Below are 108,447 nucleotides of genomic sequence, written 5' to 3'. Positions count from 1 at the left end.
TTCTTGCTGAAACTAAGTATTCCTGTTATAGCCTCGATTCTTGCAGTATACTGAAAATATACAATAAATAATACAAATTTATCAATGCATGATGTTGTTTTTTTTGCTATTTTACATATATTTTCTAATTACCGTTAGATTAAGTATTAGCCTTATCTAATTACCATGACCATAAAATTTTTGGATCTCATTTACGCGAAAACCGCTTTGAATAATTTGACGCCTTTACGATTGTTAGATTCGTACTTTTCATGTGTTTTATATTTAAATGCGTTTAAGTCAATTAAGCCAAATTTCAAAAATAATATGGTAATTAGGCTGAGAACGCCTAATCGTGAGAATGGCCGNTCGTTTTCGACCCTTTTTTGGACGTCCAACTGATGACAAAATCTGATCCGTATTAGAATCTTCAACGAAATTTTCTTCAGTATTAGGCTCAACAGCTTCATTTTGTAAACTATCAGTTATGTGTGTAAAATCCGTATGCAATGGAATCAAACTGTCTGATGTTGGACTCTGTCCTGGGTTGGAATAATTCTGGAAATTTTCTACATTGTTACCATTATCAGATTGTATGGAATATATAGTTTCTAATGATTCTATAGTTTCACTGTTCCCTCTTACAGTTGTTCCTTCATGTACATGTGACACATTTGTATCTTGTAAACGTGTAATCAAATGACCTTTACGTGGAGTATCATTACTGTGAACTATAGCCACAATATTGATTTTTCTAGATGTCACTGTAGTATCATCATCAGATGAGTCTGAGTTACTATCTGGGACATAATCTGTGTCGGTATCAGCACTGAAATCACTAATATTATCTGTGTTATTCTTTGGAGTGGAAAAATGTCTGTTTAAAACATTTTCTTCTTCTAAATCTACCTCGTTTAAGTCTTTAGGATATTCTTGAATCGGAGTATGAATGCCGCTCAAAGTTTGGTACAAATCTAATGTACTTGGAGACATATAAGGTACAGGTGACATCTGAGGCTCGTTATCTGTAAGTATTTATTTATTTATTTTACAAGTTATTCTCTAGGCAAATTAAAATACCCTGATCTTAAGATATTTCTAATATAAACGTGATGCCCTTTCGTTTGTTACCCCACAGGGGTATATTTGTCATTTTTCGATTATTCATCTGAAATTCCCGAAATCTAGTAAACGGCTTAACCAATTTTGATAAAACATGTCTACGACCTTTCAAGAAATTAGCTTTAGTACAAAAAATACCGCATTAATAAAAACACTGTTATAGTAATGGTGTAGAAAAGGAATTGACTTCATACATACCCTTATCCAAAATATCAGTCTCATTTTTTGTCGTTCTCAGTGGTGTCAACGGAGAATATATGGGAGCTTCCGGAGAAATCAAGTCATCTAAAAGATATAAATACACCTTTAAGCCCCAAGCCGGTCAGCTGATCAATGATTATACAGTTTAAGTTTGCCTTTGCCACAAAAGAAATGGTTTTATTATAAATCTTATTAAAAGAAAACTCATTCCATTACATCATAACTAAAATGCATGCGCACGCGCTGTGCAGAAACAAGCAAATCAAATCAAAAACAAAAGAACCCAAACGCGAAATAATCTTTTCATGTAATAAAAATACCAAAATTTTTAGGTTATTTAAAAATATAGTTAAATCAACAAGCAACTTACCTGGTTCGAGATCTTGTTCACTGTTTGAACAATCTTTTATCACATTACACATAATTCTATCTATCCTCTTCATTTTTGGAGCCACTAATCAAATTCACGAATAAGCGCGCACATCTAGTCTTGTAATTTGAAGAATTAACTGACTGAACTAAGTACTGACAGATTAATCAGTTGGCAGCACTGATTTGTATTTTTTTTAACCGGCCAGGCTACGAAAATTTTATATAGGTGTATAATCTAATCATACCTAATTTATAATTTATACATAAATAAGTATGATTAGATTGGGCTTGGGTTGTTTTTGTGAAACAATATTTTTATACTGTTTTTTTTTAAATATAATCAGTAAGTAAGCACCAAGAACTATTATGGATCGTTTTCGTTAACAGATTTATTAGAAGAAAACGTAAAAATGCATTTCTTGAAAAAAATCCAAGCTTTCTGGATCGTTTTATTAATTTGATTATAAAATAAGCAATTCAGCAAATAAATCCAAGCAGAGTGGATCGTTTTTGCGTTTTTATTGACGTGTGGTTGAAGTTGGTATTCAAATTTCGCAAAAAGGATCCAATCTATTTGGATCGATTTACTGATTTAGTTTCTAACACAGGGTAAGAACCACGACAGTTGGATTGTTTTAAGTGAAAAAATATATATAAGCGGCTATAGATGTGGGTTGGTTCCGATGTTTAAATTCAAAGGAAAACAGCTGTTTTGACGTGGGTCTTTTTTACTGACCGATAATATCGATATTTAGCATTACTTTGGTATACTTAAGTCATTTTTGACAATGTTGTGGATTGGATCCTTTTCGTGTAACTACGTCCAATTAATGTACATGTTATTCTAAGATGAGAGATTAAACTTTTTACATGCGGGCATCCATGTGATTGTTAATTAAATGAGATAGGTACGCAAAAAGTGTATGGCAGACATTTTTTGTATAATGAGATACGCAAAAAGTGTAGACATTTTTTGTATAGTAATTATACCAAGATAGATCTGGTGAGCTCATGTTTTCTTGGTTAATGTGCATAATTTTTGTTATTTGCAAATGTAATAAACTATTTCAATCTTTTAGTAAAGGTAGCAGGGAAGCGCTGGACGCAGGCCGCTACCAATCGATCAACATGGAAAGCATTGGGGGAGGCCTATGTTCAGCAGTGGACGTCCTATGGCTGAAATGATGATGATGATGATGATGATGATAATGAATCTTTTATTTGCAAAATGAAAAGAAGGGTTTAGGCGAAAAATGATTGAATTGTTTATTCATTAAGAACATTCAGTCAAATGGTAAAATGACTTAGGCTAAGTTGCACCACCTTACTTTAACTTTAATAAATGTCAAAATTCTGTCTAACTCCGTACAAAAAACACCGGTTATGGTTATAGTTACGGTTAAAGTAAATTGGTGCAACTCAGCCTTACACGAGTTACAGACTTAACTGCAACATTTTTTGGAAACCTTTAAATGCAGATCTATATATTTTGTTTTCAAAAATAAAGGTAACGTTTTATAAAACTACAAAAATAAATTGCTTCAACCATCATCTCTATTCCCAACAAATCATATAAGGCCTTGTACCATGCTTACTACAACAGACAATAGTATTTAAATATGTAATAACATACTGCACAAAAATAAATGTCCATGACACCGTTGTACTAAATAATAGTAATCATTATATTCAAATTTGCTCCCAGTGGGAATTGAACCCGCGAACGCCACGCGACTATTCTCACCTCTTGTTCCCACCGCTGCAACTCCTGTGTAGCCAGGATATACAGCTCGACCACCAATAAAAACCCAACCAGTGAAGGTCAAGTTTTTCCTGGGGGAGTAGTACGTAGAGTACAAATATAAATATCGAGGATACCGATAAGTATAAAACAATAGTGCTCATCATACTAAAATTTGGTCCCAATGGGAATTACCGCTACCACAGACCCAGGCAGCCGTGATTAACCGCTTGAGTCCCAGACGGCATTAATTAATGTCATAACAATTGATTACACCGGTCAACAAAAAAAAAATTTTTTTTTGCGCATGGATTTTACTTATTACATTCTGATTATATAAGCAAATATATATAAAAAAGTGCGATTACAAATCGAAAATATTTGCTTTTTAAGAAGTTATAGCGATTTGAATTTTCCATCTTCATAGTAGAATGTCTCTCAAGATGCACGTCACATTTTCATTGGGATATATTTATAAATAACTAGCGGCCGCCCGCGACTTCGTACGCGTGGATCCCGTTTTACCCCCTTCATCTATCTTACGCGGTTTAGATTTTTTCATACAAATGTTTTTTTCCGCTAACTCCCGTTCCCGTGGGAATTTTGCAATATCCTGTTGTAACTAAGCTTTAAGTTTACTAAGGTACCTGCACGCCAAATTTCAAGCGTCTGACTTAAGCGGTTTAGATTTTTCATACAAATGTTTTTTCCCGTTAACTCCCGTTCCCGTGGGAATTTTGCAATATCCTGTTGTAAATAAGCTTTAAGTTTACTAAGGTACCTGCATGCCAAATTTCAAGCGTCTAACTTAAGCGGTTTAGATTTTTCATACAAAACGATTTTCCCGCTAATTCCCATTCCTGTGGGAATTCCTAAGTATCCTATAACCTGCTCAGGAGTATGAAGAATAATTGTACCAAGTTTCGTTAAAATCCATCGAGTAGTTTTTGTTTCTATAAGGTACATACAGACAGACAGACAGACAGACAGACAGACAGACAGACAAAAATTTTACTGATTGCATTTTTGGCATCAGTATCGATCACTAATCACCCCCTGATAGTTATTTTGAAAATATATTTAATGTACAGAATTGACCTCTCTACAGATTTATTATAAGTATAGATTAAGGGGGCTTATTCGCAAGAACAAGGGGCACGCTTTCATCAAAATATAGTGGGGTTTGAGAAACGACGTTACCAAGGCCAGTATACTGAAAGCATGAGAGGGTTAGATTTTTATGAAAAAAATCTTCTATGGAACATGACAGGAAATTAGAACTTTTCATTTTTAATAAATATTTGGACTCTATTTTAATTTTTTTCTTGTGAGAATGAATCTTAAATGGATGTTTGTTATGTTTTAATAATTAGAAAGAATGAAAGAAAGACAGAAAAAAAAATTTGGCAACAAATTAAATCATCTATATGTTCATGTTTCATACATTCATTGATATGAATTTTTCTATTTTTTACACATAAAAGCAAATTCAGAACAATTGTTTGTTGTTATTCTTGTTTCTAGGTTATAAAGCAATAAAAATAAGCTATGCATAACCCGTGCGCAAAAATACTGTAGACAGTTGTTATCTATTGTGTCTAGATTCGCGGGCCTTGAAGGATTAATGAGTAGGTACTTAAAGTTCTAAAATAAATATCTACGACATCTTTATGTAATGTTAGTGCTTAACATACTAAAATGTGTTCCCAGTGGGTTTTTTTTTTTAATATCCTTTGACATTAAATTTGAACCCGCGAACGCCGACCAGCCGAGCTAGAATGCGTATCGGGATAAAATCTTATCTCATATCATATCAGTAGGGAAAAATGTTGCAAAAACGGGAAATATTACATTTTTCTCTACTGTCCCTGGCTGTAAGGTAATTATAGCCTAAAGCCTTCCTCGATAAATGGGCTATCCAACAAAAAAATTTCAGATCGAACCAATAGTTCTTGAAATTAGTAAGCTTTAATATAGATTTTAGACGACAAAATGTATGGCGTAAAATCTCTATAAAATGGCGCCTTAAAGGCTTATAGGCGTCCATCCTAGACCAACGGGGCAGACGGTTACGCGCGCTGTGATAATAGGTACGAGACTACGGCTGGGTTGCACCATCTTTTTTTAAATTTGACAAACGTCTGAAATCTGTCAAATTACATACAAAACACACCGGTTATCTTTATAGTTACGGTCAAAGTTAGGTGGTGCAACTTAGCCTATGAGTATAGTAAATTAATCTTCGCAAACTTTGCTCTTGTGACATAGACATCAGCGCATAATTATCACTCTAAGATTTATCGAGTTAGCAGCTACCATATAACTAACAAACACATAGCTCAAACACTACAGTAAGTACAAATTGTAGTCAAGTCTTTGGAGTTGTCAGGCGCCTATGGCAGCTCATTCATTTTGACACCGCTGAAGTAAGCAAATAAAAATTAATTCCTAGTGTACTCGTACATAATTGCTATTGTATTTTGGTTTAATCAATCAAAATATTTGGGACTCAAATGACTTTTTATAAAATAATGCCTCATAGTTTTATTATGTAAAGAGTATTTTACTTTATATTTATTTTTTGTTGTCTAGATAACGCATTGTTGGGGATTTTAATTTTTCCGGAATTTCAGTCCGTAAATTTTATTATTATCATACCATTTTTAGCAACTTTTTTGACCATGGTGTGGCTATATTCATTTGGCTATGACTTAGCCTTACTCAAGAGATTAATAGGTCTATCATTTATGATGCCTGGGGTTCCGTAATATACGGGTCTAGTCTATTGATAGTCTTAAAATTTTACTGATGAACTATACATAAACAAAATCTATATAAATAAAAATGAATTGATGTTCGTTAGTCTGATTAAAACTCGAGAACGGCTGGGCCGATTGAACTGATTTTGGTTTTAAAATGTTTGTCGGTCATAGTCCAGGGTAGGTCTAAACGGTGACCAAATACGCGCGCGATATTGTTTTTCTGTGACAGACAAAATTCCACGCGGGCGAAGCCGCGGGCGGAAAGCTAGTTATAAATAAATATCGTTTAGACATGCGAAATCTAGTCCCAAACTACGGCTTATACTATAATAGGGCATACAAAATACTTTTATTTAAATAGATCGTTATAAATCACCCCGATATAGTATAATAGGTAGTCTGCATTTTAATAATGTATAAGTATTCTTATTGTTGTACGGGGGTCGAACCCGCGACCTCTGCCATAGTAGTGCGGTCAAAATAACTTTTTTTTTAATGCTAGACAAGGCAGGTATTTGACCGCAATCGCACCTGGTGTTAAGTGAGATGCAGTCTAGGATGGTACATATCTGCCCTGTAAGTGCCCTGTAACTATTATAATAATCGTGTGTCTCATATTTTTGCTATACGTATTCGTGATGAAAATCACGTATTTCAAATAATTTTAATAAACAGATCAACATTATTTTTTATTCATGAGATACGGAGAAAACGAGAAAACAATATGGCTACTAATCGTAACAAATGACAAAATAACTCAGTCTAAGGCTAGGTTGCACCATCTTATTTTAACTTTGACAAACGTCAAAAATCTGTCAAACTCCATACAAAAAGCACCGGTTATTGTCATAGTAACCGTTAAAGTTTGGTGGTGCAACTCAACCTAAGTTAATGATATGTGTAGGTGTAATTTATGCCATTGTGACAGAGAAATAAATCCTCTCAGGATTTAAATAGGGCTACATAATTTTTGATCTAGAATCTAGATTTATCCAACGCCAGACAGACTGAATCAAAATTCCAAAGACCTTATTTACCGATACGCCGTAATTTGGTATTATAATCGTAATTAACATTTTTATTAGGTGTTTCAAAAACGCAATAGAGGGCAGCTTAGTAGCCCCAATCTGTTTTTAACATAAAAAAGTTTGTAGCAAGTTATTAACATAGTTTATTCTTTTTTCATAAAATAAAATAGGCTGTTACTTCGATAGTGTGTGTAGTGGAAGTTTATAAATGAAATAACGAGTGGACTGTATGAAATTAGTGATCTATTCGATATAAATTTACAATGATAAGGAGACCGTTTAGTGCAAAGTCGTTGAAGAGAGTGCGTCAGAATTATCTTCGTGGATGTTCGCTCGCGAATCGAATATTGCTCGTTCGTTCGCCGAACGCTCGCCGCCCACTCGCTGCTTCCTCCGGTAACGCCGCCCGCGGGCATTGTCCGTGCGTAGACACAACTATGCTTCAACCACACCAACGCGTGTAGATCGCCATCGCCATCGCCATCGCCATCGCCGGCGCGATCATAGGCCAATGACAGGTCGCGCGACCAAAGACAGTCCGTGCGTTGGTGTGGTTGAAGCTTAAGCGCTCCTGCACACGACGCCGTCGCCGCGCCTTTGCACTGTTTATACGCGCCGCGGCGCCGCGTGAAGCCCGCTGCCGTGCCGCTGGCGAAATAATTATGCTTTGATTGCGGCGGACTTTACTCGGTGCGTATGAACAGTGTAGGAGCGCGGCGACGGCGCGGCGGCGGCGCGGTAGCGGCGTCGGGTGTAGGAGCGCTAAAGTATTTACAGAAAAAATTTTGAACCGTCATTTAAGCCAGCAGCCTTGAGCCCACAACATCCTTCACTCTCCGGTAGGGTGTATAGGAATGGTGTTTAGGACCACATAGCTGATATAACATCGAACAGTCAGAGTGCCCCTATCTCACCAAATTACACTTACTTAATGAAGGTTTTCCTGTAACTCATTTGATGTGACATTGAAATCGATGGTAGTATGATGTTCGATCTCATGTTTTTTTAAAAAACAACCATTAACCCCTCGTGCCAAGCTAAATATGTTTGAATTACCACAATAATACAGCAGCAGCTATTTGAAAGCGTTCCTCGGATCTTGAGTCGGTCAGTCCGACACCTTTACTGCTGGACTATTATCACTTTTATATGATTATAGAAAACTAGCGGCCGCCCGCGACTTCGTACGCATGGTTCCCGTTTTTACCCCCTGAGGGGTTGAATTTTGCAAATTTCCGCCTTAGTGAGCACCTACGTTCTAAAATAAAAATTGGAGGCTAAGCACTTGTTGGTAGTTTCTGAGATTTCATGAGACTGATGAGTGAGTCAGTCAGTCAGTGACCTTGCGCTTTTATAATGATATAGATAATAAAAATGTTACCGTATTCTTTTCCATTATGGGATTAGGTAAGCCTGCCCTTGGCGACATCAAAGTGGAAAATAAAAATTAACAACATTCTTTTTGACGATTTTTGTTTGTGATCTCCTATCTCATTACGCTGCCTAGTTAGTTGTTTATGTAATTAGGAAGTTTGAGCGAAGTTGTTGATTGCGACCTTTGTTCTGTATGTAAGTAAGCGGATTTTCCTTTACATTGTCAATTTTAAATACCTACTGTTTAAATTGGCAGTTTTATGTCACAGTCAAATGAAAATGCGGCGTTTTGAACTTGGATTGCTGCGATATAAAATTTATGATACAGGCTTCTCTTTTTTAAAGTTTTAGGTGTGCTAAATGCTAAGGGATCGTAAAAATAAATAAGAACCAAATCAACAGAATGCTTTCTGATAGGATGTTTTTTTATCATCATAAGTAGAATCAATAGTGGTGAACCAACTTGTAACACAAGTAGTAAGCATATTTTACCACGAGGGGTTAACGGAATTATCAGTATCATATTCAAAAATTACTCGCAATACATAAGTTGAAATGCAACCGTTTAATACCCTTTAAGTCCTTTAAAAAGTGCATTTGTTCGTTTCAGCCAAATGACGTCCACTGCTGGACAAAGGCCTCCTCCAAGGTTTTCCACAATGAACGGTCCTGCGCTGCCCTCATTCAGGCTCTTCCCGCGACCTTTATCAAATCGTCGGTCCACCTAGTAGGAGGCCTGCCCACGCTACGTCTTCCAGCCCGTGGTCGCCACTCGAGAACTCATTATATTAAAAAAAGTTCATTACATTACAAATAAATTATCCGGGACAAAAAAAATAAATACGTCATAATAGTTTAATCTGATCACAAAATGTTCCAGTAACACGAACAACCAATTCCAACTTTGCACTCTAGAGGCCAAACCTGGTATCACCCGGCTTAAAATTTCGACAGCGAGTGTGAACTACTTCTGACAGTGGGCTTTATACATAAAAATTGCAAGTCTGTTCGTTGAGTGATAAAAAAAAATAAAAAATAAAAATACTGCCTTCCTAATTATACAGGTTAATAAAACAATTAAATTAGTTATTAGAGCTAAAATGGCAACCAACATGAAAAAGTTTTATGATCTAAGATAGGACCCAGAGCATAAAAATATAAGAGCTCTGTCAAACTAGAGATGGCACACAAAGGATGAGTTGCATCCCTCTGGACACGTGGTCCGACTGCTTTGTCCGACTAATCGGACCACGTGAACTTTTTTTTCCTGTTGGTTCGATTGAGGAGTCGGACTATCAAGACTTTCTGTTCTTAAGGTTACATGGTCCGACATTTAACCGCCCAACCTATTTGAAAGAAAGAAAGAAAGATACATTTATTATTTCATTAACTCAACACTATTTAATTGCATTTTCTTGATTGAAAAACTATAACAGACCTATTCCTTTTAGTTCAAATCAAAGTTTAACTGAGTTGAACTTTCAGGAAAAAAATTCCATAGCTTCAATATTTTTTCTAAAAATTTGAAATAAACGGAATATATTTTCCTAAAAATTCAACTACTTATAATAAATCTATTGAATATTTTTGATAGATTTTTAGGCTAGTTTCCTAAAAAAAATATTTTCGTCCGTCAATTTTAATATAAAAAAATATTGGACTTGAATTATTTAATTGCCAATCAAACAAATAATTACAAAGTTATAGTGCGTTGAAGTTCCGCGTGACGTCACAAAGTGCAGCACTTTTACGCACTCACTGACGTCACGGGCCTTTTTTTTAGAACTTTGGCACGCTTTATCTCTTTACATTTTCATTAGTTTTAAAAAGTGAAAAATAGGTGTCGAGTATTTTTTGATAAGCTAACTGACGGACTAATTAAAACTCTTGCTTTTTACCCAGGAAACATCCCTATTGAAAATTTGGAAAACAAATTAATACCTAACCTAACCTAACCGACCTACATACTCAATACTCAATAGTTTATTGCTTCCATAATGTTTACAAAATGTGTTATTGGTACCTACTTATCTATAATAATATATTATAAACATTTCGGAAATGTTTATAAAAAAATCCGTGTATTTCAACTTCCTCGAAAGATTACTTAAGAAAGTTGACTTTACGGTTTTTTTTCCTGAAAGTTCAATTCAGTTGAACTTTGAATTGAACTAAAAGGAGGTCGTTTTACATTGAATGAAACAATATTTAATTAAAAATATTTATACCTTTACATATTTGTATTATTTATTCGTGAACGGCTTGGCATGGAAAGGTCCATGCCAAGCCGTTCAAGAGGAAGCTCTTGTTATTATTATGACCAAAGAGCATCGCATTGGTAGTTAATATGAAATTGTCACGAGAAATAGTTTCCATGGATCGATTTTGTTGCATACCACCCTTAATTTATTTCAAGTCCGATTAGTCGGACGAAGTGGAATTGCGATTCCTTGTAGTCCGATTAATCGAACCAACAGGAAAAAAAAGTTCACGTGGTCCGATTAATCGGACAAAGCAGTCGGACCACGTGTCCAGAGGGAGTTGCATCACCTTAACTATAACCGTAACTATAATTTTAACCGGTGTTTTTGTATGCATTATGACAAACTTTTGACGTTTGTCATAGTTAGTGCAGTGCTGCAATTAATGGACAACTAATGTCTGGGTCGAAAGTTCTGTTTAAAAACCTTTATAAAGAAACTATTTTTAAATAAAAAAGCTTAAATACCGGGGCAATCTGAATAAGGAATTGTATTGAAGTTATACCCATTATTATACGAGTAGGTATAATACAATAAGCCAAAGACATCGAAACTAATACAACTTCTTCGGTTAACTCCCAGGGAAAATGATCCATAACTTTGGTTATTAAAGTGTTATTTGAATTCTGACCGAGCTAGACAAACAAACACATCAAAAAGAGATTCCGAGTGAATCGTGAACGTTAATGTTAAATTAATGTAAAAATGGATAGCAAACTAAACAAACAGAATTATTATTTAGAGAAAATTTTGTCGTAAAACTTTTGAAATAATTGAATTGTTCAATAAGTAATGAATGCCTACACCAGTTAAACTGACCAGTTTAACTGACCGTGATCATGGCACGTCCAGCTCCAAATCGTTAATAACCACTTCCATTGGCGGTTTTTTTTTTCGAACTGTCGATTCTGGTATTGCCGAGGGTCGGTAGTTTGAACCCTGCTGCCGTTGGACTACTGTGGTGAACCCACTTGTAACACAAGGATATTTATTTATTTTAGCTTAGCTCGAAATGTTACCGGGACTATTAGTAATAATAAAGCTATAATTATCTATAGAAAGAAAGAAAGAAAAAATATTTATTTGGTCGTCGTCGTCGTCGTCGTTTCAGCCAAATGACGTCCACTGCTGGACAAAGGCCTCCCCCAATGTTTTCCACAATGAACGGTCCTGCGCTGCCCGCATCCAGGCTCTTCCCGCGACCTTTACCAGTATTTATTTGGTAGTTACTAAAAATAGAACGATACAAATGATATAAACTGGCTTCTGTCCGCGACATCTTACGTGTTACTTGTCTTAGCGTGATGATATTTAATATTTATTAATAAATAAGCTATCTAACACTGAAAGATTTTTTAAATCGGACCAGTAGTTCCTGAGATACTATAGGCTTTTCAAACTATGTTACTCAAAGGGTTACATCGCCATACTCATCTGGACAAAGTCATCGCGGTTTCAAAATATCACAAACTGTTTGATGTACACATAAAACGGCCCGTTAACCCATCTAACTTTACTTTTTACTGTCTTTTTTGAGTGGTTCTTTGATGAATTTAAATAAAAATAGTTTAAATTTAGCAGACGCAGTTTTATTGCAGAGAGATTACCACAGACAACAAGATGGCGACATAGAGCGATTTGTCTATTAACTAGAGACGTAACTACATACTAGTGTAGATCTGCTGAATCGGTAAATAGGGTTCAATATTAATAAATACAACATTCTTTAATAAAATTGTTTTTACATCTCTTCATCTGTGATTGCTTTTTCAAGGATATCTCTTGAAGGTGCAATTAAAAATATATTATGGTACTGGTGTAATGAAACTGGCTGGTTTTATTTTTATGTTGACAGACGTTTTTAGAATAAGAACAGCAAGTTAATTAAACTAGTCAGATTTTCTTACAAGGCCTGTTTTGAAAACGTATCTTACATAAAATTGGGGTACCTTTCATTTTGATTAATATTTTTCTAATAATATGGTATGATGTACCCAATAAAATGCTAAGATGTACCCTGATTCTTGTATCGGATAATCTTATTTAGATGAGAGATCTTTTTTAATTGAAGAATAATGAAAGCAGCAGCAGCAATGTATTAAGCGACAAATAGCCGAACGCTGCAGGCGTCGGACTCGCCAAATCGTGATCCGAGGAACGCGAGTTCGGTCCCCACCGCTGCTGCTATGGTGAATCCACTCGTAACAAAATCTTATCACGAGGGGTTAACGGGATTATTAGTGAAGTAAATTAACCTAAGCAGCGTCCGCTAACGAAGTAGCAAGCTCAAAACTAGATATTCTCCACTGCAGGAGCACATTTATCTTCAGTTTACTGGAGTCAAATTGAGGATATGGCCTACACCCCTTAGTTCTTCAACCTGATCAGATGGGCCTGATATTCTCATTTTTGTCCTTCAAAAGCCATCATCATCATCATCATCAACAGCCCTCTGCTGGACTATGAGCCTCTTCCACTACTTATAGTGCAGGGTTTTGCCATAATCCCCATGCTTGGCAGGCGGGTTGAAGATCGCAGTTTAAAAGATTTATGTTTTTCAGAGAGCGTTGCTGCCTGTTCTCTGTTTGATGTGTAGTCCCTAAGTCGCCTCTTACACACAAAATAGGTACCTACTTGAAATAAGTCAATTTCAAAGTCAATACGAGTATCGTCACAATGAAATCGACTCAGATTGCTTATGATAATGAATGCAAATTATCGTAATAATTAACTTTAATGAATAATTAAACAGAGGGAAGATTCTAATTAATGTAAATGGCGATCGAGAAGCTAATAAGATTTTATAATTAACTCGATCGTTATATTTACTGTCTAATATTTTATTGGCTATTGTAGGAGATACTGTATCTCTATATTATTACAAGTTACAAAGCATTTTAGTATAGATTATAAAACAAACGCCACCGCATCTGTTTGTTTGACTGCAATAAACTCGAAAACTACAGAATGGATTTTCATGCGGTTCTCACCAACAGATAGAGTTATTCATGAAGAAGATTTAGGTATATAATTTGTGATGGACAAAGTTTTTGACGCACACAGTAGAGTCTTTCAGTATTCACACGGCACGAGTCAAAACAAGTACTAGTGTTTATTTTGCAGTAACTACTGCTTTTGCCTTTACAATCGTTATTTTATCGATAAAATTTATTTTATCAATACTTATGTAATTTCATATCGGTTCAATCATGTTCAAGGCATGGCATCGATATGCGATTGCAATGCATTGCATAAAGGCATCGATATGGAAACATTGCAATGCTCTCGATATTCCGAGATGCAGGTATTACGATTTTAATATGAATAGGGGTTCTGTGTAAGAAAAGAGGGGATAAGTCAGGGGTATTATGATTTGAAACATTTTACATATTAGCTTTTGCAGATTTTTTCAGCTTGTTCTTTGTCCTAATTATAAGAATAAGACAGATTTGCTAGTTCCTGATTGCTGACCTAATCAGGAAGCGAACTTAGGACTATATTCAATGCGACTCACACAGTTCATACGTAATCATAGCGCGTGCAATTTTATTGAGCCCATGTTGGAAAACTCATTAACGAAAAGGCACATCTACCTCTTTGTAACATGTATTAGAGTATAATACTGTAAACTTATGCGTCCCTTCTCAACCCTACTTACGATTACCATAAGCCTTCATCAGCCCGAAATATACATATTTTTCATCAGCCTGTACTTACATCAGGCTATGTTTTTTGTTGGAAAATAGCGTTTATTACAACCACGTAAGATGCCTGAAGTTTGGCTATTTGTCGTACATTTAGAGCCAAAGCACACGATGTGTTGCGGCGCCGCACTGCAAAGATTTCGCGCGACACGGCGCCGAACCGATATTTCTATGTAATATGACGCAGCGACACCGCTCCGGCGTCGCACTGCCGCCGCAACGCATCGTGTGCTTTGGTTCTTAGGAGGCGATCCACGTTGTTTATAAAATAAAGTGCCCGGTCGGTAATGAGTTGCATCGTTAGCCTAATATCAAGATTATGCGGTCGCCCTACAAGGGACATGAATGGGGTCACATATTGATAGGGCTGGCACGATTTGTAAAAGCGTGACAAAATTTACGGAAGAGAAGGAGCTGCTTGACCTTGTTCTGCTTTTCTGGACTGGATTTCAAAATAAGTATTCTTAACAGACTTTAATTTTGGAATGTATCTACCTAATTATATTATGTTTTTAAAACTCGAGTGCTAAGAGGTCAAGATGTCAAGATTTTCAGTCTTAATTATATTATGTGGGTCGCATAAAAACACTTTCTCAATTTAAGCCGTATTAATACCTACTTTAAACAAAGTATTTTCACTTCAAAATCCGGCAAAAATTTAAGTCATCGTGGAAGTAATAAGTAAAAAGCAAACCAAAACTTCAAAAAATTATGGACTCGTAAAACCTGAATTGACGTGAAATACGTGTAATCAAAACGGACCAGGTTGTCTCAACAGGTCTCTCGCAAGGGTCACATTTGGGACCAGTTTTATTTTTGGAAATGTTAACACATTTTGAGCATTGGCAACACGATCTCGTTCTAAAATTAAACTTAATTGGTTTTTCGATGCAAAATTATGATGTCATTGGCTTTTTTGCATATACTGCTGCATTTGTTATTCTTGCAGGTGTAGAATTATTTTGCATTAGAATTGCACTTTTGGATATTATTAGGTAGTAGTTCTATTTTTGCAAGACATAATAAATTCTACCAATTTGGAAATAATGATGGTCACAAAAAGTCTCAAAATCTTCAGAAACAAAAACAATTTTAAAAAAGAATGATGATTAATTTTGTTGCTTTTTACTACTTTTACTAATAGTTCCCACAGCTTAATAATATGCATTAGATACGACAGTTATTGTGCCCACCGTAGTAGTCCCAGTAACACCACTAATTGGTAATAGTATGACCTTACTCTTTATCTAGCAGTAATGAACTGTACTATATTACTGCGAGTAATAATAAATAGATACTTTATCTTAGTATATTCCATTCGGTCTGATAAATCTGTGCTATCTGTTGTCTAGTTACTAGGTCGTATATTATTGGTTAATATACTCAACTGGGAAAATATTGTCCATAATAAAATACTATTTCTAGGGAAATGTTCTATTGGCCCTACCACCATTTACTACTGTCAAACCACACATGTAATGCAAATAAATGATTTGATTTGATTTGCTCCACTCACAAGGATTTTTAGGATGTTATTCGGAAAAAAGATTTAATGCTTAGCCAATAAAAAAAGGAATAAAACCTTTTGAGGTCATAGATTGATTGGCGAATAGGAAGGCAACGCGCGAGCTTCAAAAACTGGTAGCTTAATTATACTAGATTCACATCCATGGTAAAGTTTTAATATTTAGACCAATAAACAGGCAGAAGGAAAACTGAAAGTGTGTGAGACAAAAGTTCGCCTTTTTACGACATTTCTACAGCTTCAGGCTTCAATAGAGTTGAGACTTAGCATAAACTGTGAACACTATTCTTGATACTTTATTTGAAATTTTGTTCTTGAGCTTAGATTCACATTGGAGTTTTATTTTAGAAAATTGGATAACACTAGAGATTAAAATTGGACATTGAATAACTACATAATAGTCTTGTAATGACTAGGTATGATTTTTTTTGCATTGTTGTTAATGTATTTTTAGCTAAATGTTCTGAGTGTTGGCAAGATTTTCTCAGTAAACATTACTCAAAGCCTATTATTATGAATATGTTCTGCATTTTTCCGGGGTGACATCCTTACCGTTCAACCCAAGTTTTATCTCGCGGTCCTGCGTGTGACAGTTATGACAGGCATACAAGAATATCTTTGACCTTGATTTTTTGCTTAGTTACTGGGTCTGGATAGGGCAAATGAAATTATATTATACGGGGCTACATTTTACTTTACGATAACTTTATTTCTCTACGTGACATTATGATAAATTTTTGTTTTATGTAGGTACGTATAGATCGTTTCATCCACGAAGACGCGCCGCGCCATGCTTTCGCTAATATTTGTGTGTTATCGGTACACGCTAAATTATCCATGAGTGCGCACGCACACTACAATAATTACGCTCGGATTTCTCGGATCAAACTCCCCGCACCCCGCGCTTCCTTCGACCAAAAATTGGTGGGGCGCGTCTTCGTGGATGAAACAATCTATTATTGTTCTTACCAAGTAGAGCTTACACTATGGCAATAAATTGTCAGTTTTAGCGGTTCTTATCCGAGACCCTGTGAATCCAAATGTAGCTTATCTGATAGATAAGCTATGAGGGACCTTATCAGGAACCGATAAGACTGGCCTTAAACTTAGAGGAGCTCCATGCCAGTAATTTATGGCAATGAATCAAACTAGTTTTGTCCCTACTGGGATTTGAAGGCACAACTACAAACGAGGGTTGTAGACTGAAGCGTGAACCTTCAAGATTAGCTACTGTCTAGCAAATAGCCGTAGACCACAAACGAAAACACTATGGATGTAAAAGGAACAATGCGTGCCAAACGCACATTTCTTAACGCCCGTATTCACAAACGATGCTTGCTTAAGTGAAGCAGCAAATCGAACGCACAGCGTTGAATAGAGCTCTGTGATTGGTTCGTGTGTCACCCTGTGCGTCCACGCGCACGGTGAGGCCTCATAGTAATGGTTTTGAAATACGAGCGTATGACAAAATGATGATATATGACAGTTCCTCCGTGGTTGAGGATTCCAGGTGAAGCCCGCTTCCACCTTCGGCCTGATCATCACTTACCATTAGGTGAGATACAGGCCAAGAGCTTCCTCGTTGTAGATAAAAAAATATTAAATGTGGTCGTGATTTTTGCGAATTCAAGTTCAAAAACCCTGGTATGTACGAGTAAAGCTAACCTGTCCGTAAATAGCTCAATAAAACTATAATTTGATTCTCCACGTGCCGACTATAAATTCTTTTAGTATTTTTAGACACGATTAACTTGGATTTTGATCGTCTTTGATCCGTGAAGAGATCTCGCAATTAATTATTTTATTGTGTTTGATTTGATTAGTTGAAACGATATTTGAGCCTATTCCGACATAGAGGATTCCAGCGACTGGGTCCACAATTAACTAGGACCGCGGTCCCAATCGCCGGATACGTAAAAATTAAATAATTTTCTTCCGGCGATTGAGACCACTCATGAATTTTAGTACTGTACCGATTTTGGCTTGAATAATATATTTTTTTACGGTATCTATGAGTGGTCCTAGTCGCTGGAAGAAAAACATTAAATTTTTATGGATCCAGCGACTGGGACCGCGGTCCCAGTACCCGGAAACCTCCCGACATAGACGTGTGGTCATCGTTTACAGCAGAGTATAAAAAGACCATTCCTATTTTTCCCGTGGAAATTGTTAAGAGAAACAGATTATGGGACAAATATGCCATCATCAGGTTTCCCCAATCCGTCTGGCCAGCGTGGGGACTTGGGGAGTGTAAGTCAATTCCTCCATTTGCTTCTGGTAAGGAGGACGATGGCTTAAGTGAAGCAGCAAATCGAACGCACAGCGTTGAATAGAGCTCTATGATTGGTTCGTATTTGGCCCTGTGCGTTTACGCGCACTGTGAGACCTCATAGTAATGTTTGTGAATACGGGCTTAATGATGAAACTATATTAATTAATTCCGTTACTTATTTAATTAGAATAACATTGTAAACAAGGCACTGCAGGTGGTCAAAATAACTGTTCATACATTTTATGATCGAGTTACTTCATAAGGCGGTAAAATTTAACACAGGCTTCTTAAAGCAGTTGCAATAGGAGGCATTTTGCAACAAAATTGTATAAATTAAAGTGCTGTTTACTTTACTGTACATTGAACTTGAACAATATGCAATCTTATATTGTGAGTATGCTTGTTTCGGAAGAGATCATACAAGTCCATCGCCTTGGTTCCTTCGTTCGTTCGTTTCAGTCGAAAGACGTACACTGCTGGGCAAAGACCTCCCCCAAGGATTTCCACAAAGACCGGTCCTGCGCAGCTCGTATCCAGGCACCTCCAGATCGTCGGTCCACCTAGTGGGATGCCTGCCCACGTTACGTCTTCCGGCTCGTGGTCGCCACTCAAGAACTACTCATACCCCAGCGGTTTTATGGTAGTTCTGCAATTTAGTACCTTTTATATCAAAAGCAGTTAAACTATGCAATTTTAGATGAAATTATGTCACAGAAACTGTGCACACTCATACTAATACATTGTTCAAATCTAACAAAATGAAAAGTGAACCGAATCAATTAAACCAAGGATCAAAAAGGAGTTAGCCGTTTACTCTAATAATTAAAATATTAATCAAGTAAGTAACTAGTCAAGAGTATTTAGTATACATTTCTATAAACGAGTAAGTAGTTAAATAACTTTAACCTTGCTCCGTAAAGCGACTAGGAAAAAACTGACACAATTGTTATCGTTGTACCGTTAAAATAGATATTGTTGCAATAAATCCCGTGACGTGATAATTTTATAGTAAAAATGCAACATAATAGTTTAAAATAATATTATATGTCACAATTGTGACTATTTCTAGCTTGAGAATGATTCCTATATAAATATTACTAGCCAAAGCTTGTCTATTCAATAATTCGCAGTCTTCAAGCGACTTGACCCACTTTTATCTTGGTCCATGGGCCAAGTCGCCGTATTGAATTTTAAAATATTTTTTCTTTCGGCAACTGGTGACTCGGACCAAGCTTAAAGACTCAATTACCAGAATTTTCTTTCGCACCTACCTTGGTCAGTTCCCTCAAATCTTAATTCGATTAAACTCACGTCCGGACGGCCGGACGTCCGAATACGTGTCCGAATCGGGCAAGCAACATCACAAGATCCAATCTCTATGATGTGCGCAATCGGCGGAGGTAAACCGATAATCCAATCACACGGTCTAAGGGTTCCGCAACTAATTTTAGAACTTTGGCCCATCTGACCGGGATATACCGACGGAATTCTTCAAGCACCTTAATGCAAAGTTAATAGGCGCTATATTGCTACAAACATGTAGTCTAATATGCTGTCGACTGTCAAAACGATCTAGATTTCTGATTCAGTTGTCTCTTTTACTCAAGGTAAATGAGAGGGGCGAATTGTTTGAAGAAGGCTTACAATGGTACCCAAAACCTGTCTATTGATAAGTGTCTATACTATCTATAATAATCTATACTAATATTATAAATGCGAAAGTAACTCTGTCTGTCTGTCTTTCTTTCACCCCTAAACCACTGAACCGATTTTGATGAAATTTGGCATATAGTTTGAGTCCCGGGAAAGGACATAGGATAGTTTTTATCCCGGTTTTTGAAACAGAGACGCGCGCGATAAAGTTTTTCTGTGACAGACAAAATTCCACGCAGGAAGCTAGTCTTTAATAATTCGCACAATTTTCTTTGCTATTTTGCAATAAATATGTTAAGTCTGTGCTGTCAACTGTACTAACTAAAACGATTTAGATTTGTGCTCTAGATGTCTCTTTTATCCATAGTAGTAAATGAGAGAGATAGGAGAAAGGAAAATCGTTTGTAAAAGGCTTATTGTTATGTTTATTGTTATGTTTCACACAATTTTATTTATTATGTTGTCCCGAAGTGGTAGTAGGATAATGCCCGTTGTCACCATCAATCCCTAATTTTTAAGTGACCCCTTAGAAAACAAAATTCCTGTTATGTGTTACCATAAGGGTCACTTAAAAATTAGGAATTGATGTTTAATACGGGCATAAGTTGTATTAATTTGGGCGTATACCTACATAAGCGTCTGGAAAGGGCCTAGGTACTAAATAAAAGATTTGATATCACTGGACCATGGTAGCATTGTATCTTAATTTATTTAGTGTTTTACCTTCGTATTTGTTGGTTATGTGGTCTTTGTTGCTTTTAATATTATATTTGCTAGATGGGTATAATGTAGGGAAAACTCTCATTCCATTAAGATATTATAAGGCAAAACATGAAACCTATTATCGTACATTACAAACTAGATCACAGAGGTCGGGGCACGTCCCTTTAAAAGGTCAGCATTGAATTACTTTTCCTTAAGAAGATATATCATTTCAAATGAGATCTACATATAATAAGTTACTAGGTTCAAGAATTAGAAAAACTTTGATAATTATAAAATATGTTTTATCAATTATTTTGCTTTTAATTGACATTTTACCTTTTTATAAGCTTTTCTCTGTGATTTCACTAGACTTCGGTTAGTTGTCTTTATCTATATCTATAAAAGCGAAAGGTCACTGATTGACCGACGCACTCATAACGAAATCTCTAAAACTACAAGAGGCGGGATTTTGCAAAATTCAATCCCTAAGGGGCTATAACGGGATCCACGCGTACCTACTAAGACGCGGGCGGCCGCTATTACTAGCGGATATTTTGATGTAAGTATGTTTGTTGCTCTATCTATCGGATCAGAATGGCTGAATGAGTTTGGATGAAATTTGTCACAGAGATAAAGTAAACTCAGGAACAGCACTTATGTTACTTTTTATCCCGGAAAAGTACACTTGTTCCTACTTGTAGGGTGAATTTGTGACAAACACAACTCATGTCTTTTTTATTACCCGACTGCGCCAGAAGGAGGGTTATGTTTTTGAAACTACGAGTACGTATCAGAAAAGTTGTTTTAAAGCATTTTTGTTAAATTCCTAAGATATAATCTACTCTTATGAAAGTGTAGCTTTCTTTGTACAAATGTCTAGTAAAATATTTACATGCTAAGTTTAAACTAGAATTAGTAACACGGTTCATCCTTTATCTCACACAATGTTTGCATCTAAAAATAGCACAATATTGGACATTGTTACGTACGAAACAACTAACCTTGCTAACTTTAGATGTTGGAATATTAAAAATATCTCTGTTATCATCATTACCTCATCGCTATTGATTACGTAATAAAAACACATTTCTATTCGGTCAACAAAGAACGCATTCTTGCTAATTCTTTGCAAGTTTTTGTTGATTAGGTGTCATTTCAGTAAACTGCACTTAGGCTGAGTTGCACCACCTAACTTTGACCGTAGCTATAACGATAACCAGTGCTTTTTGTATGGAGTTTGACAGACTTTTGACGTTTGTCAAAGTTAAAGTAAGATGGTGCAACCCAGCCTTAGTTTGGTAAGTTTGTCTTAATTATCGCTTACTTTGATAACTATGGCTACTATGAGGTAGTACTTTTTTGATGACGCAAATAATTTAAATAATAAAATATGATTAATTACCCATCTATTTTATCCAAATTCGATCAGTAGTTTTGACGTGAAAGAGTATCAAATAGTTGTAAGGATGGGTATTTTTACAACTTTCACTTATTTCGTAATGTTTGTAGAAATGATATTATTTTTCTTTGTTTCTCATGATCAAATTACTATTTTTTTTTTTTTTTTATTTTGATCTACCATTTTTATTTACCTTTGTATGTTACAATTCGTTTGACAAAAGAAAAGGACAAGAACTCAACCCCAAGGTTTATAACTTCATATACCGTGTAATGGCTATGCTCACGTGACATTGGCAAACGTGGAAACACAATAGCCATAGAGGAGAAGAAGAAGAAGAAGGACAAGAAAAATACAATTACACGCCTACGTCAGAAAGAGAGGGAAGATAAGATTGAGTTTTCTTTTTATGGGCGGAATAAAACCTTTTATGCACGATTTCACATCCACGTAGGTAAACATGTTTTGTTGAAGTTCCCTTGATTTTAGAAGTTGTATGGTAATTTGTGATAATGTTAGTTAGAGTTCATTAAAATAGCTATTAAAAATAAAGGAAATTAACTTCAAGGACGAACCACGCAAAAAATCGAACGACACGAAAGCTAGCAAACGAGAAAAACATAGACGCACTTAATTATACAAAACTAATACATTACAATACAATTACGCAAAACAATACATAAGTATACGACTATGAGAGAGTGTAGACATTTACTTTTTTGCAAATCCAGACCAGACCCCTACAGAGAGAACAATTAAATATGTAATCGTATACGAGCCATAAATCATAGAAGTCAACTAAAAAATAAAGTGATGCTACTTTACTGATGCCCGTTTTCACTATCAATCCCTAATTTTTAAGTGATCCCTATGGTAAAACATAACAGGCATTTTGTATTCATAGGGGTCACTTAAAAATCAGGGATTGATGGTGAAAACGGGCATGAGTGTAACAAGAAGGGCTCAGGGTTGAGCCCTTTTTGTTATTTGTTATAATAATATTCACTCTACATGCTAATATACTTCGATTGTGAACTTGTTTGAATTTTAATCATTATTAATCATCGACCGAGCCTTTTGTATAACTGTATTTATAACTTATAGGCTATAAATGCTACTCATAAACCATACAAACCTGTTCAGTTAACAGTAAATCAATAAAGTATAAATCTATGACTTAGGATAAGAACAATAGAGTTTAGTTTGTTTTGATTGGCATAAAACCATAAAAATGATTTAATGAATTAATGGAAACTGACGTTAATAAATAAGTAACTGGTATGATATTTTTATGTTTTTAAATTGTAGGGCGTTTCTTTGAAATTGTTTTGATTTCAAATCAAAAAGTGCAATCGACAGTATACGGGACTATTCCCACCTCTTGTTCCCATCGCTGCAACTCCTATGTAGAGCCAGGATCTACAGCTTGACCGCCAATAAAAACCCAACCAGTGAAAGTCAGGTTTGTCCCGGGGAAAGTTAAGCTGTCATTGGATCCGCAAGCAACGAAATTAATCAGAATAATATAGTAAGAATTTAAAGTTTAGGTTCGAGCCCTCCTAGAGCAAAGCTGATGACAGGTGACATAACAATGGTTAAAGTAACCTGTAAGAAAATATAACACGTCATAGTCAAGAATGATAACATTGGTTTTTCCGGCTGGACATACCTGTTTTTAAGTCAATACCTACAGGTCCGTTGTGTCAGAAAAATAGACCCGAATTGTAAACAATTTGAAACATAAAAGAGTTTCTTTTAGACGGATCAAAAAGCCCCCATACGGATGCTACTGCCAAATACTACCAATAAACCTGAAGTAAAAGGCGAAGTAAAAGGAATATTGGGCGGGATATTTTCGCAACTCATCAGTCCCTTGGAAATGTGAACATCCGAGGTATAAGAAAATACATAGAAACAGATGAACAAAACTGATTTATGTCCTGTTGAACTTTAATATTAAACTGGAATGTGTTTTTGGCATTCTACTGCAGATATTGTTGACCAAGTATCTATTAGTAATAGACAATAGCACATCAAGGTAAATACGATGTCATCATAATTATGCAATCGATCAACTATCATAATGTCTGAAAGAACCATAAATCTTTTTCCATTAAGTATTAATATTCCTGATTAAAACCAACCTAATTCATTAATTAAGAAACAGTCCATATTTTTATAATTTAAGCATTTAAGAAAAAAAAAATATAATTCTATTTTTTTAGAATAATACCACTTACCTACTTGGCAACTTTTTTAATTCAATTCCATCTGTAATGAAATTCATTCAACGCCACTCTTGTGGCGGGGTTTTGGATTGACAGTTTGTAGGTTTGTTGTCGACACGAAAAGAAGAAGATGAAATTTATAATTATGCAAACCAAAAGCAATACTGACGATGATACATCCGATTAGTGGTTGCATTTCCAAACACTCATTAACAGTGCTAACATACTACATGTTATTGCCTTCAACTCCACATAATGTGTGTAAACCGATGCGTTTGGTATGTAAATTTGTCACCAGCCGTAAAAGCACTCGGTCCGGCAATATCCTGGTGTATTACTAGTTTATAGTGGCAGTGAATGCTGATGATGTTTGCACAGGCTTTATTGGGTAGGCTTCGTACTCGCTTTGATCTGTCTTATGTAAATAAATAATAGAGGTATTTTTAATGCGTAGTTTAAAAAAAAAACACCTAAAAAACTACCATATTTTGTGTCTTCATTAGACTTTAAAAGTTCATAAACTTTCTGCAACTTGTGACATTTCTACTATTTTTTTTGTATTAGTAAAACAATTTTTGGTAGTAGTTAACCGACTTCCAAAAGGAGGAGGTTTTCAATTCTTTTAAGACATTATTTATCAGTTACTGAGGCACATACTAGTAAACGAATGTGCTATAGCAATGGTTACCTACAAATGAAGGCTACGGTAGTTTATTGAAGCCATTTGTTTCAAAATTTATATGTATAAGGTTAAAAAAAACTTAATTGATTAGTAACAGAATCTTCTATGCTTTTCTCTTTGCCATTTAACCGTATCTGCCCATGAAGTAGTCTGTATGAAAAATGAATGAGCTACCGTGCCCACCTCAAACGTAACAAGATTACATTTGCAAAAATAAAATTGTAATTTAAGATTACATGGATGGAACAACTAGTTTTATCTCGAAAATATCAGAAAGCCGTCATTGTGTCTTGTTTATTTTATCTATACGTATTTAATGATGTGGTTTCGGTAGAGTTTAGAATAGGACCAAACTCACTCATCCCGTGTACCTTATTACAAAGAAAGAAAAAATGTTTAAAAAATATTTAACGAGTAAGGTTATTACAATGATACTGAAAAGGTATCCACTCAGCATGGTGTCGTAGCATCTCAGTAGAAAATTCCACGGACGCTGGTAACCGCACTTATTCACAAACGATGCTTGCTTGCGAAGCAGCAAATCGAGCTGAATAGAGCTCTGTGATTGGTCGTGTGTCACCCTATGCGTCCACGCGCACTGTGAGACCTCATAGTAATGTTTGTGAATATGGGCGTAAGGCTCAGTTTTTTGATTCGTACGGTTAAAAAATTTGGACCTATGGGAAAAGTATGAGAAAATAAGGGCTCCGCTAAAATAAATAAGGGCTATAGTGGGGAGTATAAACTAAACCCTCCATTTGCTTCCGGTGAAATAGAGACAGTCGTCCTCCTGCATTGGAGACTAAATGTCCTGATGATGATAAAACATAGAAAAATATTGAGATTTGTTTATTATCAATTCCGTAGTTTGAACCACTTTAAATGAACTTTGAATCGAAGAGAAGGAAACAGGTTTCGAAAAGTAGACCGACCATTTCAGTGCAAATAACTGTCCGAAAGTATACCAGTTCGTATTTATAGCGTATTATTAGCGAATAATAAATTATATTTATGCACTAGCTGTGCCCACGACTTCGTACGCGTGAAAACCGTTCATTTTTGCTCTGCACTTATTACTCGTAGCGTGATGGTTTATAGCCTATAGCCTTCCTCAATAAAAGGGCTATCTAACACTGAAATATTTTTTCAAATCAGACCGGTAGTTCCTGAGATTAGCGCGTTCAAGTAAACAAACAAACTCTTCAGCTTTATAATATTAAGTTTAGATTTATACGTCAGAAGGCGGCGCATCAATTGAGGCGAATTCGCACGTATCTACGCGGTAGCGTGTCAAGTCAAGTTCAAGTAACAAAACTGACGAGCAGCACCGTGTGTAATATTATACGATTGCGACTACATTAGATATCGCAATATTTGGCGTAACATGTCGTCGCTACATATAATTGGAGCTATAGTAGAGCTACTAAACATAACCTTATTGTACAGATCATGTGGTTCCTTTTGCATTGAGCAAATGACTCTACATAATTATTAAAATCGACCATTATAATAAAGTTTTGTAGACTAATAGTCATTTCGACTCGACAGGAGCGAAACGTTTGTGAATCACGTTATTAACATTTTATGATGAATCAAAATATTTTTAGTAGCTTCAAATATACGACGGCCGCCTGGTTTAGTGAATAAAATACCAGCTACTAGTTTTAAGTTTCATTCCTAATTTAAGATTGAATCAAGTTTTGAGTATCTTTTTGCAATACGGGCCTTAAACTCAGCTCAAAAAACGACCTTTTAAGGAAAATCATTTTTCTGAAGGAGGAGTAATTGCTCTACCTGCAATGCAATATTAAGATTTCAATTAAGTAAAGGTCAATGTATTTTTAGATAACCTGTTCGTAATCGACTTCTTATCACCAACAAAAAACTAGTCATTGATCCCTCCGACTGCATTTGTGAATACTAAGTTGTCTTGTTTCTATCTTTCCAGTTCATTTTTACGCAGTTGGGTTTTATGTTCTTTAAAAGAAGTGCCTTTAGACACTAAAACAATGAAAAGCAATCTTCTGTGAGTATTATTTCACTTTGTTTATTAAAAACCCTTGCTAGACTAGTCGATTCATGAATTAAAAGTAAAATATCGTTAATACTTGAGCTTTAATGTAAATTGCGAAAACTTAAAAAGTTTATTTTCAAAAAGCTTGCCGCAAAGCGATCTGACTACACAATAATTCTGCTTTATTGCCTTTGGAATGAACGTTTATTGAATTTTCATTTGTGAAATGGAATATTTAATTGTCTATAACGTTTATTGATCTATTTGGGAGTCTTATAAGAGAATAAGAGGGATTATTTCGTAATTGGATATTATGTTTAGACAAACAACTGTATTAAATCGATATTTTATCAGAATATACATTTTACGTAATGTGAAATGTATTGTGTTTTATTTATAGATAAAAGTAACGCTCATGTGTAATGTAGTAGTTGAAATTAATTTGTACCATCATCATTTCGTACTTAAATTTTTGAAAATTTATTATTTAAGTTGTGTTCAATAATTTGAAACACAATAAATGAAGTGAAAATCACAATAACTATAGTTAAATTTGATTTATCTTGTCAATATATCGTCGTATACAAAACAAGCAAATAATGCGCTCAGAATTCACCCTTAAAGTTATAAAAACTGTTTATGAAATTGATCACTAATTATTTATTTTCTTATCAATCCACTCTGTGTTAAGTCAACATAACATTGATTACATTCAACATTACAAAGGTAAACAAAGAAAATTCAATTGATTGTGTAACACCACTTAGGCCGCAAAAATCATTCTTCTCCCAATAATTTCCAGCGGCACAAATTGTTTCGAAAATAACTTTCTGCCAGCGAAGTGTTGTTTCGAACATAAAGTATCTTAAAACAGTATGTCCTCTGCAAACAACACATCTTTCAAGTTTTCTTAGTCTTAAAAATCCCCAGTTCGATTACAATGGGGGCAAGTCCTTTGTCTTCAGTCAAGTCAGTCTAAGTCTGTCGCTATAACAATAATAGGAATAGAAGTGGCGAAAGAAACTCATAAAATATTTTTCCCAAACCTTGCCTATTACAGGAAATTTATAAAACGTATTACTACTGTTACTAGTTAAGTCACAAGTAGGTACGGCTTGGGCAGTATTGGAACTTACAGCTGGCAAAAGTATTTTTTTAAATCAGCCATTGTCTACCTACCTACTTAACTGTACTAGTTGTAGAGTCAAATATAAAAAGTCAACTGAGCTTAAATTACTAATTTTTCGGTCACTATTTCTCAGCTTAGCCCATATCCTTTGCGGCTACAACCGACTAGAAATAGTTGAAAAATGTAAGCTTACTAAGCTTTTCTCCGTTATGCTCTACATTTGTTTGTTCCAACTCGCAGTTACAGCTTCAAGTACATAATGAAGTGTTGAGTATAAACAAATTGCGGAAACCCAAATTAGTTTTTGTGAAAATGAAATCTTAGTAATTGTGTTACAGAAAATTTCATTAATTAACTACTAGCTGGCTGAAAATGTGAAGCTTTTGTTGATCTTAGATAAAGTTAAGACTTCAGACACCACAGATGTTTTCACAATTTGATATACATTAAGTTTCACTTTACGTGGACAATTTGACTTGTTGAATACTTTGGACGAATATACAGGGTGGAATTTTGTAATGCCACCTGGACGAATGCCGTTCTATTTCTTTTCAAAAATAAAGAAATGTTTTCTTCGAGAAAAATTTTCTATCTACAATATTAAGAGTACTTTCCCTCCAGGTGGCATTACAAAATTCCACCCTGTATAATATTCTTGCTTATAAAATGTTGCTGACAGTTTTATTTGATTTTAGCTAAAATAAAAAAAAAACAAAAGTTTGGGACTAGAAGCGTAGTGTAAAATGTCCAAGGATATTTATTATTATTATTTAATTATTTAATCAACAACAGATATTTCGATAAAATACCATCACAACGTTATTTTTTAATTTACGAGTAATAATGTTTCAATTTATATAAAAAAAATCCAAGTAAAACACTGAATGCAATCTCAATTGGTTTTTAAGTTACTTTATATTATCTATTAATTACGTTCTGTTGCTCTGAATAGCATAATATCTATCGATCTATCTATAAATCGATACTAAAACTTTCATAGCAACTTCAAATGCAGTCGTGTTTATAACATTAAACTACATTTATCTCCTTGCAAACCAGGTCAAATCTTTGCCTTAGACAATCCACTGTTTAAGACAGATGAGATCTGATTGAACTTAAATTCAATTAACATTGTAGAAACTTGATTAGTTTCCTTCGATGTTGGCCTTTTTCCTTTGTATTTGATTACTTCTTAACATTTGAACAATTAAATCTGAAGTAGGTAAGTTGAAATCTTGTTGAAGTTAACAAAATTAAATGTCGATAATACGTATCTTATTTTAAGGCTGAGTTGCACCATCAAACTTTGACCGTACCTAATAACGATAACCGGTGATTTTATGTTGTATGGAGTTTGACAGTTTTTTGACGTTTGTTACAGTCAAAGATGGTGCAACCCAGCCTAACGCCCGTATTCACAAACATTGCTATGTCTCACAGTGCGCGTGGACAAACAGGGTGACAAACGAACTAATCACAGAGCTTTTTCAACGCTGTGCGTTCGATTTGGTGTTTCACTTAAGCAAGCATCCATCGTTTGTGAATCGGGCGTAAGTCTCTTGGAAATACTTCATAATAAAATATCAAGTACAGTCATCACCATTTCTGAGGCAGACTATACCTATTACTTTTGCATAATCGCATCTGTTACAACTCCATAAGATTCTCTAGAAACTTCATGTGTCTACGCAATTAATAAGATCTCAACTTTTTGCAGTGAGCTAATTTTAAATCGAACGAACGAAATCTGTATTTGCGTTGTTGTGTATAAACTTTATTTTCTTATTTATACGTAAGTTTGGATTACGAGATTCTATTTTTATTATAGACTAGCGGCCGCCCGCGACTTCGTACGCGTGGATCCCGTTTTACCCCCTTCATCTATCTTACGCGTTTTAGATTTTTTTATACAAATGTTTTTTTCCGTTAACTCCCGTAACCGTGGGAATTTTGCAATATCCTGTTGTAACAAAGCTTCAAGTTTACTAAGGTACCTGCATGCCAAAATTTCAAGCGTCTAACTTAAGCGGTTTAGATTTTTCATACAAATGTTTTTTCCCGCTAACTCCCGTTTCCGTGGGAATTTTGCAATATCCTGTTGTAACTAAGTTTTAAGTTTACTAAGGTACCTGCATGCCGAATTTCAAGCGTCTAACTTAAGCGGTTCAGATTTTTCATACAAAACGATTTTCCCGCTAATTCCCNATATAGATAGATATCACATAAACTTGATGTTGGCTAAAAATAACTTTCAAGGCAATGAAATAAATAATGTAGAAAAAGCCTGTTTTCGAGCCCTACATGACTAAGTAAAACCTTTTTTGGATTACTTAAGAGGAAAAACATTGTAAAATAAAACCAATTTAGCAAACTGTTTCGTCAAGTGTTTTCGACAAAAATCAGGTTTTGTTACTTTACCTTAACACCATGCAACTCTGTCCCAATCTCAAACTCGTAAGCCAAAGCACACGATGCGTTGCGGCGCCGCACCGCTTGATTTCGCCGTATAAAGCCCGATCTACGCGACTGTGCGACGGGCGCCCGCAGTGAGTGTGCGAGCGCGACAGCAACTTAATTACGCGCGAGTGTTATGGATTGGTAGCTTGGGGTCATTGGACAAAAATCTACGTGCTCACAGACCTGACTATAGCGCGACGCGGCGCCGCACCGCTTGTGTGCCCGCCACAGATATTTCTATGGCACGGTTTCTACCCAGGCGGAGAGGTGCGGAGCGGAGCAGAGAAGTTTTTTTAAATAACCAATCAGATTCCATTATTTGCACATCTCCACACTGCTCCGCTTCGGTGGAAATCGAGTGGAGAAGAGCGGAAAAGTGTCGGGCGCACTTCATTTTCTATAGAATTTGACAGCGGCGGCGCGGCACGGCGATGTGCGGAGAAGAGCGGAGCAGAGCGGAGATGTGCGGAGCGGTGCGATGTTTCGTAGATAGCAAATAGCAATAGACTGACAGCTGACAGCTACGCACAGCTCTCACATCTCCTCTCGTCTCTGCACCGCTCCGCTCTTCTCTGCTCCGCTTTGGTGGAAATAGCCTGCCAGCTTCACTGCATATCTCTCGTCTCCGCACCGCTCCGCTTTGGTAGAAACCTAAGATGCTGCAGCAACAACGCTCCGGCGTCGCACCGCATCCGCAACGCATCGTGTGCTCAGTGCGTTAAAAATATTTAGTTTACGATAATACCGTGCAAGGTCATCAGCCTGATAACATAGGTTGGTTTATTTTTGGCATAACATATTTTAGTGCCGGACTGGGTTTTAAAAATACACCGTTGACTCCATAACGGACGGTATTTTAAAATGTATCTTGATAAGGATCGATTTCGGAGGAAATAATTTATGGAAGGTATTTTAACATGGACACGACTTGTTAGGATTAGTCAATTTAGGTTTTGAATTAATTATTGAACGAGTTTTATCCATGATTGAGCATGTATGTTTTAAAAAAATCATATAAGGCAAAAATATAGAGCAGAAATTCTATCAGAAATAATTTAGGATTCTAATGGTGAAGGAATTTCTCAAATGGGCTTAGTAGATTCGAAGCTTATTTAATACAAACAAACAATACAATATTTTCTCTTGATAATATTATAATAGACAAATTATGCGGCACTCCTTATGTCTGATAATAGTGACTGAGTTTCTTGCGCTGCTTCTTCTCAGCACTGGCCCATTTATTGTCCTGAAGCAGTGGTAGGGTTAATACTGGGACGTGTAAAAGTTTTTTTTAAAAGCCTGCCTAAATAAATGAGTTTTATGAGTCTGTATGTGAATATTCCTGCAACATTTTGACTCGTTACGTTAAAAGGCACTGAACTGAGTGCATTCATATTATTTTGTTTACGAAATATTTTAGAGTTCCGTTCAAAAACATGCAGGTCACCTCCCTGATACGGTCGTTGTACTGATGATTGCAGATTAAGCTTACAATGTAGTATCTTGTGCAGTTATAATTAGTGCGGTTTTACAACAAAAGTGTATATTAAGGTGCAGCGGTAGAAAATGAAGTGATCAATGTTAAGATTCCTTTAGCTGTTAATTGTCAACATCACTTCATCATGTGAGCGGTCGTCAGCTGTAATGTAGCTAATGTAACAAAAAATAAAAATTTACCCCTACGGATTTTGAACTATAATTACAGTATATTGAGGACAATAAGGTTAAATTCAATCATTTTTGTGGTACATTAATATTGTACTGGTACCTATTAATAAATTGTACTAGGCTGTGCCATTTTGTATGCCTGCAATAATTTCAATTACAAATGTGACATTGTTAAAAGTATTTAAACAAACTGTTTTAAATTATACTAAATCTTTTGGCCATTTTAAGAGTTTCATACCTTTCTTTTTGAAATCAGTTCATTTAATACACGTACTTTCATATTTACTTTCCCCGACCTTTCCATTACACACAAATAAACATGCAACAAAATGGTATTCGTATCAAATAAACGAATTCCGAGAAACCTGGCAGTCTCATGTCAGACATAATATAACATCATAAGAATACGTACGTCCTTTTGTAATAAAACTAGAGCTCAGAGGTGGAGGTATTCTTATAAAAGCCCTTTCACATTATGCCTCCGCATCGTATGCAAAAGATTGTACACTGTACTGTGACGTGACTTTTGTGTATGGCACAAGAGTAAGAGGTAGCTTTGTTTTGGACCTTAAAATGAAGTAATTAAAATTCAAAATGATGTTAGAGCTAGGTAAATTCTAATTGCTATATTATTGTCTTGGACCTTATGACGAAGCAATTAAGTTGAAAAACATGTGAGAACCATATTGCAATAGCTCCTTTGAAATTAGAAAACAAAATATTATTATCAAATACAATTGAAAGATAAAACAAAACAAAATCAAACGACTTTATTAGAGCCTGTCTGACATTATTGTGCGAAAGATTTCTTGATTAATAAAAAGGGAAAGTTGAGTTAAAATTAAGGCCCGTATTCTGAAACAGTTCTTAAAACTCGATTCAATCAAGTTCAATAAAAGTTAAAGCCTGTATTTTTAATATCTCACATAAATAATATGAGAGTCGCGTTTTTTTCAGTGGTAGAGTCCTAAAATCCTACTTTATTTTTAATTATGGCATTTTATTTGCTTGTAACAAGTGTTGTTTTGTATCAAAAATGTATAGTTAGAATAAATCAATCATATTATGTGACCTTGCCGACTAATGGGAAAACGCGTAGGTATTATTAAAATTTGTATCACTTGCAGTAATAAACCGTTACTGATTACATTTTTATGAATATACTAACTCATTACATTTAGGAATATAATGTAAGTAGCTATGGAATTGTGTAATATACTAATACACGTGATTGTTTCTATCCAAAAAGTAATTGTTCGTAAACCAAGTTTTTAATAATTTACATTTTCTGGCGACATAAAAAGCACAACGACTTAAAACTACGACTTTAAAACTACAGGTTGTGTATTGCTAATGGACTCTTAAATTCAAATACATAATAATATCCTTTCAGTACGAGAAATAAATCACAGCGGGACGTGTTTTCATACAAAAAAGTATTTCAACACATAATATGCGCCATAACTTTGCATAATAATTTTAGTGTGCCTAATTTCGTAATGCTTGTTATTCAGTAAAGTTTTGCTATTACCGATGTTTTATAGAAGGTGAGGTGATTCGAACTTTTTGATGTTAATTAATATTTTATTTATGAGGCTGTTTGGAGTATTTTATGCATATTTTATGCGTAATACGTATATTAAAAGGCAGGTATTCCTAAGAGCCAGAGTACACATGCTAATTTTAGCAGCAGCGATTTTGCGACTACACTGACTGACTTCTGACTTCGTGACTTTATTTATTTAGATGGTTATTTAGGTAACAAAGGAAAAAGTAAAAAAAAATATGTTCTAAGCATTTACACCGTATTTAATCATTAATTGACTGGACTAAATTATATATAAAAAGTTTGCGTTTCATTTTCGAAAGAAAATTTTGTACTTTTGCTGATTGCCCATTATCCTAATATACAACGTATACAACTTACTCCTGAGAATTACCGTGTCAAATTAAACCTGTCAAGCTGTCTGAAAATGTGAAAGATCAGACTTTATTTAATTTTAATTTGTACCCTCTGAAATTTTCTTGTATTCATTTGATTAGATATTTGTGATGTTTTATTAGATTTCTGCCCCCTGTAGAGCAATTTTTTGGATTATTGAACTGTCAGTTTAGATAAAAATGTTTAACTAACCACAAGGGATACTATAAATAATTTAAATCCAAATTTTCATAAACAAGGAAAGATAATAATGAGAAAAAAGTATGACGTAAAATTTTAAAGCTTTTGAACGGTTCAGAATTCTCGCTCAACGTTTAATATGATTTTGTGCATTAAAAACTTGAGTTCGTTGTGAAGTAATGTTGCTTCTGGATATTAAAATAAGCTTTTGGTAACAAACGGTTATACAAATTGCGATTGCGGCCAAATGCCTGTCTTGTTATGCTTAAAAAAATACAAATAACAATTTTGGGATTTTTTTATCCAGCCAAAAGAAAACCTAAGTACTCTAAGCATTCATGAATCCTATATCCTCTCTCAGAGGGATTTCAACTTGAAACCACACTCTTAACATTGACCTCTACAGCTGCCTCAAACTTAAAAAAATCCAATAGAGAGTTTGAAATTGCGCCATCAGTGCCATCTCTAGAACTTTTTTTACTTTGCTTGTTACTTTTATTGAATTTAAACTGCGATTTTATCTGGCTTATGCGGTGTCGGGGTGAATAACATTCAAGTCGAAAGCTGACGTTCAGTTAGAAAAAGTTGCACTGTCAAGCTTCAGACAAGATACTAAACTGCATCCTGCCCCAGTGTCGGTTATTTAATGTCACGAGTTAAATTTAGCTGTTATTATATACTAGTTTTTGTCTGCGACTTCGCTTGCGTTAAACTTTGGACCCATATTTTCATCCCCTTAGGGCATGAGTTTCTGAAAATCCTATCCAATTAAGGGATGCCTACTTCATAATTTTAGTATTTACGTGCCTTTCAGGAACGGAACGGATTGGACCGTTCAGTGATTTGTGCTATATATTGATAGATAAGTACCTATACAATGGACATCAATGCTATGTGCAAAAGTATATCAATAAATAAATCAGCACTGGTTGCTTTTTTAAAGACTAGATTTTGCCTGCGGCTTCGTACGACATGACTTTTTTTAAACCACTTCAATTGGGCTTTAACGGATTTTGAACCTGCTAAAGTTGTACAGAACGAATATATTATGTATTCAGATTAATCAGTCTTCGATAGTTAACAAAAGAAAGCTTCAAGATCAAGAATGTAGAAATGATAATTATAGTTTTACCTACATTTCTATTCTTATTGAGGAGAAGGTGTCACTGTTTTTCAACTTTGTCTCAAACTGGCCTTAACCCTCTCCAGTCTACTAAGAATAGAAAACTAAACATGATTTTGATTTCTTCTTCAAAGCAAATAAGGACGGATGTTGCTGTGAACTTCATGCCTTTCATGACCCATCCACAAACCCTGTAAATGACAGATTCAAACATAAATGACGACCGTTCGGTGTAAATGGGTCCTAAGCAAATATGGACACTTCCCGTGCGATCGATTTTCACGTCACTTACCCAGGGTCCCATTTTTGGAACAAGTCTGATTTTTGGGCAGTTTTGTTCTATGTAAGAATAAATAAATAAATAAAGGTCAATTGCTTGCTTCTTTTTAAAACCTTATAGTCCCGAAGGGCTACTGCTGGAGGCATTAAAATTTGTAAAATAAAAAAAAATCCTACTGATATTATAAATGCGAAAGTGTGTATGGATGTCTGGATGTTAACATAATATGTTTGTTACTTTTTTACGCAAAAACTACTGAACGGATTTTGATGTAACTTTACAGTATTATTGTTCGTGACCCTGAATAACTAAAGGCTATAATTTATGACAATCTGTGACAAACTAAATTTCACGCGGGTGAAGCCGCGGGCAAAAGCTAGTGTATAATAATTCTAAGTAGATTATAAACATAAAAATTATTTTGTACTTCTTACTAACATTGTCCTCAGCGCAATAAATTATTTATTATACGCAGCGTACACAATCGCAATCACAGCTTGCTTGTTTGTGTTCAGAAAAAAATAGTATTGTTACCTTAATTTTAATTATCAACCACATAACATTCGTTAATAAACAACGTAATAAGCTGGTGTTTACTATACTTGGTCAAATGAAACATGAAACGTTTTACGTGACTCGTTTACTTATAAGGCTCTACATTCATAACACGGTCATGTCAAACTACAAGAAAGTGTTGAATTTCTCATTGCATTTTGAACTTTATTGGTTTAGTACACGGTACAGAATAAGTAGGTGCCAGAACGATTAATTTACTCGTTCGTTCGTTCGTTCGTTTCAGCCGAATGACGTCCACTGCTGGACAAAGATTTACCTACTCGTATTAAAGAGTTATTATAGTTTTTGGTACAGATACTAAAGATTAAAAATGTCCTGTCTTGTTTCACATCAATGAGGGTTTTCGCGATTGAAAAATCCGCCAGATGGCAATACGTAGACGGGAGGTCCAAATGCTGCATGATTGGTGGATTTTGACATATCTGTGAATGTCATGTCAAAAATAACCAATCATGCAGCATTTGGACCTCGCGTCTACGTATTGCCATCTGGCGGATTTTTCAATCGCGAAAACCCTCATTGGACTGACGGCTTAACTAACATGCCTTTCGGAATACATTTGGTTTTCGTGCGTTTTCGGACATTTCCCTTACCAAACTGGTTTGACAATAAGTTTTTGTGTCTCACATGAGAATGGAACTCAGAACTTTAAAATCGAGAGAACCTCGCTCACTTAGCACTTGATTGGCGTTAGTTACTGCCCCCCCCCCCTCCTCTAAAAACTAAACTATCGGCTTGAAAAATCTGGAAAAAATCGTAATAATACTGCTTTTCACGAACTTTCAAGAAAAACTATAGCGGCTAAGATAGATCACTTAGTTTAAGAGTAATAATCATTTGACTCCGTGCCGTGTGGTGACGGCAGAGTAGAATACATTTGTCACCAACCCCTACTCTTCCCGCGGGTGTCGTAAGAGGCGACTTAGGGACTACACATCAAACAGAGAATGGGCAGCAGCGCTCTCTGAAAAACATCAATCTTTTAAACTGCGATCTCCAACCCGCCTGCCAAGCGTGGAGATTATGGCAAAACCCTCCACTTTAGTGGAGGAGGCTCATAGTCCAGCAGTGGACTGTAAAGGGCTGTTGATGATGAATCATTTGACTCATGTATTACAAAATTTCTTAACCAGTAAAAATTCCTTAGAAGAAAATATGAAAGTGACTTTAGATAAAGTAATTGCTTGCTTCTGAAATATATTGTGGTAACGACGGACAACTATACGGAACTCTACACTGCGCGACACGTACTTGGCCCATTTTTCATTTATAAGTTCCAGTAATCCAGTGATGGCTATTATTAAATTATATACGAGCGTGTGAAATAAGTGTGAAAGATTGGACGGCTGCCCTGGAGCAGTTGTTTTACGACGGCCATCTGCTGGACGTGGGAATTGTTAATCCCCGATAACTGTGGAGTTAAACGCATTGGACGTGGAGTTCGAGTCCCAGTAGGGTCAAATAAAGATAAAATATGAAGCAAACAACTTCAACATACACCTTACATTTTAGATGATGAAAATGAATGGTGTTTATTTCATGAAACTAACTCCTAAAGGAATAAAATATGTAAAAAAATAAAAACACATTATGGTACGCCACACACTCAAAACAAGAAAGAGTACAATTTGGGAGGTCTTATCGCTATAAAGTGATCTTTTCCAGACAACCTAGGGAGAGGAGAGTTGTAAATTACTGTGGATCATCGTAAAATAATCTTAGATTTATTAAGGGCAAAGTTTTATATAACGAATAAACATTTTAGTAGTAAACTCTATCAATCCAAATCATGAAATATCAATGTTTAACTCCCATGATGTTCCCATAGCGAAAATTGGGACAGAAGTATAATTACTTAATCTATACTCACCCTGTATAATACACGTCAAGACCCAACAAGAGATGGTGTCAATTTCCTCATAATGTCAACTCAGGGTCGCAATTCCGGGAGTGAAAGAGCACGCTAGATTTGTGTACATTCAAGTAAGAAAAGGACAAAAGCGAGTTAGAAGAAAGTGGCAAATTGGTTTCCCTTTTTATCGTCAATGAGCGCAGGCTTTTGTTTTGTGACGTTTTTGAACAAATGAATTTTGTTCTTTGAAAGTATGACGTCATTTATCCGAAGTTCATACATCTTAAGCTCCCTAAAGTACGCTATCGATCACTAACTAAAGTTTGGCGTAACTTCGTATGTAAGTAGATAAGAACTTTACTCTCTGAAAAAAATGGTACAGAAATACCATTATAAAATAATGTGTTCTATTATTATAGGCTTACTAGCTTTTGCCCGCGGCTTCACCCGCGTGAAATTTAGTGTCACAGATTGGCATAAATTTTAGCCTTTATGTTAATCTGGGTTACAAACAATAATACTGTAAAGTAGTTTTTGCGTGAAAGAGTAACAAACATCCAGACATCCAAACTTTCGCATTTATAATATTAGTAGTAGAGTAGTTGAATAGATAGTCAGACTTTCGTATTAATTATGTGTTAATATAAGCCAACTAGATGCACGTGCTGTCTCATTATCACAATATAAGAAGACTTAGAAAGCAAAAGGTATTCAAAAATATCAGTCTTTACTACAAAACAGTTACACGACGTGCCGAATAAAAGTAACCTAGACCCAATCTGTGTAAGCGGGAGTGTTTCTATCTAGTATCTACATTGTAAATTATTACTAACAACTTCTAACTCAGTTAGTAGGTCCACCCATAAGGTGGACCGACGACCTGATAAAGGTAGCAGGAAGGCGCTGGATGCAGGACGCTACCAACCGTGCGATGTGGAAGTCATTGGGGGAGGCCTATGTTCAGCAGTGGACGTCCTATGGCTGAAATGATGATGATGATGATGAGTTATGGACACTTAACAGACCGCTTGCCGCCACAAAACCACCGAGGTCTTATTTCTTCTTTCCTTTTTAGTTACATGGCGCGCTATAAAGGTATAGGCTTTGACGACTTTTTTCTGTTTTTCAAATTACTCTTTGGGAGAAGTGCAAATCCTGTTTAACCAAGATATACACACATAGAGTTTGGCCTCCAATGAAACCGAAATAATGAAGGTTATGAAGGAAAAACTTACAGTCACGGAGTCCGTTCGAAATAATATTGTTTTGAAGGAATTCAATTAGGATTTTAAAGAGCCTACTGTAACAATTTTCATTGTCATTATGAAGAACACTATAAACGAAGTCGTGTCTTTTTATCGCCGGGCACTGAGCCAGATCTGAGTGAATCTCATGCGTGCATATCAAATGCACCGCACTTGAAATTCTATTGTAAAATGCCATTGCCACTGCGAAAATAGACGCTGAAGTGCACTCTAGCCGGATTAGAACTAATAAAGCGAACGTTCTGACAATATTTTGTATCATACATGTTAGTTCTCGCGTGTCTCCACCACAGTATAATTTACTACTACTAATTGGCTAAGTTTATTTTAGTCAAAAGATAAACAATTTTATTTAGAGAGAGTCATCCCACCTCTCGTAAAACCGCCATTTCTGTAAAGCCACCATGTAGATTGTATATTTGTTAATCTTAACTGGAATTCAAAATTACCACAAGAAACGCTGTGTTGTCGTTCTACGGCCACAATAGTACTAAGGCTTTACAAGGACACCGCCTTATACAGTTTTTCTTAAAGTACCTAAGCAAGATTGTTTTTCTCTCCATTTCGTGGTATTCGATCCCTCCCCACACAATCTAACACTTCGATTCTAAGATAGATTCTGAGTTCATACTCCTAAGGGTCAAGGGAGTTCATCCTAACGATTAAACTAACAACCCAAGGATTTGTGCAAGCTTAACTACACAATACACACTAGAGAATAGACATCCAACTTAACAAAAGACACCCTAACTTAAGCGATAAGGTTGCGTTTCCACTAGAGATGTGCGAGAATGCGTAGCGAGGGATGCGTTTGTAAAGAACTAATAGAATTGCTTCATTTACCTTGTCTTAGTCAGCACAGCCACAGCTCTGGTAGAAACGGTTTGGTAAAGTTAGCGAAGCAAAGATTTTGTACGTACAAATAAGATAAAGATTGTGAGGATTGCATGTGTGCGAGGGATGAGTGCTAGGGTATTCCTAGTGCGACAATTTAATGGACGTTATTAATCAGTTGCCAGTTTAAATAATACCAACACGTTTGCAAATGATACCCTTATGCCCGTCTTCACCATCAATCCTTAATTTAAGTTACCCCTATGGTAACACATAACAGGAATTTTGTTTTCATAAGGGTCACTTAAAAATTGGGGATTGATGGTGAAAACGGAAATTAGTATCTGAAGAAAGCCCCCTACACATCCTCACATCGCTCTTCTTCCTAGCACATCTCTGATAGAAACAGCCCACACACTTTCATAGCTCCGTTAGACATCCTCCCTCCACTCATACTAGCACATCTCTAGTGGAAAAGCAGCCTTAATCTATTCTATACTTCTATACTAATATTATAAATGCGAAAGTAACTCTGTCTGTCTGTCTTGGTTTCACGCTTAAACCCTTGAACCGATTTTGATGGGCATAGAGATACTTTGAGTCCCGGGAAAGGACATAGGACAGTTTTTATCCCGGCTTTTGAAACAGGGACGCGCGCGATAAAGTTTTTCTGTGATAGACAAAATCCACGCGGGCGAAGCCACGGACGAAAAGCTAGTATTTTATAATGGCAGTCTAGTTTGTCAAGACCAGACAATTTACTTCTGACTCTAGCAATAACATCATCTTTTTAACGCAAAAAAATGACTATTCTTTGTTTGGAATAAACTACAATAACGCTTGCGGTGCACAAGATGTGTTTAGAGGATGTTGACCCACAACAATATGTCTGGAGGTTTTAAAACTGGTATTTTTTGGACAAAAGATGTCATTAAGGCTCTTCATGCTGACTGACTTTGTGCTTTTCTAATTTTATCACATATTCCGTACAGGCGGCTACACAAGTATTTTTAAATTTTAGTGAATTGTTCAATCTTATTGGCTTTAAAAGTCCAAATTATATTAATAATTCAAATGTCTTTGTACAGCTCTGCCGTTTACTCGTATCCAAAGCAACAAAAAATTAAGAAATAAAGTAAAGATTTTATAAGTTATCTTAAAGAATTTGACACCAGAATAGTTTTAACTACCTATATGAAAACAACTTTATTGATCATAATAAAGTTATTATTGGATATTTTGTATTCTACACAAAAAGCAATTGAATAAGCTCGACAATTTATTTATAAATTCACTATTGACACACCCACATAAAATCCAAATGTATACTTTGTCTATCTTTAGATTGATTAATGACTTTTTTGGCTAGACAGCTATGCTTACAAAAAACACTCCTACATAGCAACATAAGTACAAAAAGTTATATTTGGCCGTACAGTCTAGCACATGGAACTAAACATTTTTACTGCAAAACCGCACGTATTTCTACATAATTAATGCCATTATTTCCAACTAATTGTGCTGTAGTCTGTACAATCATAGACCATTTAGGATCTATTCATAGTTATACTTGAAATAGTGACTAGCATTGATGTCTGATCTTATCAAAGTAGACTTTGGATCTACTTCGCCTAGAACCGGTCAATGTCCGGTGATTTAACTAAAAAAAAACAAATCCAATATTATCTACGCTTATTAAAAATTTTAATTTTACGAAGTGCATGGAAAATGTGTGAAAATGGATATACTTTAGTTGCTGTTCGCCTTGATGACATGTGATCCTTACAAGTTCTGCTTAGTGTATAGGGCTAGGTTCTAGAGAGTTGAAGAAACGATTGATTTACTTATATTATATCAAGCCTAAGCGTTTGCGTGTGATTTTGTCCTCATAGATTTCGATAAAACGTAACTGAATCTTACTATTTTATGTTACCTACTATACTTAACATTTAACATAGAGTTTCTTTAAAATATGTCCAATAACCTCGATCTTCACAATTTGAGTTTATAGAGCGTTGTGGAAATCCTTTAGTGAGACCTTTATCCAGCCGTGTACATAATATGACTACCTATATCCTTAATTTGGTTGAAACGAAAACTGTAAAGTAATGTTAATTTAGTTGCACTAAATTCTAAACGTACATTTTTGATAATAATTTACTTATCTTTGCATGGCCGCCATTACATCTGCGCCTGCGCATAAGAGAGCGTAATGAGGCGACCGAGTAATTGAAGGTTGCCTTCTTCTAAGTTGTATTGTTTCACTTATGTCAGTTTTTACGTCGCTTCTCTATTGTTTTGGCTGTTTAATACTCTATTATTAGCATATATAGAGTTTGTATCAGTTTAATGCACGTTATTGCCCGTATTCACAAACATTACTATGAGGTCTCACAGTGCGCGTAGACGATATATCAACTTTTGACTTACAAAGATTTCACGCGCTCTCGGAGTAGGTAGGTATATTTATTATCTGTAGGTAACAACGCTTTGTAATAGGGACTAGGGTTAAAATGTACGTTACAGCAGTAGATATAAATAAAGAATTAATTTAAGAAGATTTCAATCCTAAGTATCTCCAAATTAACCTCGCTTCTTAACGAAAACGTAGTCATTAGAGGTGAATATCTTTTTAATAGACTTTTGTAAAGCGCTTTTACATATCCCAATACATTGTAACCCTAACATTACTTCAGAAAAACTATGTGTCAATCTACTAACTTACATATTATTATCATCTGCGCAATAAAATTAGGCTTTTTAATAAAATTAATATTTTAAATTATCTTAAATTTCAATGATCTGACTTTGAATAAAAAATCAAAAAAGGTACTCAAATAACTAAAACCAATCCAATGTCAGCCATATTGGCTTACAAGACTCAAAGACGATTGGCGTAGATTATACCTACATACACGTGCTTTAGCAATGTAAATTCGCCTTTATGGTCATCATGACTGAGCGGCGGCCATGACTCCACACACCTCTATTCTAAAAATAAGTTCCTATCGTATATTTAGTAGCCAGTTTTGGTAACTGAACATAATTATACCTGTGCGTTTTTTGCTCGCCGTTTTATAATGCGGTGTTGTTTGGGCTGTTCTATATTTAGAACAGTGCTTCATTTGAAGATTTGTGGAGGTATGTTGATGTATGACATCATGTTAGAGTGTCTTAATTTCCTCCGTCTGTGTTTTTCTGGTCTCTTTCCTATCCTTGATTACTGAATGTATTTGCTAGAGTACCAGCTATTTGGCATTATTAGACATTTTTATTGTGAAATGATGTACACAGTACAATGCCTTTTTTGTAAAAGTCCTGTTATCTCTTCATGGTAAGGTAAATATTCTTGTGTTACAAGTTGGTTCACCACAATATTCCCATTTATACTGTTTGTAACACATTGCAAATAACAATAAAAGCTATAAATAAAGTTTAATTATGAGAAAGAGAGTAAATAGATTGGATTTTAAAGCAAACATGTAAGTTTACACCGATTTTTCGTAACTCCGATTTGCTCAATATCTTCCATGGTACACGAAAGTCCACTGATAAGTACTTATATTAGTTCTAGTCAAGATATAGCCATGGCACGCCACTTAGCTAACCAAACGAATACGGATATAAAGTAACAGGTTTCGCAATTCTATTAATAGTGCCTATCTGCAGCCGACAAGGTTGTAAACTTGAATTATTAATTGCCAGCTGTATAAATGGTAGTTTAACGAACAGGAAATGATTTAAAATAACGCTTTAATGAAGATTCTTCTTGATGATTTCGAATCTAATAATTTTGATTGCGGAATATGATTTCATTTTTTCAGTTACAGCCTTTCTTTATTCAGCATTTACTGAACCTTTTTTCATGTAAACTGGTACATATTTTTTTAAGAATGATCAGTGAATATAAATAAAATAAAATAGTAATATGGTTTCTCAGGTGTGTTAACTTTGTAACAAAAAGTAATTCTAATAAAATAGTCAAACAAGCCAGTTCATTCGATAAAAAAAAGCTTTCAGCGATACGACATATTAAATTGCTTTCTTCCTTGCTTACTTGATATTAAGTTTATAAAACAAATGACATCCATGACCAAAGGTGAAGTAAAAAAAGCTTATTTTCTGATGCGATTTACCACAAAGCCATACGAAAACGGATAAATCAAAGATCAATGCCCCAAGGTGCTGTAAAAATAGAAGTAAGTGCTCAACTAACAATCTTACCGACTACAAATTAGTTGTTCTGTGCTACAAGTTCGTAATGAGACTTAGTTGTAGGATCAAGCGTCGTCCACACAAGTCTTCTATGTAGTACAAAAAAAGTACTATTTCTAGTACAAAAAAAGTCAATGAAGAAAAGATAGAAATGCTTTATAAAGATGCTACGTATATTTGTTCAGTGACTTGTTGATAAGTATGAGGTGACTGAGTTTCTTTGCGCTGGTTCTTCTCCAGCACTGACCCATTTATTGTTCCGAAGCAGTGATAGGGTTAAAGTAATACTGGGTACTTTCTAAAAGCCTATTTGCAGAAAATATATGACATTAATATTATTATTATTATTCTCATTTAGCCAACTGGAAGCGAAAGAAAGAAGCAAATGTGTTCAAAACCCACGAAGGTTGTGTTTGACCTTATTTGACTAACTAAGATTCATAATACAGAACGAATACGATGCTCAAATATTAATTTAATGTCAGACAGACATTATGATTATAATTTCAAAGTGGAATTTATTACTTTAAAAAATCTAATGTATCGGACTGTCATGGGTCTCGCGACCTGTCATTGGCCTACGGGTACAGACCCCTAAATGCATTGATCGCTATCGCTGCACGCCGGCTGATCGCGCTGTGATCGCGTTGGTTTGTCCGAACCTTACGATCGCGCCGGCGATTGCGATCTGCACGCGTTGGTGTGGTTGAACAAATACTACGAATTTAAAACTTCAAATTATTTATCGCTATTCCACACGTTACATAATAAATGATAGTAATACATTTACCTAATGAGACCGATTAAATACTGTCAATATTTATGAGCGCGTTTTGTTTACGTGTTTACCTACAACTTGCTTGATAACCGGCGCACGCGTTTTTGTGACAAAATTTTTATTCAAAACAGCTTGTCGTCTGAAGGAATTAATTATTGATCATTGGATTGAATCACCAAAAGTACTTTTATAGGTACATTATCTTCACTTTTAAATACTACACTCAACATCAAATAAATCGCACCTTCCGCGACGCGAAATTTAAAGATTTCCTTCTGACACAATCATGGTGCCCCAACAATATTGGTGTTATTTGAAAGTCTAATAAATATCCTTAAAGAAAAACATATTTACTTTCTAAGTAAATGATTGACATAAAATATACCATAAATGTGACTTGAAAAAATACCTCACTTTGGGCTCACCTCTGGGGTCTAAAACATCATTAGTACAACATGCAACAAAACATGCATAAGTTAAAAAAAAGTTTTAGGTACTATTTTAAACATAATTCCGGAGTTATTTTTAAACAAACAAATTATTCAAACGTCCATTTCTAAGTATAATTTTACTTGTTAAAATCGCTAAAAATAAATGTTTTGTATATTAAGTACTAAGTTAACGGATGTTATTGTCTGGAGAAAGACCATGCACCTTCTTATTTTTCTCACCTTTGATGACGTCATAAAAATATTTCTATTCTACGAAGGTTCGTGTTAGATTGGTCTGGTCTATGTCCAAGGTAGTCTAGGTTCGTCAAGCACGGCTTCATAATTATTTATTGAAAATAGGTATACAAGCAGATCACTGTCCATTGAAAAATTAAAACAATATTAAATTACTAAACAGAGATCCAAAATTAGCCAACATGTTTAGTATAAACTCTAGACGCAGACCACCGACTTTTAGATGGCCGATAGTTGGGTTGGGCTGTTAATCAGTATGGAGATGTATGAAAGTGCGCACATTACAGCGATTTGATATCGGCCGATTCTTCATACAAATTAAAATCTGGCTCAATTAACGGCCGACTAAAAGTCGGTGCGCCTGGATAGGGTCGAAGACATTTATTTATTCTTAAAGATTTCTGTTACTAAACTCTTATACCGGGGAAAACTGCTATTAATATGTCAACGTCTCAACCACTGCGAACCACCTCGTTGTATCGGCGGCACATTCCCACCATGGGATTGAAAAAGGAGATGTTGTTCCTTTATACTTGCCAAGTATTAACTTCAAGATTGATTTATCAAGCACGGATTCATACAAAGTATTACCAAGATTGATTTATCAAGCACGGATACACATCAAAGATTGCCTCCAAGATTGGTTCAAATACAACCAACGTGTGAACACGCCCTTAGTCGATAACACGTGAAACTAATCCCGAAACTTTATTACTTTTCCCAGAACCGTTAGTCGTAACGAGCCAGGATAACGATACGATTTCGATACGATCCACCTGAAAATCGAATCATAAGTATCAATCGTCAGATATCTTTTTAACTGAAGAATTTAACATACTGAAACTATCAGTTTCAGTATGTTAAATGTGTCATAATGGCAAGTTTATTCTTCAATTATTAAATATCTGACGATTAAAAAATCAGCCCTAAAAATATTCACACAAAGCTAACTTGCCGTTCTTAACTGCGCGCTGCGTGTATAGTGTTGGTATTTGATTTATAAAAAGTCCGATCAACGTACAACATTTATAGCAGAATGTTTTTTTCAAATTCCATAAAATTAGTTTGGGATGCAACCCCTAACATCATAACGCTTTTTTTTTTAATATTGAGTACCCAAACAGTGTAACATCCTTTATTTAAAACCACAACAGATTAACTCTTTGCTTGAAAAATCTATGGTTTTGGATTTACTATAAACATCAAGCAAGTAGCCTAACATTCAGAACATATTTTATTTGACTCATAAAAAACTCTCATAAATCTCAAAATAGGCTTTTAAAGAGGACATTTACACGTCCCAGTATTACCGCTGCTTCGGGACAATAAATGGGCCAGTGCTGAGAAGAAGCAGCGCAAGAAACTCAGTCACTATTGTCAATTAAAATAACTTTTTAACCACGCAGTTAACGCATTACTATTTTAAGCTGACTATGACAAGCAAGATCAAAGTACAAAAATGGCAGTGGATTTTTCCAAGAGCCCAAAATAGAAACAGAATAAATCCTTACGACTGTGAAGACTGAATAAATATAAAAGAAAATAAGGCACCAATCCACGGTAGATTGTCGAAGCCATTCGAAGGCGGTGCTTTGTGAGAAGCGCAGCGGTGTGAAGTAAATAGTTTTGTGGAAAATACTTGACAAAGAATACAATACTTCTTATGTGTGACTTATAGTGTACTTTACTGAAACTTCTAACGTCGAGACAAAATAAGTCTACTAAGAAAGAAAAATTCTCATGACGACCAGTATTTCCATTAACAACTATTATAATATTATTTTAACAAGTATTATAAAAATAATACATCTGATTGTTAAATTGAATGGTTCTGGAACTAAGTCTGGAAATGAGATGTCAACATAAATCGGGTATTGTTTAGATTCGGGCTGATTAATTAAAGTCATAAAATATGTAAATTAATTGTAATTATTATTGTAACCATAAGTATCGATGTAGAACTGCAACAGCATCAACACAAACGTTAGTGGTTTCCTGAATGCTGTCAAAACAAATTTTGTCTGTAATTATTTTTATTTGGTAAATAAATGAGAAAAAAAGTATTAGACTTTAAAAAAACCTTTCATCGTTACAATTCTACATTATTTGTAACGAACATAGGTGGTATGAAGTGCGCTGAGTCAACAAGTATCGATTTAAAACAAGACTGTATTATACAGATTAAGGCTGGGTTGCACCATCTTACTTTGACTTTAACAAACGTCAAAATTCTGTCAAACTCCATACAAAAAACACTGGTTACCGTTATAGTTACGGTCAAAATTAGGTGGTGCAACTCAGCCTAAGACTTTCTACAATAATTGATATGATCCTGAAACTAAATCCTTGATTATAACCAGAGGTGGAATTGTGTAAAGCAATCGAAATCATTTGACAGTTCATAACGTACGATAATGTCAGTTAAACAAAGCGTTTGACAGAATAATCGTACGTTATGAACTGTCAAATGAATACGATTGCCTTACACAATCGCACCTCAGATTTTTGCGACAATCGATCGATCGATACGATAATCTTGATGAAGATGATGATATTGATAATGAAAATGTATTTTTTGTTTTCAAAATTCAGTTACTTTGTAAATAATTTCCTATACGCTTTTTCGTTGTTACTAAAAGTCCAGCCTAATAAACAGATCGTGCGAACAAAGTATGCAGAAAATCCTGGGTGCAAAAGGATAAATTGTTTGAACGCGATCCTGTGAGTTCCACAGGTAGGATAGGATAGAATCAATTTGAATAATGTTCTTCCTTCTATTCGTAAATCGTAAAATTTTGTATGTCAATTGCTAAGTTACTGTTAATAATGTCAAAAATAAATAGTTTCGATTTGATTCGATTCCATTTTACGATTGAATTTTTAATATACTTTAGCCATATTGTATAAGTATTATTAGACAAACATTCCAAAAAGAAAACTAATTTTTAAAGTTTTTTTTATGTTAAAAACCTGGTTACTTTAACTTATAGTTCTACCAATACCAGTAACAAACCATCCAATGACTTAACGAAATGACATTCTACTGACGAAATCGTCTGTAGCACTTTCAATGTAAACAAAAAGACGTGACACAATAAAATTCTGGACAGCAGTACCATTTTCATTAAGTAGCTTACAAACTTATGTTTAACTTATGATATAACAACATCTTTATGGCTAAAAAGTTATAAATATTAATCAATAGCTCCTTCACTTCTTGGTTATTAAAAAAAATCGCAACGGTTTACCTTCTGTTACTGATTGCTTTTATCTGAGACGAGTTCAAAATTTGGTTAAAACTCAAGCATTGAATCAAGTCTGTCAGCATCATCATCGTCATTTAATCTTCACTACAAAATGACGACTCTGGCTAAAGGACAATAGGCAAAATGGTACCCGGCTCCAATAGATATGCTTCTAGTGTCATTTGAAAGATCTTACCAAGACGAACAACTTTTACTATGACCACCAGCCTCAGATCTGGTTGTGTTCGAAGATAAACATACTTTTTTGCAGAATGGTACCCGGCTCCAATAGTTATGTTTGTAGTGTCATTTGAAAGGTCTTACCAAGACGAACAACATTTACTATGGCCACCAGCCTCAGATCTGGTTGCGTTCGAAGATAAACATACTTTTTGTGTAGTCGAAGTATCACACACGTGTCCATTGTATGGCACTTAGGTTATGCGAGGCATGAAGGGTTTACTGCTCCAGCATCCTTCCTTTACTCTATAATTATTTATAAGGATAATTGTGAAATAAATATTTTTATTTGAAGAACTACTACCCCTACTTTCCATACCAAATGAATTCAAGCCAGAGTACAACTAGGGTGTAACTTAATTTTATTAATAAAGGGGTTAGAGTTTTATTACTTCTTAAGGATTTTATTATGAGTTGCTAAAGTGAATAAACCCACAAGACCCAATAAGTCCACCCACAAGATGGACCGACGACCTCATAAAGGTAACGGGAATACGCTGGATACAGGTTGCAACCAACCGGCCATTGTGGAAATCATTAGGGAGGCCTATGTTCAACTGGACGTGCTGTGACTAAAATGATCATGATGATGATGATGAAAGAGAATCAAGGGCTAATAGCTTGGGTAGTTCGTCGTAGGTATAATCCTTTCCTTTTCAATGCTTCTTTTAGTTATATTAATAGATTGTAGTCATAGTACATACTCGTATACATGTGTTATACTTTCTTATAATACCTAGTGGAATTACAGCTTTCAAAACGTGAATTAGAACTAGCCCCATAGCAGATATTTTCCTGCATCTAAAGGCCTTTTGAAATATATATTGGTTATGGCTATTGGAGCGGGTAACACATTCCATACATTTTTTTTTCATTTCATTTAATGTATGCCCATCATCCTTTAATTTTGTTACACCAATCACAGCTTTGAATACAAATACTTCTAAAAAAGTGTAAATTCAAGTCATGAATTTTAGTTGTGCTAAGCATACTGCAATTGCTTCTACTGTGCTTAGATCTAGTAAGATAATTATGCGCATACGTTTGACAAAAATAGACTCGCTGACACGCGGTGTGTACAATACAATAGTAGCAGAACTAAATAAAGAATTTACTTCGATTATGTTAACAATTGCACTTATTTCAAAAAGTTGGTTTTTCTATTTGTAGTGAATCAGTATCTATAAAAATCTTATTAGTAAGACGAATGATAAATTCGTCTTAAGATTTTTTACTCTTGAACCTTTTGTGAAGAAACCTGTTTTGATGTGGTGGTCAGGTCTGACGAATCATAATGTGATACTAATTTTAGATTTTGATAGATATAATCGACAGCACATTAGACACCTACATCTACATTTTAATCCGCTTCAGTATTAACGAACGTATTCACAAACGATGCTTACTTAAGTGAAGAAGAAAATCGAACGCACAGCGTTAAATAAGCTGTGATTGGTTCGTGTGTCACCATGTGCGTCCACGCACACTGAAAGACCTCATAGTAATGTTTGTGAATACGGGGCTACTCATCTTAATAATTATGCAGTCGTACTATTCTACATCTGCATTTATCTCTTTGTTATGCAGTGATACTCGTACATACTTTACTGAATTTTAGCTGTTGGTATTTGGCAAATAAACGCCATATTTCCTAACATTATGCACTGATAACGGATAAAGTATGTAAGAACACAGAACTGGCGGCCAAATATTATGGCGCACTATCCATACATTAGGATCGCACTCTTCCGCAGCTGTGGTGACGCTTCTGCTATGTACAGACGACAACACATATCGGCATCTTTACAGTTGCAATACGGGCTATTTTACAACAGAAATCACTATAATAATGTGCTATTGACTGACCTACTCAAGGTCAAAGTATTATTTATGAAAGAAGATTACCAAAATTTTGTCACATCGTCCGGAAGTGTCACTCGAACAAAATGAATGGTACATTGTCCCAAATGACAACACATTATGTCCCAAATATGTCATGCTTAGGAGATAACAATGGCCGAACGATGTAGTGCGATGCCTTAGGTGGGAGCAAATGGTATACTTTTTAGGCAAATCGTAAAATGTCGCATAGTTTTGGCAGTTGGCGCCGCTCCCTTGAATAGTTTAGTAGCTATATTGTATAAGATAATTATGGTTTTATTGACCCTGAGGGGTAAATTATGCTATATTATAGTTTGATAGTATGTAAGACTCTTTGGCATTAAGTTATTTTCCATGATGACATGACAAGAGATACCTACATGACCATTTATTCTACACGTGTTGAACACAAAGGCTATTATACCCTTCAGTCTCTTTTTTTTTTCGAAAAGTCTGCTTACCCTCTAACAAATTTTCCATTTTAATAATGTAGGTTATTATGAAATCTTTTATACGGCACATGAATAAGAAAACCGTTTTTACTGTCAAAATTAACTAAGCCAGTAGAGAAAGCTTAATTTCAAAGCACAAGCTTATAATACCAAAAATAGACAAGAATGAGATAAAATAGAACAAAAGCATTACTTTCGATATACCTTTTTTTTTATCTGTCACACCAAAATCAAAATCAAAATCAAAAAATCACGTTTCTATGTTTATCAGGAAAGGCATAGATGTTGTAACTGATATAGGACTAGATATCATTCATCATTGGAGTTGATACTTAAGCGTTTAAATGGGTGCTTAATCATGAATGTTTATTCAACATTATTTATGTAGGTACAAAATTTTGTTACACAATAGCAAATTATAATTAATTCGTGTCACAATCCCTCTGCCCAAATTATAATCAAATTTTCGTACGCTATCAGAATTTATTATAAATGATCGATTAATAATAGCACGTGAGTAACTGAGAGTGAGTACACAAAGCAAATAAGCATTCTGTTGTTACCATACCAGCTATAAAGGCAAACGTTTGTCTCGGAATCAGATAAATTAATGTCTATTGTTAAACACAACACGAGTCTGTTTGAAGACCAATCAAACCTATTATTACCTTTACGATCAGTTTTATTGCATTATACCACGCAACGATCATCGCATTCTACGTTCCGAAAGTGAAACTAATTGGATTGATTGTACAGGTGACAAATGTAGTGAAATAAGAAGTGAACCATAAAAATGGCAAACATTTAAAATAAAATGTTAAAGGAGATCGTCCATGCGATCCTCCCACCGAATACAGAACGGACATATTCTGACACCGCCTGCAAAACAAGATCAGAATCCAATGGAAAAATTATAGAAACAAAAAATGAACGCATACAATCAAATAAGACTGTGGACAATGCTAAAGCATACAAGGTTAAAATAAAATTAAAACAACCAAACAAACTTCCAATGTTAACTGTGTGTCTCATTTTTTATGTTTGTTTTATAAATGTGATAATTATGTGTGATGTTAATATTAATGATGTAAATATGAAGACTTTTAAAGAAGCGAGGAAAGCACATGACGTGCATACGTTTAGAGATAAAAAGTCATGGAGAGGACATAGATTCGAAGATAGAACGTGGCATGGTAAGAACTACCGTAAGGGTAGGGCTTCACAAAGGGAAGATGAAGATGATAAGGCAGATAAATACACGGTTCCTGAAGCCCCAGAACTCAATAAGTATTTATACGACTACTATAGAAATAAAGAAGACATAATCAATGCAACTGAAAAGCCACAGAATTTTCCTGTAAGAAAATATAAATATGACGATGAACTAGCGGTAGGATATCCCCATGATCTCGCATCGAAACCTTACTACGTGAAAAAGACAAACTTTAACCTTAGACCAGAAAGGCATGAATTTCACAGAAAGATTGTTAAATTGGGTGTCCTACTACCAGCTGATGTGGACCAAACATTTTCTCTGGTGAAAGTTCTTCCCATATTGGAAATGGCTGTTCAGGCGGTAACTAAGGCTGATGGACCTTTACCAGGTTGGAAAATCCTGGTAGATTATCGAGACACTGGCTGTTCGTCAGTTGAAGGACCTTTGGCTGCGTTCGAATTCTATGTCAACGGATCTGCAGGTAAGTCTATGAAATTGTAAATTTATGCATTCGTATTAAAACTATTTTGGTAGAGCAAATTCTCAGATGACGATGTTTTTAGATGCCTTCATCGGTCCTGGGTGTGAGTACGTCATTGCACCGGTGGCAAGATACGCTGGCCAATGGGGGATACCAGTACTAACAGCAGGAGCTCAAGCTCAAGCATTCACTTATAAGAACCCCAGCTACGCCACCTTAACGAGAGTGATGGGCAGCTACCTTCAAGCAGGAATCGCCATCCGCAAAATATTCGAGGTAATTCAAATTGTTGTGTGTGGAAGAGGTTATTATTTGTGTTATGTATTTGTTTTATTATGTTGTCCGCTTATAAACAAGCCTTTATTTTTACCTTTTGTTTTATTTTCATTGTTGCTTCTGTTTCTGGATAAACAAGGAAAGGAATTGTATTGGTATTCCAAAAAAGCCTCGTCTATTATAATGGTAATAGATATTAAACGCTATTTGGCAATGCTCGGCTTACGTGATGTGAATATACAAATGAAAGACGAATGCCAAATTAAATAAAAATTCCAAGGGGCCTATACTGGCGCGCGTGATATATGTTAGCATAGAATTTGGATATGGAATTCTTCGATAACCGAAGGCTTTCCATTAATAAAAGTGTTCAGTCACCGGCACATCAGCCTTTACGTTTTTGTACTAAAATGGCTTTTATCACGAATGCTACAGTTTTAACGTTATGTGTGAGCATCTGGTAGCATTAAAACAATGTATTGTGTACTTTTATGTTTATAATATTGTGTTTCGTTAATTTTATCTTCTTTTGTTGCTTTTTCAGCAGATAGTATTTTATTTGCATCAATCAATTCGGTTTGATCACTGAGCTACTTTATATTATTTAATCAAATGCTTTGCTTTATTTGATACAAATAAAATACTTCAAAAAGATTTTGTGTTTTGTATTTTTTTTTTTCAATTTTCCGTCTTATTTCTATCTGATTATAAGTTGCGTTGCGTTTGAATTAATTTTTACGTAAAATTTTTGATTCCAGCCAAACATTTTTGGGTCAGTTTCACATTGCATTATGCCACTTTAATAATGTTTTCAAATCTATTATTACATAATATAAATTCCAATCATCACATTCTGGCAACTCGAAAGTTGAATTCCAAACTAATTATTGTGAGACAGACCCTTTAATGACATTATTATTAACGTAGTCTATAATATAATTTGATATTCATAAGCTTTATTGAGTTTCCCAGAATCCAGAAATTAAGATGTGTTTGTTCACTTCGGTGAAGTAATTACTCGCTCAAAGGCATTGGATCAGACTAAATTCCTCACATATTTGATATTTGCTTGTGGAAATTTCTATCTGCAAATAATAATATATGATTCCTATTTGTTGGTGTCAGCTTCATAATATTTATATTACGCTAGAGATTTATGTCGCTAATCCAATGGCCAAAACCCTTCAGCTTTCTTTTTAAAATTTTCTTTTTAAAGTTTATTAGACAACATTCACTGAAATCAATTTAGTAATTTAAGTGTGGCAATCAAACAAATAACAGACAGACAGGCATATTTTCATCATCTATTATGAGTAGTATAGATTTTCAGAACCATAAGGCGGTTATCACACTGCGCCGCGCTCCGCCGCGGAGCGCGGGGTGACAGATTTAATAATTGTATGCAAGTACCTCAGTTTGTATAGAAAACACGCGCGGCACTTCACACTGACAACGCGTCCGCGTTTCATATAAAAAATCACGCGCTCCGCGGCGGAGCGCGGCGCAGTGTGATAACCGCCTAACAACTTTAATTACAAACAACTGTGATTAGGAGCCTTGTTTGAAGTAATATTAGGGTATCTTATGATAGATAGTATAATAATTCAAAGGACGATATTTATAATGGTATACCCATAATCAATTAGCGAGATATTTGTTACTGGAGTATCTCACTTACATGAATTTTGGGAAAGTAAAACCTTTCATCGTATATTTCTTTTTCTTTCTTTTCTTTCTGTTCTGTTATTTGGTGTGCAATAAAGAGTATTAATTGTTATTAATATTTCTCAGATTTGTTTTCATTTATTAGGCATATTGTTGGTGTTCAAATAAATAAATAAATAAATATCACTTGGGACTTTCCGCCGAAAAACTTTCAGATTATTATTATGCTCATTACTTTCAAAAATTAGTTCTTAGAAACGTGTTTGCAATCAAATTACAATATTTTGCTGTTTGATCTAGTCTGAAGTACAATGGTACATCATAATTTTAGAACAGCTAAATTAGGTACTTTTTTGAAGGTCGAAATATTGTAAAAATAATATGCTTTTGTAAAAGTAACAATAGTTTGCCAATTTTGTCATGAATGAGGTTTGATCACGAATGAGAGTCTGTTATACTGCTTCATTTTCAAATTGTTTAGTTGTTAGGCAATTTGTAGGTCCTTGATACCTCCTAAACACGTGGCTTGCTATTACAATAAATATATATTTTTATTTCTTGTTCTAGGAATTCAACTGGCGCCGCCTGGCGATGCTTTACCACAACAACGATCCGTCCACCGGGCAAGGCAACAGCCCCTGTTTCTTAACACTCAGCGCCATCTTCTCAGTCATGACGAAGAAGGGAAACGAAAATACCATCCCGAATATACCATTCGACGAAACCAACACCACCTCGACGAAGCTAAAACAGCTCTTGCAAAAATTGTCTTTGAATACTAGAAGTAAGTATTTAGCTAAAAACGTCTAACTAACCCATGAAAAATTTCCAACTAACATAGCTAACTTTGGGCACAATGGATGGACAAAGTCATGGGATATTATTACATTTATGGATTTGGAATTTTGGATTGCAGTTTGATCAAGAGAAAAATTATGGTCCATTGTTCGATATCTATTAACGAGCCAGTATTTGTGTCAACTGACCGAAGCAAGTTATCATATTTCTGTTAAACCAACTTCAAAAGAGGAACGGTTCACAATTCGTCTGTAAAGATGACGTCAAACTAAACATGATTTTACAACAATAATGACGTATAGTCTGATGAGCTGCCTGTTCCTTAGGTTGAACTTGCAATCATCATCATTATCATCATCATCTCAGCCATGGGACGTCCACTGCTGAACATAGGCCTCCCCCAATGCTTTCCATGTTGCCAGGCTGGTAGCGGCCTGCGTCCAGCGCCTTCCTGCCACCTTTATGATGTCATCGGTCCACCATGTGGATGTTTAAATCAAACTAGGATAATTGTAATGATTTCAATATTCACAATATTTGACAGTCTTCTTTCTTTTCAACCGACTTCAAAAAAAGGAGGAGGTTCTCAATTCGACCCGTATGTTTTTTTTTTTTTCTATGTTTGTTACGCGATAGCTCCGCCAATTATGAACCGATTTGAACAAATCTTTTTTCAGCGTATAGGTAATATCTCAAGGGTGGTCCCATTTAAATTTAATAATAAAAAAAACAACCCCCAAGGGTGGAAAATTGGGGATGAACTTTTTTATACGCAATATCTCCGCCGATTATAAACCAATTAGAACGATTACTATTTTGTTGAATAGGTATTATCAAAAGGGTGGTTTCATGCGAATTTGAAGAAAATATTTCACCCCCAAGGGTGGAAAATTGGGGATGAACTTTTTTATACGCAATATCTCCGCCGATTATGAACCAATTTGAACGATTATTTTTTTGTTGAATAGGTATTATCAAAAGGGTGGTTTCATGCGAATTTGAAGAAAATTTTCACCCCCAAGGGTGGAAAATTGGGGATGAACTTTTTTATAATATACATTAAGAATATGGTCTCAATGTACTGCCTACCTTCAGTGGTAACATCAAGGTAATAATTAGTCAACTAAAAAGCAAGAAATAAGTTAAATTTTATAAAAAAAAATAAAACCGACTCCAAAAAACCTACACTAAAAAGCAGAATAATAATTACTAATTACCTACTTATTTATTAGGACGAATTATTAATATTTATGTAGGTATACCATGATTGATACTTTTGGAGTCGGTGCAGGCAAACTTTACATGTTTCATAATCTTGGCACCGACTCCAGAAGTATCAATCATGGTATACCTACATAAATATTAATAATTCGTCCTAATAAATAAGTAGGTAATTAGTAATTATTATTCTGCTTTTTAGTGTAGGTTTTTTGGAGTCGGTTTTATTTTTTTTTATAATTTACCGCTAAATCACATAGGATTCATCATCATCATCAGGTCATCTAGTCTCTTTACTGCAGCAATACGACTCTCTCTCAGTTTACCTTAGGCCATTGAATTTTATTTAATTAATTTTATTTAATAATAATTCAATTTAACTTACTCTCCTCACGCTCTGGGCAGACGGGATGAGGAATTGAGGATACCTGATTTTTCTCATATATTTTTCCTTTCAATTCTTAGTGATGTTTATTAAAAGCGACCTCGTTTCGACCCCCATCGCTGATTTCACCTACTCTCTGATCCATAATGCATATCTAAACTGACCATAACATTATAAATCAATGCTTCAGCATGTCGCTTGAAATTCACATAAAAAGGCGTTTAGTAAGCATTAGACTTACATCAAGATACATTATTCGTTTCATCAAAATACGTCCCAGACACAATTGTGAGGCCCATAAAATTAAACGGCATCGTGAAACGGAACGTTTTCCAATATCTTCGCGTTTTTCCCTCTTGCGCAACACATTTCAATGTCGTGTGAAACTTTATACTGTCTGCATAAAGCTGTCTAACCACTGTAATATGTTTTTGATTGCTTTTTGTCAGTCGTGAACTCGTGAGTATACTGTACGCATCTATAAATCTCAAGGTCTCCGTTAAAAGAGTCTGTAATCTTTAAACGACTACATTACGGTCCTAGATTAATAAATATTATGGTAAGAGAAAGATTTTTCGTTGAAATCTTCTTTTCTGTTCTTTAATTAATGACGGATTAATGGAATTACCAGTTACTGGAAAAGTCACTCAGACAGAACGCTATTCAGAAATGTTATTTGATTAACAAAAACCACTGGATCGCTGGAGAAAATTAACTTACACCGCATTGGATAAAATAGAGGTAGGTTTAACTAAATTAACCAACTTTAATGTTGTACATTATTAAATTGTGCGGCAGCGTCAGTATCACAAAGCACATCTACGTAATTTAATTAAGACTGAACACTGAACCGTTTCGCCATTCACTGACCTCATTAACATTCAGCCGTTCAGTCGTTCATTCATTCATGGCAAGTGGATCGACGCCTTTATTATGAACGGGGAAGTTTGAAACCGCGTCGCAGTGGTAACTTATCCCTTATTGAATGCTACGGTCTCGACATGGGGTCTTTATTCTAAGGAGAATAGTAATATCCGCACTTGGGCCTATAAAAGAGCTATTTGTATAATAGAAACTTAAATCCCCTCCTTCAGACCAGCGAGTCTTTTTTAGCTTAAATTCATACATAAAATGTTTTGCTTAATGTGGCATAATTTCATCATCAATTACTAATTCAACAACACTGATTATCTGAGCATCATCAGTTCATTTAATCGACTTGGAGCAGAGACTGATGATGATGATGGTGACAAACAAAAGATCTTCTTCTATCTATATATATAAAAGAAAGTCGTGTTAGTTACTCCACTTATAACTCAAGAACGGCTGAACCGATTTAGCTGAAAATTGTCAGGGAGGTAGTTTAGAGCCAGGAGAAGGACATAGGATACTTTTTATCCCGTTAGAAATTTAAAAAAAAGTCTGCTTATTTATTGCCATTAAGGCGGAACAAAGTTCGCCGGGTCAGCTAGTATTTTATATGTGAATGTCCATATGCACCGTAGGTAGGTACGGACCTATGACATCAAAGGAAGCAGCGTTCTGCTATAACGATGCATGTAAATTATTGCAAATTGATGTGTCATCAATATGCAATAAGTCAGCAGTGATGATACGTTATGTATCATCCGAGATCAGATTAAACGAATAGGGAACAAAGAATCTCGTTTAGTTATGAGTCTTGCTATGACTTTAAATCTAAAAGTACCTAATTAGTACGAAGTTGTATTTGAAGTTTAATCGACTTTTAAAATTGCAATTGAAGTTTCGTTGGAATAACTGTTTCTATATTGCAACTCAGAACTCAGAACAGAGGTCTAGAGGAGGTATTAATCCCACCTCTCGTTCTCACCGCTGCAACTCTTGTGTAGATGTACAGAATCACTGCCAATAAAAACCCAACCAGTATAGGCTAAGTTTGTCCCCAGGGGAACGTTAAACTGTTATTGGACCTGCAACGAAGTTAGAGCACATTTCACATTTAGGTAATTTTAGCAGTGCGACAAACGCGCGACCGTCGCGCTGCCGATAATTCCATACTATATGACAGCGGATGCCTGCCTTCACATTGTAAAAATGCCGCTGATGCCGCGCTGCTGTCGCGCTTCTGACGCCCACATTGGACGAACGGGCTCGCGCGGCACGCTGGTCATCCTGCTCACCCTGCTCTTAAGTGAGCAGGATGTCGAGTTTGCCGCGCGAGCCCGTTCGCCCAGTGTGGACGCACCATAATGTGAAGGCGACCTTCAATCAGAAGAACTTGTGTACACCGTCAGCGTGTAGTTTGACTGCACCAAGTAGGTACCTATGAATTGTCAGCCAGATGGCTGCAGTCGCTTTATTATAGGCTGTACTGCAGATGCAATAAATCTGTGACAGGAAATTGTACAGCGAGCTTGCGGTCAGTGCGGTCAGTGCGGTCGTTTAGAACTGCACGTCGGTTGCAAGCGGAATACAAAATCGGTTTGCAATTTTTGATACAGATGCCTACAGGTATAAAATTCGTAACATTGTTGTATGGCATTCTGATACAGGTATCGTCTGACTATCATCAACATTATTGTGTTTTTAGGTACCACTAATTTATCTAAAAAGACTAAAACTTGTAGCCACGATAGCCGAACGGTGAAGGGGTCCGAGTGGCCGACTCGAGATCCGAGGAACGTGGGTACGAATCCCACCGCCGCTCGACTATTGTGGTGAGCCCACTCGTAACACAAGCTTATTTAGGTTATCACGAGGGGCTAACGGGACTATTAGTAATTTCTGCGATACAAATTGCTAATGTAAGGTACAGTGCTCAGGTGAGATACAGGCCAAGAGCTTCCTCATTGTGGATAAAAAAAAATCTTTAAAAAAATCTCTATAAAGGAACGAGTCACGAGCCTTATCACACACTACATCACAGTGTGACAAAACTCTTAGAATAAAAATTTCATCGGTTAAACATGAGAATTAAATGAAAGTCGTATACTTATTTGGAGTCTCAAAATAGAATTTTTAAGTTTTCTTTATTTATGAAGTTGGGAAGATTAAACTTGTCGGAGGCAGATTTTTATTTCTTCTCAAAATCTGGAGTATATTTTTTGATTAGTAATTAAGATCCTCACTGAGCCGTCTGCTGGACATAGACTGATATAAATGAGGGGTCTAGGATAACTGGACGTCTTCCTAAAAACTGCTTTTCTTGTGCTAGACTTCACTTTATACAGATCATAATTGGATTCCCGGCTCAAGTTTTGATGTCAACAACATAACTTACAATTAACAAACTAATAAGAATTTAATTTAGGGAGATAAGGACAGGAATCAAATTTATTTATGTTTTAAACTTGATTATAATACTGTAGGTATTCGAAACAAATTTAATATGACGATTAAAAAAATGATATTAAATACCTACTTAAAAGAACAAAATTATGTAAAACCATTCGACCGTGCGGTATTATTCAATATGACGACAACAATTTTAATGAACATGTTTTCGAGAAGCAATTTCAATGAACTGACTTACATTTTCGGGCATGAAATGTAATTAAAAAGATACCATCGGTCAATATCTCATTCATTTTCAAAGTTCATTCATTCTTACTATCAAGTGAATGGGCGCCTTTGTTGAAGTGCAGTTCCTGCACAAAACGTATATTATGCAAGATGGATGACGTAATCAATATGTTATGCAACGCCTTTATGATAGATGGAAGGCTATGAATTTTATAGCTTGAGTTCGAAAACCACATTCAGAAATAACTTTAAGTCTATTTTTAGTGTACTTATAACTAATTCAGTATACCTACTCGTACCTACTTACAATTTTGCATAATAGTTTATTCATTCATAATTGACAACATTTCAAATCAAACGCCTTCTAATCGATTTATAGTTAAATTCCTGCACATTGTAAATTGCTATAGAGCTGATGTAAATATACGCATTACATCTAAATTACAAATGAATAATATGGTAAATTGTATGACTAATTACGATTTAATATAATCTTAGTTTTTCTTAATAGGTAGAATAGGACCACCCCACTAACCCCACTATCCCTATGTACAAAATTATGCGATAGAAGGCAAATAAACAAGGAACAGATTTGAGAAAATCAGGTGTCTGGCTAACATGGGAAGTGCAGGCTAACCCCCATTCCTCTGGTAAAGTCGAGAGGAAATAAATGACCCAATGACGATGATTTTACAAACATACTTTCTAGTACATTCTTTCTTATCTAAAAGTGAATGATTAGCCATTTTCCGACCACTCCATAGTTTCTGCACAGTATCTGCTAAAAGATGACGTAAGCACTAACTTATGCAACACTTTGGTCTACATGGAAGATATGAATTTTAATGCGCCTTCTATCGAGCTGGAGTGACGTATCAGCTTTGGATTAAAGTGCATGTTATATAATGAGGTGACCCGTATTGATCTAGTTTAGAGGAAGTTTTTTTCTTGTTGATTATCATCATCATCTCAGCCATAGGACGTCCACTGCTGAACATAGGCCTCCCCCAATGCTTTCCATGTTGCCCGGTTGGTAAGATTTCTTGTTGATAAGATTTGTTTTTTTGGTGTTACAGTTACAGTGTATTATTTTGGTTTTTTGAAAAAAAAATTTCACGCTCGCTTATTAATTTTTAAAAGGGTACCTGATTCAACAAAAATGTTTAATCATAAAGGTTCTCTCTCTCCTAACTAAATACCCCTACTTGCCTTCTTAGATACACAAAATTAAATGCCACTGTACCTGTATACACATTTAATAAAAAGCCGTATAAAGCGAGAATAGAGTAGTAGAGAGAGTAAAAAGCGAGTACGCTTTTTAAAAAGCATACTTGCAAAAATAAAATGAATTTTAACACATAAGAGATTACCCATTTTGAACATGTAGTCCGAGCCTAAATCTCTCGATCGACGAACGTAGCGAATAATGGACTAACAAGATCGTGCTGAATGTCGGCTTCCAGACATATAATATGCTATAGGTAGTCACTATCCTCTTTCGTTTATACCTTGTCTGGGTGAATTTCAACAAGTGCATATTTTTGCCTAATTTTGGTGGAAATTGTTATTTGTGTATTTTTATTCTTTAATTATAGATCAAATTTATTGGAAACTTATACTGTTTCTAAAATGATTAAGACATTAAATTTTGTCCAGTAGTTTTTTAGATTTTCCTTACACCAAAATTAAGAGAACACCAAAATTTATATTAAAGCACCAAAATTAGAAAATATGCTGTCAGTCGGTCATATCTTAGTGCCAAGCTCAAGAAATGGTTTTAAATTTACCAGCACCGACTCCAAAAATATTAATCATGGTATATTGTCCTAATAAATAAATAACGACGTACTTATTTTCTACTTTTAAGTGATTGTTGGCGTCGGTTTTAATTTTTTTGTTAAAATTATTTTTTTTCATGCTTTTTAGTTGATTAGTCCTCTTAATCACAGTTATTTGGGAAACTTGCTTAATTTGGTAATCTTAGATAATAGATAGATTGTATAATCCAAAAATATACTTTTTCCCTAAGTTCTGTTTTGATCTTCAGCTAAAAAAATACATATTGTAAGAAATTAAGGATGTGGACACTGCACCAAAATTAGAAACGCTTAGTTCAATAATTTTTTGTCGAATTTGTAAAAGAAAATACTCATTAATAATGTTGTCCTCAAAATGGAACCTCTGTATATTTTCGTGTAAAAAAAAATCAAAGTTCTATGTCATAAAAAACATATGATTTTCAGCTACGCCGCTCAAAAAATGTGTTTGGGAAATTGACCCGTCTCTTTCAAAACAGTGCCATAATTAATGGAAAGAGATGGTTATTAATTAATAGACTCCGCTTTAGGTACAACCACGGAAGAGACAGTATTTTTAAATTATAAAGCAAAAACAAAATTGATTCTGCACTCAGGAGGATTTGATGAGTGCTGATGACAAACGCCACTTTTGTAGCGGAGTTTTGGTGGTTTTGGGCTGACACTGTGTAGGTTTGTTGTCGACACGACAAGAAGAAGAAAATTGATTTTCAATTTCGGCTCTGAAACAAACATTGTAGCCTTGTGAGTTACATTTCCTTTTAAAATACTTTTTGTTCCGAAAATAGATTTTGTTTCTTTTACATATTTGAATTGCATGTCCTCGGTGTGGTTTTTTTTTAAATTTGGTCGTTGTTTTACTGATTTTGAAATGTTCTTGTAGACTGTTTGTAAATTTTAAGATTATCTTATTGTGATGGTAAAGTAAGCATTAATTGACTGGACGTTATTATATCTTTTTTCTTACTAAAATATCAGAATAAGGCGGGTCACTAACTCTCAAACTATGGTTATAAATAACAAAATTTCACAGACAAAGTGTAATAAAGTAATAAAGACAAAAGGGAAAGAAATCAATAAAATAAATGTTTGGGGTAAAATTATTTTCGGGTAAAACTTCTTCAGGCGAATGTACGGCAAATTGCCCCACACGGGCCCATCACTCTGAGGAGGGTACAGATTATGTTTCGGGTCCTGTTTTTGTACAGATGACATCTCGTCAAGATAAACTGTTTAATATAAACTATAAATGAGTAGGTACTATTTTGTTTGTAGCCAAACTACAACTAGTAATACCCACGAAGTTTGTCTAACCTTCCGCCAAACACCCTGTATAATCTGATGTATATTAGCTGTATACTAAGCAATTACATTTTCAATGATAAACAATTTAGTTTTATTCTGTTTAATATTATGTCGACTAAAGTATTTACAAAGGAAAATCTCATGGGGCCCTAACCTGGAAGCAAGGACTTTTGAGAGAGAATTCTGTTAACTAGGAGTGAAATAGGTTTTAGGATGTGAAAATATATAATACTTAGATAAAAAACGTTATTTTGTGATTTTCAGGGCGAATTTTGTCAGGATGTTTTCAGATTGCATTAATAATGTTTTAATAAAATACATAAACTTTTTGACTTAGTTTCATTTGTCTTATTAAGGGTCATACGTACACCAGATCGTGATGTAAGTACCCACTTGCATACCCATGCAAGTAGGATGGGAAAATCAAGGTGGTTTTACAAAATCAAAGAGTTATTTTTGTCCTGCTTTTTTGTCCGTTTTTTGTTGGTATCTGCTAAAAATAAAGTTTTTTCTGTGCTAATGGTATAATTTGTTGCAGTTGTGGTGGTGTGCGCCAATCCAAGTACAGTCAGGGAGATAATGCTGGCGGCTGATGATCTCAACATGGTGTCTTCGGGGGAGTACGTGTTCTTCAACATTGAGCTGTTTTCAAAGTGAGTACATAATCATCATCGTCCTCAGGGCATTTCAAGATAAGATCATATTTTAGTCTCCACGCAAGATTATCATCCTCTGCTAGCTTAGCAGAGGCCCATTTGGCTCTCCATGAATAGATACATTATCGAAATCAATATAAGCTAAGGTTATAAAATAAAAAATAAAAATATCAGAAACATTAATTTAGTCACTCCTTGTCGCCAGGTTCCTGTCAGTCAAACAACTATTAAAACATACAAGACCCTTAGGATCCATGCACACCACGTTTTTTCAGGCACCGTCGACGCTCATTCTACGATCGCGCGTTTGCGGTGCTGCTAGATTTGAAAGGAGAATTTATTACTTTTCTAGTTTTTTTTCTTTTATTATCATTTTAAAAAGGAAGTTCTTAAACATTATTACAATTTATTATTAGTTACATTGGTGGAGCTCGTGAAGCTAACATCGCGTATACAGCGTACCTGAAAAATAGTGGTGTACTTGCTCCTAAAAGGTCATTAAGTAGACTTAGCACGTGGAACGCTTAACAGCAACAAATGGTATTAGATAGCGTTCCAAGGGTCTGACAAATTCGCACTTCGGCCCACATTAGGGCACCGCTGCCGCGCTGTGCCATCGGTTTTAGTTAGGTACTGGCAAGAGAGAACAGTGGACTTAGAGTCAGTAGAATCCTTCTACTTATTAGGATGTGAGATCTCATGTAGAGCATTAAGTTCGCCTTTTTGTACTGCTTTTTAGTGTGTGCAATAAAGTGTTTAAATAAATAAATAAATAGAGCCAAGCTTCTAAATCTATACACCCTAACTTCATAAACTCTACCTTAGTCAAAATTTGTGGCTTGGCCATTTAAAATAAGAGGCGCCTTCCGTCATTACAAGAACTAATGTATAACAGAAAAAGTTTAGCAATGAATAGTAAATAAAATGTTCACCTTTCACCTGTGCAGCGATAGCGAAACGGCTAGGTCATATTATAGTAATTTTAATTAACGTGCAGTTGAAGTTAGGCCCGGTTTTCACTAAGGCAAAGCGGAACAAAGCGGAGAGGAGCAGAGCTGAAGTGTCGCTGTCAAATTTTCTATAGAATTTGACAGCGGTGGCGGCGCGGCGCGAAGCGGAGCTGTGCAAAGCGGAGAAGAGAAGTGGAAATAATGAAATCTGGTTATTCAATACACTTCTCTGCTCCGCTCCGCTTCGGTGTAATCTGGGCCTTAGTGTAGATATTAAGCTTGGCGTTACATAACATCTGATAACTTTTTCACATTAGAACCTGCACAGTGCAAGTCATTATGGTCTTATCTTGGCAACATTTTACATTAAAATGTTTTTGGTGGGACCAGATTAACTGACCGTGTATGTTCAGCTGTAAGCGAAGGTTCTGATTAATGTTTCTTCATCAAAAGGGCTGGTGAGTTCTAATTTGATAAGCCTAGAACATTAGGTACACGAAAAGGACCTACGTTGTCCATCTCTCTTCCCCAAGTTCAGAGCCCTTAACGGTCTAGCCCAGGGTTTCCCAAACTATGGGTCGCGACCCTGTGGTGGGTCACGAGCGAACATTGAGTGGGCCCTGCCTGTAGAACGACACACCATGCACCCTACCGATCCAACCGCTGGGCAGCGGGCGACAATTGTACTTAATCTTTGTTTGTTATTTGAAAAGTCCTTTATTTAGGTATATTGGTAACGATTAAATTTCCTATAGGTGGGTCCCGAGTTTGGAAACTTGTATGAAATGAGTCGTAGCCCAAACAACTTTGGGAACCACTGGTCTAGCCACATTATCTGTATTTAATGAGAAACGCATTTCAAGTTAAATGGAACGTAAGTTCCCGTTATAAGGGACGAATATTAATTCCCGGGAAGTTTCAGGAGAATTCGGAGTGTTTGCAAATGATATGGGGATCCGTAACCGGGATAATGAAGCTGAAACTGAAAGTATAACTCAATGCTTATTAGAATTAAGCTCTATTATGTCTTGTGTCTTCGGAAAGCTTTATGTATTTTCAATCTGATGGCATATTTTTATTATTTTTAGTAAATAGGCTTCACATAATATTTGTTTGCCAACAATATGGACTTTGTAATATCCTGACAGAATTAGGCCAGTAGAATTAGATTTTAAATCGGAAATAATTCCGACAAAAGATTTTATTGCTTTAATGGCTTCATTGGTTGCCCATTAAGACTCTCCTAGATTTTCGACTTCGACGGAGTTGTGCTTAAGGGGTGGGGGCCCCCGAAAGGGGCGCTTTTTAGGTTGTCCGGTTATACCGCGTAAAGGACTTACCCTATCGAAAAGTAGTCTTCCTGACGGTTGAAGGGCATTTAATCCTGCATCAAATAAGGCCAAATTCATATGTTTTGGACAAACCGTTCTCGTGCAAATGTTCGGCAAAGTAGAAAATATGTGTATAATTAATTACCCTCTCCACGTCCAATAGCTCGTCACCCGTAGGCTCCCAAGTCTTGTAAAGGGTCGCCTTAACCAGCGTATCCCTGTCAAGGCTCACGAGTTGGATTCGCTTATCCTTTTTCGTCCCAGCCGTTCCTTAACTGCGGTTGCTGCACCTCTTCCTGGCACTCTCCTGAACGACTTTGTGTTACCTAATGTGGCTGTCCCTCTTTCTTGTACCCTCCTGTACGATTGCATTGCTTAGCCATATGCCTGGTCCAAGGTTCGACGCCACAAAATCAACTTCGTACGCGTGAAAATAGTTTAAATACTATTTTCCGTGCTTGCAACATTTTTCCTTACTGCTTCGCCTCTATTAGTCGTAGAGTGATTGTATATATCCGATAGCCTTCTTCAATTTATGAGCTATTCAACACAAAAATAATTATTTTAATCAAACTAGTAATTCTTGAGATTAGCGCGTTCAAACAAACAAACAAAAAACTCTTCAGCGTTTTAATATGAACTTGTTGTTGTTGATTTTTGGCGTCGAACCTTAGACCAGGCATACGGCTAGGCAACGTAGTCGTCCAGGAGGATACAAGGAAGAGGGGTAGTCACAGTAGGTAACACAGAGTCGTTCAGGTGAGTGCCAGGAAGAGGTGCAGCAACCGCAGTTAAGGAACGGCTGGGATGAACAAGAATAGGCGCATCCAGTTCGTAAGCCTTGATAGGGTTACACTGGTTAAGGCGCTCCTTTTCAAGACTTGGAAGCCTGCGGGTAACGAGCCATTTTTCTACTTTGCCGAACATTTGCACGAGAACGGTTTGTTCAAAACATATGAATTTGGTCTTATCTAATGCAGGATTAAATGCCCTTCGACCGTCAGGAAGACCACTTTTCGATAGGGTAAGTCCTTTACGCGGTATAACCGGAAAACCGAAAAACGCCCCTTTCGGGGGCCCCCACCACTTAAGCACAACTCCGTCGAAGTCGAAAACCTAGGAGAGTCTTTATGGGCAACTAATGAAGCCATTAAAGCACTAAAATCTTTAGTAGGAATTAATTCCGATTTAATTCATTTTTGTGTTTAATTCTACTGGACTAAATATGTTTTTGTCTATTTAAAACAAAGGTTCCATAACTTTTTTACTTGCCACTTTCAAAATAGGTTTCGTTGCGGGGCCAATTACAGTTTAACCTTCCTCCGCGGGACAAACTTGACCTTCACTAGTTGGGTTTTTATTGGTGGTCAAGCTGTAGATCCTGGCTACACAGGAGTTTCAGCGGTGGGAACGAGAAGTAGGAATAGTCCCGTTTCAAAATAGGTAACGTCAAGTTGGCTAAAATTGTGAAATGAAGTCAGAAAGTACCGTAAAGTACTTGGAAGGACTGCCTTAAAAAAAATTTTTTTTGAGTGTTCATGAATGAGTTTTCATTTCATGTAGGAAATCGGTTACCTGGTACATTTCGCTGAAGATCCCTAGAAACCCGTGTGATGTGAGGTCTTATCACCTTCGTTCGTTCGTTCGTTTCAGCCAGATGACGTCCGCTGCTGGACAAAGGCCTCCCCCAAGGTTTTCCACAATGAACGGTCCTGCGCTGCCCTATCACCTTAGGGTATTCCTTATTGACCTTTTTTTATCGTGTTTACTCAATTCTGTTTTACGGAGTAACTGAAGAATCCTGAGGTAACAGTAATAAGTATACCAAAAGGTTAAAATGAAATGTGGGTAAATTATAAGATTGGTCAGGTAATGTCAGCTTAACACATTTATGGGCAGTAACGTCCACGGGCGTTCAGGTAGTAAAGAATGATACGACAGAACGCTATAAGTTTTTACTCGTTTTACATTGACACTACGCCCATGGGTATGTGATTAAGTACCTTACGCCCGTATTAAAAAACATTACTATGAGGTCTCATAGTACGCGTGGCCGCACAGGGTGACACACGAACCAATCGCGCTGTGCGTCCGATTTGCTGCTTCACTTAAGCAAGCATCGTTTGTGAATACGGGCGTTAGTGTCATTTGGGAAGAAATTCTTAAAATTATACCTAATGTCCACCAAAGTGTTCAAAGTTTGACAGCGGAGTGACGTCAGCTGTTACAACCCACACTAAAGAAGAAGAAAACGATAAGCAATAGATTAAATTGCCCGTAATTGTTTCTTTGGAAGTTTGGGGCCAATTTGTCTTAAACTTGTGGCGGCAAATTGGGCGTTAAAGATATTTCACAAAGGAAACACTCTGGAATGCGCCTCTGTCGAAAGTTTGGCTATAAAAGGTCTCGGTGATGAAGGACCCTTATTCTTAACACCTCACTGACCACGGCAAGTTATACACCCACAACAGAAGGGGCAAATAAATAGAGTTTGCTTGCATAGCGATCATTTTTATTATACATTTTGGACGGTTTTCGAACACATCATAGAATGAGGCGTCATGGATTGGAACCAGCTCCCCGATGGCTGGCTTAGTGTGTAGAATGGGACCACTCCCACCTATTTCTCCCATCAATTTAATTGTATTCGCATAATTTTATCATCACATCTAATGAACATTAGACTATATCCTATACAGAAAATTACAAAATTATCTATTATACCCTTTCAACATAAAATAATATTAACTTTAGTTCAAACTGTCAATACTGATTTTAATAGCTTTATTTAATTAAACCACACAACCATAAATTACTGTCGGAAAATATTCACTCTACATAATAATTAATACCGCAAATCAATTACACTGTAGGTATACCTTTAAATGAATAATAATTAATAGTTGTTAATTAACCATTTTAATAACCTATAATTTTACTGAATCATAAGAGTAACTGAGCATTAGTGATGAACAGATGATAATAAAATTACGGGTCTTTACTAATAACAATATAGAATCTTATTATTTTTATTAGACTTTTTTTTGGGAAATTAACGTTAAAAAATAAAATTAAAACTTTAATTTCGCTATCAAACTTTTTAAGGATCTCGTGCTCTGTGTGTTAACAAAACTAAGTTGACCAAATAACCGTTTTTGTTCACGGTAAATGTGGACCTTATCAGCTTACCAACGCGTTATCGGGTCATACGAGACATATTAATGACTGCTTAGAGTCCTGAATATAATAATATTTGAGGTGATCCCATTAAGTTTAATGTCGGGTTATGTTGTAACTTCACCCCATTTACTAGGGATTATCCGCAGAAATATGGAAAGGAAATGAGATGAGTAGATACAGGTTTCCGATTGAGTTTTACAGTAAGGTCCTGCTTTCTTACTGTCTTATCTGTTGACTAGCGGCTTCCCGCGACTTCGTACGCGTGGATCCCGTTTTACCCCATAAGGGGTGGAGTTTCGTAAAATCCTTTCATAGCGGATGCCTACGTCATAACATCTACCTGCATGCCAAATTTCAGCCGGATCCGTCCGATTGAATGTCAGTCAGTCATTCAGTCACCTTTGAGTTATGTAGGTATATTTAGACAGTTGCGTAGACAAACGCGGGTTCGCACCCTGCCGCACCGTTGCACTGGATTATGGTGGTGAACCCACTCGTAATACAAGCATCTTTAGCTAACCACGAGGGGCTTATGGGACCATTAGTAATTATTTTGTATTTACTTAAATATTTTTTTTAACCTTTAACTGGTGACAAGCGGTCTCACAGGCCGGGCGGCGTCAGTGAAACATCGTTTCACCCCCTTCCCCGTACTTCCAATGTTTCACCGCTTCAGTAGCTTCAAGTTTAGTTGTGTCTACGCCGTAGATAAGGATATTTGCATCATTCAGCTCCAAATCGGCAAGTTACATCGATGCAAAGTTCAGCAGCGGTCTCTCAGACCGCATGTCACCAGTTACGTGACATTTTTTTCATACAGTTTTTTCGTATTTTTACAGTTTTTACTTGAAATTGATACTTAAATAACTCCAAAAAAGAAGCGCAGGATCATTAGTTGGGAATATAGTGCCATACTTTATGAAACGACTTGAAAATTCGCCAGTTGAAAAATATCCGGAAAAGGAAGACTCAATTGGGTCGGAATCCGAATATGTTCCTGAAAACATCGTTCTGGAGCAAAGTGACCATGATTCGGAAGCCGAAGAAAGTGTTTTTGAAGATGAAGGACCAATTGACGAGAATCAGTCAGAAAGTGAAAATGACCGACCACTCTTATGCCAAACAATAAATGTCCTGACAGCCAATAAAAAATACAAAAGTTTCACCACTGCCAGTTTTCTAAGATTATAGGTTACCTATGTGTGATAGGTTTTTTTAAATTGATTATCATTGGAACTATAATAAAAAATACTAATTTTGTTATAATTTGTTGATTTAAATTTCTTATTTGCGATTATCGATCTCATCTCTAGTTTTTTGATTTTTATTACTACATATAATTTAACAGCAAGGTCTGCATTAAAAATTATATTTAGAGTTTATTATTTTATTTAAATTTAATTCTTCTATATGCTAATAATCTGTTTTTAAAGATTGTGGTATGCTACCTTACCTAGTTTCTATGCTACAGTCTTGATACGGTAGCGGCCTCTCAGACCGCACGTCACCAGTTACGTTACACAAAAACCATGTCACCAGTTAAAGGTTAAATAGCTCAGAACATATTACGGTCAAACTCCTTGCCTGCGCGCCTGGCCGGCGAGAAACTTTTTTTTCTATTATTGTTCTTTTTCGACTGTCATTTGTTTTTTCTTTTTACATTCTACTTTTAATACAACTGTTGCTGGTATTAATACTTATTTGAGGTGATTTTATTAAGATTAATAATAAAGTTTTCTTGCAAAATCGCGGCTATTTCAACGTAGATAAGATGCTACTGTGTTTAACTTGATGCTACTACATTAATGTCCTTACTTTAGGTATTCTAAAGGAATAATTTAATTAATAAGTATTAACAATTATTTTTTCTTCCACAGTTTAGCATCAGCATCGTCCAAGGAGCCTTGGAAGGTGGCCAATGACACGGACGAGCGGAATGAAAGAGCAAGACGGGCGTATAGCTCTGTTCTCACTGTCACCAGTCCTGCACCTGAGAAGAAGGAGTATTTGGAGTTTTCTGATCAGGTACAACAATAAAATTATGTTTTATGAAAAAACTTTCATCATCATCATCATCATTAGTCTCCACTCGAATACTATACTCGTAATCCGGGCCTTTACAAGGCGAGAGTGAATAGGCACTTACAGGGCTGATAATGTACCACTTATTGCGGTCTAATACCTTCCTTGTTAGGCATTATAAAAAGCTTTTATAATTTTAAGAGCAAATAGGATGATTTGGCCTCCACGCTCTAGGCGAGGTATGAAAAGCTTCATCTATTGCATAAAAATATAAAAAAGGTAAAATACCAGAAAATGTTATTCTTTTCCAGTCGATCTTAACTTTAAGGCTGGGTTGCACCATCTTACTTTAACTTTGACAAACGTCAAAAATCTGTCAAAATCCATACAAAAACACCGGTTATCGTCAAAGTTACGGTCAAAGTTAGGTGGTGCAACTCAGCCTAAGTTGTGTAATTTATGTACGAAAAAATAACAAAAGACAAAACAAATTGTTGCGGTCACACACGATCACCTCCTTGGCCGCGCAACACTGGCCACCAAGAAAATGTAGCCATAATTTTTCTCGACAACCAATATCGACATTCTTTTGTCTTTTCTCGCGCTCATTTCTCTCGATACTTTTCCTCGTCTCGAATAATGTGAATAATTATTGTTAATAATATCGCGATTTATCTCTTATATCGTGTATCAATAACTAATAAGCCGTGAAGCACGTTATTTACATGTAGTCATTTAGTCCCCACGAGCCACTACACAAATCTTTGGGCAAGAAAAGGAAGGTAGAAAAACGAAACATGTCCAATGTCGGTATGTAATCGTTCATTAGCGTACCTAATAATTTACCAATAAAGTCACATAATAGGTAATCACAATTTAAAAGTACCTATTTAACTCTACGATGATGATTCTTGCAACTTACAACTATCTAATGCAAGTGGGTGAGTATAATTATTATGGGAAAAACGTCACTTAGTCACAAATGAACATCAACATCAAACATAAAATACGATTTTATGATCATTTGTATTGATAATTGTGAAGTCTTATTTGATTTTCCCAGCATTCTAGTTTCAGATTACAAATAGGCATGTTATAACTACGAGCACTTACATAATGAGTTAAAGCAATTACCTTTTTATCTATCTTACTGGATTATGAATGCAGGGCGGCTATCATTGGCTCACAAATTCAAAATGAAAAATGGATTTCACTTAAACTTTTAAATTAATGTTCTTAAAAATTAACGCTGTAACCATTCTGTATATTTGCATGTCTATGACTAAATAGGTCTTAAGTAACATTATATCAAATAAGAACTACTCTGTAACCACCTATTTAAGGCAAATAAATAATAGGTTAAAAACAAATCCTAGTGTCATTACTTATTTTCTTTTTTTTCTCAGGTGAAACAGCTTGCAGCAACAAAATACAACTACACGTTCGGCAAAGGGGAAGTGGTTTCGACCTTCGTGGCCGCGTTCTACGACGCTGTACTCCTGTACGCCCTTGCTCTGAACGACACTTTGCAGCAGGCTAACAGCACTTCGGGCCCTTTGGACGGCGCTGCGGTCATAAAAAACATGTGGAATAGAACCTTTCAAGGTAAGGCTATTATGTGCTTTAATTTTAAGGGGTTTAATTTTGTGGGGAAAGTGGAATTGAAAAGTGTTTTGTATATCTGAAGATACAAGTAGGCAACACACTGTAACTTTAAAATAAAACTTCTGAGATTTCAGACAAACTATTTTTTTGATGTTTGATACAAGTAAGTACAGCGATTACCAACATCTGGACTATACTTCTTGTTGTAAATAGCATCTATAATTCAGCATTCTTTCTGAACACTTCTTGAAGTGTTTGTTATGGAAAATTTAAATCTTTTTTTGTCATTTCACTTTACTTAATATGAGACTACTCGTGGTTAAGTTCGTTTTATTTAAAAATACGGAAAAAGATCACAAAAAGGTTTGTTTTTCGATTGAGGCACGGAACCGTGCTGAAAGAATTTCCATAGCCTTTTACGACACATGATGAAAGACATTTGAAAATTGAAAATATCACGGCAATTTACATTGCCTCTTGTACGTTATTGCCTGTTTTCCAACAACATTGTCTTCTATAAAACAATTTAGAAGACAAATATGCTCTTATTTGCAGTAGCAATTTTAAAGACAACGTCCCCGCGCATTTCAAAGTTAATTGTTTCAAAACAGCTATTTATCCTTGAAACGGCGTGTCGTCTGCAACTTCTTGCCATGAATTCCGAAATAATGAGGCATTTGACTTTGAACTTAGGCCATGGCTACTCTTGACTGTTGACTTAGTTAATATTGTACGTTTTTGTTACAAAGTAAGTCCTATAACTGCAAACGTTGTGACAGAGTATTCTCCTATAATACTGGTGTAGGCATTCGAATATGCCTACCTGTAACTGCTATACATGCAGGAAACATCATAATTATTGTTCTTGATACTTTGGCGTAATAGCGTAGTGGTAAAATGGTGTTATTTGTGTACGTAATTAAAACAACAAGCATTATGTACCAAAGTAAAATAACCTAAGATGTGGATTTAAAAATGCCCACCTCATACCTAGGCATGAAGTTATTGAAAAAGAAGGTGACAATAGTGAGTAGGTTTCATTTTAACCATAGCCCACAGAATTGTCCCGTAGCAGTAGTAGGATTACATTTTAAAAAACCGGCCAAGTGCGAGTCGGGCTCGCACACAAAAGGTTCCGTAGCAGCAAATATAATAAACTTATTATGTCAATTTAATCAACCTATCTCAAAAACTATAAGAGATACTTTGATCAAACCAAAAATCGTTGAAAGAGTTAATTAGCATGCATCACCTCTATTTTTTTTAGAATTTTATACCCCGTAGTTATAAAAATAGAGGGGGGGGACATACTTTTTACGACTTTGAGAGCTGATATCTCAAAAACCGTTCACTTTAAGAAAAATGTTTTTTAGAAAACTTTATATCATTTTAAAAGACCTTTCCATTGATACCCCACACGGGTATGTACATCGAAAAAAAATTTTCATCCCTCAGTTACATGTATGGGGGGCCCCACCCCCAATTCTTTTTTTTACTATTTAGTGTCATAATTTTGTAGCGGTTCATACAACACATATTCCCATCAAATTTCATCACTGTAGTACTTATAGTTTCCGAGTAAATCGGCTGTGACAGACGGACAGACGGACAGACGGACAGACGGACAGACGGACAGACGGACAGACGGACAGACGGACATGACGAAACTATAAGGGTTCCGTTTTTGCCATTTTGGCTACGGAACCCTAAAAAAGCTATTTGGGACAAGTCAAACAGTCTTTAAAACTCATTATGTAACTGAAAACAAATGAATTTTCTTTTGCCTGTCGCTTATTTAAATTGTAACTTGTCACCCCGCTCGTAGTGTTGCCATTTTTTATGTAGCTTCTTTTAAAAAAAGGTCCAGACAGTCTTATTACTAGTGTTAAGAAGTCGTGATGCTTATGCAAAATGTTCTGTCTCATTTATTTCTTGTTCTACAATAGCTGCCAATTTTGGAGTTTATTTTTCTACTTTAGTTAATAGTCTGAATAATGTAACGGTAGATTTACTAGATCTTGTATTACTAGAATTTCTTTCGTTAATAATCTCATGACTCATAGGTTAAGTGCGTTAAAAATGTTATATTTCGTTTCTGGGAAGGGAAACCACGCTACGGTCTCAGCTACAGCAGCCAATTATACATTTTGGACAGTGTTACACAGTTCTCCCCTTTTTCTGTTATACAGTGTGAGTCACGTTAAAGTGTACATATGAAAATAGATGAAACTAGACCTATTTTTATCGACAAGAAAGAGGTCAAAAAATTTTTGAGATTTTTTAAAAATTTTTATAGATTTTTTTTTATTCCAATTACTTATTGTAAAGNCTAACAAAAGAAAAGGTAATAACTTTTAAACTAAGCGGTATATCCTGATAAAATAAAAACAGTAATAATGCTAAATAACAGGCAATACTAAAAAAATACACAACGAAGGCCAAGAAATAATAAAAAATGATACTTTTTGAAAAAAATCTGCTTTTAAATTCGTGTTTTTTTGGCTATTTGATAAATTTCTCCAAAAAATGCCCCTATAACAGGTGGTTTTTATTACTTTGTAATATTCTCTATCGTATTATCTTTGTAAAACCAAAAATCGCATGTCTCTATCTCCCTATCACAACGTTTGCAATGATCGTTTAAAATCCACTGTTAGTTTACAATCTAACGCGTTATATTATAAACTGACAGAGTTCACAATTTCACGTTGACATCTACATTCATGATAATTGTATCGTTGGCAATCTCATACTCCTTTGGAAAGCTCATTTCAGTTGAGCCTTCCTTTGGGCCTAATCCAAATTTATTACAGCAGTAATTCTATTACGTTACTGGAAGAACTAGATAGACTAAATCCCCAAATTGAAGTTAAAGTCCCGAATGTAGCATTATGCTAAAACTAATCAAATCTATTCGATTTTGGCAGATTAAAAGGTTTATTAACCCTTGGGCACAGCCTTGGTTATCAATGCGTAGTCATAGCCACAGTAATAATCTTCAAAACATCCTTAGCAGTAATTTGATTCAATTTAAAGCAAAACATTTTGATGTAAACCTCAAAATTTAATAATCCGTAGTTTCATTACACGTGAGTGCTCCCAGTAAATGAGCACCTTTAATGAATACTGATGAATGAAACATAAACGTGAAGGTTTATAGTATCTGTAAAAGGGACTACTAATGGCTGATATACCTAAATTATTTGACCCGAAATTGAACATAGACCTCTCAAGTGAATCGTTCCCAATTCATTAAATGGGTCGTCCGTCTATCGAGCAGGTGTAATGTAACATTCTTATAGATTTCGATTCGATAAAGTCATAGCACCTGCTTTTTTGTACCTCACTTAAGAAACGTGGCGAAGCATAATTAGTAAGGACAAGGATTAGGTACTTAATAGGTACAAGTTAGAGCAAAAGAAAATTATGGCTGAGTTGCATCATCATCATCATCAACAGCCCTTTACAGTCCACTGCTGGACTATGAGCCTCCTCCACTATAGTGGAGGGTTTTGCCATAATCTCCACGCTTGGCAGGCGGGTTGGAGATCGCAGTTTAAAAGATTGATGTTTTTCAGAGAGCGCTGCTGCCCATTCTCTGTTTGATGTGTAGTCCCTAAGTCGCCTCTTACGACACCCGCGGGAAGAGTAGGGGTTGGTGACAAATGTATTCTACTCTGCCGTCACCACACGGCTTCGTTGCATCACCTTAACTTAAACCTTAACTGTAACTTTACCCGATGTTTTTGTACGGAGTTTATCAGAATTTTTACGTTTAAGGGTGGATTCGACCAAACAAGAGTAAATTTAATCTCAGAATAAATCGTCAGTTTTGATATAATTTACCATACTGAAACTGTCAATGTGCCAGTTATACCAGGAGTTATTCTCGGATAAAAGTTTAGGCGAATCGGGCCTAATACAGTTAAAATTATGTCCACCCCAGGGTTAGACTTGTGAAGGAAGCTATGGCACTTCAAGGTTTTTCTTTAAATTAGATTTAGCTCTATTCATTATAATGGTACCTACAAATAGAATAGAATAATAATATAATATAATAGTAATTTATTATACACTCCTGTTTGCAATAATCTCTTAACTAAGTAGATAAAGAGCTTGAACAACATTCATTTCAATGAGGTTAGCGTTGACAGCTCTACTAGTATACACTGTGTCACAGCTGCCAGCGTCTTCCACCCTAGGTTTATAACTATTTCAGATGTTGTTACATAAGATAATTTAAACTGAAAGGGTAGGGTTCAATACCTTGCTCAAATGTAAAACAGCCTAAGTATTAACCTTAATTTTTTGCACAGGTATAACGGGCGAGGTGATAATCGACGGCAACGGCGATCGCGTGGCGTCGTACTCCCTGCTGGATATGAACCCAGTGACGAGCAAGTTCGAGGTGAGTGTGCGCTTGATGAGGTGGCTCGTTTGCGTTAAGTGGTTTGGGAGAACAGGCATATAAATACTCAGGTAGGTCGTATACGCGTGGCAGAAGTTTCATAAAGGTTAAAAATAATGCCAATGTTTATTACGTCACTGGTCCACTTTTTGCACTGTGGCTTCCACAGTACTTTACTGAACGAGCGATCATTGATAACTTATAAGTATGATGATTGATCATCATTATCACTTAACTACGCACTAGATTTCACAGTCCGAACACTCGCTCTGTTCAATTGAGCTGCACTGCGATTCATGCACCTTACTTTATGTATGCATGAAAGCGATCTAGCGCTGCATGTTTTAAGTTTGGTTAGACGACAGAACTAATACAGCAGTTGCAGCGAACTTCAGATAAAGTTTTTCTTTCCCAAATGGAGCAAGAATTTTGTTTATGAAAGCTCCTCTATCCATTATGCAAGCGATGTGTTCTGGGTTCTACCCTAGACTCTACCCTGAGTAGATGCCATACTGTTCCTATACTTCTCACATACCTACTTAGGAAAATAAAATAATTTTCTTTTCTTCTTTTATTTACTTCACAGAGTGGCTGTTGTTAGTTGGGATAGCCACCTGGGCTAGTGGTATGAGTACCCGATTTTAATAGTCCTAGGTGTTGGTTTGATCTGTGCTGGTCTATGCTGCAAAGAACTATTTTCACTGTTTTTTAAATAAAATTGATATCAGTCATAAATATTGTCCCGATTTTTATGTTTCAACGTAAAACGCGCTTTTTGTTGGTCCAAATAGACATAAATTGATAACCGCACAAACTTTGATTCCGCCCACGAATCCAAAATTCCGAATTATTCAGAACGCATGCGAGCTTTTTCCACGTTGCAAGCAATACTAATACGGGCCCGTACATTTTAATACGGCTCTCTAATTAGAGATCTATTGTAGCTCTTGCAGCTGTACAATGGCTTCGTCAGTGCCATTATACAGCTTCGCAATGAGCCTGGAGTTTTGCATTGTTGTGATTTTACATTGCATCGCGTATGGGTCGAGTTTTTTATTAGCAGGTACAACTTTGCTGAAATTAAAAGCTTTTTTATAGAAGAGTAGGTTATAGGCCTGATAGCATTAATGCTATTTATGAGCATTATGTAAGCTTCTTCAAATTAGTTAAAACAATACTGAACAACACTGGAACCAGTAAAAACAGAGGTTTCAGAATATGATGGAAAATGAAGCATTAAAAAAAGTAGGATTAGGTAGGAGCCTAAAAATGATGTCTTTTTATGCCTTGATGGAATACCAAGTTTTAATAACCATCAAAAACGTGCTTAAAAATAAATTGAATACTCAGTCAGCTATTTCAAAGTTGTAGACATCTCGGATTTTAATATCCTCTCAAATGTTCGGGCTGTTAAACGTTTAAAGCAGAATGAGAATAATTTAATAAAAAAATTAAAATTTAACTGCACAATAAAGCATGCCCTAGGTTTGAGTCCAAATATTCCATTTTATTAATCCAAACATATCGCTTTCACCGATTTCCAATATCAGCCATTTCCAATATCAGCCATTTCCAATATTAACCAAACCAATTTAAGTTATTAAACCGAACACAATATGACGCTGGAGTGTTCTCAAATTTGTTACTCGGCCCAATTAAGCGAAATACGCAATCTGGCCAAAAGATTTTCGTCTCGTATAGCGAAATGGCGAATTTCTGTAAATGTTCGTATACTGATGACTTCGAAGAATTTCACTTCGAGTTTTAAGGGCCTACTTCTTTTTATTAATAAGTCAAATTATTCTGTAAATTAGGCATGATATTTCCGCGGGAATTTCGTCTGTGATTCACTTCGGAATATTAATTTTGAAATCGAGTTGAATAGAGTCATTGTTATCAAATCAGATTCCGGGTGAAGCTCGCTTCTACCTTCGGCCTGCTCGTCACTTACCATCAGGTGAGATCCAGGCCAAGAGCTTCCTCGTTGTGGATTAAAAAAATGTCCCTTATTAGTCGCTTTTTACGACATCCGCAGGAAGAGAGGGAGTGGTCTTATTCTACTGGAACCACACTGCTGAAATAGTTAGTAGTAGGTTACGAAATCTGTGGCTGACTCTGTGACTTACAAAATCTGCCACAAAGGTTCATAGAACACAGAGAAGTAAAAAAATGAATATAAAAATTGTTCGTTAAAAATTCAGCACCAATTTCAAAAGTATGCTCTACATGAGTTGTAAAGCGAAATTACAAAGTGCCACTTTAAAGGTCTGCTCGCAATTTTGTAAACTGATCTCTCCCGGTTTCAAAGTTACGCAAGTAATATGTTATTAGGTGAAGTTCACTCGTAGATAAACAGTGTATGTTTGATAGAAATATATCAGCCAGTCCATTCATTTAAAATCACAGCCCCTTTCTCAGTTTGTTTGACAGTGACCCTCCGGAAAAACTTTCACAATGATCAGCTGGCGTGTATTTCTTGAAAAAGACTAAGTTATACAAGCTGTACCCGAGACTTCTTATACGTTAAATTCCCATAACACACTTAAGGGTGGGAAATAATCGAGTATGACCTGATCCCAATTTCTGTAATGTGTAGAGGTATTGAAATAAACGCAACCATCATTTTTACAATATTTACCATCAATCGTAGCCCTTAATAGATGGTGCCGTACCTACGCGTAGGTACAGAGAACAATTTCATTACGATAGAAGTAGACAGGTCAGTTGAATTTGAAATATTTCAAACTGTGCTGGCTGTTCTGTATGAACTTCACAAGTTACGTTATAACCCGTCCTGGGAAGGTGTTCAGAATAAAAATGTAAGGTGAATGTTGTTCGAAAGGGAGCCGTTTTTTATGATGCAATGTTTTATTGAGGAGCTCGTGACATCCTGTTACGTATCTGGCTCGTGAAATAATAATGTGTTTGCTTATTCAGTAGGTGTTACCACATTGTTACGATTTTAATACCTTTTTTCGATATAGAGCACCGAATATCTTTGAGCTATTTTGGTAAAGCTATATCAAATGTTAATTAGGTATGTTTTATTTGCGCTTTTGTTCTAGCCTCGTAAGTCCCCGCGTACTTGTACAAGTACATACTAAGCATAGTAGTTCAGACCTGACATTTAAATTTCATAGCAAGCGTAACTGCCTAATGTACTTACCCAAGTACAAATTTTTCTTTCCCCATTTACCGGGTAGTTTTTTACAATGGCAAAAATGATACGACCATACTCATTCAATATTCTATGGTCAATTCCGCCATGTTAGACAGGTAACGTCAACTGTCAGTGTCAGTGTCAATTTTTCTCAAAATGGTCACGCGGTCGGATTGCCGGCCGGCACGAAGATAGTTTATCTGTTTATATCAAAATAATCTCTTGTTTTTTAAATGTATCTGTAAATATAAATTATAGTTTTTGTAAATGAAACAAAATTTAAAAAGAAACTTTGTATTTTAGGAAGTTTATGATCGGTCAAAATAATTTGTACTTGATATAGTACGTTAGGCGTTTGTTACACAAATAATTGTATGAAAGTTGTATTAGGTATAAAATTAGCGTTTTTTTTTCTTTGAAGTTCATTACTATGTAATTTCTTTCATAGTATAGCTATGTCCATCATTCTTTTTCTTATTTGAAATTATACTTCAAGGGCTTACTTTTACGTATAAAATGTTAAGCTCAATTTTATTTTTTAAATTAGAAAAGACAGCTCGTCGTCCTAATTGTCGTCCGTTTCCATTAAACAAAAATAAATATATTTTTATACAGATACCAATTTTCAAAAAAATGTCTTAATTTTTTTATAGCTTAATGTTGTTACAATCTACCTACAAAATTTCATAAAATTTGAATTCATGGCTTTTTAAAAAATCACTAATATATTAGTAAGGAAAAATTAATTTTGGTGAAATTCTCCATATACAACGCTAAGGCCAAATAATTTTATCTTAAACACTGAATTTCATAATTATTGCTTACTTAAGTGACGTTTAGAAGAAAAATATGATTTATTTTTAATACTTAAATAAAAACTTTATCTTAATTATATTATTTTTTATACTATATAAAAAGCCTAACGTACTTACAGGAGTACAAACTATTTTCAATATTTTTCTTTTAAAACAGGTGATAAAGATGCTAAACTTACAGTAAAAAATACAAAACATAATGTAACACTTAAAAAACTATGTAAAACCGTCAATATTTTATCTCGGTCTGAAGCACATTTCTTAGTTTGTACTTGGTATAGTACATCCGGCAGATATGAATACTGCTGTTGAAAAAACACAGGACTTACGAGGCTAGATACTTGACTAGAAAAATTACTTCAAATTGAACTGTTCTGAAATAGCCAACCTTAATGAATAAGTAATTTATTGTAGTTTGTGTACACGAAAATTAAAAAGAACTTTAAAATATGCCTTACTATTTAAAAAGTAACCTCACCTCACCTCTGATGAAACTTTTCACTTTTATAAAATGGGTCTTAAAACCCTTCGCTAAATGTTGCTGCATTAATCTTAAAAACAAAGTTTTTATTACTTTACTAAAAAAACAACTCGTGCTTTATCGAGATTCCCAAAATGTTTCCTTTATCTTAGCAACTGCCGATTCGAAGTTGGCGAGTTTAGCCAACGTTTTATCGCCTGTTTGAAAACTTAGAAGTATCTAACTTAAGGTGGGCTCAAGAAAATAAATTGTACTCACCTGAAGGATAAACTATACATTCTGGGTACTTTGTAACTTATTGGTCCGAAAGTTGTACCTTGAGGAGTCCTTTTGAAATTCTTAGTTAGCTCATGGTATTTGTAAAGCAATGATTGAAGTATTATGAATTCATAGATACGAAGATGTTAAGTAAAGGAAATAACACTGTTGCAACTCCTGTATAACCAGGATCTATAACTTGATCGTCAATAAAAGCCTGATCAGTGAAGGTCAAGTTTGTTCCAAATAAAACTTAAACTGAGATGGAACCCGTGAAGTAATCAGCCGAAAATAGGAGGCGTTTAACCCCTTTTGGGTTATGATAGAGAACTTAGTTAACACTTCATTTAGTCTGTGATCAACTGCAGAAGGATGACCCTCTATAATTTTCCACATGTAAATGGAGGGTATGGATTACACTCCCCACGGTGGTCAGACAGTGTTAGGGACGGATGATGGAGAAACAATAAGTAAATAGTTGAAATGGGAATGACCAACTGATTTCCTGGGTTCTATCCAACAGGCTCATCTACATTCTAGTATACATATTATTCGGGTCATAATTTATTCCCAATCGAGCCGTTTGACCCGGCTTACCCCGCTTCGGAAGTGACGTGTCCGCAATTTGTTATCAGTCGCGACCCTATCTATTTTTACCCAACTATTTTTTCAACTCACAATCTTCAGGTTCGTTGGTTCAAGAAAATACTTGTTTTTGTCAACAAATACATAGTGACATTTGAACTTACTAAACTTACTTCCTATACTAATAATATAAAGAGGAAAGATTAATTTGTTTGTTGGATTACTTCAACTGATCATTGAACCGATTTAGATGAAATTTTTGTATACCTACTGTTTGAGCCCTCTGAGAAAACAGGATAGTTTTTGTCCAGGTTTAAAAAAAGCGATACCGACTGAAATAACCCTGAGTGAATGAAAAATACTAGTAAAGCTAGTGCTACAAAATTTATAGTTTTTATAATTATTATCATTAGTTGTGAGTTCTGAAACAACCAGAGCGCTTTATTCCAATTCAATTATGATGTCAGCATATTAAATTGTTTTCATAGCCCAAAAACATTAAATTCGAGTGAATCATTATTGAAATGACTCAACAAACACACTGTTTTTCGATTAAATGTGCTTTAATTTCTGTTTAATTATAATCTCCTGACGATTAAACACAGCATGGACCTTTGTATGCGAAATGAGTGTTATTTATAAATGTTAACCGCAGAAATGTTATTCTTTCATTTCACATACAGTCGTAGTTACAGTTTCTGTATTGGGTTATTACTAAAGCACTACAAGCATAGACTACATTACTACAAGTAGCAATTGAGTACATTTTGTAGTCATTATAAGATGTGTAGAATGAACACTATTATAAAACTACATACGCACTATGGATCGAAATTGCGATTTATGGACGATTTTTTTCACAATTTCCATTTGAAAAAAATACCTATCGATAGTTTACGTTATTCTGATGAATATATGCTGCACAAGTTTTTCTCTAAAACCAATAGTTTGGCTGGAAAAAAATATTTTCCATTTTCGTTGTATGGAATGAAACATAAAGTGGTCGATTTCGACTAAGCCTTGACAGATTTTGATTTGAAACTACTTGAGCCTTGTTTTATGGCTTGTTGACTATAATCCTAGACTAACAGCGCGCGCACAAAGTTGCCCATTCAGAAGTTATGAGGTTCCGAAAAATGAAAATTAAAGTAAGTACGATCCATAGTGATACGGTCACTTTTATCAACATGTGATAAAATTCATAGAAGTTATGAATGAGGCAGACAGACAGGGTGATTTTATTTCAGGTATAGTTTTTTTTTTTTTAAATAAATTGAAAAACAAGAATAATAATTATAAGACTGAACATGTTTTCTTGGTTGATTAATTAAAAAGATTTTTCAAAATTAAAAATTAATAAGATGTGAACCTGAACAAAAAGCTTGTAGCCTACATAGTATTTGTCACGATATAATAAACACAAGTTATCTCAGTTCTTTCATCAGATTTGCCGAGGGTTAGCCAGGGGCGGTAAGATGACGCCTTCCAAACTTAATCAAAAGTTAAGCCATCAGCACACCCGATCTTGTCGCTCGACCGTCAATAAACATTTGCTGTATGACGCTAAATATTGCTAAGATCATTATTATTATATTTCAGCTCTCAACTTTATTAATAACGAGCTACACATTATGTATTTTCAGGGAGTTTTTAATGAGATATTTTATTTTCATGTAGTGTGTAGAATTTAGTATTATTTAGAGAGTGTAGTCTATTGGCAGCGAAACTCTGTCGAGAATTTGCAATTTATTTTCTAACTAGCGACCCGCCCCGACTTCGTAAGGGTGCATAGCAAGTATAAAACCTTGCTCTTGAATGACTCGATCTATTTAAGTTCCGCACTTTTAAAGATTTAAGAATACATTGGGACGGGTAGACAGAAAGATACTTTGTTTTATACTATGTAGTGATTGCTTTCAAGAGCTTAATTTTTCATATTCTTAGATTTCTATTAATGCTGTTTTAGCGGCAACTACACTCGCGAGCAAGAGTATGGAATCATCCTACTTGTTCCGAGCGATCGTAAGAACTAAATTACTAATAGAAGATAAATCAAAATTATACCATTTTAAAGGTAATGTTTTATACTTTAAATTGATACTACAGATACATACATATTCTTTGTTTGTTCTTAAGATGGCTCGAAACCAAACACAACGGCGTGATTCCTTACTTTTGCTCGTAAGGGGGCGTCCATAAATTACGTGAGACAATTTTGGCTATTTTTCAACCCCCCGCCCCCCTTGGTGAGATTTGGTGAGATTTTGCCTGACCCCCTCCCCCACCCCCTAATTTCACGTGATATTTAAAAAAAATCCGAAATTTAATAGTTTTGGAGTAAATTAACTGAGAAAGTTCTTTTTGTGTGCTTAGTGCGAGTTTGCATTTAACGTTGCCGCTAACGAGTGCATCAAAAAGATCTATAAAGTTTAAAATTTTAGTTCTTGAAAGTATCTGCTAGGGACGCTGTACAATCATCATACATTTAATGCAAGTCATTTTTTACGCGACTGATAAAAAAACTTGTTTTATAATTTTCTTAATTTCGTTATTTATTCTGCATTTTAGTATTCACACATGCAGACGGTAGCATTGTTAGTTTTATTTGTTTAGACGGTATAGAATAAAATGTCATTATCATCATAGAAAATATAATTTTTTAGGGTCCCGTAGTCCTGACAAGGAACCCTTATAGTTTTGATATGTCTGTCTGTCCGAGGTTTTGCTTGGAAACTATTGGCACTAGACAAAACAGTAGAATACAATTTTGAAAAAACATTTTTTAGGGTAGCTCCCCTACATGTAAAATGGGGATGAATTTTTTTTCATCTTCTACACCGTCGTGTAGGATATCGTTGGATGACTTGGGGGTTTCAAAGACTATTTTTCGATTTAGGGGTCCGTTTGCAAACTATTAAAGTTTAAAGTGCCAATTTTTGTTCGAGCAGGGCGTCCCCCCACTCTAAAAACTAGACTGTTGGCTTGAAAAATCTGGAAAAATTCATAATAATACTGCTTTTTATGAACTTTCAAGAAAACTATAACGGTTTGGGTAGGTCAGTTAGTTTAAGAGTAATAGTCATTTAACTCATGTATTATAAAATTTCATATCAAATAAAAATTCCTTATAAGAAAATATTAAAAGCGACTTTAGATGAAGTAATTGCTTGCTTCTGAAATATATTTTGTTAACGACGGACAATTACGGAACCCTACACTGCGCGTGGCACGACACGCACTTGGCCAATTTTTTTACTTAAGATTTAACCCATTTAGACCGATAATTATTTTTGTAAATAAAAATCGTTTTTTCAGCAAAAACTTACAAAGGAAAGCCAAAAAATTATGAAAAAAATATTTAAAAAAATAATCCATAAATAGGGGGCCGTGGGGAGCCCGTACCATATAGGGTACAGTAGGTCTATAAGCAAGCAAAACAGTCGTTGTTCAAAGAAGATTTTTATTTATTTTTGTATGATATAAAATAAAAATAAAATCACATGATCACTAGTATCACACTTAGCATATCTTGTAAGACGTTTTCTGTGATACTAACCACATTTGGTTCTTTTTTCCCACCTTCTCCGAAGTTAGTGAGGATATCTGAAGAAGACCTTGGCTTCTTCTGATTTGTTACGTTTAGTGCTATCCATAACCGCATTTAGCAACACGATGATGGAAATTTAGAAAATCCATCGAAGAAAACTGAGGGTTATTATTTACATTGACACTATCTTTATCGCCTAAATCTTCGTCAATCTGATCATCATTAGCGGTCATCTGACAAGACAGCAGTAGAAAAATACCAAGACTGCTTTATGTTTGCTGAAATTATCAAATTTTTCATGAGTTGTGGCAATATAGTGATGCATCAATAGCCTAAAACAAATAATAATAATAAATAATAAATTATTAAAAAATATTTTTTCGCATGATTTACTCATGTATAGACCTACTGTACCTTATACGGTACATCTGTTTTAGACTGGAATAAACTGTATAAAAATAATCTCAATAATATTTTTTTTATAGTCATGATATCTATTGTACTCTATTTTTAAATAAAATTGATAAATAACATAATTTACCATAAATAATAAGAAAATATACCTTCTTAAATACATTGTAAATATTTTTTTGGTTTTCTGTCCAGGAATTTCATAAATATTTCCGAAACCACTTGTTAAAACATATTTTTAAATATTTTTATATAAAATAATCACTTTAAGCTTACTGTCACAATCATTTTTACAAATTAACAACAGTTTGGTACTTCGAAATATTTTCAAAAAGATACCGTACCACATAGGGTACGGTAGGGCTAAATGGGTTAAACCCAGTTTTCTGGCAAACTCTATTTCTCTATTTCTTGCGGAAATAATTACGTGATATTTCCTGAGACCCCCCCTCTCCCCCACGTGAGATTTAGTGAGGTTTTTGTTGACCCCCTCCCCCCCCTAAAAGTCTCATGTAATTTATGGACGCCCCCAAAGTATAAAATACACTTTTTGTGAAAATGTTAACTCTCTAAATGATTCGTTTATGGTGCTAGACAGCTCGCCGACATAAAGATAGACTGCAAAATGGATAGTGATGGATCATCCTTCTTTCAGCATGAAAACATAATCGACTTTGTAAATATTTCTTCTAAAACACTTTATAACCTGAATAAGGTAAATAACCTCTAAAAATGACTCTCCAGGCCTGTTTACAGCACAATAGGTCGGTGAACAAACAAAATGTACAGTCAGCCAGGAAAAGCTGGAGGAGATTAATCTTTCGTTCCAAATGACAATGCCAGCAGCGATGTTCCGAAAGCCACTTCACTGCTTGTAGACAATGTTGCTTGGTTTCAATGCGAAATTTCGCATTGCTTGTATGTCAGGTAAAACATCAAGCTGACGTTACCATTCATTGGACTTTGTATAACTTGACAATAGAATAACTTTTCGCCATCGATCTACCCGATAGCACTTTCATTCACATCACTTAGATGGTTGGCAGTGCACAACAGTACGTTTCTCTAGAAACTTCCTGCCGCGTACAACCAAACTGTGGAATGGACTGTCGTCTGCGGTGTTTCAGGGCGGATGCGACCTGCAAGCTTTCAAGAAGAGAGCGTATCTTCACCTTAAAGGCCGGCAACGCACCTGTAATGTACCTGGGTCTGCTGGTGTCTATGGGCGACGGTAATCATTTACCATCAGGTGATACGTCTGCTCGTTTGCCTCCTGTCACATAAAAAAAAAACTAGAAAAAAACCGTTTAAGCCTCGTGACTTAAGCTCTCTGCAGACTGTTCATGAATGATGTTTACTACAGAGTCTGTTCTCTGATGTAATTTTTCTTTTCGACGCAGTCTAGGTTCCGTTATTCCATTATGGAAACAGACTACTTGTGACAACAAGCGCTACTTTATTATTTTTGTTGTCCTTCATAAATAAATACTTTTTAATTAATTACTTTATTTTGCTCAAAGATTATTTGAAACAAGTTTTTTTAAATGTAACGAAGTTTATTTTATAAAATAAAAAATACCAACCCAATTGAGAACCTCCTCCTTTTGTTGTCGGTTAAAAAATGGTATCCGTCCAGTATTTCGTAGTTGATTTCAATACAGCATCATCAGCAGATCTAAACCATGGTAGATCACCACTGTGTACGTACCTAAGTAGAAGTTTTCTAACTTTACTTCAACCATCCATTTGTATTATTGTCCTTTTGTGTTTATTTTTTCAAATGCAATATTTTATGCGGTCTCTATAACATTTTATTTGTCTCTACTAGGTTTTCTTTCACTCGATGTCGACGTAGAAGTCAATTATTATCTAAATGGTATTACTTGCCGACTTTCCTCGGAGATTTTTTATTGAATAACGCTGCAAGGGATGTTTTGCTGAATATAATGAACGAAGTCAATGTTGAGTCATGAAATTAATGAAAAGGACGATCATTAGTGAATGAAGTCAATGTTGACTGTAGAGTCATCAAATTAATGAAAATAACGATCATTATTAACTATAAAAGTTATTTTGTTTTACAGTCGGTATACTAGATACTGGAAAAAGGATTTTGTTGGATCATTGTAAAAAATATTTTAAGACATTAACTTTATCTCTTCTCTAAAACTAAAACAAACATGGTAACTTATGAACGGTTTTTAATATTTGGTATGGAGGTAGCTGACTTCTTCTATTCGTTCCGCTCTTGGCAGAGCGGTAGTAGTGACGTTGAGGCGTTCACGTCGGTTGTAGAGGTATTACAGCTCTCCGCAGGACACCCTAGATTAATTTATACATACAGGCTTTTTACCTATCACCGAAAAAGGAGGGTAATGTTCTCAGTGTATCTAATGGCACTGCGGTACGAAGTTCGCCGGGAAAGCTAATCTATCTAATAAAAAAATGAATTGATGTTCGTTAGTCTGATTAAAACTCGAGAACGGCTGGGCCGATTGAGCTGATTTTGGTTTTAAAATGTTTGTCGTAGTCCAGGGTAGGTCTAAACGGTGAGCAAATACGCGCGCGATATTGTTTTTCTGTGACAGACAAAAATCAACGCGGGGGAAGCCGCGGGCGGAAAGCTAGTTAGACATAAAATTAATACACAAAACACAATGAACTTTGATTAAATCAATACAAAGAGAGTCCGCCCGCTAACGAGAGTTGCCATGTTTGTATAAATTTAGTATGCAAATTAACATGCTGCTAGCAGATCAGTCTAGTTCGCCAAAGGGATTAATTAGTATTACCGCAGTCTGTGGTAGTAATATGTATAACATTATAACTCTACAAGTTGAATATTTTGAAACCTGAAATATCTCTACATTGTTACTTGTTTATTTATTGTTATGACTAAGTAGTTACGGTGATCGAATGTCTTGCAAAAGTAAGTTTATCCATGAATTTTTAAATTATATAATATTAATTCCTTCATTTGCCTTACAATTGGTAATTATTATAGATAAGAATGTTTGGAATAATATCATATAGCTCGCATCAATTTAATACTATTCCTCTCTAAGCTCTTGAAAGGCTGATAAAAATGAGCTTTTTGCACTGCTTTGCACAGTTACATTATTGTATTAATTTAGGAGCATTTGGAGTCAATAAAAATGTTTATAAAAGGGGTTTTTAAAATGCAAAAAAGATCTTTTGACGCGTTATACATATTCAGGCTTTTCCTATTGTTGATATCCATTATTATTATCGCATTACCTAATATGGCCCTTACAGGAAACTTCTCAGCGAATTTAGATTAGTTTCCCAAAGCCCCAGACGATCAAGATTGTGAAATCCATGAAGATTGTCTTCTATGGGAAATTCGGATAAACCTATCATGGCGATCGTGACCATTTTGTGGAATGATACAGCAATATTTTGGATATTTGTTGCAGAAAAATATAAAGAAAGGACATAAAAGTAATACAATATTTTCTGCAAATAGGCTTTTAAAAGCGTTTTTACACTCCTAGCTAACTGTTGGACTTTAGTTGATATACAGGACTAATACAGGTACGATTTTGTAACGAAATATACATTCTGATATTATGTTTGTTAGTAGCCTATCAGCCATATAAAGTCATCTTCATTTGTTACGTCATCAGTAAAAGCAATCCTGAATTGGATGTATAGTCTTATCTTAAGAATACTTATCTCTCTGTCTATATACATACAGTAATTATATTAAGTAGCATTAGCAAATGATTATTAAATTCCGAAGTAACTTTGGCAATTCCAAGGAAAGATAATAAATAAATCAAGTAAAATTACGTTTGCGAATCAATTTGATTACATTGTAATCTTTTACGTTTCCGTTTCTCGCAAAGTATATTATTATGAATTTATGACTTATGTGAACGAGGAAGTCGGTCAAATTGCTATAAATGTGAGTATGTTTGATGAATAAAAAGCATAGAAGCATGTTTTAATATTGTAAAGATTTGCCAAACGTTATTGTAGTTATACGAAAAATATACGACCCATTTAGGTATTGTTGGTAGATACTATATTTTTTATAGTAACTCAATATTTGTGAAAACACTCCTAAACAAGCTTATTATTTTAGCTAGGCTGAAGAGGATTTCCGGAAAGTGACAATCTTAATAATATCACAAATATTATTAATACAAGTGTAATAGAATATCTAACAGAGCAGATGTGCTATTCTTTTAAGTTTATTTCGTTCACTGTGAAAAGACAAAGGGAGTATTATGAGATTATTTCCACGTGGATGGAGGCATGGGAAAATTCTCATAGGATTTCCACACACTTCCGCTGAGGACTCATTTTTTAAATCGGATGAAATATTTTGGGGTACAAAGTTACTGGACTGGACTTATATTACTGATTCAGGTCAATTTCTGAATCGGCTTACATACTGGAGGAAAGGTTACAAAATACTGTTCTATGGCATTATGTATAGTTGTGATCAAAAATATTACAGCACTAGAAATTGTACCAAACTAAATTATTTGAACATTCGAAAGACATTGAAAATGAACGAATAGAAAACAATCGAATAAGCTTTGGAAAAACAATTGGCAAAATATGTAACTAACGAAAAAACAAATGAACATCGCGAAACAAGTGCACGGCGGAAAAACAAGCAAAATATCCAATTGGTTTTTTCGCCAGTTACATGTTTCCCGATCTTGTTCTATGATGTTTATTTTTAACTTGATATTTTTGGACAATAGCACATCAAGCTAAACGCCATGGCATTCTTGTTCAGCTATTTTACAACATAATATATGTTGTCTATTGACTATACCATGAAAGAAAGGAAGTAAAAACCAATTACCTACTTATCACAAGGCAGACAAATACGCTTACCAGTAATACTGGTCGCAATCATAATTACACCTAATATTATGTGCCAACAAAAATATTACAATAGATTTATCTATGTGTTCCATTATTAAGGTCAATGTTGGCCATTGCTTTGCTTGGCAAACCATCCAATGTCTTTTTAGGCGGTCTAATGTGACGATGCCTATTTTTTGCGCCTATTATACGACTATTAGCTCAAAATCCAGTTCACTAATTTTTATATAGGTTAGACTGGGTACGGTTGTAACAGGGTACAGTTGTAACGACTCGAATGTTATCGAACCATACACAGTAGGTGATGGATACAAGGGGAAGAGCATGCGGGCGACAAGACAAGTAAGGATATAATATGAACTTGTCGCCCTTGTCGGAGCACTTTGAATGAAACCGCGCGGGCGTCCGCTTAACGCAGTTTCTGCCCTTATACCCTGCCATACCTAATCTAAGGTAGATCCTATATACTCAAACTTTCTACCTATTAAAACTTCTCTCTATCCACAGGTCGTCGCAACATACGTGGCAGCAAATTCTTCGTTACAATTCATACCGGACCGCCCTATACATTGGGCGGGCGGGCGGCTGATGCCCCCACCGGATACCCCCGAGTGTGGGTTCGACGGGTCACTCTGTCCGGATAATTGTGAGTATTGACAACCATATAGACATGTTAGCAAACGATACAGTAGATTTACAGTGTACTAGTATAGTTGACACACATTAGACTACATTTGTCTGTGTTGAAAAACAGAGGAAATAACTCTAAACAACTGGGCATTCGTAAAAATAGCCTAAAATATTCCAGCTAGTTTTTCTCTGCATTGAAAAACTAACGTGACGAGGAACACAATAGATACGAGTATAAATGTATTCAATATAAAATAGAAAAAGCTTTTTGCATCAAAATAATTTTATTCTATGGTCAAATAAAAAAATAGGTAAAAATCAAAACAAAAAACTTTTTCACTTTTGAATTATATTTTTTATAAAACATTATTAGCGTACAGCTGCAGACATAAGTTCGTTCTGTTTACAACTGATTTCACACATTAAAATGTTGATTAAAAGGCCTTTTTCTTGTTGAAGGTCACTTTACACCGCGGTACTACGTTCTACCTTTCCTTTCTATCCTTTCCTAAATGGCATTTAATTACTTAATTGCGGCCCAAAGGACGACAAATATAACAAATTAATTATACATTCGCATAATCGCAACGGAGCATCTCCGGGAAGAATAATTAAAAGAAAACTGTCAAGTGACGGAAGTAAACAACACCACGTTTAGGGCCTTTGCCTAAAAAGCGAATTGTTTGTACACGAAGCACTTTTACACGATACGGTTTCATTCATTCATCAAATTAATCAATGAAATTTAATCTGTTTTCTACGAAAAGGTTTTTAAAAATCGCTTTCACGTTCCAGTATTACTTTAAGTTGCAGTAGCGTTAACCCTACCACTGCTTCGTGACAGTAAATGGGCCAATGCTGAGAAGAAGCAGCTCAAGAAACTCAGTCACCATTTGTTGTCAGCCTCTTTTTCAAGGGTTACCATGGGGTTGTGTAAAATGACGAAGGTGTCTTTTATGATACAGTAACCTTATCATCTTATCAATTATCAAAATGAGTAGGTAAAAACCTACGCAGCGCGCGAGCACATCGGAATAAACAAAATGCTAAAATAATCTATACTAAGTACATAATATTATAAATGCAAAAGTAACTCTGTCTGTCTGTTGTCTCGCTTTCACGCCTAAACCACTAAACCGATTTTGATGAAATTTGGCATAGAGATAGTTTGAGTCCTGGGAAAGGACATAGGATAGTTTTTATCCCGGTTTTTGAAACAGCGACGCGCGCGATAAAGTTTTTCTGTGACAGACAAATTTCCACGCGGGCGAAGCCGCGGGCGGAAAGCTAGTACTTTATATTACTATTTTTACTATACAAATACTACGCAATATTTACTGTAATAAATAAACTGTCCAAACAATAGGTTGTCGAGTGTAAAAGCTCCGAGCGTTCTCTCAGCTCCAGAGGTAGCTTTCGCAAAGCTTTTTTCATGACGCAATTTAATCTTCTTAATTGCTAGGTGTATTTCTAAGCGGACTTTGCTATGGCATACTTTAGAACAGGAGCTTTGAGTATAATTCACCGTTATTAAAGAAAATCACTTTTGAAGTATTTAGCAGTTTGGTTTTGTTTATGTTCCTCGACGTCACAAAGTCTTACAGCCGGGCTAGGATGCGCACCGTGATAAAATCTTATCGCTGATTTTTGATGACAAATGTATGGGCTTATCGCATTAAATTGATAAAATGGCGCTATAAACGCTTATCGCGGCGCGCATCCTAGGCCTACTGGGCTTGTTTTTTTAACTCATTTTATACAGAAACGTATTTGAAAGTTAGTTTTAATATTTAAACCAATCGCTACTTGAATCTATTTTAATTATGAATTTGGTTTCGCCTGTCATTTTATAAAATAGTTAATGAGAAAGAATGTCCCAGACCACAAGAAAATGGGACTTTACTCAAACTTAGTCAGTCCCAGCCTTGTTTTATTTCTTTTCCGTTATGAAAATAAGAAATGGAACTAGGAAAGGCTTATCTAACTAAATATTGCTTAATTTCAAGGAAACAAGTAAACGAAGTTACAGCGTATGTAGTTTTAAGCTACCATTTCCTGGTATAACTCTGCGGTAATGTATCGGTTACCATTTCCACTTAATACTTACAGGGTGTATTATTAGGGTTGCTTGGATACCGCACTTCTTGGAAGATCGCGAAGTTCAAAGTTAACTTAGATTTTTTGGCATATTCAGCAAATTCTCTGTTCTTAATTTTTTTAAGTCAAAATTTAATTTGATTCTTAAATGCATACGACAGCACAACAAGCTAAACAAACACGGGCATTTTATGTTATGGTAATAAATGGTCATCAATCATCATCATCAACAGTTTACAGTCCACTGCTGGACTATGAGCCTCCTCCACTATAGTGGAGGGTTTTGCCATAATCTCCACGCTAGGCAGGCGGGTTGGAGATCGCAGTTTAAAAGATTGATGTTTTTCAGAGAGCGCTGCTGCCCATTCTCTGTTTGATGTGTAGTCCCTAAGTCGCCTCTTACGACACCCGCGTAAGCCGTGTGGTGACGGCAGAGTAGAATACATTTGTCACCAACCCCTACTCTTCCCGCGGGTGTCGTAAGAGGCGACTTAGGGACTACACATCAATAAATGGTATTTGTATCAAAAATAAAAACATCTCAATATTATAATGTTGTAAAATCTCATAAAATTTATTTATTTTATACAAATAAAATAGGTTTTTAAAAAGCGCTTTTACACATCCCAGTATCACTTTAACCGTAGGCATTGCTTCGGGACAATAAATGGTGCTGAGAAAAAACAGCGCAAGAAAGAATCTTTTCAATGTCGTCTGTACAATACATAAAACCTACCGCTACCAAACAGGCGATGTACAATTAATCATTGGGGGAAGCCTATGTTCAGCAGTGGACATCCTGGGACTAAAATGATGATGATGTGGATCCTAGAAAAGTTTTAAAACAATTTGGACATCCTGTATACAACACCAATCATTAACACCTCCATTACGGGCCAGGCTTAGTTGGTAATGTAAAGAAAAGACAACTAAGTCCCAGTAATCTTGACCTCTCTGGGTAAGTCACGTACGTTGCAATACCGAGTCTGTTACACTGAGACACTTTAGGCAGAAGTAAATAAGAAATATTTTCCTTATTTCCCTCTATGAACCTGAAAATTCCTCAAGATACCAGAGGTAAAAAATATCTGCCTACTAATGATGAAATAGCATCCATTACAACTATTTTCGTGAAAGTTCAGTTTAGCTTATGGTAACACGACTGACTCTGGAGATCGTAGCTTAAAAGTATGTCCTTTTAAAACTTTTTAATGTTTCTGAAGGCTCGCTTCAATTGTGCTACGTCAGCCACTTTATTAGTGGCCAAAGTTCGCCAATAGAATTGTAATCCGATTATGCATGACAGCTGACACTTATGGGGGATTTAGTTGAAATCCGTCACCAGGATTTCAGAGCTCAGTGTTAGAAATCATAATGATCCATGATACCGTGTCAATTTCTTCGGTATGTCAGTGAGACAAGTACCTCACAAACAACATAACCTCTGACCTCTGGGGTCTGAGAGGTGAAAATTAAATCTATTTTAACCGACAAAGTGACCGTAAACGTAGGTTGATGTAAGTTGTACTAATTTGTTTTCAAACGCTGTAGGGTAGGCGTGTCTGTGTGATAACTTTGTAAGTCCACTTTAGCCGCTTTAAAGTAATGTTGTTTAACCAAAAGTTGCTTTTATTAATTTATTAAATCGTCTAATTAAATAATGTTGTAACTATTCAAAAAGTTAAGTACACGGTATTACTAACATAGCACGACTAAGTCTGGGTTGCACCATCTTACTTTAACTTTGACAAACGTCAGAAATCTGTCAAACTCCATACAAAAAACACCGATTTTATCGTTATAGTTATGGTCAAAATTAGGTGGTGCAACTCAGCATTAATATTAGGAATTTGAGGCATTTGAAAAATAAGTATGACATCAATTTTATTGTCACGATGACATCGAATTTTTAAATAAAATCGAGTTCAAAATCGTTTAGGAAACTAGTATTCAATTGCTTCTAAAGTTGGCCCTGAAAAAAAATCACCGAATAGAGCCATCCATTTTATCTAACAGTAAATAAAATTTCACAAAACCCTTTTCTACCTGTAACTCCCGAAGCAGAGGTAGGGTTTATAAAGTAATACTGACACGTGTAAAAGCGCTTTTTAAAAGCCTATTTGCTGCAAATAAATTACTTTTACGACTTTATCACAGCTATGGGAAATGTCGAATATTTTCGAACGATCCCTTTTTACTAGTGAATATAAATACCACATTCGCAAACAAATTTTCCAGGTATTATTTCAATAAAACCCGTCCCTTTGAACTGAAAACTCTGATGCAATATTTACACCCGACGAAATGAATACAAAGTAAATAACTTTTGATCGATTGCGTTTCAATATTACCGATTGGGAATAAATATTTGTTGCGTAATATACTGAGTGCTGGATTTCGTCTACTGTAATGTAAATAACCTTATATTCAGTAAACAAGCTTCGTATATGAATTTTTACAGTTTTGTAGAGAACGGAAGTTTTCGATGTTTATGTAAGAAAATTTTGAGACATGGTCTGTCTTTTGTGGAATTAATTATGAATTAATTTATATCCTTCCTTGATCAGCTATGATGTGATGATTGGGCAGCATGTTGTTACAGCCAAATGACGTTCACTGCTGGACAAAGGCTTCCCCCAAAGTTTTCCATAACGACCAGGTACTTCTCGAGACCTTCACCAGTTGTGGTTTGGGCAGCACAAAGAGTCAAAATCTAAGAAAGGTTTTCAGTCCACCAAGCTAAAACAAACCTTATTATTTTCAGGTTGAATTGTCATGCCCCTACGCTGTAATAAAAAAATTAATAATACTCGTACCTCCTACAGACCACCCACGAATTTCTATTTTTCTTTGGAAAATCTGTGTAATGTCTGAATGAAGAGCTTTTAAGTTCTTGTAATAAGTTCTTAGTGAAATATTTTCAGATAAGTAGTAGACATAATATAATTATTTTGACTCGTCTGCAAGCCAAACATAAAGGCCTTATAACTTCGAACACCTTCATAAGTTTGTCTAACATCCTTCCATTTTATGCTCTATTGGATATTTGAGCTGGAACGTTTCTGGTCTGGTGGGCTGGAGGTATTTGTTATCTTCTAACTTTTCCGTTGTTATAAGGTTACATTATGGAATGCCTTGATTTATCGGAAAGGGTATTCTGATTTTAATACCTTTAACCATTAAATAACAAAATAGCTAGCTAGTGTGACCCAGCGCAAAAACGCAACCGCGTTTGTTACACTTGAAAATTTCGACCGTGTTTACTCAATGTCGTAGCTCAGATGGTCAAAGCAGTCACCAAGCGAAAGGTCGCTGGTTCGATTCCCACCATGGGCTATTCGATTTTCTCAAGTTATGAAGAACTTGTAATAGATGGCAAGTACTTTAATCATTCAATTAAGGCAAAGATAAACCGCTTTATTGTGTTTACTAAACAGTAAATAACCTGGAATCAAGACGACTAACGGTGGTAGGAGTGAATGTAAATATTTACTTTGATTATTTAAAGTAGCTCTACATATTCCTGGAATTTTAATTAATCGCATTTAGCAGTTTACGTTAATTTCCATGGAACGAGAGACATCTTGAGATAATGGAACTTCGGATCTCAATGGAACCGTGCCAAATTAACATTAATTGAACTAAAACTAATTTTATTACAATTTTATTTGAAAATTTATCCTCAATGTTGAGGATGAAAAAGTAAAGTAATTCTAGGAATTCACTTTGCTATTTGTTACAATAAACAGTTTCTATTTGACTCATGGCTTTTTAGAACTTTCGTTATTGCACACTTAGATTGTTTGATATTATTTATTTCTCTTATCATAAAGGGATATTGTGTCTATAAACAGTCGAATGTATACTTTTATAGCTTTAATTAATTCTTCAAAATAACCCAGGGAAAGTTATTTGTAACATTTCGAGTTATTTACCTCGTAACACGCGGGTACACCCCGTGAAATTAACTTTTTTTATCAACGCGACATCAAAAAGGAGTAATTTGATTTTGGACGAGAAGTGATTCTTTCGAGAGAAACAAAATTGCGAATGTTTTTAATTGAGATATTTTATCTTTTGAGTATGTACAATATCAAAGACCAAACGCATACCTACTCATAAAATCTAAACAAGAATTTTACATTTAGTGTGTATAGCTAGGAGTAAAGTAAGAAAACCTTTTTTTTCTTCTTTTTATAACTTAAATTGACAACAAAAATAATAATGTGAATCTTTTTCTTATACCTAACACCATCTGGAACATATTTCAAGATTTCCGACCGCGGCTTTGCCCGCGTCGAATTTTGTCTGTCACAGAAAAACTTTATCGTGCGCGTCCCTGTTTCAAAAACCGGGATAAAAACTATCCTATGTCCTTTCTCGGACTTGAACTATCTCTATGCCAAATTTCATCAAAATTGGTTCAGTGGTTTAGGTGGGAAAGCAAGACAGACAGAGCTACTTTCGCATATATAATATTAGTATAGATAGTATAGATAAATGGATGGGATTTTTGTAATAAAGGTAAATAGACCTCCATCTACTCTCCGTTTGTGTCGGACTTATTTCAAAAGCAGTATGATTCACATTTGACGATTGACGACCAGGGCCGGATCGTGAATTTGTGGGGCCCTGGGCTGAAACTACTTGGGGGCCTATCTTAGTACTCAACTAATAGCCATGCCAAAAAACTGTTTCTACACTCGCGAGCAAAAGTATGGAATCACTTACATGAAGTTGTTTCCACGCAATCTTGTGTACTAATGAATTTGTTAGTAACAAAAAAAGTGGCACCATTGTAAAGATTAAGCTTTTAACTTTAAATTGATACCAAATTCATTTATATCACACCAGTATTTAAAAAGATATCCCGCCTGATGTGAAGAAGTAAGGAAAAAGACATGTATCAACTGTTTGATACGTCGCGAGTTGCGGCCTATTTACCCTATAAAAGCACGTGTTTTCGGATTTTTGCTCTCACACGTTGATCCATACACATCTCCGCTTCTTTTGACATTTTACCTGGGATTCTACACCTTCAGAAGCAGCACTAATCGTTGTNTTGGCTGATTTTTTTTTGTAGTTTTCTAATACTCTGTACAAGGTTTTTACGGAAAAAAATATAAAGAAAATCTCTACGCTAAGGCGGTACGAAGTTCGCCGGGTCAGCTAGTTAAGAATAATTATCCAAACAATTGTTTTCTATGTAATAAAGAAAACACATCACAAATTAAAACGCAGAAGTTTTCAACTTTGACTAACTTTGTTTTAACCAAAGGGGTTTCCATATATGAGTCAGAGAAACAATTTTTCTTTCTTTTCTAATATCAAACATTTGGCATTAATATTTCTTTGGCAAAGAGCTCTGTGTAAATGTATTTTGCGTTTTATGTAAATAAGTCAATTTATTATTTAAAGTGCTACCTACTCTACATTGAAGATAATAGGTAGTTTGTCATACAAGTTGTTCCAATGTAAAGCAAATGCACATTTGAATAAAATTCTTCTTTATGGCTCAGATGTGCATAATTATTGTAAAATTATGTTACTCAAATGCAAAATGCAACAACTTTCGTACGGGAACAATATCCAAATTCTCAACAAAATATTGTCGTCCCCTCACTAATTATATGAAAAGGTTAATCTTTTGAAAGATTTCAACTTACTTATTTTTGGAAAGTTGTTGCATTTGAGCAATGACCAGTAGAATCAATCCTTTGTTTGCTACACCACCAACGGGACACCCTTTGTAATCATAATGTTGGTGGAATTATTTCGAGGTGGATAAGTGAACCAATATCTCTTTTTTTTTTAATACTATTATTTTGTTGCAGCGCTTCCCGTGTACGCCATATTGAGTATCGTCCTCAGCTCCGTGGTCGTCGTGCTGGCAATATTATCAGTATTTATATACAGGTAAGATTGTTATTTATTTGTATGTATTGAATGCCCTTGTTTATAGCCTGAGAGCCAAATCACACGATGCGTTGCGGCGGCAGTGCGATGTCGCTGCGTTGTCTTACATAGAAATATGTAGCGGGCACACGAAGATTGCGGTGCAACGCATCGTGTGCTTGGCTCTCATATGGCTCAATTAACCGACGCAGTGACGGCTAAACGAATCCATTGAAGCACAACACACATACCTGTTAATTCTAGTAGAAATGTCACATCATACTGACGCTATATTTACACCATATTGTATGCCTGATGCTTAAATGAACTTTGGGAAAAACAATAGTACATGTTACATTTAATTATTTCCATCTTTGTTTCTAATTAACCAGCAACAAACTCAGAAAATAAATGTCTGCGCGATACATAATCTCAGGTAGTTACTGTTACAATACAGTAAAATAATTATGTCATATAAAGGAACATTACTAACTACTTCCAACGGTTAATTAATACTCTTGCTTACCTGCTATAACGTTTATTAAACCAAAAGGGTACAGTCATTTTAGAATATACTATCAAAATCAGAGTAAAGGGATTTGATGACAAACTCTACATTATTATACAAGTACTTAAATACGACAGTCAAAAAACAAAATAATCGGACCGTTTGCGTATATTTTGGAAATAACATTAAAAATAAACAATAGAACTGAACATTTTGTCTGAATGTTTGAAGTAAACAAAGACATTCTTCTTCTAATTTTCCTTAACCTACATAATTATTGTTTTTGAGTAGGCAAAGTATCCAACAAAAAACTGGACATCAGTTTGGGAAATCATTCTAAGCAGCTTCAGCCAATAGTGAGCCTTCTTCACATCGAGACAACGTAATAAAATCACTATGTTTTTCCGGTCAACTGTACCTCGTACCCAAATAACATTTTTGCGTCAAACAAAATCACACAAAGCAAATATTATTTCTATTTCTTATCAAAAGCCTTACGGACAAGCGAAATTAGTTTCCTGTCCCTTTTATATATGTATGTTTTTCGTTCGTGTTTTTTGTGCGGGAAACTTGTACAATCGACCGCACATCAGACTGTAATGTTTGTTGTAAAAGAACTCCTATTTCAAATAGATAAGATACTACATAATTTTATCTTGTTGTACAGTCATCCGTATTTGTACGTGATTCTAAGAATATTATATCACAGAGATGTATTGAGTGATATTGCTTTTGTAGGTCGAGTAATAAAATTTACTTGCGTCTGGAAATGTACGAGGGAAAACCCTTTAAGTTGTACTCTCTAAATCTGAAGATACCAAGTTCGATTCTCAAATGGGGCACACAGAAAAATTAAACAGCTATATGAGATGCGTATTGCTTATTTATTGATAGAAAGAGCAATAAATGATTTGACACGTTTTTAGAGATATTTTGCTTTTATGGAAAACTTTCAGAACTAAATTTAGGAAGAATTTAAAATTAATAACCTCGTTTTCGAGTCAGGCTTATCTGTGATGCAATGAAAATTGATTCAACTCAAAAAATTTTTGAGAAAGGATTTAGGTTGGTATCTTATTAAATTATTCTTCTAAGTAACTATGTATTTAAAAAGTAAACCTAAAATTTATTCTGTTTAAGTATCAACCACTTCAGTCCCATTTTTTTCTGAACTTTGCTCTTTTCAATTTCTATTGTTGTTACACAAAAAATAAAGATCTCTTTCAAGCCGAAAGTTATTAATATAAGCTTGCTGACTCACCACCCTTGGCAGATAGCCGTCTAAACTAGCTAGCTTTGGAAAATAGGTCCATTGTAAGTCACTGTCAAAGAAAAATATAATGGTTAGCCATAAATTATTAAAGTAATGACCAAGCTACGAGTGGATCACAGAATCAAAATAGCATTGGGGAAAGAAAGGTTTTCGAGTACCTAAACATGGCTCGAAGACGCAATGGGTAACCAACGACCTGGTAATAGTTATGGTTGCAAGGAGCCGCTGGAAGTAAACAGCACAGAGAACAACTCGCTGTAACCCTAGAAAGACCTACTACAACATTATCGTCCCACTATGTGGACCGACGATCTGGTGAAGGTCGCGGGTAGCACCTTGATGCGTCCAGCGCGGGACCAGTCGTTGTGGAAATCCTTGGGTCTTTTGTCTGATGTTAATGATGATGATGGGTCGATGTCTGGACAATGGCTTTCCCGTTCGTTTCAGCCAAATGACGTCCACTGCTGGACTAAGGCCTCCCCCAAGGTTTTCCACAGTGAACGGTCCCGCACTGCCCGCATCCAGGCTCTTCCCGCGACCTTTACCAGATCGTCGGTCCACCTAGTAAGAGGCCACGTTACGTCTTCCAGCCCGCTTTTGCTCATAAGATAGGCCCCCTTAATTTATATTTATTGTCCGTGGAGCATAATCTTTTCTTAAAGTTTTTAAACCCTTGTCTGTCTCCTGTCATCCTAAGCGCACTAAGCGTTTCGATGACTCTTTTATAATGCAAACAGCTAGGGACTGGAATTCGTTGCCTGCTGCTGTCTTTCCCTAAAATTATAATCCGGGCCTTTTCAAGGCGAGAGTGAATAGGCACTTAAGAATAAGAATAAGAATNGTCACCGATAAGCACGCTTTCAATTTGCTCGTACACATCTTGATGGAAAGTCGAGCAAGCCACCCCCATAAGCCACTGTTTAAGCGAACCAGCACTGCACAAATCGCTCCTCAGGCCGCCTATAGACCCGACCTCTTCGACTGCTGCACTGCAAACACAATCTGCATTCATCGGAGAACAAAACTCGCCTCCATTATTCGCCTTCCCATCAAAATAAGTGCGAGCTAATTGAAAGCGTGCTTATCGGTGACCTGCCGTCAGTTTCGAGCCTGTGGCAGGCCTTTTTGGAGTCAAATTCTATTGCTTATATCTCAGACGAACTGTCGCTAACAGCTATCCTATGAACATTTCTGAGGTCTTGCTGGACGTCGATGCCAGTCAAATGACGATTTCATAGAGAGGTTGACATGAAAAAAACGGTCATCCCTCTGCAATGTCCACCGGCGCTGTTCAGAACTTGGTCTCGGGATAAAGCCACCAGTCTCCCAAAAGCGTCTTAAAACTTTCGAAACCCAGGACTGGCTTATGTGGGGCTGACGTGCGACAGCCCGCTGGCTGAGCCCTTCTTGCAATATTGCAACGATTTGTGCTGCTTCTGAAAGTGTAGAATCCCAGGTAAAGTGTCAAAAGAAGCGGAGATGTGTATGGATCAACGTGTGAAAGCAAAAATCCGAAAACACGTGCTTTTATAGGCGGTAAAAAAAGGCCGCAACTCGCGACGTATCAAACAGTTGATACATGTCTTTTTCCTTACCTCTTCACATCAGGCGGGATTTCTTTTTAAATACTGGTGTGATTTAAATGAATTTGGTATCAATTTAAAGTTAAAAGTTTAATCTTTTTTTTTTTAAATGGTGCCTTTTTTTTAAATGGTGCCACTTTTTTTGTTATTAACAAATTCGTTAGTACACAAGATCGCGTGGAAACAACTTCATGTAAGTGATTCCATACTTTTGCTCGCGAGTGTATAATGATATAATATTCTTATACATACAGTGTGAGTCACGATAAAGTGCACATATGAAAATAGGTGAAACTAGACCTATTTTTATCGACAAAAAAGAGGTCAAAAAATTTTTGAGATTTTTTTTCTGCCAATTACTTACGTTAGGTAACGTAAGGGCCCCGGGGTTACAAGGGGCCCCCAGATCCCGCTAAAAAGTAGGCAATAATTTGAAAAAAAAAAATAGTTGTCTGTAAAGTCGCGTCGGTTTACGGACGATATTTTTACGTGACAACGTCATCGTCATAAGAAAATATTGATTAAAAATTGCATACAATTTTTTTTTTCTGCCAATTAATACTTGTAAAGAAAACGTAATAACTTTTAAACTAAGAGGTATATCCTGATAAAATAAAAACAGTAACAATGCTAAATAACAGGCGATACTAAAAAAATACATAAAATGCCAACAAATAATAAAAAAATATACTTTTTGAAAAAAATCTGCTTTAAAATTCGTGTTTTTTTGGTTATTTGATAAATGTATCCAAAAAATGCCCCATAACAGGTGGTTTTTATTACTTTGTGTTATTCTTTATCGTATTACTTTTGTAAAACCAAAAATCGGAAGTCTCTATCCCTATCACAACATTTGCTTGATCGTTTGAACAAAGGCCTGCCACCACATTATTCTCGGCTACAGGTAGAGACAGAGTACTCCGCTACAGGTAGAGTAGAAGAAGTAATTGGAAGAAAAAAAATCAATCAATATTTTCTTATGACGTTGTCACGTAAAAATATCGTCCGTAAACCGACTTCACAGACCTTTTTTTTTTTTCAAAGTATTGCCTACTTTTTAGTGGGGTCTGGGGGCCCCTTGTAACCCCGGGGCCCTGGGCTGCAGCCCAATCAGCCCATAGGTAGATCCGGCCCTGTTGACGACCCATAACTCCATCTTTCTGGAGCACATGTCCAATTATTTTCGGCTAACGTCAGTCAAATGGATAACGCCGACATACACCGACAAAAATAGCCGGCTTTTGACGTTAGGCATTGAAACGTCATTATAGATGAGACCGAAGTTAATGAGTTCAACGACGTTTCAACTTTCGGTTTAGTTAGAAAATATAAAAAAAAAAGTGTTTTTATACTTTGTAAATAGTTTGGGACTGATTTTTAGCACACTGTTAGCTCCAAGTTATCAATAGTTCTGTTTATATTTTTTTATTCGAAAATCTTAATTTCAATGTACCCATAGAGAACGACACATCAACGCAAACTGTATGGCACTGGCAATATCTGAAATAAGTACGGTTTTGCTTCATGTCTTTTATGCTGTCAACTGTACAATAAAACAAAGTCTAATAAATGCATCTATCTATATACAGGGTGTCCCGTAATGTAACGTCAAGCCGGAACTGGGTGTTGAGGCAAGTTGTGCTGGTTATCAGAAAAATATAAAAAAAAATCTATGTGGCATATTTTAAAAATAATAGGCATTTAAAAAAAACCTAAAAATTCTACTCCAGGTGACGGTCCTTTTACTCGTGTTGCCACAAATCGTCACTTTTTCCAAATTTTTTTTTTGTTATGTAACATGGAATAATGCTTCTCTAAATTGTTATCAAAATTACAAAACCAGCTGCTCCAACTTGGGTGAAAAAAATACATTATTCCCAAAAAAAATATCAAAATAAAAATTTTACCTAGTTTAAACTGACTGTACTGAAAAAAAATTGTACTACGAGAGTGTGGCAAGTGACGTCATAATTTGGCGCATTTAGTAAGGATTCCAAAATGGTATAACACTTTGTAAAATCTTGCTGTAATTGTCGACAATTTTTGTTTATTGGAAATAATCCCGTTTTTAACTTTATCTACCTTGGTTAAAAATATTATTCTAATGTGCCCAAAATTCAAGTTTCTGGCTTAAGTGAGGTGGAGAAGCCATTTTAAAAGGTATGAGCGGGACGGAGAGGGCCATCTTACCAAGCAGGGATGTTATGGATATCCGTAACCGTAACCGAAACTATCGGATATCCGAAATAAAAAAATGTCCATAACCGTAACCGAAACTGATTCAAAAGTTACGGATAGTTTCGGATAAAGGCCAAACTGCAAAACTCTATGAAATCTGCAGTATACACGCCGCAGCTGCAATGCCGCGCTGCCGATTTCATAGTTTTGCAGTTTGCGGTTGCAGTTTGCGGTCTGCGACCCGTCTTGGAATTGAAGCATTGGGTGTAACAAGGGCGTATCTCGTAAAATTGAGTTTCGAGAAAATTGACAATGAAAGTTTTAATGTCTTATATTTTTTTAATGTTTATAATTTGACTTACACTTACTTTATTATTTGATAGTCCCATGATTTAGCAATAAGATTAAGGTATTATAACTATCTTAAAGCAATCGGAATCATCTTAAAATGCGATTTTTTTTACTTGTGTTATCCGCCCTTGTTGCACAAAAGTGGTAAACAGATAGGACGTTAATTTAATTATTATTTTTTATGGAAAATAAATAACAATTTGAATACTTATTTTATTATTTTTAATTCAAATGTAAGTTAAACATGTGTATTTATTACAATCACCGTTAAAATATTCAACTTTCTTAATATTTTTCCGAAATTTCCTGTTTTAATCAGATTTATCAAAATATTCACTAGACTGAAGGGAATCTTCTGAATCAGCTGCAACTGGCCTGGAAGATCCAGCCTGATCCTCCAGGCCTGCCTGCAAGGTCAGGACCAGTTTCAACCGCTCATTTGGCTCATTTTTAGCTAGGTCTACGGACCAAGTCACCGGATTTAATTTTTAAATATTTTTTTCTATTTTTAACTGGTTGTCGCAATTTCCGGAGCTACAAAGGTGAAGCTTCAATATTTTTGTTAATAAATTAAACACCAAATTAACACAAATCTACTCTAGAATCTTAGAGTGAGTCCATTTGCCGGAGGAATAAATATTTGAAAATTCAGTCTGGCGACTTGGTCCGTGTAACAATCTTAAAGGGGGCCAAGTCACTGGAAGACTCAAAATTAGTCTTCAGTAATTTTTTACACTAATAAGTTTTTAAAAACTGCATACAGGTCGAATTTAAACGCACTTTTGTTACTGTGTGCAACAAGGGCGTACCGCCACTTGTGACATAAATTATTCTCACGCCATCAGGGAGCGGCTGATCGAAACGAGTTTTTGGGATGTTAAACTAGATGGTACAGTGCATGTTTTGATGTAATAACATCAAAACGGTCTTTCGGTGCCGAACGCCCTTGTTGCTCCCAATGCTTCAATTGTACCTTAAATCTTAATATTTGTTACCAACTTGTCTGGCATTCGCTGGCACCATCTAATATGCCAGCCTGTTTTACCTTTATCATACATAGGTGTCGTCTTAGTTGGTACATAATGTAGCTATGTGGGTCACGCTCACGCAGCATCTTGCTATTTGAATTATACCTACATTTTTGAAATTCTAATAATTCCGTAACTG

The 108,447-nt window shown here is 35.5% G+C and overlaps 2 protein-coding genes across 2 annotated transcripts; one reads left to right on the top strand and one right to left on the bottom strand.

Annotated features, from left to right (window-relative positions):
* Positions 1-359: 359 nt before the first annotated feature.
* Positions 360-2,499, bottom strand: LOC114365932 (uncharacterized; the record flags this gene model as incomplete). The annotated part of the gene is made up of 2 exons (XM_028322658.1): positions 1,300-2,499; positions 360-1,004 (listed from the first exon to the last, which is right to left on the bottom strand). A coding segment is annotated over exon 2 (631 nt), but the record flags the coding sequence as incomplete, so codon positions are not given.
* Positions 2,500-52,563: 50,064 nt separating this feature from the next.
* Positions 52,564-101,590, top strand: LOC114365931 (receptor-type guanylate cyclase gcy-28-like). The gene is made up of 10 exons (XM_028322657.1): positions 52,564-53,522; positions 53,605-53,798; positions 56,031-56,247; positions 65,029-65,143; positions 72,485-72,632; positions 74,036-74,234; positions 78,551-78,642; positions 93,273-93,411; positions 101,327-101,408; positions 101,455-101,590. Exons 1-10 carry the CDS (start codon positions 52,640-52,642, stop codon positions 101,588-101,590), a joined length of 2,205 nt encoding a protein of 734 aa, XP_028178458.1. The 5' UTR covers positions 52,564-52,639.
* The last annotated feature ends 6,857 nt before the right edge of the window (positions 101,591-108,447 follow it).

The sequence above is a fragment of the Ostrinia furnacalis genome, unplaced genomic scaffold, assembly GCF_004193835.3.
Source record: "Ostrinia furnacalis isolate ACB-3 unplaced genomic scaffold, ASM419383v2 OfSCF7683, whole genome shotgun sequence".
Classification (NCBI taxonomy): Eukaryota; Metazoa; Arthropoda; class Insecta; order Lepidoptera; family Crambidae; genus Ostrinia; species Ostrinia furnacalis.
This window is presented reverse-complemented; position numbering and strand designations above follow the sequence as displayed.

Bases quoted from the DNA above. Each gene is read 5' to 3' on its own strand.
- LOC114365931 (XM_028322657.1), top strand. From the start codon at position 52,640: ATGTTAAAGGAGATCGTCCATGCGATCCTCCCACCGAATACAGAACGG. The intron at 65,144-72,484 runs GTGAGTACATAA...TTTCTTCCACAG, and splicing joins AACATTGAGCTGTTTTCAAA to TTTAGCATCAGCATCGTCCA. The intron at 101,409-101,454 runs GTAAGATTGTTA...CCTTGTTTATAG, and splicing joins TTATCAGTATTTATATACAG to CCTGAGAGCCAAATCACACG.